This window comes from Phyllobates terribilis, unplaced genomic scaffold (assembly GCF_046119375.1).
Source record: "Phyllobates terribilis strain yellow unplaced genomic scaffold, ASM4611937v1 Scaffold_7__3_contigs__length_470593459, whole genome shotgun sequence".
NCBI classification, from domain to species: domain Eukaryota; kingdom Metazoa; phylum Chordata; class Amphibia; order Anura; family Dendrobatidae; genus Phyllobates; species Phyllobates terribilis.
In genome coordinates, this window is record NW_027362767.1 from 65,573,589 (window position 1) to 65,680,090 (window position 106,502).

Below are 106,502 nucleotides of genomic sequence, written 5' to 3' on the forward strand. Positions count from 1 at the left end.
AGAGAGATGGGGACAGAGAGAGAAAGAGAGATGGGGACAGAGAGAGAAAGAGAGATGGGGACAGAGAGAGAAAGAGAGATGGGGACAGAGAGAGAAAGAGAGATGGGGACAGAGAGAGAAAGAGAGATGGGGACAGAGAGAGAAAGAGAGATGGGGACAGAGAGAGAGAGAGAGAAGGAAAGATTTTCCATCTCAAAAGTTCTGGTCCCCATTGATTTAAATGGGGTTTGGGTTCTGGTTCAAGTTGGTCTACAGTTCTGTTACCCAAACCGAACTCTGGAATAAAGTTCAGGTCGTCCCTACTCTTTCCAATTAGGTCTATAACATCACCTCATAGGAAGTCGCTTTTCCCTGCATGAGTCATCACTGCATTCCCTGCATGAGTCATCACTGCAAAAGTCCCTGGCAGCCCACCTCCACCCCCTTTTCAGACCCTGACCAAGCCGTTCCACTCCACCTCCTCTGCATGGGACTTTGTGATGTAGAATTGAAGTTCTAATGATGACTCGTGCAGGGAAAATTGACCTCCTGTTCCTACCTAGAGCTTAGAAGGATTCAGCCAGTTAGTTTTAAATCACGTGATGTCATAGACGTAAGGGAAAAAGGAAGAATTAACTGGGTAGAAAGGCAAAATGAGCAATTGCAAGCGCAATATAATATGATGACTGCAATATAGTAAGTGAATAAAAACTTTGATGCGAGGAGGAGTGCTTCATTAAGTGACCCGAAACCCCAGGCAGTGAAAAGGTTAAGCAAACCTCTAAATTTAATCTACGAAAAAGCATATTCTAAAATGATTAAAAAAAAATAAAAATCGCAATTATTTGTTGATGCCTTCTATTAACCCTCGCACACCTACCTCTTTGCCAAGTAATAGTGTCTGGGTCGATATTAAGTCTTACAAACTTGGTGATTTCTTCTTCGGTCAGCGCGGTGGGGTCGGTTTTCTCGATGCCCAGTCTCTGTACAAATGAAGTTACAGCAGAACAATGAAATCATCCTGTTTCCTGATTTGATTACCTATTACACCACGATGGTACATTTTGTTTCGCTGAAGTCGATGACCAGATGTTCCCAGCACAGCGGTGGCCTCATTCTATGAGAAATCCTGCTTCTTAAACACAGGAATAGAAAAACATGGCAGCTTCCTTCCAAAAACAGCGCCACACGTGTTCCCAGGTGGTGCGTGGTAGTGCAGCTCAAAACTATTCACTTGCATGGAGCTATGCTGCAATACCAGACACAACCCAAGGAAAGTTGTGGAGCTGTTTCTGGAAGGAAGACTACATGTTTTTCTAATACTGTACATCTGCCGTCATTAATGGACTACTAGTTGTATCCTATCCAACATGAACTTAATCTACTGAGAGAATACTGCAGAAATTGGACAGGTTTTCTCATTTTCCTTCTGTTGCTAAAAAAATTTCAGTTTATTTTAAGATCACAAATGCTCCGTATACCATGAAGGAGGCTGCAATTAGGTAAGGAGAGAAACAGATGCAATATATTCAAGACCTTGATAATACATTTTTTGTGCAAACTTCCGCAGCATGGAGAATCAGGAAGCAGATGGGACCCGATTTACAAGTCAGAGATAATTTATGTCACCAGATAAGTTCAGATCTCCTAAATAACTGTCGTAGAGAAAAATTTAAATCCATACAGACATCTCCAGAGAGGGGACATGTCCCCCTCACATTGAACATATGGGGGGAGAGACAGAACTAACACTTCAACCTTCACTGAAGTAGGACCCCACATTGAACATATGGGATTAATTATAGCTGGGAAGAGAGAAACTAATCATAACTAGGGAAGAGAAAGTGAGCTGACAGTTCCATCTCCATTGAAGTAGGGGCCTCCTGTAGTGACCAGATAATTGTAGCAGGGAGATTTGCTGGGAAGAAGACAACAAAACTGAGATCTGTTTACGCAGAGGCGGGGAAGTACCTTCCCCAGGGATAGAGCTTCTTGCCATCAAAGAATCTTCTTCTTAGACCTTTTGGAGCCAGTGGTCAGTGATAAATATTTTGCATTGATCCGATATTTATGGGAGATATATTTTTGCCGTCATTGCAAAGGGACGAACATAACGCACTCACTCAAATCACCGTAAGGCCATTCTAACCCCTTCAACTTAATAACGAACAGATGGATGGTGCTATCCATGCCACGTTTCATCTTTATAGACAGACAAAATCGCGATAAGAAACATGACAACAATATCTACCACCTGGGAACTCCAGGGGTGAAGATATCCTGTAAAGTTAGGGATCTCATGGAATTCTGAAAGACCTAGCAGATCCAACAACCAGCCCCCATGTGAGCTCATCAAGGGGGGTATGTGGGCATAGCCTTGAACTAATAAAAATCAGAGTTTGGGTGCTTGTCTTTGTTCATTCTGGAAGACACAGTTCGATGTGAGAGGATTCATTTTTCCCAATCGGAGTGCTTCCCTCCATAAAGATAACAGCCATTCCTGCAACATCAGGTTTAGTAATTCTCTTTCATTATTCCTTACTCCATGTAATTGTATATACCGTATTGTTTTTTTCCCATTTTGTATCATCTTTGTATATTTTTTTTTTTTATAAACACTGCCTACCTTTCCGGATTAAATTTAATAGCTCCGCGCCTCTTGCTCTGTAAACCGTACCCCTGAAGGCATACGCTACCGGTAATGGGTGTCCAATCAGTCTGTATAAACGATTGGTGGTGGCAGCTAGTAGTGGTTTCATTTTTTGTCATTGTGAGGTGACCGTACCGGGGTGTGTGTGTGTGTGTGTGTGTGTGTGTGTGTGTGTGTGTGTGTATGTGTATGTGTGTGTATGTGTATATATATATATATATATATATATATATATATATATATATATATATATATATATATATATATATATATATATATATATATATATATATATATATATATATATATATATACACACACACATACAGTACAGGCCAAAAGTTTGGACACACCGTCTCATTTAAAGATTTTTCTGTATTTTCATGACTTTGAAAATTGTACATTCACACTAAAGGCATCAAAACTATGAATTAACACATGTGGAATTATATGCTTAACAAAAAAGTGTGAAACAACTGAAAATATGTCTTATATTCTAGGTTCTTCAAAGTAGCCACCTTTTGCTTTGATGACTGCTTTGCACACTCTTGGCATTCTCTTGATGAGCTTCAAGAGGTAGTCACCAGAAATGGTTTTCACTTCACAGGTGTGCCCGGTCAGGTTTAATAAGTGGGATTTCTTGCCTTATAAATGGGGTTGGGACCGTCAGTTGTGTTGTGTAGAAGACAGGTGGACACACAGCTGATAGTCCTACTGAATAGACTGTTAGAATTTGTATTATGGCAAGAAAAAAGCAGCTAAGTAAAGAAAAACGAGTGGCCATCATTACTTTAAGAAATGAAGGTCAGTCAGTCCGAAAAATTGGGCAAACTTTGAAAGTGTCCCCAAGTGCAGTTGCAAAAAACATCAAGCGCTACAAAGAAACTGGCTCACAAGAGGAACGCCCCAAGAAAGGAAGACCAAGAGTCACCTCTGCTTCTGAGGATAAGTTTATCCGAGTCACCAGCCTCAGAAATTGCAGGTTAACAGCAGCTCAGATTAGAGACCAGGTCAATGCCACACAGAGTTCTAGCAGCAGACACATCTCTTCAACAACTGTTAAGAGGAGACTTTGTGCAGCAGGAATTCATGGTAAAATAGTTGCTAGGAAACCACTGCTAAGGACAGGCAACAAGCAGAAGAGACTTGTTTGGGCTAAAGAACACAAGGAATGGACATTAGACCAGTGGAAATCTGTGCTTTGGTCTGATGAGTCCAAATTTGAGATCTTTGATTCCAATCACTGTGTCTTTGTGCGACGCAGAAAAGGAGAACGGATGGACTCTACATGCCTGGTTCCCACGTGAAGCATGGAGGAGGAGGTGTGATGGTGTGGGGGTGCTTTGCTGGTGACACTATTGGGGAATTATTCAAAATTGAAGGCATACTGAACCAGCATGGCTACCACAGCATCTTGCAGCGGCATGCTATTCCATCCGGTTTGCGTTCAAATGATGTTGGACCATCATTTATTTTTCAACAGGACAATGACCCCAAACACACCTCCAGGGTGTGTAAGGGCTTTTTGACCAAGAAGGGGAGTGATGGGGTGCTACGCCAGATGACCTGGCCTCCACAGTCACCAGACCTGAACCCAATCGAGATGGTTTGGGGTGAGCTGGACCGCAGAGTGAAGGCAAAAGGGCCAACAAGTGCTAAGCATCTCTGGGAACTCCTTCAAGATTGTAGGAAGACCATTTCCGGTGACTACCTCTTGAAGCTCATCAAGAGAATGCCAAGAGTGTGCAAAGCAGTCATCAAAGCAAACGGTGTATACTTTGAAGAACCTAGAATATAAGACATATTTTCAGTTGTTTCACACTTTTTTGTTAAATATATAATTCCACATGTGTTAATTCATAGTTTTGAGGCCTTCAGTGTGAATGTACAATTTTCAAAGTCATGAAAATACAGAAAAATCTTTAAATGAGGTGTGTCCAAACTTTTGGTCTGTACTGTATGTATATATATATATATATATATATATATATATATATATATATATATATATATATATATATATATATATATATATATATATATATATATATATATATTAGTGTCCATGAACTGGAATCGGAGGTGTATATATCATACGCTCAATGTTAGCTCCCCAATAACCGGCCTTATAGTGAAAGTAGCCGCGGCCTTGTCCATCGCTCATCAGCCAATTGCGTAATTGTTCTGACGATTGGAGGCAGCCGAGTTACGGCTCCCTGACAACTGGTGGCAGCGGTAGGATCTGTGTAATCTCTCCGGTGTCATCTGTGACAAACTGGTAACTGTGGTAGGATCTGCGTGACCCCCACCGACTTCTATCCTTGACAAACTCTATTAAAGGGGCTCTCTGGGTTAAGAAAAGTAATATTCATATACACCATTAAAAAATTCTGATTTAATAGATTGGGTCCTCTAGTTAGGCTGGAGAGCGGTTACAAGGAGCGTCTCTCGCTCTGGAGGAGCCGGCCTGTCCGGCATTATACAGATAACCCAATGGTCGCTGTGTAATGCTTAATTTCTCCTGTAATTGTATTGTGGCCGTGCTTATTTCAGCATGCGGAGGAGAGTACGTGGTATCATGTCTATCGGTACCTGTCAGGTATTGTGCACCTGTCCTATTGTAATGCACACATACTGTCAGGTTTCTAAACAGATAACAGATGATCAGTGGGAAACCAGCAGGACTGTAATCAAATTATCAGGAAGAGACTCTACTAATAAGGAGGGACTGTCCAAAGAAACATATAGACTTTGGAAAGATAGATACATAGATAGATAAATGGATGCATGGATGGATGGATAGAGATAGATATGGGATAGATAGATAGATAGATAGATAGATAGATAGATTTAAGAAGAAAAAATGAATATAGATAATAGATATATAGATTAGAAAGAAAGATGGAAAAATTTATATGAAAAGATAGCTAAAGAGAGATAGATTAGATATACAGTACACAGATATGAAACAGAAAAAAACTTTTAAATACACGGTAGATGCACTAGATAGGTTGAATACAGATACATAGATCGATAAGAGATATAGATAGATATAGAGATAAAAACAAAACAGGAGCAGCACCAGCAAAGAGTCAGGGTGAAGAGCCTCCCAGGCAAGGACCAAACCTTCAATATAACATGAAAATAAGGAGGCCGCACACCAGTTTGAAAAATTGCAAAAACTTGTGCTATTTAAGAGCCCATAATGGCGACGTTTTAGTTCTACTGAGACCCTTTCTCAAGCCTTGCTGCTGTGCTGCCTCCTTTTTCCACTTTAGATACAGTTGTGATCAAAAGTTTACATACCCCCGGCCTTGTTTCAGAGAATATGAAGGATAACAAAAAAACTTTTTCTCCACTCATGGTTATTGGTTGGAGAGAGGTCATAAACGTTACATTTGGAGAGAGGTCAACAAGGCCTATGATGAAAGGAACACCATTCCTACAGTAAAGCACGGAGGTGGATCGCTGATGTTTTGGGGATGTGTGAGCTACAAAGGCACAGGAGACTTGGTAGAAGTTGAAGGAAAGATGAATGCAGCACGTTATCAGCAAACACTGGAGGCAAATTTTCACTCATCAGCCTGGAAGCTGCGCATGGGACGTACTTGGACATTCCAACATGACAACGATCCAAAACACAAGGCCAAGTCGACGTGTCATTGGCTACAGCAGAACAAAGTGAAGGTTTTGGAGTGGCCATCTCCGTCTCCTGACCTCAATATCATTGAGCCACTCTGGGGACATCTCAAGTGCGCAGTTCATGCTAGACAGCCCAGGAATTTACAGGAACTGGAGGCTTTTTGCCAAGAAGAATGGGCAGCTTTACCATCTGAGAAAATAAAGAACCTCATCCACAACTACCACAAAAGACTTCAAGCTGTCATTGATGTTAGAGGGGGCAATACACGGTATTAAGAACTGGGGTATGTGAACTTTTGATCAGGGTCATTTGGATGTTTTTGGTTGTCATTAAGATTTAAAAAGAGAAAACACAGGAGTTTGACAATAAATGGCTTCACCCAACCAATAACCATGAGTGGAGAAAAAGTTTTTTTGTTATCATTCATATTCTCTGAAACAAGGCCAAGAAAGCAAAAATTCTGCAGGGGTATGTACACTTTGAGCACAACTGTATGTAGATAGATATGTGATAGAATAGAAATAAAAGATACATATATTACAGATAGAAAGATACATCAGATAGATAAAATATAGAAACAGATCATCTAAAGATAGATACTTAAGATGGAAGGATGGAATGGCCTGAGAATAACTAGATAGATGAAAAGACATACAACATAGAGAAGATATGACAATACGTAATACATACAGCGCAAACAAAAAAGAAAGATCTCAATGTTTCTATGGCGGCTTTCATTCTACTTCTACCTGCAAACTATCCATCATGGCCGGTCCTGATATTTCAAAAGCACTAGGAAATATCCATATATGGAGGAAATAAGTATTTTTATGTTGCTATGGAAACATTTCCAAAATAGGATAGAATTTGTCTCCTCAGGTTGGTCGTGGAGTCGGCGGAGTGCGTGTGAGAACACAGGCAAAGAAATGGCTTTGTCTTGTAAACTAATTTACTGCATAGTCCTCCCCCGTCAGGGAGGACCAGGGGGGCATATTCTGCATTATTCTCCTTTTGGAAAGTCCTCTCTGCTTTATTGTGGGTTGAGCTGATATTGCAGCTGGGCTTCACTGAAGTGAATAGAACTGCAGTACCAGATACAACCTGCCTACAAAAGGGTGGCACTGTTTTATTTTTTTAAATAAAATATAAAATAGCCATATTTTTGATAATCCTGTGCAATCTCTTTTTAAGCATGTAAAACTTTTTCACTAAAAGGCACAGAATGGATTAAATGAATAAAAGAAGTAGTGCTTAGGTCGCAAAACTCTTTTTTAGTTCCTGTTCCCACATTCCAAGCGGATTTCTGCTTCCTGCTGCAGCAATGATGTCCGAACTCAAGGACGTGTGACAGCTGCAGCCAATCATTTGCTTGTAGCGGTCTCATGTCCCCGAGTCGGGATGTCATCACTGCAACCGGAAATAGAGAATGGTGGGGAAAAAGCAGAAGGTGCGCATTGCTTTTTATTTTTTAATCAATTCTTCGCTTTTTTCTTATAGTATTAAATAAAAAATAAATAAAAAAAAATATTCAGCCGGACTATCCCTTTAACACTTTCCCGACTGGGCAATTTTTCATTTTTGTGCTTTCGGTTTTTTTCCTACCCTTCTTCTAAAAGTTGTAACTTTTTTATACTTCCATCTACAAAATTGAACAGACAATGTGATTTTCCAGGTCACTATGATTATGGCGATAAACTTGCATATATATTTTTAGACATTTTAGTGGCCAAAAAATTGGAATTTGGGGGGAAAATTTAAAAAAATTGTGTCAGTGTCACGACTTTCTGAGATCCGTAACTTTTATTTCTCCGTCGATGGACCTTTATGAAGTACTGGTTTTGCATGGATTTTTGAACTGATACCATTATTATATTCATATTTTTTTATTGCTTTTTTTTTTTTCTGGGCGAGAAGTGTGGCGACCAGAGATTAGCCATTCTGGCTTTTAACATATCAGTTAATCTTATATTTTAATAGATCACACTTTTATAGAAAATTATAAAATGTTTTATTTCTTTATTTTTTAACTGAAAATAGGGGGCGATTTAAAGCTTCATGGCTCTTTTTTTAGATTTTTTTTTTTTCATTTTAGTCCCCCCATGAATATGAACCTGTGATTTCATGATCGCTTGTCTTACATACTGCATTACTATGGTATCACAGTATATAGTGAAAATTACAGTCTATTAAAGTCCAGCAAAGAAGACGGGGTGCAAAGAAGGCGGCAACTGGGACTTTTCAGCAGGCTTCAGGCTGCCATGGCGACCCGCTGACATTACTGTGACTCCAGGCTCATTTATACATTTCAAAAAGTTCTGACCGCAGCAAAAATGATCAGATCATGTTGGATTTTTGCCAACTTTCATCCCCCCATAGGAAAATATTTAATATTCACAATAATGCCTGGTTATATCAAAAATCCAAAGCCACTGCCCTGAGAACTACAGGGGGATATATTCTCAATATTTTATGTAAACTGGGAATTTCGTACATTTCCACAATGAACACAATATCAAGTTGCCTAGAAACAGCAATTTATCGAATGCGTCAAACTAACAATGAGTCAAAGCAAATTGGATAAAAGCAACAGAAATTCACTGAATTATAAGGAACGTTTATGAGACATCGCTGGTAAAGTGACTGATAAATATACAATAGGGAGCTGTAAATGTAGGCCTTGAGCCTAAAACCCGGGGCTATGAAACACAGGAGCAGTTGCCCATAGCAACCAATGAAGTTCTCAGTGCAGGACAATAAAGGTAGATGGTTGCTATGGGCAACTGTTTTACTGCAGCTCTATTTCCCAGATGCCCACATACTATACACCCATGACGTCTGCTCTCTGTAAAGAATCGTTCCAACCACTCCGCTCATCATCAATGTGCCAAGACACGCTGCTACTAATCCAGCGCAAGTGTTACTAGGAAACAAGAACATATTGAAAACATTGCAACAATGCCAAAAAGCAGGTTCCTAGAAAGACAAACGACAACACAAACTGCTCAGAAATAGCTGCAGCATCAATACTGAGCGAAGGATGAGTTTACTATAAATATAGGAAAGTAATGATGTTAATCTGTGGGGGTGCAAAGTCTGAACAAGGGAAAGGTGCTGGTGCCCATAGCAACTAATGAGGGGGGGAAGCTCTAGCTTTTGTCTGCAATAAGTGAGCATAAATGATAATGGGGTCCGGCTGTCAGGTTCAATCATGGTGACCGCTTGTACCGCTATAAAACACAACTAAAAGGAATTTGCAACAGAGACTCCAACGCAAATATGAACAGGTCCCAAAGCATTCCGGTAGTTATCGAGGAGTGTACCTGCAATGTCAGCACCAAAAGGCCAGAGCCGGACTGATCAGGGACATACACCTGTGACAAGGAGAATGCTAGTCCCCAGTTGTCAATTCAGTCACACATTTCCAGGAGGAATTACAGAGGAACACAAAAATGAATAGTTCAACGGAAAAATGCTACAGAATTGTTATTTCATGGAAAATACAAAGTTTTTGCTAAAACAGGTATGCCAGCAGAGATGACAGCTTCGAAGAGAAGGAAGAAAGGAAAAAAAAAGAAAGAAAGGGGGAAAAAAAGAAAGTAAAGAGGAGAAAAGGAAAAAAGTAGAAAAATGAAAAGAAGGAAAAGCAGGAAGAAAAGAAGGAAAAGCAAGAAAGGGAAAAGCAAGAACAAGAAAGGAAGAAAAAAAAAAGAAAGGAAAAGAAGGAAAAAGGGAAAAAAATAGAAGGAAAGAAAAGAAAGAAAAAAAACGGAAGGAAAAGAAGGAAAAGCAAAGAAAAGAAAGGAAAATAAAAAAGAAAGAAAAGAAGGAAGACATAAAGAAAGAAAAGAAGGGAAAAAAATAAATTTAAGGAATTTAAGTTGCAAACAAATCTTCTATTGTGTTCCTTAAAGTGGCCGACTCACCTTAAGCCTTCTGAGTTGAATATCTGAGAATCTGCGCACTCCATTACTGGAAGGGACAAGACGGTTGTACAGCGCCTGGAGGATATTAACGGTGACTTGTTAGAATGAATGGTGACTAGGCCAGGCCTGTGTAAAGTAAAATCTAAGAATATAATTAAACACAGTAGGCACTCGTCATGTATGACGCGGGCTCAGCTCTCGAGGCCACCCCATGCACACACACCTGCCATCCACGTGCATGTTCAGAATAGAGTTCAATCAGATTTTTATGTTAAACAAAAAAAAAAACTGGAATTTTGCAACTTCCACACTGGTCACCAGGCCACTTATTTTCTATATAGATCACTTTTCAGTAGTCTCATTGTCATCACAGACAGGCTTATAGTAACTGAGAACACCTCTATATACAGTAGATAACACAAGATTCAGCATTCACAATAGGTGATGTCACAGCTCACCTCCTCCTCCTGTACAATGACTGATAACACCTCTATATACAGTAGATAACACAGGATCCACCACTCAAAATAGGAGATGTCACAGCTCACCTCCTCCCTTCACACTGACTTTTGCCAAGATTATAGCATGCCCAGTTTATATTTCTAAACAGATAGTGTATGAGTCAGTCTATTGCTGGTAATGTCCAAATGAAAAAGAAGGAAGAAAGAGTCTAATATTAGACCTAGTAATTAGGTAAAAATTTAATTTAACCAATTACCTGAAATCAGATTTATTTTTTTTTTTAAGTACAGATAACGATATGAAAAAAATATAAAAAAAAAACATTTACCATAGAAGCCAGATTTAATCAATAGGTCATTTGCTGATAACACATTCCCAATAATGTAGAGGAATGAAATCCATTCTGATTTCTGCCACAAATCTACAAGTTCCAGGAGCTCATTTGCAGCAGATTTCACAGTGGATGCAACAGAACATTGGATTTATAATAGATTTAGTTGAATATCTTTATCCCCTGTGCCCAGAGTTCACCTTAGGAGGTAGTTGGAGGGTTTCAGCACCTAGCACACAGATAATGATGGCAGCTAGGGTGTCATTTTACTTGGTGGCAGGACAAGTTCTCACCTTGTCAGACTGTGTCAGTTCATGGAAGATCCGCGCATCAATGGCAGCCGCCACTAGGTTGTTAGCAGCTGTTATGGCGTGTATGTCCCCAGTGAGATGGAGGTTAAACTGGAATTAAAACACAGTGAGTGAGGTTCACTCTAACACAGAAAATATTAAATGTCACAGAAAACACCCTCTAATATTCGTGCAATGAAAGCAGCTATGTCACAGTCTAGACTGGTAATCATAGGAGCGGGGCTGTCATTTCACTAGAACAGCTGCACAATACCAGCTAACATATTATTCCAATTTATACGATTTCCTATGAAGTCACTATTTTACTATTTCTCATCTTATGATGTAGTTCAGAAAAGCTTTAATTATAATTCTAGACTCCGAGGATCTGGGAGATCTACTTTGCGCCATGTGGGGAGAGGTAAGTGGATAGAGAACCACCACATACCACTTAGTGAGGTGGGAATATCCCTTTAAAGAGGACCCGTCGCCAAGTCAGAAGTGTCCAGTTTGTGCTTTTATTTTATTCCCACTGCTGCCAAAAGTATTACATTTATTTTTTAATCCGCCATACGGTTCCAGAGATATGGACTTTTTTATTTAGTAATAATTTTTAAGGTCTTTACAAGGGGGCGTGGCTCATAGGGTAATTATGCAGAACATAAAAACACGCCCCAGAGGATCCTGTGAGCTACACCCTCTCATAATATCATGATTGGTGGGGATCCCAGAGATTAGACCACCAGGGATCATTATACAGGATGTGAACTACTTTACAATTGATGACCTATCATAAGGATAGGCCATCAATGGTAAAGTAGTGGACATTCTCTTTAAGTGACAGCATTTTCAAATGATATGCCATCACTTACCAAGCTGGAAAACCCCTTGAAGATAATTTTCTAGTCCTTAGCTTGAAGTGGCTCTTTCTTAAAATGATTAGAATTAAAAACTTGATACATTTTGTGAGATCTAACAGAATAAATTAATATTTAGGAAAGCCCTTTTTAAAAGGGTTTTTTTCAAGCACATTCTGTTCTGTTAATGAGCCTTCCCTCTGTTCCTCTAAACTACAATTCGCAGAGCTTTATCTGTCCCACAGCTCACACACTCCCACCCTCACTCCATCTTCAAAGCACCATCCTGAGACTCCTATACAGTCTCAAGATGGATAAATAGTTGCCTGCACAGTTTCTCTCTCTTAAGACTCCTAGAGTGTACAGACCTGAGACTATCCTGCAGGCAACCATGTTACATGTGCTAACCCTGACACCACACAGATTCAGAATACTGTAAAAGGAGTAAGGAGTCATATAAATATATTCATGTATTATAATAATCTGGAATTCCCAGCACTTCCACCTCTGGCCAAAGTTAATATTTTATAGGATTACTTGTGCTCTGTGGAGTCCGCACTGCCTCTATGGGTTCTGCACACCCTGTAAAACTTGCGCCCCCATGACATCACTGTCCTTAGTTTACTGCTCTAACAGTTGCTGGCTGAGCCCCGCCTTCTGTTTGACTAGCAGGCAACAGTTCAAACAGGAAGTCTCTGTACTTATAACGGACTGTAACAGGAAGTAAAGAGCCAGATGTGATAGCTCAGTCACAGAGCAGAATTCTAACAGCGAGTAAATTATTAAAGTTTCTTCATTTCTCACAGGCTTTACAATGCTCTAATAATCTGTGTGCCTGGAAAACCACTTTAACTTTATGTTATGGGTGTGTCAGGTTGGACAGACAGTCATTCTGGATCTGGCTGTAGAAGGTCGCTGCGGTTGGCCTTGCAGATACCTTCTTGATCCTTTCATGATCTCCACCTTCTGCTGCTAATTAACACACCCTTGCTGGATATTTAAATACACTCAGTTTCTCCAGAGAGTCGCTGGTGAGAGTAAAATCCTCTGTAAAATCCTCTGTTCAGGTCTGGAGTTCTGGCGATTGGCTGGATTCTTCTTGGAGTTCCTTTGTGGATTGTAGTCGTGATCTCTCTGGTGTCTTCTCAAAGCTAAGTGTTTCCCCTTGTCTGTTTCCCTGGTTTGTCTTTAGTTGCAGTGGGGCTGACTAGTGCTCACCCCTCCCCCTCCCTACCTAGGGCCTAGCTCTAGGGTCAGTCAGGGCTAAAGTACCCTGCTTGGCGACAGGTGCGGAACCTATTTAGGGACGATAGGGGAGTCAGGGTGTTGTTAGATCTGCTTAGGGGTTTTCACTCCCCCTTTCCCTTGTTGCTGGGCTTCCCCCCTTTTCCCATCGACATATGCTGGTTTCTTCCTGTACCTAGCATGACACTTTACATTCATAAGTTTGAAAGTAACGCAATTATTTTTTTAGAAAAACAGTGGATCTCCTTAAATAAGACTAGGCTGCAATATTTACTGACAAATACATCTAAAAACAAGTGGAAGAATCATTTTGGAAAGCTAGAATTCGGACTTACCTCTTCCATTGGAATAACTTGTGAATATCCTCCTCCTGCAGCACCTCCTACAAACAGAGTAAGATGTTTAGTAAACCTGTCAGCACATTTGTACATATGGAAGTAGTGGTATACAGTCCTCAGACAGTTCTCTTCTCCTCTTTCTGTTCTCCATGCTTAGTGTGGCACACACAGACACACAATAGAAAGAAGTCAACTTCTCCCCTTTTTATCTGGTTTCAGGTGTGATTTTTCATATTGCCCACTCCTGTTACTTGCCACGGGTGAGTTTGAAAGAGCATCACATGCTTGAAACAAAGTTATTTACCCAGGTGGCAACAATTTTGTCCGGCCCATTTTTGGGGTTGTGTGTGAAATTATGTCCAATTTGCCTTTTTTTTCTCTTTTTGCGTGTTGTTCTAATACACATACAGGAAATAAACATGCTTATAACAAAATATGTGTAACTGCAATAATTTTCTGGGAGAAATACTTCATTTTCTGGAACAATTTCAAGGGTGCCAACACTTTCGGCTATGACTGTAGTTTTGTGGGTACTTGTCCCCTCATTTACTTATTTAATATTAATTGGATGTGCCATTCTTGAGAGATTTAGCTTAGAAGATATCAGATATCAATGCACAAGGACCGATTTTTTTTGTCCCCAGTGCACTGATACGCCCCTTTATTTCCATATGTAAAACGAGGCTGGCAGGTTCCCTTTAAGAGTCGGATTATCTGAACTCCGCAGAAGATGAGAGGTTATTGCACATTCGGCCTTATTGCGAACATCCCCATGGCTTCTCAGTGACCACCAGGACTAGATAAAGGTTTGCAGCCTCTGAATAGAAATGTTTTCATTCACTGAATGGGGTGAATAGAAAATCAAAGTGCCCCCCATTTACTTACCTTTAATTCCGAACGTGGGTCCCTGGGATGGTTGTCTGACACAGGCAAATACGTTCAGTTTCAAATGAGCTCCCAGAGCCTGGACCAAGCCTACGGTGGTGGTGCTCTTCCCTTCTCCCAGCGGGGTCGGTGTTATACTGTAGGTACAAACCACAATCAGTAAAGACAAATCCCAGGAAAACTTTCACACTACACAGAATATAGTGGACTACACATAATACACTCATATCTGTCATTTTACCGCAGGAATAATAAGAGATCAGGAAGTCAATGGAAATTGCCTTTCTTGAAAATTATTAACATATTAAAGGGGTATGGCCATCTCCAAGATCCTATCCCAATATGTAGTAGGTGTAGTAATAATAATCTTAGCAAATACATCGAATTAGAAATGTGGTATAGTTCTTCTGATGCCACTTAACCCATGTGCAGGGCATTGCAGTAGCTTAGGTATTCATGGTTACAACCACTAGCTAACTGTCACTATATTCGTGGTCATAATCATGGATACATGGATGCTATGTATACCCCCTTTTTCACATGTAAAGCTCCATGGAATAAATGGTGTCATAATAATAAATAATAATATGGAAGCTACTGCAATGCCCTGCACATGAGGTAAGAGGCGTAGCAAATCAGAAGAACTATACTGAATTTCTAATTGGAGGTATTTACGAATATTATTATTACAGCTACTTCATACTGGGATAGGATCTTGGAAAAGAGGATACCCCTTTAAAAATAGGACTTCACTCCCTTTGAGGCGACAGGAAAACTGCGGCAGGGCCAAAAATCGCAGGCCATACTGAATAGCGGATGAGTGAATGGCTGGTCCCTTTCCTTATGGAATTATTGTGGATTATTTCCTGGATATATTTGAAGGCCGTGTGTAGATATATCAGCAAGTAGTGCAGACCTTACAGAATATGAGCCGATTTCCCCTCTGTGATTATATAGTATTATATCGCAGGACTCTGCCACCCTCCTGGTGTGACAGCATGCTGAGAGTAGTAGTTCCACAAGCTTTAGCCACTATCCAGACATGGAATGAAAAGTAAATCAAGTACCCAGTGACAACAACATATTTCCCATCCTTCTGCCCCTGCAGCCGCTTGATGGTAGAGAGCAGGACTTTGGCTTTTGTCTGTCCGTATAATTCCACCTCTTCCGACAGAAGACCGATCTCTTCTGAAAGCCGAGAAATCGCTTTGGGTACACAGGAACGCGAGATCTCAATGTCACTACAGGGGAAAAAAAAAAAAGAGCAGGATTGAGCGCCAGCACCGAAACCAGACGCTACGACGGCAAAGAGGATCATACTGGTAGAACGAGGGGTTGGTTGAGAAATAGGAATACAGCTCATCTACTGATTAAAGGGGTATTGCCATCTTCAAGATCCTATTCCAACATATAGTACGTGTAATAATAATATTAGCAAACACCTCCAATTAGAGTGTAGTATAGTTCTTCTGATTAGCTATGTCGCTTACCCCCATGTGCAGGGCATTGCAGTAGCTTTGATATCCATGGTTACAATCACTCACAGTGACAGCTAGTTAATTGCTACCTAAGCTACTGCAATGCCCTGCACATGGGGTAAGCAACACAGAGAATCAGAAGAACTATACAGCATTTCTAATTGGAGGTACTTGCTAAAATTATACCTACTACATATTGCTATTTTCACTACCTGGGACGTTTTTACGAAGTCTTTTGTGCTCCCTTGTTCTCCATTACATATTGGGATAGGATCTTGGCAATGGGAATACCTCTTTAATGAACCATGCAATCAGAAAAGAAACTTTGCTCTTTATTTTTGTCTTTAACTAGCTTTTGCAACCTTTTTAGCACCAAAAAGTCGCAAATCTTTTAAAAAAAGAAAAATCACAAAAAAAACAAAAACAAAAAAAAAAAACAACCTGTACCTGCAACCTTAATCCAGGCAGGGACCGGAGCCAGGTGCGGCAAAAAAGAATGAGACGTCTGGTAAAAGTCTCATTTAATTAATCTATAACATCTGGATAAGCAAAGTTGTAAGAGGAGCAAAATGTATAGAGAATAATAATTTTATTGATATAGCAGCACTTTCAAAGAATAATGTGCAAATACTAAAGCCACTAAAAAGGAGCAAATTACTCCAGAGAAATGGAGAAAAGGCAATGAATGAGGGCCAATATGTAATCAGAAAGTGACCTAGTGCTTAAATAAGCCTTATTTTTATATCACTATATAAAATGTAACAATTTTCATAAACTATTACTCATATTTCCAGTTGTATGCACACGACTTTTCATCAGTCTCATCATCCTACAATACAAATGATCAAAGACAGATGACACTGCCATTTATAGTAGATACACACAGGATTCACCAATCACAAGAGGTGATGTCACAGCTCACCTTCTCCCCTTCCCTGATTAAGTGTCAGCGATGGGATGTAAAGACCATAAAATGCGATAAACCATACATTCACTCCATTTTATTAGCAGTGATCCTCTTCTCTCCGCTGCCATCTTCATCATGTTTACCAGGTTATTATCTTCCGCACACGATGGGCGCAGGGTTGCGATGATCACTTAGTATTACCGGAGGCGAGGACACACTTTGGATGATAGTTTGACTTCTTTTGTTCTGGTTAGAGGTCAGATATGGCCGCCCCATCATTGGAGGAGTAAGTTCCAGGAGGACAAAATACTGATTGCCCTGGATAATCACCAACCGTGCAAAACGCAGATGGCATATGCCAAAAGCTGCACCTGTTTAGGCCACGGATACTCATGACAGATTTTATCCACAATTAAAGCCGTATTTGCTGATTTTTCATTTCGAATTAACGAATATATTGCAAAAACTGAGTGCAAGATAACATACACGCTGCACATTGAAAATCTGCAAAAAGGGACCAAACCCATAATTTGGGCTTCAATAAACGCAGTTGTTTGCATTGGACTGTATTTAGCTGCACACTGGTGATGCTCTCGGGTTGGGGGATTATGAGGATTGCGGCTGTTAGATATCAGTCATGCAGGAAAGATGAAAGGCACAGATTGATACAATAGACTGGAATAGTCTTACTAAAAGGGATTGTGCACACGACCGATTTTCTCGTACGAGTGCCATCCATGGTTCTCACAGAAAGCATTCATACCTATGGTATTCCAGGGGGCTATGCCCCCGACTGATTTTTTTTTTCCTTGAACAAAATCAAATTTTGATCCTTGCATCATCTCAAAATCGTCAATTCAAGTCGATGGGTCTGTGAGGGGGACATTGGTGGTGCAGAGTGGAGAAACTTTCTCTCCATGTCTGCGAAAAACTGATGCCACTCTGATCATTACAATCAGAAAGTTCCTGGAATGTGGAGACATCGGTCATGAGAACATAACCCGACGTGTATGGCGTTTGCGTAGAAGCAACAGGTGGGTTAAGTCAAGCAGGATCAGTTGTATAATATCATAGTTAGGCCAGTATCAAACATGACAGACTATGCTCAAATCGGATCATCTGCTCTGTGCATGCGTGCTCAGGGGATCCAGAAGTCTAGACAGGGATTGATTTTTTTTTTTTTTTTTTTTTTAAACACAGGAGTGTTACTATAATTTTGAAAGTTATGCTTTAACTAAATATTTGTCAAGATTAGCAGGGCTGTTGCTCGTCTTAAGAGGCAACGTGCTTGACCAGAACTTAAGGCTGCGTGCCCACCATGTGTTTTTTCAGTCATTTTTGCCACAAAATTTCCGCAGCGAAAACTTAAAAAAGCTTGGTAATACGTGCCCCAATGATAATCCGCATGTACTTTGCACATGCTGCGGAAATTTCCGCTGCGGATCATCATTGCGGAAAAATACGCAGCATTAATTTTGCTGACACGCAGTGTAATCGCTGCCATTGACTTGCATTGGACCACGTGACATCCGCATCACTACATCTGCACAAGCGGTTATCACACGGTTCAATGTGCAGATGGTACCCAGGTTTGGAGAAGATGAGACTCTCCTTCAGACTCGGGTACCCTAGAAACTCTAAAAAAACAAAAACAAACTTAAAATAAAAAAATAAACATATTTACCTTCCGATGCCCTCCCGGTGTTTTCTCCCCTCCGTCTGATCTGCTGTATGGGTCGCGATGTTGTGAAGGACCTGCCATGACGTCATTGAGTCATGTGACCTTACACATGACTTAATGACGTCAAAGCAGGTCCTTCACACCACCGCAAGCCGCCCAAGAAACCGGACGCAGCAGAGAAAACACCAGGAGGACATCGGAAGGCGAGTATAAATTTATTTATTTTTTTTTTAAACTAACTTGGTCACACTACTATAAATCCATGCCAGCTGCATGGATTGATATAGTGTGAACACGTTGTCAAGCACTTTTCCAAGTGATGCTAAAAATCGCTTGATAACCCGCATGCGGAAATGTACGCAAAAACGCATGCGTTTTTCCTGCAAGGAAGAAGCAGAAAAAATATGCAGCATTTCTGTATTGTGGGCACATAGCCTTACACTATGAACTTCCCAATTAAGCTAGTAGAGAATACAGCAAGGTGAAACCCTCATTTTATTAATCTCTGGTGCTTCCTTGCACCAAAAGTTTTGCTCATATGCAAATACACAGCTGGGCGTGTCAGCGCACTTGCAGCCCTTGGTTCCTCTCCACCAGAACTGCTGTTCGCTTCTTGATTGACAGCGGAGAAAGAAGACCTGTACGATGTCACCTCGGCTTTCTACTGTCAATTAGGAAGTGAAGGGCAATGTCAGCAGGAAGACGCCATGGAGCCGAGGACTGCAAGTGCACAAGAATAGACCAGGGCTGTGGAGCTGGAGTTGGTATAAAAAAAAAAAAAAGGACCAACTCCTAAAATATATAATAAATTGGGTACAGTAGTTCAATGCAGTTTGTGGGGAATATTTTTTCATAAGAATTTGGGAAAGTTATGAAATGTCCTATAAATGTCTGTCCTATTCCTGATCTAAGGGTCTAGACTTTTAGCGGAGATGAATCTGGGCTACAGTAAATTTATCACTTAAACATGAGCCGTGGATGAGGGAGTCGCAGGTTTGGCTTACCGACTCCACAGCCTTGGAATAAACGATCACTATCAGGTCACTAGAGGAACTGGAGGGCGATAAGATAGGGTTGTGAAAGGTAAAACCCTTCCATGCCTGGGAGTTATAGAGAAATGCTTACCGACAGGTTCCATCTAATACAAGTGAGCTCAAGTGTAAGTAGCTAAAACCTTGTGCCAATCAGACCAAGTCCAGAAGAACTTGTGCCAGGAATTTTGCAATGCTAATATGTTCCGAGATCCTCCAGACTCTGCTAATGGGCCTCCATCACTAACGCCCAGCCAAACCTAGACCCTGTGCCCATCCATGTACTGTAGGCACTTTTTTGGTAAATGACCACACGCTATGATTAATTCACTCCTCATGTTGCGGTCTTACCACTGGTTTTCATTTTCTTAACATTTATTTGCAAACCTCACGTGAAGAAGCAGAAGAGACCATGACTTTCACAAAAATACATTACAAGAAGTGCCAGACATTGTAGACCTACAACCACAGTAATACAAAGTGAACATGAGCGGTCTATGAAGATACAAAACTGTAGTAAACAGGACGTCTTGATGCAGCGGAGAACAGATGAGACCGGCGCTATCTAAAAAAGAAAGCAGAACATCAGTAACAGCAGAACATGGCCCCTGGGTGCAAGGATTTAATCAAAGGGGTAATCCAGGGCCTCTCACTACCGCAAGGAGTAAGCAGTGCGACTTACACGGCAACTGCCAGATCTTCTGAATATCTGGCAGCTGTCAGGTTTCTGTCCTAATAATGAGAATAGGAGGCCGGCAAGTGGCCAATAGAAGCAAAGTCCGCAGCACCGGATGTGGAAGGCAGAGGCGCTGGATGACCCCTTTAAAAGAATGCTCCAGCTGGTGTTTAATGATCTGTTTAGACAAGTCAAGGAACATTTCTCTTCGCACAGAACAATCGCTAACACAATCAGTCTGTGCCTATAGATCATCATGTTAGCAGCACATCTCCTGCAGATTTCAGCCAACATAAAGATTAAATTGAACCAAAAACTAGGGTTTTTTGCTCGTTCACAGGACATTTGCCAGTCTGTCCAGAGGGGCATCATCGTTCATGCTAACACTGTCAGATTATTGGCTTTTCTAAATGGGCCATAACTGTATTGTGCGGTAGGCTGCCACCCCTCGGGACAGGAGAAGACAGTACATACTGCTGGATTAGAGAACAGGGTCTGCTCCTACCCATAATCTTATGATTTTTTTCACTGTGCACATCTATACTTTTTTAAAATTAGCAAATAAAGTGACTTTACAATCATGACAAGTGTTTTTTTCCCCGTTTAAATTTCCAACAATGAGTTGATACATACCTGGAAGAAAGAAAAGTTTCCCCCCCCCTTACCACAGCATTGCCATTTCTATAGAGGAACTAAGCGCCGTGCATTACCTGGGCACCGGAGTCTGCGCCTGCAGCTTGGTGTACTCCATACTCCAGGTCCCCGACTGAAATCTTTCCAGGTAACGCTTCGCACTCTCCACGGTGTTCTGAAATAGTAAAAGAAAAATAGGGCGTCCATTGTAGATTCCCTTACACCAGACAGCCTGCAAAATATATAATTTCTCAACCAACCTCCATGAGCATGGCTACTGTCATAGGGCCAACGCCACCCGGCACCGGGGTTATGTACGAAGCCTTCTCCTTTGCTTCCTCATAGGCCACATCTCCAACAACTCGTTTACCAGACTGTTTAGTGGCATCTGCAATGAAAAGGATTTATATAAAAGTTGCCAAACATGGGTTTACCAATATAAAGTCACAATGAAGTATTGAACTTTTCACATTGGCTGCTTGATGTCAGAAACATCAGTAGTAGCTGGAGGGTTAATGACCGGTCTTATGATTGAGGCCGCTTATCTCGCTGGGTAAATCGAAAGAACAGGAGGTACAAGGTGATGGGGCGAGCAACGCCAACAACTTCCATGAAGCATGCATGCTGGGCCAGAATCACACACCCACATTTCACGGTCTATGATGTATGGACTGGCTGCAGGTCTGACCTGAACTTCATTGGGTCAGGAGACAGACATCGAAACATGGAAGTGTGAATACAGCCTAAGAAATGGTACAGTTACTGGACCACCTGAATAATATTGTGTAGGTCCTTCTCAAAAAACAGCATTAAGCCATAAAGGCTTGGGCTTCAGGAAACCTCTGAATGTGTCCTGTGGTATTTGGCACCAAGAAGTAGACAGAAGTCACTTTAAGGCCACGACCCCACGATCAGTATTCGGCCCCACTATCAGTATTCGGTCAGTATTTTTTCTCAGGAGTGGGAGCCAAAACCAGGTGAGGAACAATCAGAGAAAAGATATAATAGAAACAAGTCACCAATTCTGCATTTATCACCCACTCCTGGTTTTGGCTCCCACTCCTGAGAAAAAAATACTGACCGAATACTGATCGTGGGGCCGAATACTGATCGTGGTGTCGTGGCCTTAGTACTATAAGCTGAAAGATGAGGTATACAGAGGAAATGGAAGTCTGCCAGCATTAGTAGAAATAAACTATTGCAAAAAAACAACTTTATTGGACATCCATCCTGTGAAAACCAATACAGGAAGACCAGATGAAACGCAGAAAGTTTTTTTTTTGCACTTTCTTCTGTATATTTTATCTGGAAGGGGAATCTGGACTGCTCATCTAGGCAATACTGTTTTGGTGGTTTTCTGGGGCAGTCTAATAAATGTTTTTTCTTGGTCATGTCCACATGAATATAAGGACCCAAGTGTTTTCCAGCAGGACATTGCGGCAACAGCTTGTTTTTTCTCAGTGCATCCAGGTGATTAGACCAGGTCACCTTTTTGCATGGTGCCATGGTCCAATTCTGATGCTCTCATGCTCCTGTTCGGCACTTTCATAGACAGAAAGGGGGTCAGTGTGGGCACTCTGACTTGTCTGCAGTTACTCCACAAGCTGCGATACCTTGCAGGTTCTAACACCGTTCTACTGTAGCCAGCAGCAGTTTATGCAAAAACAGATCCCAACTGTGGGAACAGACAGATGAACCTTCCGCCTCCGCACGGATCATGGGCACTCCGGATTCTGTCGCTGGTTCACCAACTGCTCTGTGTTTGACCACTTTGGGTAGTCACTGACCACTGCATACCAGGAACACCCTGTAAGACCTACTGGTTTGGATTCTGGCCAGTTGTGTAACAATCACAATTTGGCACGTGTCCATATTTCCTACTTTCAAAACAAACTTTAAAAAAGTGTTATTCCCAAGATGGCAAAGTTCCCCATATACGGGATAATTTATTGATCGCGGAGTGGGGTGGGGGAATGGTCCAACAGTTAAAACTCAGCAGCTAGGAAAAGTGCTTGACAATCCACATGCGAAATCACATGATCAAAAACGCTTCACTTCCGGATGTCCCTGGCAGTAAAAATGCATGTACAATCCGCATGCGTTTTTTTTCTGACAGGGAGATGCAGAAACGCTCAGGAAAAAAATCCAGAGCATTTCTGCATCGTGGGCACATAGCCTGGATCCAAGAATCACTGGGGGCTTCTAGCAGTCAGACCCCAGCGACTAGTAACATCTCCTACGGATACAGGATAACATTCTCTTTGCAATAACCCTTTAAGAATTGACTGATATGACAATGACATCTGCCAGCGGTGGAATATAAGATATATAATCAATGTCATTCACTTTACCCGTCAGTGGTTTTAATGTGATGCTGAGTAGTGTATATGTATAAGACCACGTTCACACCTTCAGTATCTCACATCAGTATTTGTTCCACTCCTGATTTTGGCTTACAGATACTGATGTAAAATACTGACCAGACACTGAATATGACCTTATATGCATTTTGAACTCTCCAACAAAATCAGGGGCCATTTAACCTCTTACCTGGTACATGGTTAATGCCGCAGTCAATCACAATGGCACCGGGCTTGATCCATTCACCTTTAACCATCTCCGCTTTACCAGCACCAACAACAAGAATGTCCGCCCTGCTGACCTATACAAGTGGGACAATGAACAGATCAGTATCTGTACCCTGGCGAGGACAAGACGACAGAGACCAAGTTTCTTGCATTTTCCCCTGACGCATTAAGCGCTCACCTCTTCACAGAGCGGCTCCGTCTTGGAGTGACAAGTGGTGACCGTGGCATGATTCCACAATAGCAGGTCGTGCATAGGAGCGCCCACAATCTTACTGCGCCCGATAACCACTGCTCTCTTCCCTGCAATCTGCACTCCTGGAAATTAAAAAAATAATGGAGAAAAGAATGAATAAACTGTAGAGCCATTACATCTTCACATTAGAGATCAAAGTTACTCCATTCCAATTGCTCCCAGGTCATAGCGGTCAGACCACTGATAGAGAAGAGCTTCTTATAACTAATACTCTTAAGACTAGGTAACCAATGTCTGATCAGTGTCAAACAGAATAATGGGATGAATTTCAAAGTGCAATTTCTTTAGCAGAAAAAAAAAAAAAAGCTGCAATTGTGACATGGTCGCTCGCATGTCTGGGAAAAAAAAAAAAAAAAAGTGAAGAGGCTATGTGAGAGTAGATTACATGAAATTGTGCTGGTCGTGGTCCCTGCTCTCCTGTGTGTCACAATGGTAATAAGGTCAAGGCATAATAGAAGGTGCAATGCATGCTACGGAGTGAGGGGGGAGGAAGTTCCAGGTCCTGTAGTGCTGGCAGACTGCTAATGAAAAGGAATGACTTTGAATGGAAGTTGGTTGCAAGTTACAGAGCATAAGATCAGAACGGTTCCTGTACATAGTTATTTGCACCAAATGCAGTTTTATCTTGTGCATGACGAGGAGGGGTGCACGCTGAGCTGAGCGATTACCTGTTTGTCGGATAAGGTCCAAGCAGCCTTTTGGTGTACATGGAATAAAGCAATCTCCAAGATCACCCCTGGCCAGTTTTCCTGCATTAATACTGGTTAGCCTATAATAAGAAAAGCACAGAGTGAAGACATCTATAGGGGATATGTAGGGGAGGGTCATTTCCTAAACATGCTTGTGTCTGCAGAATCAGCCCTGTCACTCACCCATCCACATCTTTGGCAGGCGATACAGCGTTGGTGACTTTCTCGGTGTCAATTTTGTGATCTGAATCCAGAGGCAGTTGAACAATCAGTCCATGGAGCGCCGGGTCCTCATTAATAGACTTTATTCTGCTCAGCACCTACAAGACATGGATCAGTGACCAGGAGCAGCAGCCCCAATACGCAGAGCTCTGTATGGAAGGCCATGGGTCGTAGACGTCAGTTTGTAGCTGCTGAACCCTGCAGACCGCCTGCTACCTGATGAGGCTCAAGGGAAGTCCGCAGGTAGGAGCTAGTTCACATATCCCTGGTCTAACAGCAACGGACTACTGATGTGGCCTCCGGATCAGGGTCTTGGGAGTCATTTTGTACACCCTTATCCATAGGATAGGGGATAACTTACCAAATACTAAGAATCCAACCACTGAGACCCAATAATGGAGCTCTAGAGCCCAACATGAATGAAGCAGGGGTGCACATGCTCGACCTCTCCTCCATTCATTTTCTATGGGAGGGCGGTACTCCAATTTCTCTGGCAGTCAGACAATGAATGAGCCCAATCTCATCTCTCCTCCGCATTGCCAGCTATATTCTCTCACCTCTGCCTCAGTTGCGGTCCTTGGCAGCTTAACATGGCTGGCATTAATTCCAATCTGGAAAAGAATAAGTGTGGAGATCAAATGTAGCTCAGCCCTGCACCAGATAAACCTAAGGCATCTGCCCATCCCATCACCTAAAGCAATGGGTTTCTTCTTCCAGGACACCCCAAACCTTCATAAAAGGAGGTAACCGCAGAGCATGTTATCCCAGATTTCCTGACCATTCATTACATAGTCTGGTCAGGAGCGCTGTCGTGAATAGCAAAAGCTGTCATATAGCAGACTGAACTGACACTACTGGTTTGTACGCAGATGAGATGGTGAGTTTTATGCACAAGGTTGAGAAAACTTTATCTCATGCAATTTCTATCATCGATAAATTTAGTAGAAACTCGGGACTGTTTATAAGCTGGGATAAGTCAGGTTTGATGCCCCCGTTTCATACACCTGCAGATCACCCTGAACCTCTATTGCCCTTGCCAATCATGACCAAATTTCAGTTATACCCTTCCAACACAGTGCCTGTTCCTAAATGCTTTTTCTCAAATTTCAACTCAATGTTTTATTTGGGAGTAATATGAGACCCTAAACTACTTTACAAAGATCAAAGTCAGGGGGAGGGGTGGCTTTGCCCAACTTCTTATATTACATAGTGGGACAACGCAAAATGATTAATAAATGGATGCTTAACTTTTCTTTAGCCAACTCAGAAAACCACGTTTGTTGGGCTTTCTGGAAATTGACAAACCCAATCTAGCTAAGTTATAGTAGTGCGTCTGGTCTGGAAGCAAGCGAAGAATTAAAATTTAATGAGGTTATAGCAAAGAAGCATTTCCGCTAGAACACTTATTTCTCTGCCTTGCAGGGTCATACCTCAAGTGGGTTTTGGAGTACTAAAACATATAAGGCTACAATATTCTATTATACTTTGAACAAATAAAACCAAGAACAAGCAAAATACCCAAATAACTGAAAGTAAATGGATAAATTGCACAGTGCAAAAATAATGATAAATAAAGGGTATTTAGTGAGCATAATTTTGATCAAAATAATGTTAAAGCCATCCCACCACGTCACAGTAACCCTTATGGGACAGTCCTAACTACTACGGGTTCAGTCTCTCTGCCCTTATCTATATGTATGTCACTTGACAAATAGTAAGGTTTTAATATTAGAGTTAGGACTGTCCCATAAGGGTTACCGTGATGTGGTAGAATGGCTTTTACATTATTTTGATCAAAATTCTGTTAACTAAATACCCTTTATTATTTATCATTATTTTTGCACTGTGCAACGCGATTTATCCATTTACTTCTAGTTATTTGGGTAATTTTTTTTTTTTTTGTCTAGTGGCCTTGTGTGAACATGCATTTACATTTAGCATGCACATCAATTTACGTTTCAGTTCAGACTCCCAGGTTTTTTCTTTACTTTGAACAAATGCAAACCTTGTACAATTTCCCCAAGAGGGTTTTTTTTTTTTTTTTTTTTTTTTTTTTTGATACCTTTAACTTAGAGCTGCAATTCTATCCCATAAACGTGAGAACATGTCATTATCTTCCCTTCCATTAATTGGCATACTTAAGTCACAAGGACCCCTGGGCCTCGTTTCAACTCTATACACAGGTGTAGAATCCAATCCATTAGAAGTTACAGAGAAATGGCAGATTTTGATTCCCAGCATCCAGAATGAAAACTGGGACGAAATATTGGAAATCCCAACTCGGGTCTCAATCAGTTTTATTTAATTCATCAAATGTATCTTACCCCAGTTAGACTACTCCAAATGGGGTGGTCTCAGGCTTCAGAGTGCTCAAGGTGTCATACATTGGATGCCAACTTTATACACATGATATGGGAATAGTCAATTTGATAATACCCTTTGAAAACACCATTTATCAAAATAGAGGGTGCCCGGGGAAATTCCATAAGATATGGAACTCATCTTTACATACTATTTAGATATATTATGATACCCATTGGTGAGTTTGGAGTGTTTCATAATGGAGGCAACGCAGCGTGTTAAAAAAAAGGAATTATATTACTATCTTGTGTTGGCAAAGTTCTTCATTTACATAGGAGGTGGTTCGTCAGAATAATGTTGGTAATTTGTTTGTTTTTGATTCTTCTGTTTTAGGATCAAGTCAAGATATAGTCTACTTAATCCATGTTGGTCACGGGCTGTCCATATGTATATTTGAACTTATAAGCCCATAAAATTGATCCTTACACTACTAAAGTCTTGGAAGAGTAACTGTGGCAGAAATATTACAATACAATCTTGCGTTTTTCCCAAGGACACTTTATTGAAGTACAAACCAAATAGTAAACTGTTGATTCAGTAATTTCATACCATGTTATGTTTATGTATGTGGCGATTTGTGACCAGTTATAATTATTTATTTTTTTAATTAACAAAAAAAAAAAAAAAAAAATTTAAGTCCTTATTTATTCAGGATTAGGGGGAATTTCTCCCCACAACCATCATAAATATATATATAATTTTTTACCTGGTGTAAATACCGCTGTTATCCTGAATCCGGCATAGTTTTTCTTTTCTTCCTGTACCTCTCCGTTCCAGAGAAATGGCCTCCTATTTCCTGTATAGAACTCTAGTCTTGTTAGCCAAGTGGGTGTGGGCCTCAAGTCTTCTGAAGGACCACACCCTCTGGACTAACAAGAGTTATAAACAGGGAAGAGGAGGCAATATTTCTGGAACGAAGAGGCGCAGGGGATAGAGAAAAGCTATGCCAGATTCAGGAGAACAGCGGCATTTACACCAGGAATCTTCCTTTAATAGAGGACCCAAGTGTCATATGCCAGAAGGGACTAGATATGAGGCCTCCGCTCACAGGTCTGTGCAGGTTATTTCACACATTACCACAATCTGACTATAATAAAGGCTTGTTATTGTCAGGTTTATTGCATCTTGTATAAAGTCAAACGATTATTTTACAGTTTTGCATTGAACCTTGTGCTACACATAAAAACAGAAGGAGATTGACCCTGGTCCATCACGTGCTGCAAAAACAGATTCCACCACATACAATGTTTATGTCCCGGATTTCTATGGATGGGTGAAGACCTGTTACAGCAGCATGTGAAGACCTAGGGGAGAAACCGTGCAGGGTCCCGAGCACCACAACACTACTAGGGCCGGGTACTTCACCGGGGCCGAAAATCTCAAGGTAATCACTTTCCACCCTGCTGTAAATCCGATGTCACACTTTACAGCAACGCAGCAATCTGCAGAGCTACAGGTTGCGGACCACCATGTGTACAGAATATATACCCAACATTCGTATTTGTCACAATTTAGCTTTTCTGGAGGAAAAAAAAAAAGTTAAAGTGTAAATAAGTATCTCTGATCTCCTTACCTCGGCCGCAGCTTTCAGCTTCATACTGATGTACAAGTTAGAATCATCTCTGTCTCCCACCTATTACCAAAAAAAAAAAAGCCAAAACCCAAATTCAGATACGTTTGCAGCTGTAAAGTGATGGTCTGATTTCCGCTCATCGTACAGATGGCGGTGTGACTACACATACAACTGCCCCAGCCGTCATACTGATTACCATCATCCGCACACTCTTCTACCAACATGGAAGTGGATACTTGATGAAAGAAGAAAACTCTAAAGTGGTTTTCTGGTTTAGAAAACAGAAAATTTTTGTTCCTCTATTGTATTTTTATGCGCTTTATTCACCCTCCCCAGGTCCAACGCAGAGTCTCAGTTACTGCCCCCCCGATGTCTGCTATTGTGTTCTATAACTAATCAGTAAGCTCAGTAGCTCATGGCACAAGCCGCAGAGCTCGGCAAATCAGCTGCACCACTGCAGGCAATGACAGAAACTCAACGTTGGACCTGGGGAAGGCGAGTATAGCTGTTTGCATTTGATAAAAAAATAAATAAAGTCGGAGGACATGGGTTTTCTAGTTTCAAACCATCCCTCACTTGCACAACAGACCAGGAGTTTATCAGCCAGGTACTGTTAATACATCTTATCCTATTCAATATACCTGGAGGCCATGTCAGTAGTCTTGAAGTAATGGATGATCCCTTTAAGACCGTAATGGGCTAAAGCATGAAAAATCTAGGGTAGAAGCCATATGCAAATCAGGCTGGAAGTGCACTGGAGGTGTGTCAGGGCACACAAATTCATTCTTCCACATGCAGTGACACGGACCCCGCACGTGGAAGAATGAGTTTGTGTGCCCTGACACACCCCCAGTGCACTTCCAGCCTGATTTGCATATGGCTTCTACACTAGATTTCTGATGACTGCCACATCTGAGCTCTACAAAAAAGGAATGATATTTATTACAGGACAAGAGGCCACTTCTAGATATACAAAACCTCAGTTTTAAGCGTTTGGCGCGAGTAGAAAATCCCTTTTGGATCCAGTTTACTTTACAGACAGCAAAATCAGATGCAGCACAACTGTTCCACGTCCTGGGGGCTTTTCCCAGCATTGAGCTCAGACACAAGGTCAAGAAACACATACAGACCTGCAAAATGGCCAGACCTGGGCGGAAGCCCGCGTGCATCTCCTGCATGGCTGCAACTTCATTCTTCAGACGCTCTCGGACAAGTCTGCAATAAATAATTAGATGTGCGACAGCTTCATACATGTGTAGAGGCTGCAGAAAGGCAAGTGGAGCAGAACTGATCAGTCCCTTGCAGAATTCCTGGTCACAGGGGACTACTCTAAAAAGCACAAGGAAACATTGATTTATTTATTTTTTGGCAACTGGGGTTCATTAATAATGTTGGCTCGTTTGTATTCAACAGCAGCTATGCATCACTGTACATAAATGCTGAAGAACAGATATGAGGTACCATAGACAGAGCAGCCAAATTCATCAGCGATATAATCCCGACGGCAAGGAATTAAACTCTTCTCTCCAGAACCTTTTAGGATTATTTATGACCACATCATAAACCAGCTTAGAAAATAAAAATAATAATAATATTATTAATATTTTTTTTTTGAGGGGGGGGGGGGGTAGAACAAGCTCACTGAAGGATTCACAGTTAACTCATTCTCCAGTTCACTGATTTATTTATTTTATTTTCTCTACAGGGTGTGGAAATAAAAATAGATACATGTACTTAAAGTAAAAGAATGTGTCTGCACCCACAAAGGTGCAAATATCTATTAACATCACATCCGAAAGCCAGAGTCTTTACGTCTTGGCCACAAGTCCTGTGAGTGAAGGGATCTGTGTTGTACACATCCTATAGTGGGAAAAGGGAAATACAGAAGGATCAGAAGTGGCCATTGTGTGCCTCCATACATGAAAGCCAAGACAGTATGAGCACTGTATAATGGATCAAGAAGGTCACGAGCCCCCGGCTGCAATCACCTTCACCTTATGTAGGGAGCGCTCTTACTATTCACAGCAGCCATGTCTGATCGCTGCTCATGTGATCCCCAGAATTTAACATTTCCTGCTCAATTACAAGTGCAGACATCTCCAGATATACCCCCCGATGTAGGGACCTACCCCGACCCCAGGATGCAGCTTATTACATTCTGATCAGAGGCATACGAGGGCCAGGGTCATGCCCACAAGAGCAAAACTGTGCAAGCCAAGCAACCAGAACCCAGGCATCACGCCACCTTGTGACAGGGAGCAAAGTTTAACTCCGTACAATAAGACCATGAGGGCTATAACCCCCATAGCGAGCAGAAAGTGGGGGGGATGGGAGGGGGTACATTGGGTTGAGAAAAAATATGAATCCCATCCAAAACATTAACACCCCCATATCTAGACCTGTAAATGCACCAATGACCCCATAAAAAAAGGTACAAAAGATCCCTGCTCTATAGATCCTCCATGTCAGGCTTCAGGACATTCACCTGCACCGAGCTCTTTATGGAGGAGCCTTGACCTGACAGTAACCGTTAACCCCCACAGTGCCAGCCACCTGAGCTGTCATTAGTATAGCAGTCTGGGTGGAGGGGAGGGGACCTTCCCAACATCAAAGAATAATATAATGTGAATAGAAAAATTTTTGCTTATATCCAGGATCTACTACAAGCCCCTACACCCCCCGGGGGGGGGGGGGGGGGGGAGGAAATAATCCATCAAGATACTAAATGGAAGTTGGTTACAATTGTTTCCAATGGCTTAAAAAAGAAATTATATAAAATCTCAAAACTGAAACAAACAATCAGTTGTGAGATCTGCTGCAATGCTCATTTATCTGTAGCAGAGGCAATTGAAACAGACCCTCTGCAGTGAACCTCCAGATCATTTTCCCTGCACACTTTGCCTAAAGTTTCCTCAAAAGTTTTAAAACTTTAATTTAACCCCGTGCATGCCGAACTGCCCCAGAGCCAAACCGGCAGCTGCTAACCGCCTCTCCCTTCCCTCCAGCTGCACCCCTGACACTACCTGTATAGTCCAGCGACCCCCATGTGCTGCATTAACCCCTCCACTGCCGCAGGGTTGGGGGTGAGTTGAGGCTTCCTCCAGGAGCCGCCATACCTGTCAGGCTGCAGTACTTACCCGGACACGAGCTTCCCGCTGAGGACCTGGGCCGGCATACTGGCTGCACAGAGCGGGGAGACGCGGGGCCACACTGCGCCGATGTTGCGGGACGAAGAAGACTCCGGAGACAGACGCTGACCCTCGTGGTGTAGCACAAAGCCCACAGCGCATGCGTGGATAAGAGGGGAGGTGGGCGTGTTAACTCTGGTGCATGGGCGGGGTTTGTAAGGTTAACCCCGCCCCTCACATATAAGCGAAGCCTCAGGCGCTAATAACGTGACACGAGGTGGAGAGCTACTAAGTGGCGGAGGCTTTAACCCTTTCCTCTCGCTCTTGCTGACAGTTTTCTTTTTAGTTTTCCTTTCCTCCTTCCAATAGCCGTAACTTATTTATATTTCCTATGACACAGCCTTAGTATATGAGGGTTTTTTTTTTTGCATTCATTTTACCTCATAATGTAAAAGGGAAAACAAAATTCCATAGACACATATTGGTGGTTAAAAAAAATCTGAACTTTGCAAAAAAAGAAGCGAAAAAAAAATTGGGTCACTTTTTTTCAAAATCCCTGAGCTCCCCTGATTCTGACACTCTTTTCGGTTTTGTTCTGCATCGCTCCACTGCAGAGATATCCACATTTGTTGCTTTTGGAGTGCAGTATGTGAAATCTCTGCTTTCAGTTCAACTGGGCGTTTCTTCAGAGTCTTCTCTGGGGGTGTTTGTTTTGACTCCTCCCTCCCAAATGCAGCCAATCACAGCGCAGCATCTGATCTAGGCACTGCCAAGCTGTGAGTGGCATCGTCTGGGAGGGAGGGGTGCAGAGCGAGTGTCAGTCAGTGCCGGAGGAGCGGTTACAGCCCCCACTCTGTAACACAAGCGATCTAATGATTGCAGCTTCTAGTTTCCCATGGAGACTATTGAAGCTAGTAACAACTATAAAAAAAATGTTTTTTTTTTTAAAAATAAAAGCTCAAATCATCCCCCTTTTGCCCCATTCAAAATAAAATAAAAAAAAAAATTCAAAAATTCACATATTTGGTATCACCACGTTCAGAATCGCTCGATCTATCAAAATATAAAAAGAAATCCGATCGGTAAACGGTGTAACGAGAAAAAAAAATCAAAACACCAGAATTACCTTTTTTTGGTTGCCGCAACAGTGCAATAAAATGCAATAACGGGCGATCAAAACATCATATCTACCTCAAAATGGTATCAATAAAAACGTCAGCCCGGCGCACAAAAAATAATCCCTCACCCGGCCCCAGATCCAGAAAAATTGAGACACTACGAGTCTTGGAAAATGGCAAAATTTTTTTTACAAACATTGGATTTTTTTTCACCACTTAAATAAAATAGAACCTATACATGTTTAGTGTCTACGAACTCATAATGACCTGGAGAATAATAATGGCAGGTCAGTTATAGCATTTAGTGAACATGGTAAGTAAAAAACTCAAAAAAACATTATGGAATTGAACTTTTTTTGCCATTTCACTGCACTTGAAATTTTTTTCCCATTTTCCAGTGCACGATATGGTAAAATCAATGGTGTCGTTCAAAAGTACAACTCGTCCCGCAAAAAAACCCCTCATACGGTTATATTCATGGAAAAATAAAAATTTGATGGCTCTGGGAAGAAGGAAAGCAAAAAACGAAGGCCCCAAAATGGAAAATGGCCCAAGGGCGAAGGGGTTAAAATGTCTGAAATGTTATTTTTTTTTAATGTGGATGGAACTAGGTCTGGCCAACCATGCCTGAGAAACAACTACAGCAGAAATGTACGCCAGCCCCTGCCTGACAGATATATTGAGTCCTATATGGATCTTATATGTACCTTACATACCTGCTGTATCTTTCCCATCCATGTAATTTCTATAAAATATGTATCCTCATTGTATCATGACTGACTTGCTGATCATCACAATTTTCTTACATTTTTGCAGCATTTTTGGACTTACCCCGCAGCTGGGTCGGTTCCCATGTACCATATTGTGCCACGCTGCCAATATTCTGCATATATTTGTGGTTTTGCAATGTCTTTTTTGGCTACGACAGGTGATTGAGATGGACGCTGTAACTCTTTCCTTGTAGTATTCTATTATTTATTATACATTATTGTTTGCATGGTATTTACTCTAAACTTTTGTGTTTATTGCAATTACTTTAATGCACTGTCCGGTAATGTAGAATGTCTGATAGTCCAGAAAGTCTGGTAATCTGGCACCTTTTTTTCCAGCATGTAATATAAATACACACACTGGACAGTGCCAGTGGATGATAATCCTTCCCATAGGACGATGTATAAACCTACAGTATATAAGACTGTGATGGTATGGTGCTCCAGTGTCACTACAATATATGCATGGTGCATGGGCAGTCTTATGGCCGCCAGCATTGATTAAACTATTGGCAGTGCCGACATCCATAGTAGTAAATGAGTCTATTATTTCTCAATGAATATTGACTTAACAGCATCCTACACTTAGTGACAAGTTACTACAACAATACGACAGTAGGACAGGTGTTGTGCAGGTCCCCATAGGAACAAAGAAGGTGCCACTCCTATATTCCCAATAGGAACCCATGCACTTGTACAGTACAGCAGAAGCCATTGTCAGTGGCAGCGAGGTAGTGTTACCACTACAAGACCACAAGAACAGCAAATTGCCTCTGTCCGGCAGGATGTCAGACGTGTCCAATCAGTACAACTACGAGGATCCAATCGAAAGATTATTCCACAGCAGTTCATCTCCAAGCAGATCTCATTCCAAGTTTCGGGATTCTCTGAAGTCATTTTCGGAGGTATAACTGGGAAACTATTTTATTTATGTCCTTATTAGTATTTGCTTAATATATTAACAATGCTGTAGTTGTAGACTTTTGCCCCTATTGTTGGAGAAATAGGGCTCCCATTAACTATTTTTTATCGTGTCTGTAACTTTAATACTGATGACTTATCCAAATGATAAGTCATCAATATAAATGCAATGAAAAACCTCTTTAAATGGGCACCCCCATGGATCAGCTACTATCAGCTGGAGCAGCAGCTGGATGTGTAACAGTGGAAAACCGCTGGTCACACTATTTAAAGGGGTTGTCCAGGATTGGCATGAAAGTCTTTGTGACTGCAGATTTGTGAATCCTCACTGTGCGCACAGTCAGGATTCTCCAGTGTAGGCGGTAAGACGGGGACAGTCATGTAACCGCAGGTATGGAATATGCTTACTCCCGGACACATTCCGACTAGACATGCGCAGCCTCGCTCCATTCATTTGTATTAAGCAAGGCCACGAATGTCTAGTCGGGATGTGGCTGGGAGTATTCATATCGCATACTTGCGGTCACGTGACTGCTTATTCCCGGCTCCAGCACCAAAGAATCCTGACAGCATGTGCTGTTCACAATGTGAGGATTCACAACTCTACAGTCACTCCATGCCAAATCTGGACAACCCCTTTACCAGCCGCTCTCGAGTAGCTCCTATTCATTTGGCAAGACATGAGCTGCAGTACCTGGCATTGGCCACTACATAGTGTGTGGCGCTGTGCTGTTCCGTCTCTGGCAGCAGTTTATGTCACCTGAAAATAAAAAGATCAGCCATGGAAATTCCTACTGCCGATCCTTCTGTCCCCCAAACACATCACCCGCTTGACAGGTTTGTCCGACTTCCATCTAATGTGTATGGGGGCATCAAGGGGAACCCAAATTATTCACTCTTGTCCTACAAATCTGAGCTGTTTATTGCAGCCTGTATCAGATATTGACACAGATAGAAGAGGGCCCCTGTGCAAGAACACTATATGAGCCCTTTGCAGTACAATGTGTCTGTGATAAAAGGGGTAACATTTCTCCTTGCGGAGAGTGACATGTTAAGCATGTCACGGTGAGGAGACTTTTAAAGCCGCAATGCTCCTCTGTCACTCTCCGCAAGGAGAAATGTTACCCCTTAGATACCGGTCTGACGCCTCTCACCCAGCCAAACCAGAACTCATACTTTGCACTGACGAGGGGCAGTACCCCGAAACACAGTGTCTGCAAATTGAGTTTCTGGTTCTGGCTTATATCCTAAGTCATGTGATAAGGCTCGTTAAAGGGTCACTATTGACTTTTAGGATTGCTACTTCCCGTAGGTGGCACTAGAGTTCTAGTTCTCTTCCTTTCTAAAGAGACAAATTGTGATAAAAGATGCTTGCTGCTTTGGAGGTGGCAGTGGCCCCCTTACCTCTTGGGTCCTTGTGCAGCTGCACAGGTTGTACCAATGATTTGTCCGCCCCTGGCCTGTAGATTGTCAATGGATTAAGAAAGTACAGAATCCAAAACTTCTAACCAGGAGCTATAGAAAACTTCACAGTCTTAGAAAACTTCCGATCACATGGTTGTCCTCAGTGTACCCTCCATGATGACGGGACAGTGGTCGGCTTTCTTCTGTAGGGTCACATGTTAACCCAGATTTCTTGGTTTTGTCCGAAGTGCAACGAATGAATGTGTTACTTCCATTTATAATTTATTATATTATTAAATTTACATGAACAGGGCAGGAAATCTTAGGAACATGATGTTTTGCAACATCTCTGAGAAACAGGTGGTTCTTATGGCTGAACAAATAAAGCTGTGGGAAATACAATATCACAGCTAAAAATGGGTGCAGAATAGGTTGCAACTAAATGAAGCACACTACGTCACCCCCCGCCCCACCGTCCCACCATCTATGTTGTGGTTCCAACATTGGAAATTATGAGAAAGAAATGTCAGATGACGGAAAAGTGGGCTCTGTCCATCCAGGTAGTTCGAACCTTAGAGGGTAATTACCAAAATAGAGAGTTATCCCTTATCCATAGGATAGAAAATAACTCTCTGATTGTTGGGGGTCTGACCAGTGAGACTGTTCAAAAGCTAATAGAATATTTATATTAAAGGGAATCTGTCAGCAGGTTTTTGTTATTTAATCTGAGACAGCATAATACAGGGCAACAGAGCCTGATCCCGGAGATGTCTCACTTACTGGGCTGTGTGCTGTAGTTTCAATACAATTAGTGGTTTATCAGCAGGAGATTATCAGTAGAGGACTAGGTGTTTTGTGCATCCTAGTCCAGCCACACTCCACCACTGATTGGTAGCTTTCTGCCTATGCACAGTGTACACAGCTCCATTCCATTCTATAGTAGGTGTATGTGACATTTTTGGCATATACAGAGGAGATGGAAATCCATAGAAATATGTAATCATGAATTTTTATCTTTCTTCCTTTTTTTTCGTTTTAGTTTCATGATCAAGAACATTCATTCACAAAAAATAAAGATGGCTCCCAGCAGAAAACGAAAAGGTATTCCTCTTGTGTTGTTGCAACCTAATGGATAAAGTTTATTAAATGCCCAAACGCTCAAGGTCTCGATCAGATGAGCGTAATGAAATCGGATAAGCAGTAAGCCGGGAGGTCGGGTAGTGGTGCCTTTCTGAAGTGCTTGAGACAACCCCTTTAAGGGGGTGTCCACTGCTTAAAAAGAAACAATCTAAATTGCTCAAGATGGTGGGAAAATGAAAAAAAAAATGATACTTACTGGACTGGAGCTGCTCCTTACTGTTTCCCCCTGCTGTCTCCTGGCTTGTTCTGATTGGGGACTCACGTGACCGCTGCAGCCAATCAAAAAAGCCAGGAGACCGGCGGGGGGGACACAGTGCAGAGTATGAGGAGCCGGAGCAGTAGGTAAGTATCGTTTTTTTATTTTATTATTATTATTTTCCCACCATCCTTGACCTATTTAAAATATATTTTGAAGTACCGGATAACTCTTTTTATTAGTGCGTCTGTTGACTGCTCCCAGTGACAACCAGCAGAATTGTGACTGCAGCTCTGGAGTATAATACCGGATATATCACAGGATCAGTTCAAGATAAGTAACAATGTAGCTACATGGCTACTGTCAACTGTTATGCATCCGTCTAATGGCTGCAGTCAATAGTATAGGTCACCATAGGGATTTAATGTCTTCTTAAGGCAATGAATTCAGGAGATCAACAATTAATTCTGAGACTAAAATTATTAAACAAGATAGTAAAAATAATAAAAAAAAACTTTTTGGGGTCCACGGGACCATGATCATTCTGGGACCGCAGATAAATCACAGTCTTATATTATTTTCCATCTCCTTGAGATGTACAGTATACGACTCTCAGCTACTGGGAAGTAGAAACAAAGATATTGCTGAGGTTGAAGTCACTGTTTGTTGTTTGATGACAGATAAAGGTTGAGAATCACATATATTTTAGAAATAACCTGAAGAAGGAACACAGTGTTCCTCATACAGACCTGATGCCGTGATATATAACAACTGATCTGTATTATGGACTGGACTCGTATAAATTGGTGCTGCACATTTATTGCTTGCAGCACAAATATTTAAAAGAAAAATCTGCAAGAAAGTCAAAGGTCCCGATTTTGCATTTCCTTTGTTTTTTTGTGCCAAATTCTTCAAAATAGCGCACATACTTCATGGATTTTGTGCAAAATCAAAACTGGTCTTTTTTTTTTGTCTTTGACCTCTTTTGCTAATTTCTCACTTTTCACAAAATGGCTCAACAAAAAAATTAGCAAAAAGAACTGGCATATATAAAATCACTCCGGGGTGGTGTGTGTATGTGGCTGGAGTACATTTGCTCCAAATGTTGCAACTTTTTTTGATATTTGATGAACCCACATTGGTGTAAAAATCAGAAAACTAAGCAAAGTCATTGTAACAAAGGGCAATGAGAAATGACATTATGTCAACAGGAATGTGACTTCCCCAAGAGAGTCAATGCACAGTGATGCCTTATTATAGTCGTCAGAGGCAGATCCCTAGCAAAAAATATTGGGGGAACATTTTCATTATAGTTTTGCCACTTTTTTGGTGTAGACTGAGCTTATTTCCTTCGCTTTATAAAGCCACGTTTCTGAAATGTTTTCATCCTGCTTTAAAGCATGTTGCCCTCTCTTTACTTTCTTGTCCCGTGTCCCACTGTTGGGATAGTTTGAGGTTCTCCAATGGATTTTGGATTTGCTAACTTTTTAAAAAGTTTCATATTATTGCACAATTTCACTGTAAGGAAGGGATGGTGTAAAATAATTACTTCTCACAGTTTCAAGTAGAAACCAAAATATAACCACAGTTGCGACAAATTTCTCAATCATTGTGGATCTATTTGGTAAGTTTGTCACAATTTAAGATTGCAGTTAGTTTTTAGAAAGTGCACGCCACTGAATTAATAATATTAAAAATGCCTGCAATGATAAATTCTGACCATTGAGTGTACAAATATTACAAAAAAATGTTTGCAGGTTTTTGGAGGGTTTTTTAATGAAAAAAAAAAAAAGAAAAATCGTCCGAACCCGCCATTTTTGGTGGGGTGGGTCAACCATCTAATGTGTATGGGAGTCTCCTGACTTTCCCCCAATAAATTATATATTTGATGGATGGAATTTTGTTCTATGGAGAGCACAGGAATGTGCCAAATATCCTTTGACTAGGTGATAACTTCTTTGTGCCTGAACACCCCTTAAAGTACTGGAGCAATTGCGCTGGATTGGCAGGAGTTTGAAGAGGTGAGTAGTGTTTTTATTTTTTATTTATTTTTTAAACTTTTTTAAGATAAGAAAAATCTAAGTTTGCCTTGCCTTGTAACTGTGGAGAGAGGAGGTCACCAGTCTAACCGGCTTGGCGACTCTGCTATGGCAGTGGCTTGCATTGGACAAATACCTCGCTTTTATGTAGCACTTGCATTTTGTAGACGGATTTATGTCAGAAGAATTAAATTAGAGAGGGGCTGTTAGGACAGGACATTGTAGTGCACACGCTTTTCCCAGAAGTAGGTCGCTTAGCTATAGTTACTGTATAGATAGATTGGACTTTGACTTGCAAGACCATATTGGTTTTACTGGACAGACTTGATTTTAGAAAGGTTTTTTTTTTATAGTTGTGGCATCTTTATAACTTACTAATTTCTAAATCAGAGCTGCAGAAACCCTAGGAAAGCAGTTGTCACTGTTGGAGTATACAACAGCTGCAGGCTTATGCTGTATGAGGAGTGTTGACTGTGTATGTTTATTAATACTGTACTGTCGACCTCTTTGGTTTGTTTATGTTGGTTTCTCCTTTAATCCTCCATGCTGTGATGGTGTAGGTAACGGTTGCTGCATTTCCAGTTTATTCCCCACAATGTAGTGATTCTGCTGAAAGCTGAAATCTGCAACAGTCACTCTGTCTGCTTTGTCTCCTCCTGATAGTGGCTCTTTGTCAATGGTTGTCCGTGCAGCCATCTAAAGAAGCACAGGAGTCAAAATAGCATGACACTTTACCATGATCTGCAAGTTATAGAAAAACACATAGAAAGGTCCAGACCATGGGATTGCCCTTACACCAGTAAAGTGCTTGCATTTCGTTACATATTAATTATTTTATTTCCCCCAGACACTACTATGACCTGCCTGACAGCCATGGAGATGATAAGGTAAGACGTTATTGTGGAGTACTGGCAGGTTGTAACTGTTTGTGCACCTCCCTCCCATAAAAGATGGATGTACCGACAATAATAATGACATTTTCACATATAGAATACTGGAGCTAGTTTATAAATGAGCCCCATTGTGTCAGGGATTGAAAAACGCCAAACTTTGATGGAAATGGCACTGACATGGCACCGGTTTTGCTGTGTTCTCCTCCCTCCCCATTAGGCTCCAGATTTTGTAGTGCTTCATAGAAACAGATATACTGTCCCCCCCCCAGCTCATAAATCAATAGTACACATGAGAATAAGCAACTTTGTAATATATTTTATAAGAGAAATCTGCTTCTTTCTGCACCTAAACTCATCTTTCATTCTCAGATAAAATGTGTCTTCTGCGAATACAGATTTTCCATTACTGAGATAGGAGATGACAGTTGGTGCTTATAAAGTTCTATGGAGAAGTGTAACTGTCATTTCAGGAGAACTTATAGCGGAATGTCTGTGTCGGCCTCTAGCTCCTCCCCTCTCCATAGAATTTTAGAAGCACCAACTGTCATCTTCCATCTCAGTAATGGGAACATCTGTCTTCACTGACTTTACCCAAGAATTGTGAGTAAAAGATCAGTACAGGAGGAGAAAGAAGATTTCTCTGACAAGAATTCAGCATTTCTCATTTTCATGTGAACTATTGATTTATAAAATAAAAATTACCCTTTAATTGTTGAATCCTTCCTTCCTATAGAGACAGAACTAAGGAAGGCGCTATATCAGAGGGCTGTATACTGTTCTTGCACTGTAGTTCTCTGCTTTTTGTATCTGCCCCTTGTGCATCGAATTCATTAAATGCCATATTTTATCTTAATGCAAGAAAAAAAAAAAACGAATTTAACTTACCATAATATTGTAATAAAAATACACACATTTGGGTGTTTTCCACTGCAAGGTTACAGCTCTCAGCTGCTGTTTTTCAACAGTGCAGTCAATTGATTCCCATAGTTATAACTGCAGCAGTGACCCCTGCTGGTTGGAAAGATGTTCTGCATGACAGAGCTAAAAAATACCTTGTTTAATTAATAATTTCTTAAAAAAGAATAGGTTATTGGTAGAAAATATAGGCATGCCTATTGATAATAAGAAATAGCAATATTTTTAGGTGCAATTTTAAAGCAAAAGATCGATTTAACTGTCCATTTCCATCTTCATAGATGGGTGTTGTCGGATAGAGCTTGTAAATACAAGCAATTTTGCAATTTACTGCTTATTAAAATCTTCAGCCATTTATGAGATATTAACACTTTTTTTTCTTTGCAGTTCATAGCCTTGGAGACCGACCGTTGCTGCTAGACAGCAGAACACGAGCAGCGCTTACAAGCTCTTTTCTATTGAGCATGTAAGCACTGTTTTGAAGCTGACCAGGGTTGCTGGAGGGCGCTGTTGTCTCCTAATCCCGTCCAGCTTCAACGCAGTGTTTACAAGCCAGACAGCAGTGGTGGTCGGTCTCCTAGGCAGCAAGCTGTAAACAAAAGAAAAGTGTTAATATCTCAAGAACGGCTGCAAATTTTAATAAACAGTAAATTGCAAAACTGCTTCTTTTTAAAAGAACTATCTGACAATATGCAGCTATGAAGAAGAGCAGACTCTTTTAGGAAAAAGGGACATGCATAATCGTGTTGTTCAACTTTTACTCGCTGTAAAAGTAAATAAAAATACATGTATGACAGCATATGTCAGTCATGAGTTATTTCAAAGTGACTGAGAAAAGTCTTCATCAATTTCCCATTGCCCGATTCTTGCCTGTATTTACAGGATTTGGTCACTAGAGAGCGGTCTTGTAATACATAAATGACGAAAAGCAATCAGAAGTGAAATATTGAGCTTTCAGAAGTTCAAGGTTAAACCATGACCACTATGTCCAATAGTAAAGCACAGTGGATTAATACAGAATTAAACAAAGGAACATTTTCTACCCATTTCATCATATAAAGTTCAAATTAAATTTAACATGAACATAATTTTTGTTTTTATGTTCTCTAGATCAGGGTTCCCCAACTCCAGTCCTCAAGGCCCACCAACAGGTCATGTTTTCAGGATTTCCTTAGTATTACACAGGTGATAATTGCATCACCTGCACAGGCAATAATTCCATCACCTGTGCAATACTAAGGAAATCCTGAAAACATGACCTGTTGGTGGGCCTTGAGGACTGGAGTTGGGGAACCCTGCTCTAGATCAACCGCGGAAAACACCTCACAGATCCTTGCCAGTTATTGTCCGTGGCATGTCTGTGGCTTGACGTGTTCAATCATTGAGTGGTAAATGACAGCAATGAAGGGAATCTGTCGGCAGGATTTCACCCCCCAAACTATTTATATGTGCATGTAGCTCTTTCAAAGACAAGTCCAGCAATATCTTTACATGGCCAGTCTGCTCTGGCATTACTGAGAAATCAGCGTTGATGTGCAAATGAGGCTGAAGTGCTATGGTAGATCTGAAGCCTCTGTCACTTCAGCTCTATTCCCTGCCTCCTACTTGACTGACAGCTCCTTTGCTTGAAGTCACACATCATAGAAGCTGTCATTCAAACAGGAGGAGGCGGTGCTGGACGGGGGAATAGAGCTGGAGTGACAGAGGCTCCAGATCTACCATAGCTCTTCAGTCTCATTTGCATATCAATTCAAATGCTGATTTCTTAGTAATGATGGAATATATATATTTTTTTATAAATACATCAATGCCAAAAAGAAAAAAAACAGAAGGCATCGGCCCCTTAAAAGACAATAATAACAAGATAATTATAGAGGACAAAGAAAAGGCTGAGATATTAAACAGTCACAAGGCAAACATCAAAGTTCACCACCTGATATAACTAGTTTAACACAAAAATAAGTACGCCTGCTTCTCAGCAAATTAAACATTGGCAAATCCCCTGGCCCAGATGGCATTCATCCATGGATACTGAGGGAATTAAGCTCAGCAATTGACAAACCGCCGTATCTGATATTCTTAGACTCTCTTGTAAGAGGGTGATGCCACAGGATTGGAGGAGGCCGATGTGGTACCAATATTTAAGAAAGGTAAGGAGGATCCAGGTAACTACCGTCCGGTAAGTGTAACGGGTCTGGGAGGTGGAACCTCTGTGCAACTATACAAGGGGGCAGTCCTTGTAAGGAAGCGGGTGGCTCCCAGGGAAGACGGGCAGGTAGTCACGGCAAGTGACAGGGACAGTCTCTGGGTAGAGGGGCAGGTAGTCACGGCAAGTGACAGGGACAGTCTCTGGGTAGAGGGGCAGGTAGTCACGGCAAGTGACAGGGACAGTCTCTGGGTAGAAGGACAGCAGACAGGTGGCTGGTGAGCGCTCCCAGGTGAGCGGGCGAGAGTCTCTGGACGGGCAGGTGGTCACGGCAAGTGACGGCAGAGCCTCCAGGTAGGCTAGCAGACAGGTAGCAGGTGAGCGCTCCCAGGTGAGCAGGCAAGAGTCTATGGACAGGTGTAGCACCCTGAGGATTCGGCTGCTACAGGGGTATTGCACCTCAACCCAGAGGTGTGGTATTCCACTCCCGGGTAAGGATGGAGTGTGGAACTGAGCTCAGTTAGCTGCATGCACTACACACATCCCATTTCCGGGGAACAGACCGATGGTACTCCCACTAGAGAAATGTGCAGGTACGACAGTGTCTGTTCCTGGCTGGAGTGGGAGGGGGGTGGAACATCCCAGTAGTGTAGGGGCAGATAGGGGGAGCAGCCTGGGTAAAGCTAGGAGCTCATTGGGTGCTGGTCACCTGAGCTCACACATAGAGGGAGTATATAAGGTGGGCACCATCTTAGATCAGGGTCAGTCTGTGAGACGTCAGTCAGTTGTCAGTCAGCCAGTCAGACAGTCTGTCTGAGAGCCTGAGAAGCAGAGCAGAGGAGAAGGAAGAGAGACCCAGAGGCGCAGAGGGGACCCCAAGATCCCAGAATAAGGACAAAAGGGTGAAGGGTCGGCAACAGGGTACCGGATCCCAAGCTGGTGGAGGCTACAGCACTAATCCTCAGCCAGAGACCGGAGGTCGTGGGCAGGATCTGCCACGACCACCCACTAAATCCACCCGGAAGGCAGACCAAGAATAGGGTCAGGGAACCCAGAGACAAGGGTTTACCAACAGGAGGCCCGAGGGAGCCGGACTTAGGTGGATCCCTGGTGGGAACGGCCAGAAGAAGGGAGAGTCAGAAAGGAGCTCAGGACCACACTCCGGAGTTGCCTGGGAGTTGACCGAGTCCAGGACCTGGTGGACGCAGCACGGCTTGGGTGGTCACTGCTGTACACAGTGACCCGAGCAACACCAGTAAGTAAAACCCTGGAACTGCATTTTATGCCTCTGAGTCTCCTTGCTGCACCTTCACAATCACCATCCTCCACGGCTGACCCCCTGAGGCTATACCCCTCCCGTTGGGGGTTATACTACCAAAGCTGCACACATACCAACAGCCTCAGCGGACCCTGCTGCAGCGGCGGCCTTTTGACCGCAAATCAACGGGTGGCGTAGTCGACACTAAGAACTAATAACATCTGTAGGACTGCCACACACTGAGCTTGACACCCTGGGCACGGACCGGGTCACAGCCACTCGGAGACTACAACCCCCATCTGAGCCGGCTCCGGGTCTCCCAAACAACACTGGCCCAGGGGCGCGTCACAGGCAGGTGGTCACGGCAAGTGATGGCGGAGCCTCCAGGTAGGCTAGCAGGCAGGTAGCAGATGAGCGCTCCCAGGTGAGCGGGCAGGCTGGTCCATAGACAGACTGACAGGTGTCGGAAAGCAGACCGTCGGACCGCAGGCTTGCAAGCAGGTAAACGGATATCAGGCAGGTATCAAGCAGGAATCTGGCAGGTAACTGGCAGGTAACAGGCAGGAATCCGGCAGGTGACTGGCAGGTAACAAGCAGGAATCTGGCAGGTGACTGGCTGGTAACTGGTAACGGGACCTGAGGGCTGAAGCAGAGTGAAGGCTTTGCAACAACATTGCTCGGGCACCTCCATTTTGGAGGAGGTGCCTTAAATATGGGAGGTCCTCCGGCAATTGGCCGGGGACTCCTTAGGACGGCGCGCGCGGTCCCTTTAAGAGAGGGGGAGCGCGCGCGCGCGCCCTAAGCACCCTGCCGGGGAAGGAGCGCGTGCCGGAAGCAGCGGGGAGAGAAGCGCTGGAGGACGCCGCGCCAGGAGCGGGGAGGTGAGAGGGACGGCGTCTCTGCCTAGTACGGGGCAGAGACGCCGATGCTACAGTAAGTCTGACATCAGTAGTGTACAAAGTTTTAGAAGGCATTATAAGAGATGAGCTGCAGAGTTATATCGCAGAGAATAATATAATAAATGATAATCAGCACGGATTCATGAAGAATAGGTCGTGTCTAACCAACATGTTGAGGTTCTATGAGTAGGTAAGTGCAAATCTGGATGTTGGTAATGCGGCGGATGTGATTTATCTGGACTTTACAAAGACCTTTGATACTGTACCACATAGCAGCCTTATACTGAAGCTAGAGAAGCAAGGACTTGGGGGAACTATATGCAGATGGGTAAGGAATTGGCTAAATGACAGGAAACAAAGAGTCATCATAAATGGTACGTTCTCTAACTGGGATATAGTCGGCAGTGGGGACCGCAGGGATCTATGCTAGGACTGATTCTTTTTAACCTCTTTATTAATGACCTTGTGGATGGGATTGAGAGTAAAGTGTCAGTTTTTGCTGACGATACCCAATTATGTAGGATATTAAAATCTGATCTTGACATTACGATATTGCAGAACGATCTGGATAAGATGACTGAATGGGCAAATGACGCGCCCCTGGGCCTGAGTCGTGCAGCGTTGCGCACGCGGGAGCCTACCCGGAGCCGGATCTGATAGGAGTAGTAGTCTCGTGGCGGTGACCCGGTCCGTGCCCAGGGAGTCAAGCTGAGTGGCGGAGTTTAGCAGAAGATGGTACGGTGTTCGACTACGCCACCCGTTGAATGCGGCTATGAGGCCGCCGCTGCAGGGCAGACCGCTGAGGCCGGTGGTACGATTGTGCAGCGTAGATGGTATAACCCCCAACGGGAGGGGTATGGCCTCAGGGCAGCCGACGTGTTTGAAGGGGGTAGCAGAATAGCATGCAGGTAGCAGGAACCACTCAGAGACGGTGCGGTGTAGTTCAGGGTCTTTACTGATGACAAAGGTAGACCCTCCCGGAGTACTGGCTAGCGATCGGGGCCTGGTCAGTCCGTGAGCAGATGGGATCTCCCCTAGCCAGGCGGAGTTGTAGGCCTCCGCAACTAACTGTACTCTTCTGGCTACCTTGCTAGAGGCGGGTAAAAGTAGCCCACGTCCCTGAGTGTACCGTGTGGTGCTCACCCGTATGGCCGGTGACTCGGGGCCTTCTGGTAGCTTCCGCTCCACGACGGCGGTGCTGGTCCCTTGCGTGTGACCGTGCCTTCGGGTTTCTTGGCCAGAGGACCTGAAATCCCCTGCCGGTCGGTTTCTGCTGCTGGGTAAGGATTAGTCCCCACAGCCTCGGACTCCGGGTCCGGTGAGAACTCTTCAATCAGGGCGAGCTCTACAGCTTCCAGCCCCTGACTTCTTTTAGCACTGCTCCCACTGAGCTCCTGATCTTTCTTTCCTATAGCTGCTCCTCTCCAGACCAGACTATGTCCCTGTCTGGGACTCTTCTTCTTCTCTTTCTCTCCTCTCTAACCCTGCCTCAGCCCCAGTTTTATATAGGGGAAGTTCTTCCCCTCCCAGGACTGGGCAGGAGGTGTGGCATGCATAGGATTCCTGGCCAGGAGACCTCCCACCTGCTCTCAGACGTAATATTGCTATCACTGTGGAAACCAGACCCCTGGGGTGCCACATTCCCCCCTAGTGAAATTTAGTACTCCGGGACTAAACATACTTTTGTAAACATAACAAGTTATAAACAGAAACCGTATAATAAAGAAAAACACATTAGGATGGTCACGGCGTGTCCGCAACCGGGTGCAGTTTTTGAAGAAAACAAGGGTGTCCATTCCACCAAAGAACAGGGAGCCGTAACCAGGTAGGGGTCTGTCCTGCCCCGAGTCTTTAACAGTCTTTAGTCCGTTCCTGGGTTACGCTCCAAACATATGTACAAAGGATTCCGGATAATCCATAAACGACACCTATAAAATAACTAGAAATACACAATTATTCACAAGCAACAATAAACAAGTAAATACAAATAAAACAGTTTGAGCACTTTAAATCCTCCAACGTACGGGCAACTGGCCTCTAGTGACCCTAGTAGACCTACGGAGCTGACTGACTGGTCCTGAGTTACAGGGTGTAGGGGCTGTCAAAGGTAAATTGGGCAGCTGTCTACGAGATCTTTGGCTCACTAGGGGCACGGCAGGCTCACTATAAGCAGAGGGTTGATCCTCCTGGTCTGCTTGTGTGGGGTCTTCTACCTCCTGGACCGGCTGCTCTTCCAGCTCTACCTGTTTCTCCGTAGGTACTTGAGATGCTGGTTGGAGGAAGGTGAGGACGGGTACCACAACAGCGCCATTGACTTGAGTCCAAGACCGAGGGAAGTCTTCGAGCACAGTACTGACCATATCTTCCCTTTCCTCTGCGGGTCGAGGGTCTTCCTGTTCTTCTTCAGGGTTCCGTAGCTGTTCGGGACACTTCTTCAGGTGATCTCGGGATACAATGGCTGTGGTTTCTCCTCCATCCTTACTGATTGTGCAGACTTTCGGGTTCTCATGGCTTGAGGGCAGTACGGTGTACGGGTCCTTCTCCCACTGGTCGTCCAACTTGTGGAGCCGTCTCTTCCTCTTCAAGACCTGCTCTCCAGGTACCAGGGGAACAGCGGGAGCATACTGGTTGTAAGTCTTCTCCTGTCTTTCTCTAGCTTGACAGAGACTTCGCTCCACGCTCTCCTGTACTTTCCGGTACTGCTGCTGCCTCTCTGTGTCCCAGTCTGCTTCTGGTGAAGTGTCCTCGGGTGTCAGGACTCCCATATCCAGGTCAACAGGCAGCTTACCAGGTCTTGCTCTCATTAGGTAAGCTGGGGTACAGTTGGTAGAACCTACAGGGATGTGGTTGTATAGGTCCACCAGATCAGGCAGTTTCTCAGGCCACAGACTGCGTTCTTCCAGGGGCAATGTTTTCAAAAGGTCTATCACCACCTGGTTCATTTTCTCACAGAGTCCATTGGTTTGTGGATGATAGGGTGTTGTTCTTATCTTCCGGCAGCCATACAGAGTGCAGAACTCCTGGAAGACCTCCGCTTCAAAGGCAGGTCCCTGGTCCGTCAGCACCTGCTCTGGGTATCCGTGTGGACGGCAGAAGTGCTGCTGGAAGGCTCTAGCTGCTGTTTGAGCCGTTAAGTCCTTGACGGGGACGACAACCAAGAACCGGGAGTAGTGATCCACGATGGTTAACGCATAGACGTAGCCACTTCTGCTGGGGGTCAGTTTTACATGATCCAAGGCTACCAGTTCCAACGGCTGCTTGGTGACGATGGACTGCAGGGGAGTCTTCTGGCTAGCACGGTCCCTCCTTCTTAGGTTGCATGGGCCACAGTCTCTGCACCACCTCTCGATGGTTCCTCTCATGCCTACCCAATGGAACCGCCCGCGCAGCAGGAACTCCAGCTTCTTCCATCCGAAGTGCCCAGCTCCGTTGTGGTATGCCTCCAGTACCATAGCCGCGTCTCTTCTTGGCACCACTACTTGCCAGATCAGTTCATGCGTCCGGGAGTTAACCATTCTGCGGCACAACTTCCCCTTGTAAAGGAACAGTCGACTCTTCTCAACCCACAGTTGCTTGGCCTCCTCCGGAGCGTCTGGGTCAAGGCGGGCATCTGGCTGAGTCAGCATCTCCTTCACCAGTTGGACGGCGGGGTCACTGTCTTGCGTTTCCGCCCAGTTGTAATGAGGTAAGGGGTTGAACGTAGCAGATTGCTTACCCCTTACACGGTGGGAATACTGGATAGTCCCATGACGGTGGAACGCGGGGAGTTCAACTTCTTCCAGTTCCTCTGGATCTTCCCCTACGTCCGGTAGGTTTGGCATTCTGGACAAGGCATCCGCGTTGGTATTGGAGCGTCCTGCCCGGTATTTGATCATAAATTCATAGTTGGACAGACGGGCCATCCATCTCTGCTCCAGGGCACCGAGTCTTGCTGTGTCCAGATGTGTCAACGGGTTGTTATCCGTGTACACGGTGAACCGGGAAGAGGCGAGGTAGTGCCTAAAGCGTTCGGTGACTGCCCACACCACTGCCAGGAACTCTAGCTTGAATGAGCTGTAATTCTCAGGGTTTCTTTTGGTGGGTCGCAGTTTTCGGCTGGCATAAGCAATTACCCGTTCTTTCCCTTGCTGGATCTGGGACAGTACGGCTCCTAGCCCGATGTTACTTGCGTCGGTGTAGAGGATAAAGGGCTGGCTGTAATCAGGGTACGCCAGGATTTCATCCCCCTTGAGGGCCATCTTCAGCTGGCGGAAGGACTCTTCTTCCAGCTTCTCCCATCTGAAGGGTGGCTTCAGGTTCTTGGCCTTCCTGGACTGGCCTATCAGGAGGTCCTGCATAGGAGCTGCCTTTTTGGTGAAACCGGGGATGAATCTTCGGTAGTAGCCTACCAACCCGAGGAACTGCCGCACTTCCTTTACGCTGGAGGGGCTTGGCCATTCCTTAATTGCGGTGATCTTATCAGGGTCGGGAGCCACTCCGTCAGCACTCACCACGTGTCCCAGGTACTGCACCTTTGGTTTCAGGAGGTGACACTTGGAGGGTTTCACCTTTAGGCCGTAGTTTGCCAGGGCTTCGAACACTTCTGCCAGGTGTTTCAGGTGGTCCTCGTAGGTCTTGGAGTAGACGATGACATCGTCCAGGTATAACAGGACCGTCTCGAAGTTTCGGTGTCCCAGACAGCATTCCATCAATCGTTGGAAGGTTCCTGGTGCGTTGCAGAGTCCGAACGGCATGCAGGTAAAGTCGCTAAGTCCCATCGGGGTGGTGAATGCGGTCTTCTCCCGGTCCGCCTCTGCTACAGGAACCTGCCAGTACCCGCTAGTGAGATCCAAAGTGGAGAAGAAGTTAGCAGATTTTAAAGCAGCCAAAGACTCCTCTATCCTTGGTAAGGGGTACGCATCTTTGTGTGTGATACGGTTGATTTTCCGGTAATCTACACACATTCTCATGGTGTTGTCCTTCTTTTTAACCAAGACTAGTGGAGCTGCCCAGGGGCTACAGCTATCCCTGATTACTCCAGCCTCCTTCATGTCTCTAAGCATCCCCTTGGCGTGTTGGTAGTGTGCAGGGGGTACGGGTCGGTATCTCTCCTTTATGGGAGGATGGTCTCCCGTGGGGATGTGGTGTTCTACCCCCTTTACTCGCCCGAAGTCTAACGGGTGTTTACTAAACACTCTCTCGTACTCTTGAACCACCCGATAGACTCCCTGCTTCTGGTGTGAGGGAGTGGAGTCAGTTCCCAAATGTAGTTGCTGACACCAGTCCTCCATTGGTTTCTTAGAGCCGTTACCTTCCTCTAGGTGAGATGGAGGCAAGGGTTCCACTGACTGTACAGAATTTTGGTCGATGGTATACAATTTGGCTAGCGTGGCATACCGGGGCAGGTATACTTCCCTCTTCCCGATATTTATTATGCGAACGGGCACCCTCCCATGGCGTACATCAACCACCCCCCGTGCCGTCAAAATGGTGGGCCTACTGTCTGAGTAGACTGGTTCTACCATTGCCTGGTAATCTCTACCTCTCAGACCAATAGCTGCCCGGCACCAAATCATCATTTCACTTTTCGGGGGCATGGCAATAGGGAAAGGGTCACACATTCTCACGCTACCAATCTCACCACCGGAGAGTTCCACCTGTTGCCGTCGCATCAGTGCCCGGATCTCTTTTTGGAGCACTCGCTGCTGGCCGGAGCTGGCGTTCTTGGCAACCTGCTGTAAAATGAGAATCACCTCTGCAAGACAATTTTCAATCACATTAGTTCCTAGAGTTATCTTTGGGTGACTCTCGCGCTTGTCAATGTCCACAATGATCAGTCCCTGTGCTGCCAGTTCGACTTTACCGATTTTAATGGTCACCTCTTTAAATCCGATCTGTGGCACGGGCTGACCATTGCTGGCGATGATACTCAAGTCGTCGCCAGGGTAGCGGGTTATATCCGAGTCATTCCAGTACTGCTTGAAGAGCACGTACGGGATGGTAGTGACCTGTGACCCGGTGTCAAGTAGGGCACTCATAGGAATGCCATCCAGTACCACAGGCAAGACTGGACGTCCTCCCACGTATTTGTCACGCCAGTTCGATGGGCCTGGTGATCTTATTCCTGGGGGTTGGCCCTCTACCCCAGGTTGTGCCAGTTTAAAGGACAGTACCTTGCCATATGTCCGGGTTGATTGCAGCGGCGGCAGATGGGTTGTCCGTCCTCGTTGTATCGGTCGCTGGGTCTTCCTCTGGCCGGTGGGGTCCTCCTTGGTCGACGCCACGGGATGTCCTCCGGTCCGGATGCCAGCTGGATCTTCCCTGGAGCAGAAACCTGTAAAGACTGCACAGTTCGGGTTAGCGCAGCAACGCTTTTAGCTAGCTCTTGGACCTGATGGTGCAGGTCTGGAGCCGGGTCATTGTTCAAAGCCTGCGCGTCAGCTCCCACAGGCCTTGCCGACAAGGGCGCCGCCTCCTGGTGGTAAGCGGTAGTAGGGCGCCTGTGGGTCACCACGCCACCCGGTGCCGGTTCTCGGAGCACCCGGATGGCTCTGTCCTTGAACTGTGCAAAGTCCAGATGAGGATCCTGTAAGGCCATTGCCCGCAACTGGGTTCGGTGGGCATTGCAATATAGTCCCTCTATAAATTGTTCGGTCAACAGCCTGTCCTCGTTTCCCACGCCGTCAGGGTCGGTCTGCTTAATGGCTCTCAGGGCCTCTTGTAGGTTTAGTGCATAGTCCCTTACATTCTCATGTGCTCGCTGTTTGCACCCGTAGAATCTAAGCTTAATCTCGGCTGAGGTGCGGGTATCAAAGGTGTCCTTCAGCCGGGTTAATATCCCTGCGACAGTCCTCCTCCCAGGTGGCCAGGACTTTACCTCCCTTTGGGCTGCCCCGGTTAGTTGGGCCACCAGGATGCTCACTTTTTGCTCTTCTGTGAGGGGGTACACCTGGAGGAGGCTATCCAGCTTTTCTCTAAAGTCATTCAGGGTATGTGACTCCCCTGAGTACTGGGGTAGCCAGGCTGCCCCCGGGATATAGGGCATGGTGAAAGGCATGACCGCAGCAGCTGCGGCGCTGGCGGTGGCTGTGGCAGTGAAGCTCTCCTCCGTATCCGACATCCTCCTCCCCCCTAGTGGACCGTGGCCTACCTTGCGATGATCCTCTTCCGTAGGCCGCGGCTCCGCAGTGGATCGTCAGGGTTGAGGACCTTCCGTCGCGCTCCTGTGACGTCGGCGTCTGCTGGGCTCCTTCCAGGACCTTACGCAACGTCCTGACGTGAGGCGGGGCTTCAGTTCTCGCGCGCTTTCAGAGTCCACGCCCCTCTTCTTCCCGCGCGGCGTCTTCAAGATGGCGTCCGACGGCGGGAAAACTCCACGGATGGCGGGAAGAAGGCAGAAGATGGCGCCGGATGGCGGGAATCTTCACCACAGGTAAGTTTAACAGTCTTCTTTCAGGCACGCAGTACCCGGTGGTTGCGGGCACGGAATCCTGCCGACTACGCCAAAGTTGACGCGCCCCTGGGCCTGAGTCGCGCAGCGTTGCGCACGCGGGAGCCTACCCGGAGCCGGATCTGATAGGGGTAGTAGTCTCGTGGCGGTGACCCGGTCCATGCCCAGGGAGTCAAGCTGAGTGGCGGAGTTTAGCAGAAGATGGTACGGTGTTCGACTACGCCACCCGTTGAATGCGGCTATGAGGCCGCCGCTGCAGGGCAGACCGCTGAGGCCGGTGGTACGATTGTGCAGCGTAGATGGTATAACCCCCAACGGGAGGGGTATGGCCTCAGGGCAGCCGACGTGTTTGAAGGGGGTAGCAGAATAGCATGCAGGTAGCAGGAACCACTCAGAGACGGTGCGGTGTAGTTCAGGGTCTTTACTGATGACAAAGGTAGACCCTCCCGGAGTACTGGCTAGCGATCGGGGCCTGGTCAGTCCGTGAGCAGATGGGATCTCCCCTAGCCAGGCGGAGTTGTAGGCCTCCCCAACTAACTGTACTCTTCTGGCTACCTTGCTAGAGGCGGGTAAAAGTAGCCCACGTCCCTGAGTGTACCGTGTGGTGCTCACCCGTATGGCCGGTGACTCGGGGCCTTCTGGTAGCTTCCGCTCCACGACGGCGGTGCTGGTCCCTTGCGTGTGACCGTGCCTTCGGGTTTCTTGGCCAGAGGACCTGAAATCCCCTGCCGGTCGGTTTCTGCTGCTGGGTAAGGATTAGTCCCCACAGCCTCGGACTCCGGGTCCGGTGAGAACTCTTCAATCAGGGCGAGCTCTACAGCTTCCAGCCCCTGACTTCTTTTAGCACTGCTCCCACTGAGCTCCTGATCTTTCTTTCCTATAGCTGCTCCTCTCCAGACCAGACTATGTCTCTGTCTGGGACTCTTCTTCTTCTCTTTCTCTCCTCTCTAACCCTGCCTCAGCCCCAGTTTTATATAGGGGAAGTTCTTCCCCTCCCAGGACTGGGCAGGAGGTGTGGCATGCATAGGATTCCTGGCCAGGAGACCTCCCACCTGCTCTCAGACGTAATATTGCTATCACTGTGGAAACCAGACCCCTGGGGTGCCACACAAACACTTGGCAGATGAGGTTTAATGTAGATAAATGTAGAGTAATGCACTTAGGACGGAGTAATCCTATTGCTGCATACACATTAAATGGGAGTATACTCAGGACTACAGAACAGGAGAAGGACTTGGGTATTCTGGTTACAAGTAAGCTGAGCAGCAGTACTCAATGTCAAGCAGCAGCCGCAAAAGCAAATAAGATTTTAGGATGTATAAAAACAGAAATAAAATCCTGCGATTTCCAATGTACTGTTACCCCTTTATAAATCACTGGTGAGGCCACATCAGGAATATGGGATCCAGTTTTGGGCTCCACATTTTAAAAAGGATATTAAGAAGTTAGAGTCAGTTCAAAGGCGGCAACTAGATTATTACAAGGGATGGAGGCCTCTCATATGATGAGAGGTTGGAAAAGTTCAGTCTGTTTAGCTAATAAAAACAACGCCTCAGAGGGGATCTCATTTACATGTACAAATATGTGTGGTCAGTACAAAGGACTAGCACATGACTTATTCCTTCCAAAGACCATACTAAGGACCAGGGGGCACTCATTACGGGTGGAAGAAAGGCAATTCCAGCAGCTAAACAGGAAAGGGTTCTTTATAGTCAGAGCAGTCGGACTGTGGAATGCCGACCACAAGAGGTAGTGATGGCCGACACTATAACAGCTTTCAAAAAAGGGCTGGACGATTTCCTCGATACGCATAACATTGTGGGTTACAGTTAAATTAGACAAAATGTAAAAGTGGGGGAGGAAGGTTGAACTAGATGGACCTAGATCTTTATTCAACCTGCGTTACTATGTTACTATATCTTTGAAAGAGCTACATGCACATATAAATAGTTTGGGAGGTAAAATCCTGATGACAGATTCCCTTTAAGGGGTTATTCTCATCAATAAGAAAGACAAAAATCAACTATGCTAGGCAAACATGTACCAGTAGTAAGAAAAATGTGAATGAACACATTGGATAAAAACCAGTACAGGGAGAGGATAAGTTAGTTAAATGACAGGAAACTTTTTTTTTCCTATGAGGAACAAAGAAATCCACTCACGTATCGCCAAAATTCAGCTTACTGTTTATTACAATTTGTCACCATACCTAAGATAGTAACACTTTTCTTTTGTTTACAGCGGGTTACGTCGGAGACCGACCACTGCTGCTGTCTAGCTTGTAAGCAGTGCGGTGAATTGCGCTCCAGTGATCACAACGATGCTTATAAGCTCAGCAGAAAAGAGCTTGTAAGTACTGCACATGTTCTGCTGTCTCGCAGCGATGGTTGATTTCCAAGAAAACAAACTGTAAACCAAAGAAAATTTTTAATGGTGTTGTTCCCTTTCAATTAAATTTCTTCCCTGGCTGGAGTTTACTATAACAAAAGCAAACCACACTGTATTCACCTTCCCAGGGTCCACCGGTAAGTCTCCAACACTATTCCTGATGTAGGGCATAGGCAGTGGTGCTGATGTCATCTTGACAGCACTGCAGCCAATCAGTGAGCTCCAGTGGCTGTGGCGGGGGGGTTCACGTGTAGACATGATGTCAGTGTAGCACCCTGAGGATTCGGCTGCTACAGGGGTATTACACCTCAAGCCAGAGGTGTGGTATTCCACTCCCGGGTAAGGATGGAGTGTGGAACTGAGCTCAGTAGGCTGCATGCACTACATACATCCCATTTCCGGGGGACAGAACTACGGTACTCCCACCAAGTAAATGTGCAGGTACGACAGCGTCTGTCCCTGGCTGGAGTGGGAGGGGGGTGGAACATCCCAGTAGTGTAGGGGCAGATAGGGGGAGTACTCTGGGTAAAGCTAGGAGCTCATTGGGTGCTAGTCACCTGGGCTCACACATAGAGGGAGTATATATGGTGGGCACCATCTTAGGACAGGGTCTTTTTAGCAGAGGAGCTCAGCCAGGAGGGCTGACAGGGAGCTGTGGCTCCGGCTGGGCCCAGCTCCAGGGCCAAGCCTGCATTGAAGAGAGAGAGGAGAAAGAAAGGCCCAGAGAAGCAGAGTCAGAAGGAACCCTAAGAACCCAGAATCAGACCAAAAAGGGTGAAGGGTTGGCGGACACGGGTACCGGAACCCGAACTGGTGGAGGCCACTTATCCTCAGCCAGGAACCGGAGGTCGTGGTCAAGATTTGCCACGACCCTCACCAAATCCACCAGAAAGGCACACCAAGCATAGGGTCAGGGAACCCAGAGGAGGTTTGACCACTAAGAGACCCGAGGGAGCCGGCCAAAGGTGGATCCCTGGTGGGAACGGCCAGAGACAGAGAGGGAGAAAGAGAGCTCAGGACCACGCTCCAGAACTGCCTGGGGGTTAGCCGAGTCCAGGACCTGGTGGACGCAGCACGGCTCGGGTGGTCACTCAAGGCCAGAGTGACTGAGAGAACAACCGTGAGTAAAAACCCTGAAACTGCACCTCAAGTCTCTGACTCTCCTTTCTACAACATAACTACACCCATCATCCACACCTGCTGCCCTGAGGCCATACCCCTCCCGTTGGGGGTTATACCATCACTGCTGCACATATACCACCGGCCTCAGCGGACTGCTCTGCAGCGGCGGCTTCAAAGCCGCACTCAACGGGTGGCGTAGTCGATTAAATTAACATCTACTGCCATAGACTGCCACTTAGTTTGACACCCTGGGCACGGACCGGGTCACCGCCACAAGGACTACTACCCCTACCCAGATCCGGCTCCGGGTATCCCCTGAACATGGCCCAGGGGGCGCGTCAACTTTGGCGTAGTTGGCAGGATAACGTGCCCGCAACCACCGGGTACTGCGTGCCTGAAGAAAAGTTTATCTGTACCGTAAAAAGAAGTCTCCCACCAATTCCGGAGGGTCCCCGCCATCGGACGCCATCACGGGTCGTTTCCCGCCGGTTGCCCGCCATCTGCAGCTTTTTCCCGCCATCTGAGAAGATTTCCCGCCCTGGCAGAGCGGACGCCATTATGGGCGTGCCATAGGGTGGTAAGAGACGACCTCCCATCGTGGGCCAGGACCAAGAATGGCGCCAAAAACGAAGACCGTCCCCACCAGCAGAGGCTGCGATGCTAGCGATGTCCATCAGCGTGGGGGGTCTGCCCCTGGAACTGACAATCACCAAGTTGCCCCAGGACCGCCCTGAGTGTGGGCGGATACAGAACAAAAGAGCGAAGATGGGTGCAGCCTGGAGGAGTCTGGAGGAGCCGTACCCGGAGATGGAGGGAGAGGCAGGCAGCACCGACCCTGTGGTCAGGAGCCTGATGCAAGCAACCACCCCACAAGACCTGGTGGAGATCCTGGCACAGCTCCCCCGAGACCGGGAGCGTGCACAGACCGCGCTGGAGGGCCTCGCATGGAGGATGGCCCAGGTGCAGCGAGAAACGCTGACGGAATGGAGCAGGGAGATGGCCCAGCAGGCTGGAACCCGCCAGGGGAGCACACCACCCGCAACGAGGAGCACGCCTGCCCCTGAAGAGGATGCAGAAGGGACGGAGGCCGGAGACGACGCCGCAGAGGGAGCTGAAGAGACGGAGGCAAGTAAAGGGGACGTCACTACCCCAAGCCCAGCCACCGTAAGCCTACCCCCGCTCCCCGTCGCAGAGCCCGAAATCCCACCGATCGTGCCCGTTGCCGCACCGCTACCGCTCCAGACTAGGCCCCAAGCAGGAGCCGCGACCACGCCCCTTGTGACGTCACGCGCCTCAACCCTGAGCGCGGCCAAGCAGGAGACGCCACCGGCCTGGTCGCAGGGCCGAGTGCCCCCGGGCGCCGCAGTACCAACAGCGCCCTCTACTGAGCCACCGGCCTGGTCGCAAAGTCAAGTACCCCCGGGCGCCGCCGTCTTCACGGTGCCCTTTACCTTCAGGGTACCCCAAGCCTGGTCGCAAGGCCTAGTGATCCCGGGTGCCGCTGCCATCACCGCGCCCTCAACCTCCACAGTGCCGCACCTGGGTGAAGACTTGTTAACCCAGCATATTTGCCCGGATGGGCAGCCCTTTGAGTGGTCACCGGAGTACTACCATCCCCGACTCCGGAAAGAAAGACCCCTGGATGAGCCCCTGATCCCGGCTCCGGCGCCCGCCAAGATCACCCCACTCTCGCTGGAGGAAGCATCAGGAGGACGCCGCTACTAAAGTACGGTAAATGGAACTGTAAAATAGTTACCCGTTAGGGTACAGGAACTGTTACCATTATAGTCCCCGTTGGGACCAGCAAATTAAACTGTTACCCGTATGTCCCTTAATCCCACTGGCCGAGGACTGAGAGCGGTCATTCTTCCCTAATCCCACTGGCCGAGGACTGAGAGCGGCCACCTCCCCTTGTATATAGTTGCGCTTTCTAAGGCGCCCCCTACTGGTTTCATAAGGAACTGTGTTTTTTCCAGAAGAGACTGTTGCACTTTACCCGGTCACAAGTTGCACCGTGGCCGGAGGAACAAGAATGTTTATAATGAAAAGTTTTATATGAAGAGTATTATGCTGCTGATATATATATAGTGTTTTATATGTTTATGATGTTTTAAAAAAAAAAAAAATTGTATGTTATTGGATATTTTATTCTTTTACAGCCCGAGGACGTGCTGTGGTTTACCAGGGGGGAATGTAGCACCCTGAGGATTCGGCTGCTACAGGGGTATTACACCTCAAGCCAGAGGTGTGGTATTCCACTCCCGGGTAAGGATGGAGTGTGGAACTGAGCTCAGTAGGCTGCATGCACTACATACATCCCATTTCCGGGGGACAGAACTACGGTACTCCCACCAAGTAAATGTGCAGGTACGACAGCGTCTGTCCCTGGCTGGAGTGGGAGGGGGGTGGAACATCCCAGTAGTGTAGGGGCAGATAGGGGGAGTACTCTGGGTAAAGCTAGGAGCTCATTGGGTGCTAGTCACCTGGGCTCACACATAGAGGGAGTATATATGGTGGGCACCATCTTAGGACAGGGTCTTTTTAGCAGAGGAGCTCAGCCAGGAGGGCTGACAGGGAGCTGTGGCTCCGGCTGGGCCCAGCTCCAGGGCCAAGCCTGCATTGAAGAGAGAGAGGAGGAAGAAAGGCCCAGAGAAGCAGAGTCAGAAGGAACCCTAAGAACCCAGAATCAGACCAAAAAGGGTGAAGGGTTGGCGGACACGGGTACCGGAACCCGAACTGGTGGAGGCCACTTATCCTCAGCCAGGAACCGGAGGTCGTGGTCAAGATTTGCCACGACCCTCACCAAATCCACCAGAAAGGCACACCAAGCATAGGGTCAGGGAACCCAGAGGAGGTTTGACCACTAAGAGACCCGAGGGAGCCGGCCAAAGGTGGATCCCTGGTGGGAACGGCCAGAGACAGAGAGGGAGAAAGGGAGCTCAGGACCACGCTCCAGAACTGCCTGGGGGTTAGCCGAGTCCAGGACCTGGTGGACGCAGCACGGCTCGGGTGGTCACTCAAGGCCAGAGTGACTGAGAGAACAACCGTGAGTAAAAACCCTGAAACTGCACCTCAAGTCTCTGACTCTCCTTTCTACAACATAACTACACCCATCATCCACACCTGCTGCCCTGAGGCCATACCCCTCCCGTTGGGGGTTATACCATCACTGCTGCACATATACCACCGGCCTCAGCGGACTGCTCTGCAGCGGTGGCTTCAAAGCCGCACTCAACGGGTGGCGTAGTCGATCAAATTAACATCTACTGCCATAGACTGCCACTTAGTTTGACACCCTGGGCACGGACCGGGTCACCGCCACAAGGACTACTACCCCTACCCAGATCCGGCTCCGGGTATCCCCTGAACATGGCCCAGGGGGCGCGTCATCAGCACCACAGCCAAAGCCAGACAAAGCGCTGGAGACTCGCCAGTAGACCCAGAGAAGGTGAGCTCAGTGCGGTTTGTTTATTTTCATAGCAAACTCCAGCCAGGGATGAGATGTAATTCAAAAGGAAGAACCTCATCAATATCTCAAGAATGGCTGAAAATTTTAATTTTTTTGTCCAGGACTATTTTATTTTTTTTCCTCTTCTGGGCTGCACTGTTGACCGGTCGTGACTGTCGACGTCATGCTGATTGACAGCCGTCTCCCCACAGTTAGTCAGCGGGGAGCTGGCTGACAATCAGAATGACGTCGGCAGTGACGCACAGTCAACAGAGCAAAGAGGAAGAGAAGCTGCTGCTCTGTTGACGTGACAGATCACCGGCAGGAGCGGTCTATGATCGCTCTGTGCCAGCAGACATTGGCACCGGGCACAACAGGCAGGTAGTTAGCAACTACTTGCCTATTAGTTCTTAGGCTTGTAGTATAACCCCTTTAATAAGTAGTAGATTGCAAAATTGCTGGTATTTACAAGCACTAACTGACAATATTCAGTTATGAATATGGGGAAAAACCCTTTTAAGTGACAGATACATTTATTAAAGCTCATTATTTCAGGTTATGACATTTATCTCGGTGTAGTCTGTAAGGCACCACAAAAAAAGCATAAGCCCACCTACCTAAACTACACTGTGTGCAGAATTATTAGGCAAGTTGTATTTTAGAGGACTATTTTTATTATTGATCAACAACTATGTTCTCAATCAACCCAAAAGACTCATAAATATCCAAGCTTAATACTTTTGGAAGTTGGAGTGGTGTTTTTTTTTAGATTTGGCTATCTTAGGAGAATATCTGTTTGTGCAGGTAACTATTACTGTGCAGAATTATTAGGCAACTTAATAAAAACCAAATATAATCCCATCTCACTTGTTTATTTTCACTAGGTAAACAAATATCAGTGCACAAAATTTAGAAATAAACATTTCTGACATGCAAAAACAAAAGCCAAAAAAATTAGTGATGAATATAGCCACCTATCTTTATGATGACACTCAACAGCCTTCCATCCATAGATTCTGTCAGTTGCTTGATCTGTTTTCGATCACCATTGCGTGCAGCAGCCACCACAGCCTCCCAGACACTGTTCCCAGAGGTGTACTGTTTTCCCTCCCTGTAGATCTCACATTTTATGATGGACCACAGGTTCTCTATGGGGTTCAGATCAGGTGAACAAGGGGGCCATGTCATTATTTTTTCTTCTTTTAGACCTTTACTGGCCAGCCACGCTGTGGAGTAGTTGGATGCATGTGATGGAGCATTATCCTGCATGAAAATCATGGTTTTCTTGACCGATACCGACTTCTTCCTGTACCACTGCTTGAAGAAGTTGTCTTCCAGAAACTGGCAGTAGGTCTGGGAGTTGAGCTTCACTCCATCCTCAACCCGAAAAGGTCCCACAAGTTCATCTTTGATGATACCAGCCCATACCAGTACCCCACCTCCACCTTGCTGGCGTCTGAGTCGGAGTGGATCTCTCTGCCCTTTACTGATCCAGCCTCTGGCCATTCCATCTGGCCCATCAAGAGTCACTCTCATTTCATCAGTCCATAAAACCTTTCAAAAATCAGTCTTAAGATATTTCTTGGCCCATTCTTGACGTTTTATCTTATGTTTCTTGTTCATAGGTGATCGTTTTTCAGCCTTCCTTACCTTGGCCATGTCCCTGAGTATCGCACACCTTCTGCTTTTCGATACTCCAGTAGCGTTGCAGCTCTGAAATATGGCAAAACTGGTGGTGAATGGCATCTTGGCAGCTTCACACTTGATTTTCCTCAATTCAGGGGCAGTTATTTTACGCCTTTTTTGGCCAACACGCTTCTTGCAAACCTGTTGGCTATTTCCCATGAAACGATTGATTGTTCTGTGATCATGCTTCAACAGTTTGGAAATTTCAAGGCTGCTGCATCCCTCTGCAAGACAGCTCACAATTTTGGACTTTTCAGAGCCCGTCAAACCTCTCTTCTGACCCGTTTTGCCAAAGGAAAGGAAGTTGCCTAATAATTAAGCACACCTTATCTGGGTTTTGATGTCATTAGTCAACACCCCTCCTCATTACAGAGATTCACATCACCAGATTTACTTAATTGGTAGTTGGCTCTCAAGCCTATGCAGCTTGGAGTAGGACAACATGTATAAAAAGTATCATGTGATCAAAATACGCATTTGCCTAATAATTCTGCACACAGTGTATACTCATCTCACCAAAATCCCCCCATCTTAAAGCACCTTATATCCTAATAAATGCTCCGTTATGATCTGGTCATCCAACTCTGATCTCTGCCTCGCAACTTCAAAGGTATATTATATTTCCGTTTTTCTTATTTATTTTATGTGCGCCATTTTCAGACTTTATACAGTAACTCCTGGATAAGAGACCAGTTACTTACCTACAAGACCGCCGCCGAGTCTGCGCGGAGTGAATATGCGGCCCTGCTGGTGAAGAATACCGCTTTACAAGGGGAGGTGAGCTCCATTTATTAATTATTGAAATAAAGGCTCTGTTAGACTGTTGGGACCTCCACCGATCACCAGAATGGGGAAATGTGTCCACAAGACTTCCGCCAGGATGGGCAGAATGGTGGTATTTATGTTACATCATCCTGGTAACGCAAAGATTTGGTTGCCCATCCCACTCCCTATGGTGGGGCATCGTAAAGGAAAAAAAAATAATTCTCAAATTGCCGTACTTTGTTCACCTCCTTCCAAAAAAACCCCAAAACGCAATGCAAGGTGATCAAAACGTCATGAGTACCCCAAAATTGTACCATTAAAAGATACAGCTCAGCAGGGGAAAAACAAGCACCTACACAGCACCATCAATGGAAAAATATAAAAGATATAAGTCTTGGAAATTGGTGACACAAACCAATTTTTTTTCTTTATTTTACAAACTTCCGAATTTTTTTTAGGCTATTAAAATAATACTAAAAAAATATATACAAGTTTTTTTATTGCAATAACAATACTTTTGTGAAGAATCATGTTGTCAGGTCATTTTTGCTGCACAATTAATGCAATAAAAAGGTCCCCCCCCAAAGAAAAAACAAATATAGAATTTTTTACTTCATGTGAATTTTTTTCCAAGTTTTTTAGCTCATTATATAGTAAAGTGAATGGTCTTATGCAAAACTAGAACTCGTTCCCTGAAAAAAAAATTATGAAAGTTATGACTCTTGGAATGGGGGGGGGGTGCCAGTCAAAAACAAAAATTGGCTGCATATTTAAGGGATAAATAAAATTTGGTGAAATCACGCTCTAAAGGTCAATTGTTATGGGCTCAGCTTGTGAGGTATAACTCGTAGGTCAGTTTGTGCAACATGGACCAAAGGCGATGGCACAGCAGGCAGGACTTGCTGGACGGCTCGTGGTTCAGCAAGGTCCAGTACAGCAGGATGTGCAGACGAGCAGAAAATGGCAATGGCTAGAGAGCCAAACGTGTGGATATAGAAAAGTACTGTAAATGTTTAGTCAAGTCTAGGACTTGCAGCAAACAAACAGTGTTAGAATTTTATGCTATCAGCAGACAGCTGGTCAATAGCAGTAAATTTGGCAATAAGCAAACAAATAGTTAAAGGCAGGCAGTAGTGATGAACAGGAAAACTGGATACTTACTTGCAGAACAGTTTAGACATTGTTCCAGCAGCATAATAGTGTGAACAGTATTAGTATTAGCGGAGAAGAGTACTTTATGTTTACAGCAAACAAATGGTTAACTGCAGGTCTGATCTAGGAAGAAAACACAGATAGATGATAAACAAGCAGGAGTTCGTTGAAGATATAACTAGCCAGGTGAGAAAAATGGATAATAAGACAAACGAAGCACTCTTAGTAACTAAATGCAAAGCTTACTGAACATTCTGATAGTGCATAGCTATATGAACCACCTTTAAAATGCTTTGTGTGATGATGTAAAAGGAGATTGCTGGGTTATTTTAGAAACCCGGCATGGACTACAGCGAAGGTAGCAGAGCCCGGCACTTGAGCCAGGAAAGGTGTGGCCCACCTTCTGTGGCCCAATGCAAAATGTTTGACAGGGCTCCCAACTATCATGTGTCTTTTATAGTAATGGTCTTCTAATATGGGCCACAGCTAACTGTTGGGCTCCCCTAGCCTCCAGGGCCCGGGTGCATCTGTAACCCCTGCACCTGCTATGGCAGAGTATACAGGAGATGAACAAGGATGGCACCCAGAGTGTGAGATCGTGTGAACTGCTGCTTGTAATAAGGTGCAATTTCCAGCTATAAGAAAAATGTTCCTGACCTTTTCTTAGTTACTAAGTAGTGATATTTCTACCATGTCAAGTGAATTCACTGCCAGCCGTACATCCCTCACAAAACCTGTCGCTCCTCATGTAATATTCCCTGAAACAAAAATCCACTGGAAAAAAATTCTATCTTTTATCCATTCGGTTGTTTATTTCTAGTTTTCATTGTTATTTACACTGAAAATCTGATTAGTTTTATTCTTAGAACATCCATGATATGTTTCCAAAGACTCGCTGCACCTGTCACCTTGTAATGCATCATATTTGGAGGTGCCGGTGGAATATTGTTTCCAATATGGAGTTCCAACTAATTTCTTCACATTTCTTTGTACTGGTGGGAGCTCCATTTCTCTTATAGAACGTCATTATTGTGGTGATCTTCAGCCACCACTAGGGGGAGCTCATATGCTGACTACAAACAAAACCGTATATAGATGTAAAGTGTAGCGCCATCTGCTGACTTAAGAAGATGTAATTGTCATTTCTTATAAATGGCAAGTGATATGTGAGGGAAACCGTTACAGATTTTAATATGTTTGGCCTGGTGAGGTGAATCATAAAAGTCCTCGGTCCGGAAGAGTAGTTGGAATGCAGCATGGACAGAAGACATGGGTGCAGCAGGGCGATCCGGCTGGAACTGCAGAGGCTGTTGAAACTGGATAACCATTGTAGAAATAGAGCAGTAGTGACAAAGCAAAGCAGAGTATGTGCAAAGTCAAACCGTGGTGATGTAGCAGAGTCCAGTGATGTAGCAGTGTTGAGAATGTCAGAAGGTACTCTCAGGCAATGAAGCAGAGCCCAGCGGCATGCAGCACGTCATTTATGATGTGCTGCCCCAGCTCTATGCATATGATGTACAACCCATCGCATCGTGGGGCTGTGATTCAAAGTGACATTTAAATAGTTAAACAGCAGCGATCGGAGCAAGCTCCAGTTGCTGCTACTATAAGCATCTGACGTGATTTATATGTACATCACCCATCTGGAAGGGTTAAAGGTTCAGGTACATTTTTTATTCTTAAATGCATGTATTTTTTTGTCAAAATTAATTTTGGCAATTGGGTATCATTAAAAATTTGCACCGCGTGCCTTCTGTATCCTCTGTGTCTGTAAGCCAACACTGGTTAGCTTCGACCACATCAAACTTAATCAAAACTTTGATGTGGTCTGCGGTCATAAAATCAGCTTAAAGGAGCTCAGAAAAGGACTGATAAGTAAAACTCTCCCACCTGAACAAGCTCACTGACAGATTCACAGTTTACTCATTCTGCAGCCAGCAATGTGCAAAAATTCTTTAAAAGCCAAGCAAACCCAATTGCAAAAATAATGTCCCATTATTTAAAAATTCACAATCAGAAAATCTGGAGAAACGTCTTATATTTGCCCTGTTACTGTTACTTGATTGTTTTTGGATACAGGTATACAATCTGTATTCTTGTGGCATAAGTTATTAGTTGTCAGAAAGGAGTATTAAATATTCAGCAATCATTCTGCAGGTGCAGGTGGAGTGTCCCTAATCTGCTGAAAGTGTTCTGTACTCGGTCTAGGCAAAAAAAAATGCTTTGGAAAATTTTTGTAGCTGTTGGCAAGCTATATACAATAGCGAATGGAAAGTGTAATAATGATGATCAATGATCATTTTTTTATTATTACATATTTGCTTCATAAGGAGAACTATTTAGGCTTAAATCTTGTTTCTTTTTAATAAAATCACGTATAATCGTTATGGTTTGGCTGCAGCGAACAAAAAAATTGTAGGGTTGCGGAAATATTCCATATACATAAATAATACACGTTACTTAGAAAAAACTGACACCAGTTTTAAAGGCAAGCGATTATCAGAAAATGACCTATTGCTTAAATAAGGTTTTCATGTTACTTGTATTTTTTAAAAAATTTTGGCAGTTTTTTTTTCAATATTATTATTAAAAAACAAAATTAATAATCTTGCAATTTTCATACTGGAGACTGGGACTTTTATAGATTTGTACTTTCAGTCTTTTCAGGAAGAGTTTTCAGCAGTCTCATTATCATCCCAGGCAGTAATAAAATTACTGATAACTCCTCTATATACAGCAGAATAGACAATGTCACAGCTCCCCTGCTCCCCATCCCTTCTTAATGACCTTTGCACACTCTCGTTACATGCTTCAATACAAAAGCTAGGGTTAGGGTCTAATGTGCATGTATTATTTCCTGAAACAACAATATGTTAGTCTAAAAAAAAGTGGCCAGTGTGAAATTGTTACATATTTAGTTTTTTTTCATGTAATACATAATGTTATATGGGGAAAAAAATTTGGCAAAAATAAAAAAGTAATAATTTAACATAAAAACCTGATTTAAACAATAGATCATTTATTCACCATACACAATAATAGGCCCCACATAGTCCTCCATACAGAATAATGGCCCCACATAGTCCTCCATACAGAGTAATGGCCCCACATAGTCCTCCATACAGAATAATGAGCCCCACATAGTCCTCTATACAGAATAATGGACCCCACACAGTCCTCCATACAGAATAATGGGCCCCACACAGTCCTCCATACAGAATAATGGGCCCTACATAGTCCTCCATACAGAATAATGGGCCTCACATAGTTCTCCATACAGAATAATGGGCCCCCACATAGTCCTCCATACAGTATAATGGGTCCCACATAGTCCTCCATACAGTATAATGGGCCCCACATAGTCCTCCATACAGAATAATGGCCCCACATATTCCTCCATAGAGTATAATGAGCCCTACATAGTCCTCCATACAGAATAATGGGCCCCACATAATCCTCCATACAGAATAATGGGCCACACATAGTCCTCCATACAGAATAATGGCCCCACATAGTCCTCCATACAGAATAATGGGCCCCAAATAGTCCTCCATACAGAATAATGGCCCCACATAGTCCTCCATACAGAATAATGGGCCTCACATAGTCCTCCATATAGAATAATGGCCCCACATAGTCCTCCATACAGAATAATGGGCCCCACATAGTCCTCCATACAGTATAATGGGTCCCACATAGTCCTCCATACAGTATAATGGGCCCCACATAGTCCTCCATATAGAATAATGGCCCCACATAGTCCTCCATACAGAATAATGGGCCTCACATAGTCCTCCATATAGAATAATGGCCCCACATAGTCCTCCATACAGAATAATAGGCCCCACATAGTCCTCCATACAGTATAGTGGGTCCCACATAGTCCTCCATACAGTATAATGGGCCCCACATAGTCCTTCATATAGAATAATGGCCCCACATAGTCCTCCATACAGAATAATGGGCCCCACATAGTCCTCCATACAGAATAATGGGCACCACATAGTCCTCCATACAGAATAATGGCCCCACATAGTCATCCATACAGAATAATGGACCTCACATAGTCCTCCATATAGAATAATGGCTCCACATAGTCCTCCATACAGAATAATGGGCCTCACATTGTTCCCAATACAGAATAATGGGCCCCTCATAGTCCTCCATACACTATAATGGGTCCCACATAGTCCTCCATGCAGTATAATGGGCCCCACATAGTCCTCCATACAGAACAATGGGCCCCACATAGTCCTCCATACAGAACAATGGGCCCCACATAGTCCTCCATACAGTATAATGGCCCCACATAGTCCTCCATACAGTATAATGGGTCCCACATAGTCCTCCATGCAGTATAATGGGCCCCACATAGTCCTCCATACAGAACAATGGGCCCCACATAGTCCTCCATACAGAACAATGGGCCCCACATAGTCCTCCATACAGTATAATGGCCCCACATAGTCCTCCATACAGAATAATGGGCCCCACATAGTCCTCCATACAGTATAATGGCCCCACATAGTCCTCCATCCTGAAAACATGATCTGTTGGTGGCTCTTGAGGACTGGAGTTGGGGAACATTGGTCTATGGGTTCAGCAGCGACCAATTGTTTCAGTCATTTGTGTGTGTGTCCTGCCATAAGGTATCTGACCTGAAGAAACGCCTGGCAGCTAAAGATGCCCACCTTCAAGAAATAAAAGAGGAATTAGAAAAATACAAAGAGAGGTGTGCCCGCCAGCTGTCCCAGATGCAGACCTTTAAAGAACATATCAAGGACTACGAACATACGACTAGTGAAAAAGCAGAACTAAACGCGGAGATACACTCTCACCGGAGAGAAACTAAAGAGTTAAATGACAGAATTAAAGAACTGGAGAATCGACTAAGGTTTGTGGAAACGAACCAACTACTTATTTATTAGAACTTTAAGTATGGCTCAACTAGGTCAAAAAATGATGCTTATGTAAGGATTGGGAGACATAAAGAGAATGTGGCATAAATTATTAGAAAATAAACAAAATGTTGTAGTTTATTAAATTTTAAGATTATTTATATAAAATTTTCATAGAGACAGCCTATGTTGGTGGCTAACCTGTAGAGAGTGCACCAGGGTGTGTGTACTCTATGGCATCTGCAACAAATAGGAGCTAATGGTCATAAATGCGTCCATAGACTAATACAGAGATGTATATTAATATGTAGATTGCATCTGATCGAAAGAGAAAAAGCTGAACAGAAAAGCAGTGGTCTGGGGAAAAGGCTTCACGAGACTGTTGAGAGGTTGTCCTCTTGTGTTAGTATGAACATAAAGGAACATGAGGATCCCCTGGATGCTTTGGTGTTGAAGGTAAAACCTCTTTGCCTGTGTTACAATGAAATAACTAATAGCTTTTTTTGTACAATATCAAGTAAGTCACTTTGTTATGGTTAATAAACTACTGCTGCAAAAAATGTTTAGTAGTGTTGTAGAATTTTTTATTCCAATTCTTGCACAGAGCTTAAAAATAAAATAGTTTTAAATAGTGTAAGAAAGCAGGAGGTAACATCCTGGATGACAGGTATGTGTCACCTAGGTGGTTGGCCTTGGTGATGTAGGTCCCGGGAGAAAGTGCACCAGTAACAAAAGGTTACTGAGATGGCTTTATTTTTGACTGAATTTTGGGTCTGGTATTTAGGAGAGACTAAAAGTAACTGGGCGGGAATGGTCGATCCCATTCTCTAGGTCTTACTTGTCTAATAAAAGGCAGCTGGGGTAGCTCTGCTCAGTGTGCGAGTTGTGATGAAGCTGGAGAAAAGACTGGCAATAGTCACGGGTACACAGAAATGGGATGTTACTTAAAAATTGGTACAAGAAGAGTATAAAAGTATTCATAAAGTTTCTTATCTTTGTCAATTTTACCTACGGAATGTTGTGAACCCCACTGAAAGCGGAGTTTGTTTGTTTTTTAGCACATTAACGTTTGAAACCTATAAAGTTTTTTCTTTAAATAATTTGTTTCTTTTTCTCACACATACAAGTGCTTCTCACTAAATTAAAATATCATCAAAAAGTTAATTTATTTCTGTTCTTCAATACAAAAAGTGAAACTCATAGAGTCATTACAAACAGAGTGATCTATTTCAAGTGTTTATTTCTGTTAATGTTGATGATTATGGCTTACAGCCAATGAAAACACAAAAGTCATTATCTCAGTAAATTAGAATAATTAACAAAAAACACCAGCAAAAGCTTTCGATGCATTTAAAAAGGTCCCTTAGTCTGTTTCAGTAGGCTCCACAATCATGGGGAAGACTGCTGACTTGACAGATGTCCAGAAGGCAGTTATTGACACACTCCACAAGGGGGTAAGCCACAAAAGGTCATTGCTAAAGAAGCTGGCTGTTCACAGAGTGCTGTATCCAAGCATATTAATGGAAAGTTGAGTGGAAGGAAAAAGTGTGGTAGAAAACGGTGCACAAGCAACCGGGATAACCGCAGCCTTGAAAGGATTGTTAAGAAAAGGCCATTCAAAAATTTGGGGGAGATTCACAAGGAGTGGACTGCTGCTGGAGTCATTGCTTCTAGAGCCACCACACACAGACGTATCCAGGACATGGGCTACAAGTGTCACATTCCTTGTGCCAAGCCTCTCATGACCAATAAGCAACAGCAGAAGCGTCTTACCTGGGCCAAGGAGAAAAAGACCTGGACTGTTGCTCAGTGTCCAAGGTGTTGTTTTCAGATGAAAGTAAATTTTGCATTTCATTTGGAAATCAAGGTCCCAGAGTCTGGAGGAAGAGTGGAGCGGCCACAATCCAAGCTGCTGGAGGTCTAGTGTGAAGTTTCCACAATCAGTGATGGTTTGGGGAGCCATGTCATCTGCTGGAGTAGGTCCACTGTGTTTTATCAAGACCAAAGTCAGCGCAGCCGTCTACCAGGAAATTTTAGAGCACTTCATGCTTCCCCCTGCCGACAAGCTTTTTGGAGATGGAAATGTCATTCTCCAGCAGGACTTGGCCCTTGTCTCCACTGCCAAAAGTACCAATACCTGGTTTACACACAACAGTATCACTGTGCTTGATTGGCAGCAAACTCGCCTGACCTTAACCCCATAGAGAATCTATGGGGTACTGTCAAGAGGAAGATGAGAGACCCCAGACCCAACAATGCAGACGAGCTGAAGGCTGCGATCAAAGCAACCTGGGCTTCCATAACACCTCAGCAGTGCCACAGGCTGATCGCCTCCATGCCACGCCGCATTGATGCAGGAATTGATGCAAAAGGAGCCTGACCAAGTATTGAGGGCATTTACTGAACAGACATTTCAGTAGGACAACATTTCAGATTTTAAAAACATTTTTCAAGCAGATGTTATAAAGTATTCTAATTTACTGAGATGATGACTTTTGTGTTTTCATTGGCTGTAAGCCATAATCATCAACATTAACAGAAATAAACACTTGAAATAAATCTCTCTGTGTGTAATGACTCTATATAATATAGGAGTTTCACTTTTTGTATTGAAGAACTTTTTGATGATATTCTAATTTAGTGAGAAGCACTTGTACGTGGGACTGTAGTTGTATTCCATTTTTATATTAGTATTTCCTACGTTTGCTGATTTAAAAAAAGTGTCTGTTTGCTTTTCATATTTTTTCTGTATTGTCTTTTTTTTAATAGCATAAAGTCCTATTTTTTAATTATGTCCCCATTTCCATTACAATAATTTTTGCATCTGTTGTTTGTTTTTTATTTTGTATTTATTTTTTGCTTATTTTATTGTCATCCAGCTGCATGATTTATCTGTGTAGGGTTATATGTGGACCAGTTGGGCTCCTTAATTCATTTAGAGGTCTGCAAGTTTTTGAATTAAAGTTACTAGGGATTGATTGGATCAGTTGCAATAAGTTTATTGCTACATTAGTCCTAGAAGGTCAAGTAACATTTGTGTGTGTATTTTTCTTAAAGGGGCTTTCTGATAATACACCTTAAAGAGGGCCTGTCACTTGCCATAAACGTGTAATTATTTATCAGGTGTAAATGCCGCTGTTCTCCTGAATCCAGCTCTGTTTTTCTTTTGTTCCTGCTCCTCTCCATTCCTGAGATATGGCCACATCTGCCCTGTATATAAATCTAAACTTTTTAGCCAAGTGGGTGTAGTCCTCAACTCTTTGTGGGTGTATTTTTGATAGCCATGCCCAGTTGGCTAAAAGACTAGATTTATATACAGGGAAAACATGTCCATATCTCAGGAATGGAGAGGAGCAGGAACAAAAGAAAAACAGCGCTGGATTCTGGAGAACAGCGGCATTTATGTGGCACCCCAGGGGTCCGGTTGCCAGAGTGGCATTGCCTCCCTCACAAGAGGTAATGCCATGCCTGGAAGTAAGCACGGGTCCCCTAGTCAGGTATACTAGCATGCAACACTTTCCTGGCTCCAGACCAGTAAGGGGAGCTCCTCCCCTTAGCAATTTGGATCTGGAGGTGGGGTTAGTTAGAGTTAGGGAGAGGAGTTGAATACAGGACAGCGACGAGGAAAGACCTGGGGAGTGGAGCTGCACGGCAGTTCACCCCTGAGGATAGGAGCACGGAAGAACCAGACACCGGAGTCCGAGGTTGTGGGGCACCGAAGGCCCAGCAGCAGAAACCAGAGGGCAGGAGACTGCAGGTCTCCTGGCCCCATCAGACGCCGGAGGCTCAGCAGCACCATAGGGCCCAGCACCACCACGTGGGAGCGACATTCAAGGAAGGCCCGAGCTGCCTGCCATACGGGTGAGCACAAAGACGTTTTACTCAGGGACGAGGGCCGCAGCACAGCTATAAGCAGCAGGGCCAAAGAGATTAGCGCAAAGGGAAGGCCTACAACTCCACCTGGCGAGGTGGATTCCCAACTTGCTTCCAGGCCTCCCGGACCTCTACTACCAACTAGTACCCGTGCCCCGGTCTGCCTAACCACCACAAGTAAAGATAAGAGGAAACCGCCATTAAGTTGTGGACTGGTTATTATCTGCGCCATCCCCTGCACTACACTGCACAGAAACATCTATAACATCACCACTTCCTGCCCTGGAGCTAAGCTCTGCCTGTGGAGAGCTGAACCAACTCTGCTGTGTCATCATCAGCTCCAGAGGATCGGCACCGCAGCGGCGACTCCATATAGCCACATACCACAGGTGGCGTCACGAACATTAAACTATAAAAACTAGAATCCCCTTTTATTGGCCGCCCTGGGTCACGGACCGGGTCACTGCCACTGTGACATCCCCTGCACCGACCGGCCCACCACCGAGTACCCCACGGCCCAGAGGGCACGTCATTTACACCAAGTAAAAAAATTACATATTTATAGCAAGTGACAGGTCCTCTTTAATAACTTATTCTCACTGCAGGCAGGGGCCACAGTGCTTGCCTTGTGGCTAATGATGTCTTCTTTCATATATGTGGCTATTCCTAGTACTGTAACTCATCCACATTCAAGTGACCCCAACCGATTAAGCACTGATGACCTTGCCTAATTATAGGTCATCAACTTGTATTCCTAAAAAACTGTCTTGATCTTCTTTCATAATAATGAATTTATTTAATTCTAGGTAGAAAAATTGATGAAAGAACATAAACTACACAAATGTAGAATTACAAGCCTTGAAGATGCCTTGGCAAGCCAACAAGTCGAGTCCAAAGCCAGTCGGGATACCATTGTAAAACTGGTGGCGGAGACGGAAAAACATAAAAAGGCCGCGGCTGGTTTTCCTGCAGAACTGCAATCTCTGAAGAGGGTGAGATAGGACACAAGTGTTTGTCGCCTTAAAGACCCATGAGAACAATAGTCACAACAACTACTGAACATACAGGTCTTGTAAGCTCCGTCTTTGTTTTTGTGATGAGTGACACTGAGGGTCTGTATAACCCAAGACTGCGCCTTACAAAGTCCGCTGTGGTTGTCAGAGATAATTCACCAATTTGATTGTTTCTTCTACATTTTATCAGGTCACTTTTCATGTCATGCCTTTCGCTTTGTAGCTAGAACGACACTTGTGACCTGTATTGTCAGAAGTTAGGTCAGGCATTCAGACTTGCTTTATATCTGTTACTTGATATCTAGTGAAAAATAATTGATGTTAGATAAACTTTTCGTTTTTTTTTAGAAACTTTACCTATAGCACACATACCACCAAGGTAAGACATGCAACTATTATAGGGTTCATTGTGGACGTGGCCCAAAATTGAACCGGTTCCATTAATTGACTGTCAAAGCAGCTGGTGTACCTGCAGTGGCCACTAGTTGGAAGTTATTGCATTCAGATTTATACAGCTCCCAACATACTCAGTTAGCGCCCGCTAGTGGTGCCCATATATTGCCAAAATTATATCATTTATCACACCCGAATTTTAGATCTGCACCGTATAGATATTTTATGACATTAGTCAGAAGAAGCATAGAGATTAACTTAATTTTATTAGTATATATTGTGCTAACATATTCCACAGCGGTGTACTGAGATTGTCATCACTGGCATAGGTCACTGACCATTGGGGCTCACAAACTGAGTCTCTATTAGTGTGTTTTTGGAGTCTAGCAGGAAACTGTAGTTCCTAGAAAGAGGGAGAACATGTAGACCTAATGCAGATGTTACCTACACGTGCTTCACAGAATGTTATAACATTGAGCCTTGAAAATGGAAAAATACATTTTCCCATAAAAATGTTGCTTTAGCTGCAAATTTTTCATTTTCACAAGGGTAACAGAAGAAAATGGACCATACAATTTGTTGTGCAATTTCTCCTGAGTATGCCGATACCCCATATGTGGGGGAAAACCACTGTTTGAGCGTGCGGCAGGGCTTGGAAGGGAAGGAACGCTATTTGACTTTTGGAGTGCAAAATTGACTGGAATAGATAGCGGACACCATGTCTCGTTTGCAGAGCCCCTGATGTGCCTAAACAGTGAAATTCCCTCCACAAGTGACCCTATTTTGCAAACTACACCCCTCTAAGAATTATTCTTAATTTGTGTGGAGCATCTTGAACCCCAGATGCTTCACATTGTTATAATGTTGAGCCGTAAAAATGGGAAAAATAAATTTTTCCCATAAAAATGTTGCTTTAGCCCCAAATATTTCATTTTCACAAGGATAACAGGAGAAAATGGACCATACAGTTTGTTGTGTCATTTCTCCCGAGTACAACAATAATCCATAGGTGGTATAAAACTACTGTTTGGGTGCATGCCAGGACTCGGAAGGGAAGGAGCGCCATTTGACTTTTGGAGTGCAAAATTGTCTGGAACAGATAGTGGATGCCATGTCATGTTTGGAGAGCCGCTGATGGGTCTAAACAGTGGTGCTCCACAAGTGACCCCATTTTGGGAACTATACCTCACAGGTATTTCGCAAAACTGTATAACATTGGGCTGTGAAAATTAAAAGTTACATTTTGTCAACTAAAATGTTGTTTTAGCCCCAAGTTTTTAATTTTCAAAAAGAATAATAGGAGAAAATGACTTTTAGGCACAGTGCAAAGCTCAGAAGGGAAGGAGAGCAGTGCAGATTGTAGTGCAGTCTGGAATGGTTTGAGGGTGCCATGTCATATTGGCAGAGCCCCTGAGGTGTTAAGACATACCCCCATAATTGACCTCATTTTATAAACTACACCTCTTAATGAAATAATCTAGGGGTGCAGTGATCTTAGTGACACTACATGTGGTTCACAAAATTTTATACAATTGAGCAGTGAAGAAAAAAAACACTTTTCACCACTATAATGTTGTTTAAGCTCCAGATATTACATTTTCTCAAGGGGAATTGGTAAAAATGACCCCATATTTTTTTTACACAATTTCTCGTGAACTTAGCAATCACCCATATGTGGCTGTACAGTACTGTTTGGCCACACGGCGAGAATTGGGAGGGGTGCAGCGCTATTTGACTCTTGGAGAACACATTTTCGTAGAATAGTTTGCAGACTCCATATGCAGAGCCCCTAAGTACCAGAAGAGCAGAATCCCCCCCCTAAATTGACCCCAATTTGGAAATTACACCCCTATAGTGTAGTGATGATTTTGCTATCAATGAATGTAACTTTAGAATGGATGGGCACAGAAGAAAAAGAAAAACTGTTTTCTCCGGCAGTCCCATAGACAATGAATGTAAGAGAAGTTCAGCATGCACACCTTCTCTCCATTCGAGATGGTGCTCTACAATGCACAGTTCTCAAGTTTCAAAGCCCATTCCCAATCATTTGGACTACCAGCGATCAGTAAATTATCCCCTATTTTATTGATTCAGGATAATTTACTACCTTGGGAATAACTCTTTAAATAGGGCCTGTCTCTTGCTCAAAATACTGAGCTAAATACAAGTGCTTCTCACTAAATTAGAATATCATCAAAAAGTTAATTTCAGTTCTTCAATGCAAAAAGTGAAACTCATATATTATATAGAGTCATTACACACAGAGTGATCTATTTCAAGTGTTTATTTCTTTTAATGTTGATGATTATGGCTTACAGCCAATGAAAACACAAAAGTCATTATCTCAGTAAATTAGAATACTTTATAACAACAGCTTCAAAAATGTTTTTAAAATCCGAAATGTTGGCCTACTGAAATGTATGTTCAGTAAATGCACTCAATACTTGGTCTCTCCTTTTGCATCAATGTGGCAATGTGGCATGGAGGCGATCAGCCTGTGGCACTGCTGAGGTGTTATGGAAGCCCAGGTTGCTTTGATAGCAGCCTTCAGCTCATCTGCATTTTGCATTTTTGTCTGCATTTTGGGTCTGGTGTCTCTCATCTTCCTCTTGACAGTACCCCATAGATTCTCTATAGGGTTAAGGTCAGGCGAGTTTGCTGGCCAATCAAGCACAGTGATACTGTTGTGTATAAACCCGGTATTGGTACTTTTGGCAGTGTGGACAGGGGCCAAGTCCTGCTGGAGAATGAAATTTCCATCTCCAAAAAGCTTGTCGGCAGAGGGAAGCATGAAGTGCTCTTAAGTTTCTTGGTAGACGGCTGCGCTGACTTTGGTCTTGATAAAACACAGTTGACCTACACCAGCTGATGACATGGCTCCCCAAACCATCACCGATTGTGGAAACTTCACACTAGACCTCAAGCAGCTTGGATTGTGGCCTCTCCACTCTTCCTCCAGACTCTGGGACCTTGATTTCCAAATGAAATGCAAAATTTACTTTCATCTGAAAACAACACCTTGGACACTGAGCAACAGTCCAGGTCTTTTTCTCCTTGGCCCAGGTAAGACGCTTCTGGCGTTGCCTATTGGTCATGAGTAGCTTGACACAAGGAACGCGACACTTGTAGCCCATGTCCTGGATACGTCTGTGTGTGGTGGCTCTAGAAGCAATGACTCCAGCAGCAGTCTACTCCTTGTGAATCTCCCCCAAATTTTACAATGGCCTTTTCTTAACAATCCTTTTAAGGCTGCGGTTATCCCGGATGCTTGTGCACCTTTTTCTACCACACTTTTTCCTTCCACTCAACTTTCCATTAATATGCTTGGATACAGCACTCTGAACAGCCAGCTTCTTTAGCAATGACCTTTTATGACTTACCCTCCTTGTAGAGTATGTCAATAACTGCCTTCTGGACATCTGTCAAGTCAGCAGTCTTCCCCATGATTGTGGAGCCTACTGAAACAGGCTAAGGGACCTTTTTAAACACATCGCAAGCCTTTGCAGGTGTTTTTTGTTAATTATTCTAATTTACTGACTTAATGACTTTTGTGTTTTCATTGGCTGTAAGCCATAATCATCAACATTAACAGAAATAAACACTTGAAATAGATCACTCTGTTTGTAATGATCTCAAAGAATGAAACCATGAGTTTTACTTTTTGTATTGAAGAACTGAAATAAATTAACTTTTTGATGATATTCTAATTTAGTGAGAAGCACTTGTACCTTTGAAAATCTGAGTTTCACTGATTCTGCTGTTTTATTTCTGTTTTGGGCTATGTCACTCCATTGCAAAGATATTCACATTTATTTCTTCTGAAGCGTAGTATGTGAAATCTCTGCTTGCAATTCAACTGGGTGTTTCTTCAGAGTCTCCTCTGGAAGTGTGTGCTTTCACCCTTCTATAGCGTATGGGAGGGCTGAAAGCACACGTACCCAGAGAAGACTCAGAAGAAACGCCCAGTAGAACTGCAAGCAGAGATTTCACATACTGCGCTCCAGAAGAAATTAACATGAATATCTCTTCAATGGAGTGACGCATTGCAAAGTGGAAAAAAGCACCAGAATCAGGGGAGCTTGGGGATTTTTAAAAGGCACAGTATTTCACTCAAATTTTTGGAGCATGTGACAGAAGAGGAAGATAGAAAAATCTCTATCCCCTGTTTCTGTAGTAAAGTTTTCGTACAGAGTCTCTTATTATACATGGAGTAAGATAAATACAAAACACTATCGTACCTCAAGGATTATTTCCATAAAATAGTGTCCATTTTCCCTTTTTGTTATAGGAGAGAGATGATGCTGTTCTGTCCAGGAAGAACATTGAGCGAGAAAAAGAAATTCTACAAGAGAAACTGAAGGAGAACCATAAAGAATGGGGCCGTTTTCGTCAGGAGCTGATGGAAAAGGAGAAGAAAATAAATGATCTGGAGAGGACTCTGCGTTCCTCAGATTACGAGACGAAAGCATCTCACAGTCTGCACCAAAGCTTCATAAGTCAGCTGGCTACAATCCTGAGTAATGGATTTACAACTGTACCTAGGACAGAGGAAGCTGTAAAGGAGAGGATCCAAGAACTCTGCAGCGGGGAACAAACTTGGAGATCTGTGAGTGATATTCACGAGTCTGTAGTAATATATCACATACTAAAAACCTAAAGAGCACTGACTAGAGGAACATAGGCTTCAGCATAAAGGGTCTGTACTCCTTCTTTATCTGTTTGAATTTTATGTAACAATTTGGAAAAATTTGCCAAACTTTTAGTTATTTCTTCTTTTTAATTTTCTTTGCTCCAGTGAATCTTAAAGGGATTGTCTGGTTTAGAAAACCCATTTTCATATACCTAACTGAAGAGGTCTCCTTTCCAGGATTCCACATCTGTTTGCTGGAGCAGGGAGTAGCTAAAAAGATCATTTCCTGATTTTTTCAACACTTTCCCTCCTGAAATCTCTATCTCTAATTTTCTGTTGTCTTTAAACCATTGGATGGAGACTAGCTGCTGTGATGTCTCCTATACACAGCAAACTTAGACATGAGGATCACCTGCTCTTCTGTCTCTATGTAACATGACTCGCCCCCTGGGCCGTGGGGCACGCAGATCCGGGCGATAGGGGAACGATGGGGGGGAGTAGTAGTGGCGGCCCGGTCCCGCGGCTCAGGGTGGTCAGGCCAATGGTAGTCTGCTACGTGCTTCAGATAATGTCCGACTACGCCACCCGTGGATTGCGGTTATTAGGAACCGCCGCTGCATGCAGACCGCTGGGGCTGATGAGGTGTGCAGCTAGGGTAGTGTGACTCCCCACGGGAAGAGTACGGCCTCAGGGCAGTGTAGTGGATGGTGGGAGTGATGGTGGTGAAGGTCCCAGTACCGGTAGTGCCGGAGGCGCGAAGGAGCACACGGACAACAAGTTACAGTCCAGGGTCTTTACTCACAGTTCGTTTGTTCCGGGTCACTTCCGTCGGCAGTGACCGCCCGAGCCGTGCTGCGTCCACCAGGTGAGGGGCTCGGTCAACTCCCAGGCAGTTCAGGAGCATGGCACAGGACCCCCTTTAATCCTTTCTCTGGCCTGCCTCACCAGTGACCCACTTTTGTCCAGCTGCCGCGTACTCGTGCGGTTAAACGTGGGCCCCGTCCTCCGCTGTCCTATATGGTGCCTTCCTAGCAGGTTTGATGAGGTGTCGCACCAATAGATGATCACGACGACCGGTCTTTGGCTGAGGGTAGTTTCTCCTCCACCAACTTGGGATCCGGTACCCTTAATCTGCCTGACCCTTCACCCTGGATTCTCGTGGGTTCTTAGGGTCCCTTCCACCTTCTTGTTCCTGAGCCCTTCTGTTTCTCTCTCTCTTTCTTTGCAGTTCCTTTCTGTTTCTGTTCCTTTCTGTTCCTTTCTCTTGGAGCTGAGATGAGCCAAAATCTCAGCTCCCCTTCACCTCCTCCTCGGCCTCTCACTAGGCCCTTCTGGAGTAGAGCTCCTACAGAGCCTCTACTCCCTGTCTTCTCCTCTCTGGACAGAACCGGACTTTCTCCTAGAGCTAAGATGGTGCCCACCTTTTATACCTCCCTCTGACCATGAGCCCAGGTGACCAGCAACCAATGAGCTCCTTCCTACGCTCAGGAACCAACCCCTATCTGCCCCTACAGCACTGGGTGTTCCACCCCCCTCCCCACTCCAGGCAGGGACATAGTCGGTCGTGCCTGCACTTATGTCTAGTGGGAGCACCGTTGAGCTGTCCCTCGGAAATGGGGTGTGTGTGCTGTATGCAGCTAACTGAGCCCTGGTCCATACTCCATCCTTACCTGGGAGTGGAATATCACACCTCTGGTCTGAGGTGCAATACCCCTGTAGCGGCCGAACCCTCGGGGCGCTACAAACACATGTTCAGAAGCAGCAGCAGCATGGAGGACATTATACAGCAGTACTGAGCAGTGTAACTGTGAATCCAGCACTGGAAAGCCAGGGGAGAGAATTTGTGTGTCTGTATGCTATTCTGTTTTACTCTGTTTCTCACTGCTACATTCCCCTCTCTCCAGTGATTTTAAAAGGCTGCTGTAAGCTGACACCTCAGTGACCTGGCAGTCCCTCTTTTCTTGAGTAAAATGGATTTTTTTTTGCTGTGTTTCAGCTTAAATGATGAGTTTAGATGGCAGAGAAAGGAGAACACGTGGAGAAAGAAACATATTTTTCTGCTAAGATATATTTCTTACATTTACTAGTACTAATGATTTATGCAAATAGAGGGATCAGGGGTGGTGGAAAAGATCCCTGGCCAAATGAGGGCCCCTGAAATTATAAAAAAAAGATCCCTGGTCAAATAGGGATGAGGGGGGGGGGCTCAGTAGTAATAGAAAAGATCCTTGGACAAATGGGGGCTCGGGGGTGGTAGAAAAAATCCTTGGACCAATGGGGGTCCCAGGAGTGGTTGAAAATATCCCTGGTCAAATGTGGGCTCAGGGGGTGTAGAAAAGATCCTTGGACAAATGGGGGTCCCAGGAGTGGTCGAAAAGATCCCTGTCCAATTGGGGGCTCAGATCTTTGTAGAAATTATCTCTAGCCAAATGGGGGTCTCAGGGGTGTTGGAAAAGATTCCTGGCCAGATGGGGGGTCTCAGGGTTAGTAGAAAAACTTCCCAGACCAAATGGGAGCTCAGGAGTGGTAAAAAGATCCCTGGCCAAATGGGCATCTCAAGGGTGGTGGCAAAGTCATAAACCAACCATGAAGTGATCGTGGTACAAGGATTAATTCAGATGGAGAGGATCGATTATGACAATTCATGAAATGCAAAATTTTAGGAGAGAGACAGCAAAAGATTTTTGTAACTAGGTTGAAGGAGAGGAATACATATTTATTTGCTTCCGACCACCTACATAAAAAAAACCTTTACAAATAGTCATGACTAAAGATATCATTGTTTTGTGTATACAGCTCGTGTTTCCATGGTGACAGACTACAAACAAACCCTGTGTAGTCTGGTCATAGATTATGTGTTGCTTCGCTTCTTAGTAATCAACGGATAGTAGAAGACGGGGCAGATAAAAGAGAAGGAATAAATGATGGCACCAGAACTCATTTTGTGTCATGATTTGTGTAGTGTGTAGCGATATCTGAGCTGTGATCTTTTATCCACTTAGACATGTGAAGATCTGCAGCAGAAGATTGTCAAACTCAATAAGCAAGTAGAGAAACAACTGGATCTGTATCAGGAGGCTGCAGCCAAGTCGTATAAAGCAGAAGAATTACTGCAGGAACAGCAGGATTCCATGAAACATTTAAAGGGCAAGCTTGTGTCCGAAGAGATGATCAAAGATGGCTTCAACATGGAGAGAAAAAGGGTAAGGATCATAAATAAATAGCACGTTTCCATGCTTGTCAACGATGACCTTCTTCTTGCCACCCTCCATCTGCAAATTTGCAACTTCGGGCATGTTCTGTTATGCAAAGGCTCTAAGAAAAGGATGATGGCAGTAGTTGCCCAAAAGCTGGAGAAACACAGGCTAAAGGGGTATTCCAGGTATGAGTTATCACCTATCCACAGGAAAAGTGTTAACTATTAGACCACTGGGGTCTGACTGATGAGACTTGGGAACCCCTTGTTTGAATGGGGCAGCGATCACTCATGCCTAATGACTGGATTCAAATGGGGGTCACAAGTCTACTGTTCTGGCAACCCCCTCCGACTTAGGAGTATTCCGGATATAACTAGTTATCATGTGGATAGGTGATAATTTGTTATAATCAGAATACTCCTCACTGATTGCCATACAAGTGATAACTAATGTAACGGGTCAGGGAGGTGGAACCTCAGAGCTACTATACAAGGGGGCGGTCCTTGTAAGGGAGCGGGTGGCGACCAGGCAGGCAGTCACAGCAGGTGACCGGGACAGTCTCTGGAAGAACGGGGAGGAGATCACGGCAAGTGACCGGGGCAGTCTCTGGGTGAACGGGCAGATGATCACGGCAAGTGACCGGGACAGTCTCTGGAAGAACGGGCAGATGGTCACGGCAAGTGACCGGGGCAGTCTCTGGGTAAAGGGTTGGTACGACCTGTGGCGGCTGATGGTAGACTTGAGCTCCCAGGTGATGTCACACTGTCACAGAATACTGGAGGTAGGGGGCCTAAGCTGACCCTAAGCTGGGGCCCTGACTAATCCCTCAACCTGGAGGTACTGTTAAAGGTACAGAGGTCCAGGCCGCCAGCGTAACCCCTACCTCCTGAGGATCCCTGCACCTCAGTAATCTAGTCCTGAGAAGGACCCCGATCACAACAATTGGGAACCAGAAATAATATGCCCACACACAGTATTTAGACGAACGAGACAGTACAAGGGAAAAACCAAAACCACCTTGCATACAACTTCTACACAACTACAACAGAGGGAACACCAACGGGAAAGGAGATAAATGATAAAGCAAGGAAAGGGAAAAAACACTTCCAAATACACTTATCTCAGCAACTCCAAACACCACGATCCGCTCTGTCAGTCTGAATGAAAAGCTTTCACCGACACCTCCCAAACAGACCTGCAGGAATATGAAGGAGTCTCACTAAAGAAGCATTGATTGCAGCTGGGCGAGGCTGGACCTCATCTAGCCCAGAGAGAGAGAATTAACTCCTTCACTGCCGAAAAAACACAAAGCACCAACAAGTCAGCTGCGAGAAGTCAGGCTGTGTACTCGTGACGATCTTCGTGGCAACACACCCGTGACAGTACCCCCCCTTCTACGAGGGGCCTCCGGACCCTCAGGGCCAGGTTTATTCGGGTGAGTCGTGTGGAAGGCCCGAACTAATCGGTCTGCGTTAATATCCGACGCAGGAACCCACATCCTCTCCTCAGGACCATACCCCTTCCAATGAACCAAGTACTGAAGGGACCGGCGATTAAAGCGTGAATCAATGACCCTCGATACCTGGAACTCCAAGTTACCATTGACAACCACAGGAGGGGGAGGTAAAGGTGAGGGTACCACCGGCGCCACATACCTCTTAAGCAATGATCTGTGAAACACGTTGTGAATTTTAAACGTAGGGGGGAGGTCAAGACGGAATGCCACCGGATTAATAACAGAACTGATTCTGTACGGCCCGATGAACCTGGGACCCAGTTTCCAGGAGGGAACCTTAAGTTTAATATTCCTGGTAGACAACCATACCTGATCGTTCACACTTAGGTCCGGACCAGACACTCTCCTCCTATCAGCCATACGTTTGTATCGGTTCCCCATAGTATTCAGATTCTTCAGCACCCCTCTCCATACTGAAGCGAGAGATGAGGAAAATCGTTTCTCCTCCGGAACCCCCGAAGAGCCCCCCCTACTGAAAGTACAAAACTGGGGGTGAAAACCATATGCCCCAAAAAACGGGGACTTACCAGTGGACTCGCTCCGCCTATTATTGAGAGCAAACTCTGCCAGAGGTAGGAAAGAAGCCCAGTCCTCCTGGTTCTCTGACACAAAACACCGAAGATATGTCTCCAAGCTCTGGTTCATACGTTCCGTCTGACCATTGGTCTGAGGATGAAAAGCCGACGAGAATGACAAATGCATCCCCCGCCGTGCACAAAACGCCTTCCAGAACTTGGACACAAACTGAGACCCCCGATCAGACACCACCTCGGAGGGTACCCCGTGAAGCCTCACAATCTCCCCAATGAACACCTGCGCAAGAGTTTTAGCATTAGGGAGAGCTGGAAGAGCGATAAAATGTGCCATCTTGCTGAACCTGTCCACTACAACGAGTATGACCGTTTTACCCGAAGACGGAGGGAGGTCCGTAATAAAGTCCATAGACAGATGAGTCCAAGGACGCTCCGGGATCTTCAAAGGTAAAAGGGCCCCAGACGGACGGGTATGTGAGGTCTTAGAGCGCGCACAAACCCCACAGGACTCGACAAAAGTTACCACCTCTTTATGTAAGTTAGGCCACCAAAACCGACGCGAGAGGAGATCCACAGTTGCTTTACTCCCCGGGTGTCCTGCAAAAACTGAGTTATGGTGTGCCTCGATCACCTTTTGTCGCAACTGATCTGGAACGAACAGTCTCCCCGGAGGTCCAACAGGGGCGTCCCCCTGAGCCTCCAATATCTCCTCCTCCAGCTCAGAGCATACTGCCGAAACCACCACCCCCTCCTGAAGAATAGGAATCGGGTCGTCCGTATTCCCGGCCCCAGGGAAACTACGAGATAAGGCATCCGCCTTTACATTTTTAGACCCAGGACGATATGTAACGACGAAATTAAACCTGGTAAAAAACAATGACCACCTAGCTTGTCTGGGATTCAGACGTTTAGCGGACTCCAGATATAGCAGGTTCTTGTGATCGGTGATGACGGTGACCGGATGAACTGCCCCCTCCAAAAAATGGCGCCACTCCTCAAAAGCTAACTTAATGGCCAAGAGTTCCCTATTGCTGACATCGTAATTCCTCTCAGCGGACGACAATTTTTTAGAGAAAAAGGCGCACGGATGCCACTTACCAGGGGACGAACCCTGTGACAATACTGCTCCCACCCCTACCTCGGAAGCGTCTACCTCTACAAAGAATGGCTGAGACGCATCAGGTTGAATGAGTATGGGTGCCGAGGCAAAACATTTTTTCAAGGAGGAGAATGCTTGACAAGCCTTGTCAGACCACCTAGAAAAATCCGTCCCCTTTTTAGTCATGTCTGTGAGAGGCTTAACCATGGACGAGAAATTACGAATGAACTTCCGGTAATAGTTAGCAAACCCCAGGAAACGTTGTAGTGCCTTAAGATTCTCCGGCCGATCCCACTCAAGAACTGCCCGCACTTTCCCAGGGTCCATACGAAAACCGGACGCTGAAACCAGGAAGCCTAAAAACTGGAGTTCCTGTACGGCGAACACACACTTTTCCCACTTGGCATACAGTTTATTATCCCGCAAGATCTGTAACACCTGTCTAACGTGCTCCTGATGAGACACCAGATCCGGCGAGTAAATTAAGATATCATCCAGATATATGACAACAAACTGTCCCACCAGGTGGCGAAAAATATCATTAACAAAGTGTTGAAACACCGCCGGGGCATTAGTCAGACCGAATGGCATGACAAGGTTCTCATAATGCCCCTCCGGAGTGTTAAAAGCCGTCTTCCACTCATCCCCCTCCTTCATCCTAATCAGATTGTACGCCCCCCTGAGATCCAACTTAGAGAACCATTTGGCGCCCACGATCTGATTAAAGAGATCGGGAATAAGTGGGAGCGGATACGGATCTCGGACCGTAATCCGATTAAGTTCACGGAAATCCAGGCAAGGGCGTAGGCCTCCATCTTTCTTCTTAACAAAGAAGAACCCCGCGGCCACCGGTGAAGATGAAGGTCTAATATGCCCCTTAGCCAGACTTTCAGAAATATAATCCTTCATGGCCTGCCTCTCAGGACCAGAAAGGTTATACAACCTAGCTTTAGGTAACTTGGCCTCAGGGAGCAGTTTTACAGAACAGTCATACTCGCGATGAGGAGGTAGTTCCTGACACCCATTCTCCGAGAATACATCCTCAAAGTCCGCCAGAAATGAAGGTAAGACCCAAGGAGTAACCGCACCGATGACCGTGTTCATGCAGTTTTTATTACAGAATTTACTCCATTGGCTTATCTCTCTGGTTTGCCAATTAATAACCGGGTTATGCTTAGCTAACCAAGGAAGGCCCAACACTATAGGAGTGGGAAGACCCTCCAACACAGTTCTTTATGTATTGCCCCCACTTGAAGTTTTACGCCATGCACAGCTTGCAAAAAACTTCCCTGACCGAGAGGCCTGGCATCGATCGAGAATATGGGGATGGGTTTAGCCAACTTACTCAATCGCATACCTTGAACCCGGGCAAACCGAGCATCAACCAGATTAGCCCCGGCCCCACTATCCAGAAGAACAGATATCCTCTCAGTTCTCGCACCCACCACCACCTCCGCCGGTACGAGAAACTGAGACGAACCTAGGGACGAAATACCTACTCCCAGATTGCCGTCCACCACACAACCTGGGATCAACAGTTTTTTCGACGACTCTTTACTCTGCAAGGGACGGGATGGACACCCCCCAATAAAATGTCCCTTTTTCCCGCAGAGGAAACACCTTCCTGTCTTATGGCGCTCCACCGGTCCCCTTCCCCGAAATGATGTCCCTCCTAATTGCATAGGCTCCTCCGGACTGACCAGGGGAACCACCATATGAGGGGACCTTGTAGGAGGTGGAGACATTACAGGGGGTAGAGTTATCCCGCACCTCTCCCGAAGCCGTCTGTCAACGCGAATGGCAAGGGCCATAGCGGCTTCCAGTGACGCGGGAGAGTCATACTGTGCCAACACATCCTGTAATTTGTCGGATAAACCATGACAAAACTGGCTCCTAAGAGCCGGGTCATTCCACTGGGTGTCCGTGGCCCACCTACGGAACTCCGAACAGAATTCCTCCGCCGGACGATCTCCCTGCTGAATCCTACGTAACTTAGACTCAGCAAGGGAGATCCGATCTGGGTCATCATATACGAGTCCCAGAGCAGCGAAAAACCTATCCACTGACTGGAGAACCGGGGAGCTTGGGGGAAGAGAGAACGCCCAAGATTGTGGGTCCCCTTGTAGGAGCGAGATGACAATTCCCACCCTTTGTTCTTCGCTGCCCGATAACCGAGGCCGCAGCCGAAAGTACAATTTGCATGCCTCCCGGAAAACAAAAAACTTGTCCCGCCCCCCAGTGAACCTGTCAGGGAGAGCTACTTTAGGTTCTGGTCCAGCTTGCTCCAGAGGATGCAAAACCTTGGACCTAACGTCCGCCAGCCCCATGGACAAACTCTGCAACTGCCGAGCTAGACCGGCTACTGGATCCATGGTAGCTGGAGAAAAACTAAGTTGGTCGGTGAAAATGTCACACTGTCACAGAATACTGGAGGTAGGGGGCCTAAGCTGACCCTAAGCTGGGGCCCTGACTAATCCCTCAACCTGGAGGTACTGTTAAAGGTACAGAGGTCCAGGCCGCCAGCGTAACCCCTACCTCCTGAGGATCCCTGCACCTCAGTAATCTAGTCCTGAGAAGGACCCCGATCACAACAATTGGGAACCAGAAATAATATGCCCACACACAGTATTTAGACGAACGAGACAGTACAAGGGAAAAACCAAAACCACCTTGCATACAACTTCTACACAACTACAACAGAGGGAACACCAACGGGAAAGGAGATAAATGATAAAGCGAGGAAAGGGAAAAAACACTTCCAAATACACTTATCTCAGCAACTCCAAACACCACGATCCGCTCTGTCAGTCTGAATGAAAAGCTTTCACCGACACCTCCCAAACAGACCTGCAGGAATATGAAGGAGTCTCACTAAAGAAGCATTGATTGCAGCTGGGCGAGGCTGGAACTCATCTAGCCCAGAGAGAGAGAATTAACTCCTTCACTGCCGAAAAAACACAAAGCACCAACAAGTCAGCTGCGAGAAGTCAGGCTGTGTACTCGTGACGATCTTCGTGGCAACACACCCGTGACAGGTGAGCAGGCGAGAGTCTCTGGATAAACGGGTGGTCACAGCATGTGACGGCGGAGCCTCCAGGAAGACCAACAGACAGGCGGCAGATGAGCGCTCCCAGATGAGCGGGCGAGAGTCTCTGGATAAGCGGGTGGTCACAGCACGTGACGGCAGAGCCTCCAGGTAGGCTAACGGACAGGCAGCAGATGAGCGCTCCCAGGCGAGCGGACAGGAGTCACTGGACAGGCAGGTGGTCACAGCACGTGACGGCGGAGCCTCCAGGTAGGCTAGCAGGCAGGTAGCAGATGTGCGCTCCCAGGTGAGCGGGCAAGCTGGTCCATAGACAGACTGACAGGAGTTGGAAGGCAGACCGTCGGACCTCAGGCAAGCAGGCAGGTAGCTGAAGTGCGCTCCCAGGTGAGCGGGCAAGCTGGTCCTTAGACAGACTGACAGGAGTTGTAAGGCAGACCGTCGGACCTCAGGCTAGCAGGCAGGTAGCGGAATATCAGGCAGGAATAAGACGGCAGGCTGGCAGGAATCTGGCAGGTATCTGGCAGGTAACTGGCAATGGGACCTGAGGGCTGAAGCAGAGTAGTGAACAGTGCAACAACATTGCTCGGGCACCTCCATTTTGGAGGAGGTGCCTTATATATGGTGAAGTCCTCCGGCCATTGGCCGGGGACTCCTTAGGACGGCGCGCGCGGCCCCTTTAAGAGGGAGGGAGAGCGCGCGTGCGCGCCCTAAGCACAGTGGCCGGGAAGGAGCACGCGCTGCCAGCAGAGCGGGAGGAGGACGCCGGGCACGGAGCAGGGAGGTGAGGGGAACAGCGTCCCTGCCTAGCAGAGGGCAGGGACGCCGGCGCTACAGTACCCCCCCCTTTAGGCCCCCCCTTTTTTAGGCCAGACAGAAATTTAGCAAGGATAAGAGGGGCATGGATGTTCTCCCGGGGCTCCCACGTTCTCTCCTCAGGACCAAACCCCTTCCAATCTACTAGAAAAAAGGTCTTTCCTCTTACCCTTTTGGTGGCAAGAATGTTCTCTACCTCAAACTCGTCCTCAGCAGAAACCGGAGCAGGAGGCGTACCTGTAGACTTGGAAAAAGAGTTAAGTACCACAGGTTTGAGGAGAGATACATGGAAGGAGTTAGGGATCCGTAAGTTGGCCGGGAGTTTCAGTTTATAGTCCACCGGGTTGATCTGACTGATGACCTCCAGGGGGCCGATGAACCGAGGCCCTAACTTGTAAGAAGGTATCTTGAGTCGGACATATTTAGATGAGAGCCAGACTTTATCTCCGGGACGAAATTGTGGAGGATCCAGGCGTTTTTTGTCAGCGTGTCTTTTCATCCGTTCGGACGACTGAAGGAGTGCGGATCGGGTACTCTCCCAAATGGAGGAAAATTTACTAACGAGAGATTCCGCAGCCGGGTTGTCCACAGAGGTGGAGACAGGAAAAGGAATCCGAGGATGCTGACCGAAGACTACAAAAAACGGGGATTTGGAGGAGGATTCGCTCTCGTGATTATTATAAGAGAACTCGGCCCATGGTAGGAGATCCACCCAGTCAGAATGATGGGCATTAACGAAGTGTCGGAGGTAACTGGTCAGGTTCTGATTGATCCGCTCCACTTGACCATTGGACTGTGGGTGGTAAGCGGAAGAGAAGTCCAGGGTGACATCTAGCAGTTTACAAGTGGCTCTCCAGAAGCGTGAGGTGAACTGTACCCCACGATCCGACACGATGTGGAGGGGCAGGCCATGAAGACGAAAGATGTGATGAATAAAGTCTTTAGCTAGCTCGGGTGCAGACAGGAGGCCTGGCAGGGGAACGAAATGAGCCATCTTGGAGAAGCGGTCAGCGACCACCCAAATGACCGTACAACCGGCAGAGACTGGGAGGTCTGTTATAAAGTCCATTGCTATATGCTGCCAGGGGGCAGCAGGTACTGGGAGCGGAAGGAGGCGACCGGCTGGCAGATGTCTCGGAACCTTGTTGCGGGCGCAGGACACACAGGCAGAAACAAAGTCTATTACGTCCTTGTGCAGGGTAGGCCACCAATAGTGCCGGGTAATAAGCTGGAGGGTCTTTTTCTGACCGGCATGGCCAGCTAGTTTAGACGAGTGACCCCAGTGAAGGATCTTCTCCCGATCAGATACTGATACGAACGTCTTTCCGGGAGGGAGACGATTTAGACTCAGGGGAGCCACCTGCATTACTCTGGTGGGATCGATGATGTGTTTCGGATCTTCCTCGAGATCAGACACCAGAAAGGATCGAGACAAGGCGTCCGCCTTGACGTTTTTGTCAGCCGGGCGAAAATGAAGAACAAAATCAAAGCGAGCAAAAAACAAGGACCACCGGGCTTGGCGCGGGTTAAGTCTCTGGGCATGCTGGAGGTAAGCCAAGTTCTTGTGGTCAGTGTAAATTATTACCGGGTGAAGAGCCCCCTCGAGCAGGTAACGCCACTCCTCCAATGCCAGTTTGATGGCCAATAACTCTCGGTCTCCTATGGAATAATTGCGTTCTGAGGAGGAGAAGAGTTTAGAGAAGAAGCCGCAAGTTACCATCCTCCCGGAAGATGATTTTTGAGTAAGTACCGCTCCGGCTCCAGAGGAGGAGGCGTCAACTTCCAGGAAGAACTGCTTGTTGCCGTCCGGGCGATGCTTCACCGGGGCGGAAGAGAAGGCCTGTTTTAAGGAAAGAAAGGCCTCCTCAGCTTCGGGCGGCCACTCTTTGGGATTAGTACCCTTACGGGTGAGCGCGGAAATTGGGGCAGTCCGGGAAGAGAAGTGTGGTATGAAGAGGCGGTAGTAGTTGGCGAAGCCCAGGAACCGCTGAATGGCCTTCAACCCCTCCGGTCGAGGCCATTTCTCGATGGCAGACAGTTTCTCTGGATCCATTCGTAGGCCGGTCTGAGAAATAATGTAGCCCAAAAACGGAAGCGAGGTCTGCTCAAAGAGGCACTTCTCGTATTTAGCGAAGAGGTGATTCTGCCTGAGCCTGAGCAGGACCTGACGAACGTCCCTCCGGTGAGTCTGGAGATCCGTAGAGAAGACCAAGATGTCATCCAGGTACACCACTACGCAGGAGTAGAGAAGGTCCCGGAAGATATCATTGACCAACTCTTGAAAGACGGCAGGAGCGTTACAGAGACCAAAGGGCATTACCAGATATTCATAGTGGCCGTCCCGGGTGTTGAATGCCGTCTTCCATTCATCCCCCTGACGGATACGAACCAGGTTGTACGCCCCACGGAGGTCCAGTTTGGTGAAGATTCTAGCCCCTCTCAGACGATCAAATAACTCCGGAATGAGCGGAAGGGGGTACTTATTCTTCACCGTGATCTGGTTAAGGCCTCTATAGTCTATACAGGGACGGAGAGAGCCGTCCTTCTTTTTTACGAAGAAGAAGCCTGCTCCCGCCGGGGAGGTAGATTTCCGGATGAATCCCCTGGCCAGATTCTCCTCAATATATTCGGACATCGACCGGGTCTCAGCAGCGGATAATGGATAAATATGCCCACGGGGAGGAGTAGTACCGGGTAACAAGTCGATAGGGCAGTCGTATGGTCTATGAGGGGGTAGTGTCTCTGCTTCCTTTTTATTAAAGACATCAGCATAAGACCAATAAGGAATCGGAAGTCCAGGTAGATTAGCTGGGGTAGGAGAAGGACGGACGGGATGGACGGGAACCAGACAGGTCTTATGGCAGTCCTGTCCCCAGCGAAGGACTTCTCTGGTCTGCCAGTCAAGCACGGGTGCATGTCTCTGGAGCCAAGGTAGACCTAGCAGGAGGGCGTGAGAGAGTCCAGGTAGAACATGAAAGGAGATACTCTCAGAATGCAGCATTCCCACCTGCAGAGTAATGGATTCGGTGATGAGTTGGATGGGGCGTGGTAAGAGACCCCCATCCACGGCAGCAACAGACAAGGGTACAGCCAGAGGTTTGGTGGGGATGCGGTATTTCTCTACCAGTGATTGTGAAATAAGATTCCCGGCTGCTCCAGAGTCCAGTTGGGCTAGTTCGAAATAACGGTTCTCCCCGCAGACGATTGAAACTGACAGCAGCAGAGATGGAGAGGATTTATTCTTGTCTAGGTCGACCTCTCTGAGCGAACCTAGACACAGGCGTTTCCCGACCTCTCTGGGCAGGCACGGATCCGGTGCTCCTTACTGCCACAGTAGAAGCAGCTCCCCTCGGCACGGCGTAAGTCCTGACGGGTTTTGACCATCTTGGTCTGGTCGACCTGCATAGGCTCAGGAGAGTGTACCTGGGGAGAGACGGAGGGAGTGACGGGTTTCTGAAAAGTAGGAGCTAGACGTGGAAACCTCCTCTCACGGGTGACCTCTTTGGCACGCTCCTGGAACCGTAGGTCAATCCGGGTGGCAAGAGTTATTAGGTCATCGAGAGTGGTAGGAACGTCCCGACCGGCAAGTTCATCTTTAATACGGCCGGACAGACCCTCCCAGAAGACGGATACCAGAGCGTTGTTATCCCAGGCCAGCTCCGAGGCAAGGGTACGGAACCGTATGGCATATTGGCCCACGGTGAGACTTCCCTGACGGAGGCGTAGCAGAGATGATGCGGATGAGGTCTTCCGTCCGGGTTCGTCGAAGACTTTCCGGAAAGCCGTGAGGAAGGCAGGCAAGTCGGACACCAGGGGGTCTCCTCTCTCCCATAGAGGATTTAGCCAGACCAGGGCCTCCCCGGTGAGATGGGACATGATGAAGGCAATTTTGGCCCGGTCGGAGTTAAACTGGTGGGACAATAGTTCAAAGTGCAGGGTGCACTGATTAATGAAGCCCCGAGCCTGGGCGGAGTCGCCTCCGAAGCGAGGAGGTGCAGAAAGCCGGGGTCCGGGGTAGGATACCATGGTATTGGTGGGCAGCGGAGCTGCCGGGTTGCGAGTCATGGCACTGGCGGTGGTTGCTGGTGGAGCAGTCAGAGTGTCCAGGCGAGAATTGACATTCCGCAGGTGACCCAGGATGGACTCCTGTTGGGACCTCTGACGGGACAAATCATGACAGAGGTCCGAGAGCGAGGGAGCTTGGGTGCCACCGGGTTCCATGGCCCGAGCAAACTGTAACGGGTCAGGGAGGTGGAACCTCAGAGCTACTATACAAGGGGGCGGTCCTTGTAAGGGAGCGGGTGGCGACCAGGCAGGCAGTCACAGCAGGTGACCGGGACAGTCTCTGGAAGAACGGGCAGGAGATCACAACAAGTGACTGGGGCAGTCTCTGGGTGAACGGGCAGATGGTCACGGCAAGTGACCGGGACAGTCTCTGGAAGAACGGGCAGGAGATCACGGCAAGTGACTGGGGCAGTCTCTGGGTGAACGGGCAGATGATCACGGCAAGTGACCGGGACAGTCTCTGGAAGAACGGGCAGATGGTCACGGCAAGTGACCGGGGCAGTCTCTGGGTAAAGGGTTGGTACGACCTGTGGCGGCTGATGGTAGACTTGAGCTCCCAGGTGAGCAGGCGAGAGTCTCTGGATAAACGGGTGGTCACAGCATGTGACGGCGGAGCCTCCAGGAAGACCAACAGACAGGCGGCAGATGAGCGCTCCCAGATGAGCGGGCGAGAGTCTCTGGATAAGCGGGTGGTCACAGCACGTGACGGCAGAGCCTCCAGGTAGGCTAACGGACAGGCAGCAGATGAGCGCTCCCAGGCGAGCGGACAGGAGTCACTGGACAGGCAGGTGGTCACAGCACGTGACGGCGGAGCCTCCAGGTAGGCTAGCAGGCAGGTAGCAGATGTGCGCTCCCAGGTGAGCGGGCAAGCTGGTCCATAGACAGACTGACAGGAGTTGGAAGGCAGACCGTCGGACCTCAGGCAAGCAGGCAGGTAGCTGAAGTGCGCTCCCAGGTGAGCGGGCAAGCTGGTCCTTAGACAGACTGACAGGAGTTGTAAGGCAGACCGTCGGACCTCAGGCTAGCAGGCAGGTAGCGGAATATCAGGCAGGAATAAGACAGCAGGCTGGCAGGAATCTGGCAGGTATCTGGCAGGTAACTGGCAACGGGACCTGAGGGCTGAAGCAGAGTAGTGAACAGTGCAACAACATTGCTCGGGCACCTCCATTTTGGAGGAGGTGCCTTATATATGGTGAAGTCCTCCGGCCATTGGCCGGGGACTCCTTAGGACGGCGCGCGCGGCCCCTTTAAGAGGGAGGGAGAGCGCGCGCGCCCTAAGCACAGTGGCCGGGAAGGAGCGCGCGCTGCCAGCAGAGCGGGAGGAGGACGCCGGGCACGGAGCAGGGAGGTGAGGGGAACAGCGTCCCTGCCTAGCAGAGGGCAGGGACGCCGGCGCTACAACTAATTTATTAGGCTCACCTCAGGCCTGGGTGGTCACACAGACCCCAGAGTTGGTACAGCAAGCAGGAAGGCATGTGGCAAGCGCAGACTTGGCAACTCAGGACTCTCAGGGGCAGCAGGACAGATAAAGTGGAACCCAGAAGGGATAAAATCAACTTGAAGCACAGTATGCACAGAAGGTGGAGTACACCAAACAGAAGTGTAGAGTCTCACTTCGAATACACAGGCCTGTATCCTAATGGGCCTTAAATAAGATTATGGAGATGACGTCACTGAGCCACACCGGGCAACCCACAAAACAATGTGGAGCACAACAGAGGGCAGCAGACCAAGGTGAAGAAAGCAGAGCTAGGGATACCGAGACACGTATGAAACATAGTTATAACTGGAATACCCTTTTAATCTGCACTTTTGGAGGCCTTTAGAAGCTCTGCTGTCCTTATTGCACACTGTGACTTTTTTGGACATCTAAGGCTACATGCAGATACATTTAATTGTGTCGAATGTACTCATATGCCTCAATACACTCGATAGGGGGAAAAATAGTGTACTTTTGGCCTCAAGTGGGCGAGTATATGTGGGTAAAGCTTTCATAATGCTTTATGTAATAATGCAGTCTGCTGAGCTATTCCATATAGAGACATTCTGCAAGAAGTGCTTACCATATGGTACTGGTATGAAACCTATAGCTGTCATACAAAAATAAGCATTGCTGATTGGTTGATTGACTTGAACCATTAGTTGTTCTTATGTTTTATATGTAATAAAGTCAAAAGTGCCAGATAGAGATGAGCAAATACATTTGCAAGATCCTAGTCCAGAGACAAGGTCATTAATCCATGGCCATCGGACTAAAGCCCTGTGGACCGCCTTCTACCAGTATCTAAATATAAAGTTTGGAGGGGTGGCTGTTTGCTTGGATGCAGCACTGGTGTCCTCATTGTAGAAGAGACCCAAGACGAATTAAATGGCTCATAATTTTCACTTTAATGTTGTTTCCAATTTTGCATCCTTAATAAACAGGTAAAAAAATGATATTCAGCTACTAGTACAAATGTAGATTTACCCACCAGGCAAACATCCTAGTATGACTTGCTTTTTACCAGCTTTTCTTATAATGACCCTCGATAAATAAGCTGATCACAGGATTTTAGCAATAATTTGTAGATCAACCGGGTAGAAATTGTTTAATTTCATTACAGCGCCGCCACAGGGAAAAGGTGGCATTACATTGAATTTTTGCACCTAGCGGGCTGTCTAAGTTATGCACAGACTGGCTGAGTTCTCCAGAGAGAAAAGCTCTTTGTAGCGGCTCTCCTCTCCAGGTAATTTACGGAGGACCTGAATAAGGAACACTTCTCTGTTAATTCACAATGCCCTATAAGGATATTTGAAAATAGGTTTTCTAAAATATGGGTCCGTGGCTGGATGAGGTGGCAAATAAAAATTATTTTTCTACACAGTACTTCTAGAAAATTAAATTTAGAGCTGCAGTGCCGAAGGCAACCAATATCTTGATCATATTCCAAAAATATAACCACCTCAAACTTGCAACGGTGCTGAGATCTACTTGGGACGGAAGAGCACAATAGGGCAATTCTGCAGGAGAAATGAGAGAGGGATGCTCCCCTGGAGTGATTTTGTATAGACACAACACCAACAAGAACCTTAGAATCCGCAGTTGCAGCCTCGTGGTTGAAGAAAAAAATTCTTCAAGTCCGACACAAAAACGCATTGTATAATAAAGACCTTCATTTTATACCATTGAGGATTCTTCATTTCCGCAAGCGAAGCCCAGAAACCATGACCTCTCAACTAAAGTGATCTTGCAATGGTGGACACACATCTTTACCTCCTCAAAGGGGTTGTTTCAACTTGTTAAATAGGTAACAAGCAACTTTGCAATTTACTATTTCTTAAAAATCCTCTCAGTTCTAAAAAAAAAAAATTAAGCCATTTTTAATTCTATAGTTTAGTGTTCGTTGTCAAGATTACCGGCCACCTCTGCAGTCTATCAAGGACTTGTTCAAAGGCAAGGAGAGTGCACTTACAAGCTGTTTGATATAGAGCTTGCAAGCGCTGCTCTGAAGTTTATCTAGTGATCCAGCCAGCTTCGGCGCCCCCGTGCTCCTCCAATGCTGCAGAGCAATGCCACCTCTGGTAGCAGGAACAGAGAGCTCACTGTTCAGAGCCATGGTGTGATCATACTGCTTGTCTGAACTGTCACTCTTCAGGAGCGCACCGTCTCCAGCAAACAGGAAGTAAGGAGAGCGGTGTGCTCTTGCAGAAAGAAGATTAGACAACCCCTTTAAATAAGTTTTTTAATCACTTTTTGGAAATGGCACAAACTACTCCTCATTTCTTACAGTTGACATTCTTGCCCTTTTAGTAGAAATTGGTTTAAGAACTATTTTCCGAGTCATAGACTATATCATTTTTCAGGATTAGTTTGTCTGGTTGACACCTGCAGTTTGAGATGGCATAACACTTAAGAAAATAGGTTTTTAGAAACACATAATATGAGAGAGGTTAGATAATAATTATACTAGTTCTCCATGCTATTAATACGCTTGAAATGTGTGTACAGCTGTATCCTGGGACGTGCTGCTCTGCAATAAATCTCTATATTTGTATTATATTTTTTCTTTTAAATTAACTAAATGCAGCCTGTTTTAATGTATAGCATATGGCTAATATTGTACTTTAGAGATCTGTACCGGAAAGCTTCTATAGTTACTAATAAAACAGTAGGATATGCCACTGCTATAGGGCCAGCACTAAAGGGGGCTTAGCACACAACCACCACTCAGGTTGCAAAGTTGGTTCTTAGATATGGAAGATATTAAAGCGCACACACATCTTTGCAGGTTTCACAGTCACATGTGCTCGATCTTGGTCCAAGAGGTGGCCATTTTCTTGCTTACGGTAGCAAAAAAGGCAGGAGAATGGAGTGATTAAGTCCGAGTGGTGGCCCTTTTCCAGCCTGCGTGGGTGGGAGAATAGAGTGGTCCGGGTTCTTGTTGTTGCATATTAGAAGTTACCCAATGTGGGATTAGTGGTGAGCTTTAAAGGGTGATATATTGTGTTCGCCGTGGTTTTGAGGGTGCAGAACCAACATTTTATCAAGGTGCCTTTCCTTTATGGTGTGTCCACCATTCTGTTGTAAATCATAGTTTCCCATGTGGATAATGATGTCAGATGATATGAACCTTTCACATGTCTAATTTTCTCGCACACATTCTATATGTGTTTTTCACGTCTAGAACAAGTACACATTATAGTCTGTATAGGGCTGTTTACATGTCCTTTTTTCGATTTTAGTTTTTGCAAGAAAAAAAAACAAACAACGTGTCTATTTTTGATCCAAATCATTGATCAAACTCATCAATATAAGTCTTTGTGTCTAGGACTAACTCAGACAGCACACTGATGGCATCCTTGTTGCCTTCTAATGCTGTTCGTTTTTCACTGACGGATTGCTAGAAAAAGCTAGGTAACGTCCATCAGTTTTTAAGGGTCTTTTTGCACATGAGCTAAACTGATGGTAAACTGCTGGAAATCATTCAGTGTTTTTTTTTGTTTTTTTTGGGGATTTCCAAAAAACTGGTGGATGAAATACAGCCTTATAAGTCTTCGGGAAACAATGGAGTACAGGCCCCCGTATACAGTAATCTAAAGTTAGCTGAATCGTCAAACAGTCTAATGTGTTTGGGGGTCTCCAGATTCATCCCCGGATGATGATGTTGGGGTGAAAGGGATCTGGCCTTATTTAATTTCATTGGCCGTTCCTTTTCTTCACCCTAGAGTTTAGCCGCTGCCAGAGGAGTCTGGCAGTGGCTCCATCATAGAAAACACAAGAGCGCACGGCCGAGAATTCATGTGAATGGGGGAGTAAGGAGAGGTAGCTGTCGGATGAAATTTAAGCTCACCTGTCCCAGAAGTCAAGGAGTGACCAGGAATCATTTGTGTATAGTGTTGCTATAATGCCTTAATAGACCTTTAGCATTATAATAGAGCTGTTTTCTGTCTTTTAATGATATTGAGATGGCTCTGCTGACTCTACCCTATTCTACACAGCAAAGCTGAAAGTTGAATTGCAGAAAACAGGAAATGTAAATCTATTTTATTATTAAAAACTGGAATATTTCCCAATATTTTTCATTTATTTGAATGGTCCTTTTAGACCTAAATCATAGACTGTGAACCAGAATGGGCATGCAAGGAAATGAGAGCCGGGAAAAGAAATCAGCAAAACTTTGCACAAAGTAAAACAAATACTGTGAAACGATTAAAAAAAATGTATTTGTAAAGTTTGTCATGGTGTGGTATAAACCGCGAAATGGTATCCAAAAATCTGAGATTATCCTTTCTCTTACATTATGACTGATTTCTCTAGGGCTCATCTCAGAAGGACTATTATGTTAACATTTGTATGTTTTTCTCTGGTTTTTCATAGCTCAAGAAGTTCTTGCTGCAGCTGGCCGAGAAGATGAAAATAAGTCAAGACATTTCATCTGAGAGCCTTGTATCTCAGTACGACATGTTACTGAACAGAGCTGATGAAATCTGTAAGAGGGATAAAGAATTTCTGAGTGAAAATAAAACTCTTATCTACAATCTCCAGAAGAAGGTAATGATGAGATTTACTATGCCGGCCATTTACACAGAGATATTACCCTTTTCTAATGATCCAGTATTCGGCAATGATTAGTATGCTGTCAGAATAAACTTTTATTAAAATTTAGATACATTATTTATTTATATTTTCCCCTATTTTTCTTCTTTTTTTTTTTATATACTGTCATGGGCTTGTACACATGTCGCCATATGATTGCAGTGCTTCTATATGACTCAATTGTGTTCTGTACCTTGTAAAAAATTACAGGCACGTGGAGGTACAGTATAGCCCCATATCCGTTTGTGTATGGACCAGCTAGATCCTGAAACAGCCTTGAAGAAATTCAGCAAAAAACGAAAGAGTTAATTTTAGGGTTTTTTGTTCTACTACATACAGGACAGGGGAGAGGCTCCTGCTGCAGTCAGTTATCTTGCAGACAAACACAGGATTGTAGGAAGGGGACATGGCTGAGCTCATTGACAGACAGAGAAGATTTCTTTATATGTTTCCCAGTTTTAATAGTAATATGAGACAAAATAGAATAAAGAAGCAGATTAAGTATTATGGGCTCAGCTGGTGAGGTGGATTCTTTAAACCATAGGTCAGGGTGAGCAACACGGACTCGGAGGTGATGGTGCAGCAGAATGGGTCTAATCGGATGACATGTGAATCGGCAAGGACCAGGCCAGTTGCGTGTGCAGGACAGCCAACAGACAAAGTGAGCAGGATGCAGCAGATGAAACAGAGGCAGGTGTGCAGATACATACAAGACAGTAGATGTATAGACAGTCTGGTAACTTGCTTGCAGAAATGCAGATACAAAGGAATAGTGGGTGTATATGCAATAAAGAACTTGTATCAGGGATAGGGTTAATCTCAAGGTAGCAAAGATGAATTGGCAGCCTAGTAACTTGCTTGTAGAGATGCGTTACCTTGATAGCAGAGACTAAGGTCCGAACAGCACTGAGAACAGTTGAGAGAAGTTGGTAATTTGGAAGCTTGATTGCAGAATGGTAAGTGTGGATTTCACCTAGATAAAATGAGCTTGGGTTTAACACTGGTACTAGAATGGATGTCAAGATTAGCAGAGAAGATAATTAGACACTTTACTGCAATTAAGCCAAGGGGGAAGAAAAGGCAAACTCTTTTTAAATATTCAGGCACACATGGGTGCCTGAGCCGGCCTTAAAGGACTTTGGGTGATGACATCATTGGTGATCAATGGTGCACTTCATTTTTTGTTCCTAAATTTATATAACAGTATGTGATGTAAAGACAACAATTGCCGTATTTTTAAGCCATATTGCCTGATGCCTTCCTGTTGCCCTCTGCATGCATCCATATTATTTCATGTATTTACCTTGGTATTTATTCTTTCCCATTCTACCCCAAGTTGAGACATTTTATGAGGACTCTAGATGCCCAAATCCTTATTCCATTTCTTTACTGACCCATTGACTGCTTCTCTTAGTAACCTAAGGAATATATATTTGCAGGTGAATTCCCAAAGGGAAAAACTAGAGTTAAAATCTTCACAAATCGAACAACTAGAGAAGAAAATCAAACAACACGAAAGAGAAAAAGAGCATCAAACCTTCCTGAGTGCCGAAAATTCAGCAACTATGACAGCCCAAAAATTGCACAAGAAGGTCGAGAGACTCCAGGGACAGCTCAGTGACATGAAAATTGCTAATCAAAACCTGACAGCTCAGCTTGTCGATATGAACGATCTAAAGGTGAACGCGCCACTTTAGAAAGTTTAGTGAGAAATTATGCATTGCTTCTTCCTTATATCTTTATAGTATCAGTTAGGTAAAAAAAAAATCAGTAAATTTAAGTTTGCAGCTTACTTGCTTCTGCAACTACATCGCTTACTCTTATGGGACCTCATTTAGGACCATTAGTCCTATTTTTAGGTACTCTTCAAATCCAATATACAGGTAAGTGATCCGGTACTAGAACATGAGGGCACAAAGGTTCTTGCCAGCTGTCTGCACTATGGCCTCCTGATGGTACAAGCTTGTTGCTCCATAATAGGACAAATCTTCCTTCGGCCAAGTCAGTAATCATACTAGGAGCCTTGAGAGCCACCTCCTACCGGCATAGGCTGTCATTGTTCTCGGCAGCACAGGTTTACACAGGACAATGTGCTGCAGAGAATGATGATTTTTTAATCAAGCTTAAGAATCATTTCAGCTGGCAAACGAGCGTTTTGCTCATTTGTCAAGTGATTTACAGACTGTTTACACTGCTCGATTATGGGCAAACAAACATTCCTAAAAGCACTCACTTATTATAATCGGCCAGTGTAAATGCACCTTAAGTTTACTCCGTCTAAGAACTAGATCGTATTAATAAATCTGACCTATTGCTTTGAGTCTGGGACATTTATCAACTTTACATAGATGTACTGTTTGATTAAAACTGTTTCCAAGCTGAAAATTTGAGGTTTTCTTTTCTAATTTGTTAATGGTATCAAATGAAACCCTCAAAAATAGCCAAATAATCTCCTGATAATGTGGTTATTTTTGAGGGTTTCATCTGATACCATTTACAAATTAGAAAAGTAAAACCTCAAAGTTTCAGCTTGGAAACTGATTTAATCAAACAGCAGAAAGCTATCCAGCAACAGAGATTGAACTCCTATGTCTACCACGTAGATGAGAATTCAAACAGGGAAAGTATATGTTGCAAAGTAGACCAGATAAGTGCATACATCAACTGATTAAAGACGTCAGGGAAAAAAAATTCCCATTCTGCCAATCTGTGCGTGTCCCAGTGTTGAGACACCCACTGACCAGCAAGATATTTCCTATCCTCCGGATAGATGATAGCTTGTTTTAACCGGACAACCCCTTTAAGTAATACAAAATAGAATATCAAATATTAAGAAAAACCTTTTGACTTTGTTTTATTCTTTAAAGTCCAATCTGGTTTTATTGACCTGGAATTATGGTTAAAAGCCTCAGAAAACCTACTTTAGAGAAATGCAAGCTGCAACAGGCAAAGAAGTCCAAACCTTGTCTTGCCTCCTCCAAGAAGCCCTGTTCTCGGGACTGATAGGAGTACTATCAGTCAGACCCTCACCGATCAGTAAGCTATCACCCGAGCTAACCTTTTAAGAAACCCCAGCTCCAAGCTGGACGTAAGGTCAGCCCTAACAAAATGATTAAGGTGCCGATTCATCAGTTTTTGCCTGAATTCTGGCGTAAAACTGGTTGAAACGTCACAATTATTTTTTGCGCAACTTTTAGTTGCACAGCAGTTTCAAAACATTTGGCATTTTTACACCAGTTTTTGCTAGGTCGGCTTACTCTTAGGAAAGTTGATGAAGCTTGGAAAAATAAAAATGGCTCTTAATAAATTTGGAGGATCTTACTCAAGCAAATCCTTCATCAAGCATGGGGTGCAAAACGCCACTTTTGATGTATTGGAGTCCAAGTTTCTCAGCTCACTACCTTCTTGTGTCGCTTCTTGTGTCCCTACAAGAGATACAGAGGGCTGGGTTTGTTGATCTTAGATTTTACACATCTAGTATGCAACCTTTGGATGGTGGATGGACAAGGATGTTTTGTGTGCTGGTTAGCTGGTCCAGAAGTGGTGAACAGCAGACATGGGTGTATGGATCTTTTGAACCCTCAAAAATCTTTGAGATACTTCTTAAGACCTAAATTCTAAAGGTATCTTAAGGAAATAAAATTAATAAAATCCTTGCATAATATACAGGTACGCAAATAAAAATGTACCATAAAGAGTTTTGCTTATTCCAGCCGGCAACTCGCTCTCTTCTCTTGTTAAGGAGAAACTCGAACACCAGAAGAAAACCATTGAACTTCTCAGCAAGTCTTTAGAAAAGCTTGAGAAAATTAAGGAGAAAGCTGCTAAAAAGGTAGTGAGCTTGAAAACAGAGCTGGACTACACCGAGCACGAGTCTGTAGGGGAGAAAGTGAGGTGTCAGCAGATGGTGGAAGCAGTCACTAATGAGCTACACACAGCCAAGAGAGCCCTCGAGGAGGTAGCAAGGAGAGAAAAACAGGTACACTTCGTATATTAAAGTGAATCATTAGTATCTTTTTAGCAACTCTTAAAAACGCTCATTAAATAGTTTTTTGGGGGGAGTTGTAACTTGCAGACACTTGAGAACTTTAAGAGACTTTATAACAATACCTAAGAATAAAGACGGTTTTTGTCCCGTAGATCTTGTGAAATGTCTTTTTGGAAAGAAGGGGCCTTCAAGAAGGAATATAACAAGATTTTATTTTTTTTTCTCTCCAACCCCCAAAATGCAATTAGGAGGTGTTTTAGGGAGGTAGATTGAGTACCTGTGAAGAGTTTTTAGAAAAGGTTTAATTATCAAGGTGGTAAACGTAAGGGAGATGATTTTACCTCCCTCGAAAATGATTTGTTAAGAATCTATACTAAGGGCGGCAGATCCGGAGAAAGTACAGCTCTAAGATGCATTGATCTCTATTTTATTCTGCAGCTTGTCGACTTCAGAGAGACCATCACCAGAATGATGGGATTCAATATTAACACCTTGGCCGTTCCGGATTATGAAATCTTCGACCAACTTAAGAGGGTTTTACGGACACATGGTCCTATTGATAACACCAAAACGGATCGATCTAAGTTGCCATATGGGTTTCGGACAGGGAATGGTGAACCTGAATACACGGTGCAGCACATGAACCCTAGATACTAAAGAAGTTTCAGTACTGATTGCTACTCCGTTAGGCCAGTTTTCACACATCCATGTTTCATAGTCCCAGAACAAAATCTCGATGCATGGACCGATCATGGGTCTCCTGACCCGACTGGAACAGCCTCATTGGCAAGTATGAAGCGGTTGAATCCGAGCCTGGAGCCTATTCGGACATCATGGTCCTGAAACACGGATGTGTAAAACCAGCTTAAAAGGAATATTTGACCTCTGGAAAAAAAAGCAAAGAAAAATAAAAATTAACAAAAAAGAGCAATAGTTTATACTCCCTCGTGATAGTAATGGCTATTATAATTTTGAAAATTAGTATTTAATGGGGTAAGTTGTTTTCGATAATCAAAGAATCTGTTAATTCTAGAGTTGAGCAAAAAGATTAGTAGAAACCTGATCCATCGGCCAAGTCAATAGTCCATATTTACTGGACCAGAGCCCACCGAACCTTCTTCTTCCTCCCAGCATTCCCAAAGTTTCTTCTGATTAGCAGGTGCCTGCAATATCATGTGTGAGTCAGTTGCAACCAGCAAGTATGAGGAGGTTGACAGGGCTCCCCTCCGGCAACCATGGATTACCGGCCACGGACCTGCAAATCAGTTTTGATCAACTCTAGTTCATTTACAATGAACCGGAACCCAAAACACAAGATTATTTATGAACCCTGAACCTGTGTGAAATATACAATAACTTTGTGTTTTGTTTTGTTTTATTTTGTTGGTGATAATTTATATTGTTTTATATATTAAAATTTATTCTGGACAGATGAGTGGTTTATTAAAAAAAATCTAACAATAACTTGGTCTTATAATGAATTGTTATTATACCAATATTCCCATGGTCTTAAATGAGTGGATAAGAGTAAAAAAATATGGTAGTTATCTTGCAAGAAGAGCGCTGCTCATGATCGTGTGTGGTATTGCAGCTCAGACTTATTGTTGGAAACAGGAATTAAACACTGTACTTATCTGACATATCCCTGTACTTTTCACTTTTTATGCCATACTACTAAAAATAAAAAAAATAATGTTATTTCATGTTAAACTTTATTTATTATGAGTAATACATTAAAGGATATTTCCACATTCGTATCCAATTTTTTTAATTGGAATAATGTGGGAAAGGGTTAAACTTAGGGAGTGAAATTTACAGGTGCAAAAAAAACGAACAAAAAGAAAACTATTGGGTCCGATTCATCATTTGCAATTTTTTGTCCTGTGGGATTCGCTGACGTGTATTCGACCAAATTCATCAAAATGTCTCACACAGTTCATGACTTTTGCACAAAATTAACAATCCTCTTTATTTCTATTTTTAACCTATTTTGTGACTTTTTAGCACAAAATTTTACACATACTACTAAAATGTTGCAAAAAATGCACCAAAGTTTCAAGTAAGCATAAAAGCACTCCGTGGAAAAGAGGGATGACAGGAGCACATTTGCTCCAAAGTTTAGGCAAAAAAATGAATCAGGCGAAAACATCTGGAAACTCCAAAATCTTTCTACATTAACGGACTTAAAAAAGTAAAAAAAAAATAAATACAAGGAAAAAAATCTAGACGCGGAAATAAAACCGTAGTTTAAAAAAGGTGCAAATTGAAAGAGGAATATGGCACAAGCAAAAAAAAAGTGCAACACACTAAAAACTCGACAAAAAACAAGCGCAAATGCAATAATAATCGGTATAATTGCAAGAAAGTCTTAAGATAATTTAAAAATAAAAAATGAAAACTTTTAAAGCAGCTTCATGCCAACGCAGACCTCTTGTTGTACCCATGGTTCGCTGTACTTACAGTTGAAACCAGAAGTTTACATACACTATATAAGACACATCTGTATGTTTTTCTCAATATCTCACATGAAATCAGATTAAACCTTTCACGTTTTAGCTCAATTAGGATTACTATAATTTTTAATATTTACCAAATGCCAGAATAATGAGAGAGAATGTTTAAAGACATTTGTGGCGCCCCTGAGGGTTCAGTCGCCACAGAGGTACTGCACCTCACCCAGAGGTGTGGCATCTCCTTCTTTCAGGTAAGGATGGAGTACTGCCCCAGGACCCCAACACGTGCACTCAACACTACACTACTCAAGGCCGGCTGGAAGGGCATTATGCACTTCTTCTGCTGCCCTGTCCCTGGCTGGAGTGGGGGGAAACCAAAGTGAGGGGGAACCTGTAGTGGGTGTGGGTGGAGGACGTAGAACAGGGGAGCACATAGAGAATAGATATAAAAAGGGAAGCCATCTTAGAGTAGGAGTTCAGTTCAGTCAGTGAGTAGTAAGGAGAGGAGAGGAGGGGAGCAGAGTCTCTTCAGGAGCTCTGCTCCAAAGTGGGGCCTAGTGAGAGAGGCCCAGGAGAGGAGTGGGAGCAAGGGAGGAATGCTTCAGGAACAGAAGGGATCCCAGGGGGTACGGTGAGTGCGGGACGGGACCCGTACGCCCGAATCTGCCAAGGGTCAGAGCGATCAGGCCGCAAGAAGGGGACCGGTCCCTGGACCAGCCGTGTTACTCCAGGTCTCGACTGGAAAAACCGGAGGCTTCTGCACTTCCATGGTGCAGTTGCCACAACCTCACCCTAGCCGCCGTGAAGGGCACCAAGTAGGTACGGGAACTCCAGGTTGCCCAGAGGGATCTCAGAGTACCCGATCGGGACTGTGTGTGAGGGAGCGCAGGGCAGGAGGGAGAAGACCCTGCGTGGGAAGTCGGCCAAGGAAGGAACATAAAGAAAGGGGGTCCCGTTAAGTGCTTCTAATCTACCTGAAGGAGTGCTGAACCCCTGCCTGGCAAACGCAGTGCGACGCGGGAGTCTGACACCTGGACAGTGTACCCGAGGAACCTAAAAAGAACTGTGAGTAAACTCGGATGACTGCACTCAACTGTCTCTGTCAGTTATTTCCACCACGCTACTGCTCCTGCATTACAATGCCCAGCATCACCATCTGCAACTACACTGCCCCGGGGGCCGGCTCCGCCTGTGGGGAGCAGAAACATCCCAGCTGCCATCCCATCACCCCCGGAGGTCTACAGCAGCGCCAGTACTCATTACCGAGAACCGCAGGTGGCGTCACGAGACAAAAACTGTTAACAAAACCCCTTTTAAAGAGTGACCCCAGGGTACGGGCCCGGGAGCCGACTGCCGTGACATCCCACAGAAGGTCAAGGCCCGGGTACCGAGTCCCC

General features: G+C 44.8%; 2 protein-coding genes across 5 annotated transcripts in view; one reads left to right on the forward strand and one right to left on the reverse strand.

The window, feature by feature from the left end:
* The window catches only part of MTHFD1 (methylenetetrahydrofolate dehydrogenase, cyclohydrolase and formyltetrahydrofolate synthetase 1), a 77,540-nt gene extending 45,523 nt beyond the window's left edge, over nt 1–32,017 (reverse strand). The window contains exons 1-16 of one of the 2 annotated variants that reach the window (XM_073638677.1): nt 31,833–32,017; nt 29,826–29,910; nt 28,696–28,755; nt 25,319–25,372; nt 24,723–24,859; nt 24,519–24,619; nt 23,776–23,912; nt 23,560–23,671; nt 21,270–21,397; nt 21,087–21,184; nt 15,671–15,844; nt 14,604–14,740; nt 13,716–13,762; nt 11,282–11,389; nt 10,196–10,270; nt 860–962 (exon numbers count right to left, since the gene is read on the reverse strand). In XM_073638677.1, the coding sequence (XP_073494778.1) occupies nt 860–962; nt 10,196–10,270; nt 11,282–11,389; nt 13,716–13,762; nt 14,604–14,740; nt 15,671–15,844; nt 21,087–21,184; nt 21,270–21,397; nt 23,560–23,671; nt 23,776–23,912; nt 24,519–24,619; nt 24,723–24,859; nt 25,319–25,372; nt 28,696–28,755; nt 29,826–29,910; nt 31,833–31,870 (1,594 nt within the window). In that variant the 5' untranslated portion in view covers nt 31,871–32,017. Of the gene's footprint in view, nt 1–859; nt 963–10,195; nt 10,271–11,281; nt 11,390–13,715; nt 13,763–14,603; nt 14,741–15,670; nt 15,845–21,086; nt 21,185–21,269; nt 21,398–23,559; nt 23,672–23,775; nt 23,913–24,518; nt 24,620–24,722; nt 24,860–25,318; nt 25,373–28,695; nt 28,756–29,825; nt 29,911–30,824; nt 30,850–31,832 lie in introns of those variants that run through there. The other variant, XM_073638678.1, reaches the window with a different exon arrangement.
* Nucleotides 32,018–34,371: 2,354 nt separating this feature from the next.
* On the forward strand, nt 34,372–104,116 carry LOC141153665 (coiled-coil domain-containing protein 170-like). 3 transcript variants are annotated; one of them, XM_073638679.1, is made up of 14 exons: nt 34,372–34,616; nt 37,076–37,137; nt 40,259–40,298; nt 55,193–55,300; nt 62,256–62,372; nt 68,162–68,406; nt 68,722–68,866; nt 73,090–73,275; nt 77,978–78,295; nt 81,322–81,522; nt 98,446–98,619; nt 100,104–100,343; nt 102,407–102,643; nt 103,091–104,116. In XM_073638679.1, the coding sequence occupies exons 1-14, from the start codon at nt 34,398–34,400 to the stop codon at nt 103,307–103,309; spliced, it is 2,511 nt and encodes an 836-aa protein (XP_073494780.1). In that variant the 5' UTR covers nt 34,372–34,397; the 3' UTR covers nt 103,310–104,116. The 3 variants fall into 3 exon arrangements, with proteins under 3 accessions (XP_073494780.1, XP_073494782.1, XP_073494781.1); XM_073638681.1 differs by lacking the exon at nt 102,407–102,643; XM_073638680.1 differs by lacking the exon at nt 55,193–55,300.
* Nucleotides 104,117–106,502: the final 2,386 nt, after the last annotated feature.

Bases quoted from the DNA above. Each gene is read 5' to 3' on its own strand.
- LOC141153665 (XM_073638679.1), top strand. From the start codon at position 34,398: ATGCACTTGTACAGTACAGCAGAAGCCATTGTCAGTGGCAGCGAGGTA. The intron at 68,407-68,721 runs GTTTGTGGAAAC...ATTAATATGTAG, and splicing joins GAACTGGAGAATCGACTAAG to ATTGCATCTGATCGAAAGAG. The intron at 100,344-102,406 runs GTGAACGCGCCA...TCTCTTGTTAAG, and splicing joins TCGATATGAACGATCTAAAG to GAGAAACTCGAACACCAGAA.